The sequence below is a fragment of the Gymnogyps californianus genome, chromosome Z (genome assembly GCF_018139145.2).
Source record: "Gymnogyps californianus isolate 813 chromosome Z, ASM1813914v2, whole genome shotgun sequence".
In the NCBI taxonomy this organism is placed as follows: Eukaryota; Metazoa; Chordata; class Aves; order Accipitriformes; family Cathartidae; genus Gymnogyps; species Gymnogyps californianus.
The window spans coordinates 10,544,169-10,688,347 of record NC_059500.1 but is presented as its reverse complement, the minus strand read 5'-3'; the positions used below and the strand labels follow the sequence as shown (position 1 = coordinate 10,688,347).

The 144,179-nt window shown below is 39.5% G+C and overlaps 2 protein-coding genes across 8 annotated transcripts; both read right to left on the bottom strand.

Moving 5' to 3' along the window:
• Positions 1–7,200: 7,200 nt before the first annotated feature.
• SUSD1 (sushi domain containing 1) lies at positions 7,201–59,263 on the bottom strand. 5 transcript variants are annotated; one of them, XR_007767791.1, is made up of 18 exons: positions 58,993–59,263; positions 56,966–57,097; positions 55,580–55,735; positions 54,775–54,927; positions 53,285–53,461; positions 50,616–50,795; positions 48,479–48,658; positions 38,394–38,488; positions 36,604–36,793; positions 35,503–35,597; positions 34,191–34,377; positions 20,149–20,242; positions 18,797–19,052; positions 14,162–14,201; positions 11,174–11,267; positions 9,572–9,658; positions 8,120–8,323; positions 7,201–8,019 (listed from the first exon to the last, which is right to left on the bottom strand). XR_007767791.1 is itself a non-coding variant. In XM_050912666.1 (17 exons), the coding sequence occupies exons 1-17, from the start codon at positions 59,075–59,077 to the stop codon at positions 8,185–8,187; spliced, it is 2,340 nt and encodes a 779-aa protein (XP_050768623.1). In that variant the 5' UTR covers positions 59,078–59,263; the 3' UTR covers positions 7,201–8,184. The 5 variants fall into 5 exon arrangements, 3 of the variants coding, with proteins under 3 accessions (XP_050768623.1, XP_050768624.1, XP_050768625.1); XM_050912666.1 differs by having other exon boundaries at positions 7,201–8,323; XM_050912667.1 differs by lacking the exon at positions 9,572–9,658 and having other exon boundaries at positions 7,201–8,323; positions 58,993–59,261.
• A 23,732-nt stretch (positions 59,264–82,995) lies between these two features.
• Positions 82,996–136,677, bottom strand: PTBP3 (polypyrimidine tract binding protein 3). 3 transcript variants are annotated; one of them, XM_050912670.1, is made up of 16 exons: positions 135,846–136,462; positions 133,119–133,183; positions 111,568–111,752; positions 110,041–110,116; positions 105,874–106,043; positions 104,830–104,976; positions 99,964–100,116; positions 97,013–97,123; positions 93,784–93,958; positions 90,507–90,584; positions 89,713–89,852; positions 87,018–87,051; positions 86,290–86,382; positions 85,505–85,721; positions 84,369–84,446; positions 82,996–83,668 (listed from the first exon to the last, which is right to left on the bottom strand). In XM_050912670.1, the coding sequence occupies exons 3-16, from the start codon at positions 111,628–111,630 to the stop codon at positions 83,536–83,538; spliced, it is 1,668 nt and encodes a 555-aa protein (XP_050768627.1). In that variant the 5' UTR covers positions 111,631–111,752; positions 133,119–133,183; positions 135,846–136,462; the 3' UTR covers positions 82,996–83,535. The 3 variants fall into 3 exon arrangements, with proteins under 3 accessions (XP_050768627.1, XP_050768628.1, XP_050768629.1); XM_050912671.1 differs by lacking the exon at positions 111,568–111,752; XM_050912672.1 differs by lacking the exons at positions 111,568–111,752; positions 133,119–133,183; positions 135,846–136,462 and adding an exon at positions 136,644–136,677.
• Positions 136,678–144,179: the final 7,502 nt, after the last annotated feature.

Genomic DNA, 144,179 nt, shown 5'->3' with positions numbered 1-144,179 from the left:
GTAAGAACATGAATGTGGCGTGAAGAGAATGGTTTTAGAGGCCACCTTTAAAAGCCCACGGTAAAAGTCTGAGACTCAAAGGCTTTTGTTAACTGAATGAATCTAAGCATTATCTTGCTTCACATTTAAAATCTTCTACACTGCTCAGTTCATTACAGCATACCTCCATAAACATATCTGCTTCCTCTATTCATGTGAACACCAAGATTTGGCTTGTAAACCTTCTTTTATGCACTGCATCTTCCCTGGATATTGTCTGTGCTGCGTCCATCTTTCCCAGAACACCAGAGCACTGGGAAAACATGTTCCTTGAGGAAGCCTGAGTCTGCCTGTAATCTTCTTCTGCTTACATGTCATCATTCTGGACCAGCAGCTATCAGGTAAGACTTACTTAAGGAAAGCTTGCACTTGCGTTGATTTTTTTTCTCGTCAGTTCAGAGAGATGAGTTCAGAGAACTGCTCTTTTCTAGTGAAAAACACTTCTGTGATTCTCTATGACAGCTGCCTTCAGCTCCACTGATTTTCCGATGCTCATAACAGGTTTTAAGAATTAACAGACTGCAAATGAGTATTGAAAAAAAACATTGCTCTATAATTGTTTAAATCTGTCTGCAGAGAACAGCCTGCAGGCATGCTGAAAGAATTTAGATAACAAGCAGATCTGTGAACACTGGGCTCAACCAAGCCTGGTTTTCCCTGGATTTGTATCCTGTGATTGACCTGAATTTCTAACAGAACTTGAGCATTGCTGTTAAATGAGCTCATCTTTTAGCAGGCACAGGAGACTAATCACATACTAAGCAGTAGAAGATTTTCATTGCTGTTTGCATGCAAGAGACAGAGAGAACTGACTGCCCAATGGATTCTTCTGTATTGCATGTTTCCTAAAGCATGGACAGAGCATTTGTAACATCTTTTACTTGTGCAGTGGATTCTCTGGTGTCTCACAAGAATAGAGGCTGGATTCCAGTCCTTCTCAACTGCCTGCTTTCACCAAACTCACGACATGATGACTTCGTGATTCCTGTTGCTCTTGAATGTGCCTGCAGGCAAAGACATTATTATGGGGAAATGGAGACATTATTACGGAGAAATGGAGAGAGTTTGTAACAGGCTCGTTCAGTAAAACTGTGGAACAGTTACTTAGAGTAAATAATGCAGAAGGAACATTCAACAAACACAAATGAACTTGGACAAAGTGATCCCAAGCATACAAATGAGGGCAGTGGGGGGCAGCGGAGGGGGAGATGCTGATCTCCTCTCTCTGGTGACCAGCAAAAGGACATGAGGAAATGGAATGAAGCTGTGTCAGGGGAAGTTCAGATTGAACATTAGGAAAAGGTTCTTCACTGAGAGGGTTGTCAGTCACTGGAACAGGGTCCCCAGGGACCTTGGTCACAGCACCAAGCCTGTCAGAGTTCAAGGAGCGTCTGGACAACGCTCTTAGTCATATGGTTTAGTTTTAGGTAGTCCTACGAGGAGCAGGGAGTTGGACTCGATGATCCTTATGGGTCCCTTCCAACTTGAGATATTCTATGATTCTATGATTCTAAATCTTGACTTACATGCCACTCACAGTAAAGCATACCTTAACAATGGAAAGGGATATAGAAGTGAAGTTCAGAGTAAGTGCTCCAGGTTCTTAGAGACTGCAGAGCTAAGATTTTCAAAAGGGACTGGAAATCTTAAAAAAAAAGAAGGAAAAAAAAAAGCACCTGATATCCAGAGAGCAGAGGACCAGTGTTGTGAAATAATGTCTCTTTTAGGTATTGCACTTTCTACACACTGTACCAAAGCACTTCAAACAATTTTCACCAGGCCATTTTTCCTATGGACAAGTGTATCCTGACTGCAGAGACTCTACCCATACAGAAAGAGCATTTTAGGATATGACTAAACACAGGAAGCAATTACTCAATATCCAAGGCAGACTTAAGAGGAAAATATCTGGGAAGGGAAATTCCAGGTACCAGATAAAACGCCTGGAAGAAAAACTATTTCCCCATCATACTGATTTACTACATCTGCTGGGACATGTTTATGGGTAAATGAAAAAACAGAGCGACATCTAAATGGGATTAAATTGGATCACTTCTCATATTAAGGTAGTATTCTTGCTTGTTGATACTCTACGAAGTATTCTGGGTTCATCACTCCTGTGATTACAAAATCACTGTCATTTAAGCCTTACTTTGTCGTTCTAAATGCAATCCCATTTCAATGCATGAACTCTGCCTTTTGTTTTGAGGAGTGAACCTGGGCAAAGCCAGAACTGGCGGTTGCATTAAGTCATATTATTGGATAAGAAATACTCATTATACCTTGTCAAAGACTGCATGGCTTTTCATTGCAAAATGCCCAAAGCCCATACATGAAAATGTGTTCAAACAGTCTGGTCTGTTTGAAAAATATGAATCAGTCCTGCTGTGGTAATCATCAGGATGTGGGATGAAAACAACAAACTCCCAGGAGACCCAGCAGAAAGCAGAACAGATCAACAGGATCCTAAAGTAAATCAAACAATCCTATTTAATCTCAAATGCTGTTGGACTGACCAACAGAAAAATGTTTTAAGAACGAAAAAAAAAAAGATGAAATTGCATCTTCGAACAAGAAAGGGAATCATCACAAAGGCAATGCGCAGCTGGAAATTCCCGTCTACCTTGCTTCACACTGACCTCCTGTACAGACAAACAGTGGATAAATAATAGTACTGCTGAAGAGTCTTTGGATACTGCTGCGGCCATACTAGGAAACATTCTTACAGCTACTGCTTTCAATCTCCTTGCGAAAATGCACAATGTATTCGTCTCTCTGGTCTCCTCTTTCTGTCTTGAGTTAAAACATAAGAGCAGATTCTAAACTGATGTAAATATATATCATTGTACTGAATTTAGAAAGAACAATGTTAAGTGGCACGAGGTGAGAACCTGAATAATTCCATAATTTCAAGAGAATTTCATGAAAATCTGGGGCAGAAACTTGAATTCCTCAGAATATCGGGATGTATGCCGAATTTTGAGCCTGTTTTATTGTAATAAAAATGAACATTTGGCAGATTAAAGCCATGAAGAATAAAGAGAGTAAGGTAGTATTTAACAGAACTGGAAGGAGCCAGATTTCATTTAGCCACAAAACACTCAAATCACCATTCTGAAACATGCATGCATAATCACATAATAATCATTTTATTCATTTGCCAGTAAGAGACTGGTATACTGCAAAAATGCAGAACTGCTGTTGAAGCACTATTTCCCTGCCTCTCAGCAGATATTTACAATTGCTACTCATTTGGCATTCCACATTCACCTGGCTGTTTTTGTGTGCATGAATGAATATTCCAGGTTATAGAAAAGGACTGGCCAATTGTACACATGGAAATAAAATACCTAGAATGGGTCAGAATTCACAGGAATGCAAAACAAAATGGAACTCCCTAACATTTCATTAGCCAAGAGCCAAACCCAGTAGGTCATTTTCCACAGCTAAAAGGGAAAGCTGAGAACTGGCTTATACCACCCCTACATTCTTGTTATGTTAGGCTTTATCCAATGTATTGCCACAGCTGATTTGTGCCCATTAGCCTGAAACATCTTCACCAGACTACTCCAATCTATTTTGCTCTCTTGTCACTTCTCCCAGGATGGCTGCAGGAGTGTTTTTATGAACTGTCATCAAAGTCAAGCTAAAACATTCTGGGCTAAAAAGTGCTCAGGAAAATCTGGGCCTTTAGAAATTACCTTCTATTAAGAACTGACTTTATTTCTATAATCCTTTCTCTGTTGCTCCCCAGTCTATGAATATTTTTTATACTCCTGGGGGCAGAAACTGAACTTCCCCACTCCTGCTGTGAAATTCTGACTATAGCTTCAGTTACTTCTTAAGTGAAATGGAAGAAACAGAACAAACTACATATATATACACACATACATATTATACATATATAATGTATACAGTTTTTCACAACATGGTGATCCAATGAGGACACCAGGGAACATAAAACATGAACTGCAACTGAAATACATCAATTGTGGTGCCTCAAGGTGGGAAAACACCAATAAAAGGTCACTCTTCCTTATTCAGCTGTAAGACTGCAGGAACAAAAGCAGTATTTCTGGAAAAAATACACACAAACATTTGGGGAAAGGGAGGAGGAGGAAAAATAGAACTTCAGAGCAAGTCCCCCTTTTTTTGTGACCATAAAGGTGCCATTTTTGTTAGCCTCAAAATGGAAATAGCTCCATAATAGCCATACCACAAGTACTGTCATTGCCCTCTGCCTCCTCAGACCTCACCTCTGTCAGAGCCAAAAGGAACAAGTGTCTGTGCTGTTCACAGTCATTTCTCCTGCTGCCAGGAACTGCAGTTGTGGAGGTGCTTTTGCAACGCTGTCACTTGTTCCTTCCACTAGAGCTCAGCACTGAGATCACCTACTAATTTCACAGAGTCTCCTCAGAATGTCATCCGAAGGCACCAGCTCTGTCCTTGAAAGCAATGCAACAGTTAGATTTTTCAGAAACGTTCATGACTTCCTAGCAATGCTGTCACTAGGAACAGAAATACTTCCATCATCTCAGCTAGAGATCATGGATCTGCCAGCTTACGCTGGACTCTGGCTGAATTCTGCTGAATATGAAATGACCCTGCAAAATAGTGCAAGACCCATGAAACAGGAATGGTGACTAAGAACAGTTAAATCTGAGATGACACGTAGAAACAAGGAGCATACTGGCCCACATATCTGGCCCTGTACGTACAATTGATTGAGACTATGAATACTGAAACAAACAAACAAGCCTGGATGCCTTCTGGCTGTCTCTGTCATGCCCAGAACAAAGAAGTCTCACCAAAAGATTTAAAGGACCCATCAATGACATGTAGTAAAAAGTGTATTTTACAATAAAAGCTTTTTCACTTGACACACCATCACAATTACATGCATAAATGCTGGATTTTTACAGTAATCTGTATGTTATCTCACTACAGAATAAAAGATAAAAAATAGTTTAACTTAAGCTTATCCAGAATTATTTATCCAGGGCTAACAATTTCCTGTTTCCTCTACAGATGAAAACACTTCAGAGATAATGCAGACATTGGCATGTATCTAAACCAAACAATTTCGCGATATAGCACACCTCAATATAGCACCATGAATGGGTACAGATCAGCAGTAAAAGCAGAGCAGCTTCAGTTGGCTTTACCTTGCTTGGCCTGGGTGTGGAACACATATCCGAGGAAGCAGAGCAAAAAAACATTGGAAGAAAAAGCAGCAGTTCAGTGTCAATTGAAACAGCAGTGAAGGACCATTAGAAATGTCTCTAGAATCTCTCAAACCATGACCACGTGATTATGTCAATGTTGCAATTAGTTCAGCAGGATGCTACGTATAAAATTCAGAGCCGCTAGATCATTCCATAAACTTGAGTATAAGGATTATAAATCTGAGTAACAAAAGTACCCCTACAGACACACACTTCTAACTCCAAAGCCCCATTCAAAGTGGCACCCGCTAGGACTATCTTCTGCTAAGAAGTATTTTTGTAAATCAGCTATCTGATCAGAAGTCTAAAAGTTCGTATTTGCAGTGAAACCCTTTCTAGCATGATGGCACATTTCCTTCTAATGAAATGTCAGAGAACTGGCCTTCATTAGCAGTACTCTTAAACTAGATTAATTTCACTGTACAAGCTTGTTTCTCTAACAGACAAAAGTACAGCCACTATAATTTCATGTTGTTCTTTTTGTCCAGTCCTGTAAGTGTTGTTCTGAGTAGAACTTTTAAGAACCTTCTTCTATTCTAGCTACTTCTTAATTTCCTACTGTTTAAACCTTTTTTACTTTCCCTAAAAAATAACTTTAAAAATATAATTGGAAAGCTTGGGAGCAAGACAGCAGTGTTTCTGAAAGAGAGAGGCTCTGACAAACAAACTGTTAACATCTGCACAATTATCTGAGGAGGATAAGGCTAAATTATTTCTCTGTGCTTCCCACATTAAACTGAAACAGATGTAGATGGAAGAAAGATAAGTACAAGACAGATGAAGACAGGCTCACAGCCAGAGGTAGGTCTGCCAAGAGTGACAAAGGAGGCAGAGGGAAAGAGGGAAACTTGCAGGACTGTAGCTGTTTTGGGGAACTTCAGATGGCAGGGAGTCCTGCCTCATCGCTTCTCCCTTATCGGTCCATTCCTGGATATGAATATGCTGCACCACTCTGCTGTGCAGAGATGTCCAAATGACTCGTTAAATACATTATGTAAGTGCCAGCAGAAGTGTGGATGTTGGTAAGAAGAAGCCTTGCTCTGCAAATTTTAAATTATGAAAAGACAAGCTAGGTAAAAAAGAGGCACACAGAAAAGAAATTACTTGTTGAAGGTTACATGAAGATCTCAAATTTTCCAACTATACCCACTAACAAGATGGACTTTATGTTCCTGGTCCTGCATAACCTACTGGAACACTGCTGGTCTTAGTAAAAGGTGAAAGAAGTCTTCTTTCACAGAGGATGGCATGTCTGTCTCTTTAAATCATTTCCTGCCCCTCCAGCTCTCCCTTATTCAGGAACAGCTGCTCATGAACTCTCTCACAGGACCAGAGCAGCAGGAGAATGAACCAGAATGAAGTGGAGCAGTTTGTACAGCTATGCCAAACCTTGGCAACCATTTCCATTGAGAAAGGGAATTACAAGCAGAATGTGCGAGAAGGAATTCCGCAGGAGAAACTGAGAAATTAAGTAACAGTAGTCCAGCATGAACAGTTAAGTTGCTCTTTCTCAATCAGCGAAGGAAAACGTTACCAACTCTTAATCACTAATGTAGGCAAAAGTGTTCTTACTCAGCTACTAACTCCTGAAAACTTACTAACTTGAAGGGCAGATTTAGTAAGCAGTGGAAATGCTGGATAACAGGAATGATATCTGCCTAGATCTGAAAAAAGCACCCCCAGTTAGATGCAGCAGTTAAAAGCTCTCTCATGTAACTTTGTAATTCCTCTCTGCTACCAATTATGAAGTCTGCTGTTACACTTTAAAATACCCTTTTTAAACACCAAAAAAGGAATTACACAAGCTAGAGAGACAGAACATCTAAAATTATGAAGTCAGCAGGAATCGGAAACATTTAGAATTCCAAAAACGGGTATCATATATTCAAACTGGTAAAACACAAAACATAACTTGGAAAAAAATGACAAAACTGAGTAAAAACCGAAACTCTTGCTTCTTTATTTCACTAGTTAACAGAATGATTTTGCTAATATATCTCAAAGCAACTTCTGAACAGGAGTGGAAGTAATCAAAGGCACTTGATTATTTCTTACAGAAGGAAAAAATATTAACTGGGAGTATGCCATAGGAAATTGGTAAATTGTACTTTATTAAGTGACTCTAACCAGATGTTACACACCAGCTCATTAATCAGACAATGACTTAATGGCTTTACTCAGCTGTAATTATAGAACAGAGATTAACAAAACTGCACTTAACACAGGTAGCTCCTTATTTAAATTAGTTTCACATGTCATTAAAGCTACTCAGCTTTTTGGCAAACTACAGTTTTATAGATTGCTATATTATTTGCAATTATTGCTAATTGCTCTGAGCAATGATTGCAATATCTCTGGAACACATCTGTTGCTGACACTATTTAAATGTGACAATTTCATGGCTAACAACTCTGTACCTGTTATTGAAGTACCATTACCCCTAAGTGACTGATGAAAGTCTTCTACTTTTATACTTGGAAATACAATAGGCACTTTATCTGATATAGGGGGTTGATCTGTATTTCTCTCATAATGGGCCAGTTTGTGAGTCCTAAGGTATCTAAAGTAGCAGTTGATCCTCAGTCTCAACTGGATCAGGGGATTATTCATGTAATAAAGTACAATACAGACACTCATTATCAGGCATTCATGTGGCTGGAATAGCTGAAAGCCTGTGGCCAACACATGGGACGCATGCTAATGTCTCTGACAAACCTGTTTGTGACGGAAGCTTCTCCTTTACATACCACACCATCTGGAAACAAGGGGAGACAATAAACATCGCACTTCCAGTAACAAACACATTTCAAGTGCCCATGCTATAGTACATATATGCCATGCAGATACATCCATACCCGACAGATGCTGGCTTTGGTAAGAAGAGTGCATTTTGTCTATGGTGACTTCAGGGGATAACACATCAGAGAAGAGAGACATTTTCAGTCTCTAGGAATGATGATGTAATCCCTGTTTGTGCCCTGTCCATTGTAGCAGATAAATGTACAGCCTCGCAGGCTAAAGCAGCAGGCGGGGAGTGCACTGTGCTGTGGAGATAAGAGCTGGAGAAAGAGAAAAAATTCCAGTTAAAAAAAAATACTTAAAAACCATTCAAGACTCAAGCATGGACCTAACAGAGAACTTGCATCACTCATATTGATGGGATATATGACAGAGTTTCTAAAGTTTTTTGAAGACCTAAGGTGCTGGTATAAATTCTGAACATTACAGCCAGCAAGAGACAGGTAGGAAGCATTCCCATAGGGTCTGATGACTACCTGACCTATGTTAACCTTGGCATCGACAACACTGATGCCCAATGCATACCTTCAGAAAGCTGAAGTTTTGGCATTGTCCTTACGCATGTGAATGGGCATCACATACAAAAGGAAGCAAAGGATTAGAAGGAATGAAGCAAGGTGAATGTGTGACAAGGCACCTTAATAATAACAACTATGAGCTAATGCATTTTTTAAATGAAAAAAATTAATAATATCTAAGTCAGGCTGTGCACTTTTTGAATCCAGTGTCAGATTTTTACTCACTGAGGAACAGTTAAAACTGCTGTCAGCAACCATGCTAGTGGGAATTCACAATCTGTCCCACTGCGGTAATGTAATCCCTGATGCAGGAGACATGTGGCAAGCTGGTGAGCACTTGAATACAGTGGTTCTTTGTGACAGAAGCTGCAGAACAGGAAACCTTACAGGGACCCCAAGAAATAATCCAAGACCATTCACCTGACACCATGGCAAGATCAGCTGTAGCTGTGTCATTCCTGACAAATGTTTGTTTAACCTGCTCTTGCAGACCACCCAGAAGCCATGGTTTCACAGCACTCGCAGCAATCTGTTCCCATGCCTCCCTCTCCTATTGCTCAGAAGCACACGGGCATACTGCCCATGGATGGTACATGTAGCATGGGCACTATGGACAGGAGGAAGTTGGTCTTTCTATACTGGCTTTTTGTATATTTGTACATCATGCTTCTTGGCAGTCTATTCTCTGCCAGGCTAAGCAACCTACTAGTAGATTAGCCTACTCGCAGTTGGATCAGATAGATCTCATGTCTCTCTTGTCAAGTTCGTCTGTCTCTTTCTCCTGATGGGCCACATCTTTCCTGGAGTACAGTGCCTAAAACAGGACCATGGCTTTACAACTACACAGGGAAGAAGGCTGACTTCACATGGTTTCTCAAATTACATTCTTACTCCGAAATGCATTAAACTGATGCTTATTTAAAACTAAAAGAGTATTTGTTATGTATGAAAATTAGAGCTACTTCTTGTGAGCACTGTGAAGGGTCTTACCACAACTGACATCTGGGTTTTCCCTTCTCTGCCTTCCACTGGGATGGGGCAGCTTTAATTTCTGCCAAGAATTCTGTCTGATGTTCTCTAAAACAGGAGAATAGATTCAAGAATTTCTCTGTACATGGGATCAGGGGCCTAAAAGACACCTGTTGAATTACCAAGTCCTGGCCCCCAACATTACACCACATTACAGCATGATCCCTGTCAAATGTACTCAATGTACTCAGCTCCCTAAGGATGTCACCTGGGTTTTTTTTGCTCTTGCTCCTTTTAGAAGAAGACTGAAATGGAAGTTCAGAACGTAATCTTCTCTACACTCATTCACAACTGGTTCATACTCATACATGATTCTTCCAGTACTATTTTCTTAAATAGCTCTCCTATCACTGTGATGCTAATTGATTTGACGTAGTTTTAAAAAGTATTTATACCCCTCTGTCACATTTTTGTCAGAGAAACTGAAATAACTGAGGAACCTTTCACACCATGACAGCCCAGGGATGCCCTTCCTCCTGCAACAAGCCCTCCGCCAGGAGTGCTAGTTTAGACACTAAGACAGTTATAGCCTCTTCTGCCTCAAATGTCAAAGCTGACTCTGTTTTTCAAAAAAACAAAAACAATCAAGAGTGCAAGCTCAAGTTTACCACTGCATCCTCTTGCCAAGGGAAACCTGAGATCCCTTTCTTTAATTACTTAAAGAAAAGAAAGACACTGTGGAACCTTTATTTTGGAATTTAGATGGTAAGAACTGATTTGAAATTATAGACACCTATAAATAATCCAATTAATCCTACTTTCTCCAGCCTATATAAAACTAGTTCCTTCTACTTCTGAATGCCAAATAAGCAGCTTAACCAATCAATGCTTTATACTTCACAGCCCCCAAGGTGGAGGCTCCTGACCTTTCAAGGGATGTAAGTCAGAAGACTATTCTTAGAGACAGACATATTAAAACAACAACAAAGACGTATTTTTTAGCCAAGAGATTTTACACATACATAGGCATTCACAATTACTTAAAGGCACATACTTGTTTTGCCTTTGAAAGGAAGACAGTTATAAAGTTACTGCCCCTGCATGAAGGATCATGAAACAGAATCAATTTCTTCAAAATTTCTAACATGTTTTTATTGTGGTCTTTAGCTAAAGATCAACCACTACTGAAAAACAATCCTTTTAGGCCTTTTGAATAAAGCTGGGAAGACTACAAATTGGCTTCTTACATAAGAGAAGTACATCAACATTTCTGTCAGTATGACTTCACTTTTAGAGTAGCATAGCATATAAACTTCATTTATTTAGTTACCATTAAATCAAAACACCTCTGAACTAAATTCCTGGTGCTACTCACTGCCTGAATCCTTCCTTTATTAAGACAAGCCCCATACTTTTCAGATGTTTCGCCAGTGATTGCAAAGATACAGAGGACGTCAGTTCTCTCAATGAACAGCGTTAGTGGCCACTGAAGTAACTCTTGATAATAGTTTCTAACCATCAAGAGGCCTAAACCAAGCAGGTTGGCAAGAAAAACTGTGAAAAGAAAAACACGTAAGCCTTCTGCAGGAGGACTACAAAACTGGAGTTAATAACAATACATACCGTGCCGCTGAGAACGACAGGAACAGTATAAGGCAGACAGCAGCAACTGACCCTAATCCAACAGCAGTTACGTATTGCAGAGTGGGTGATAAATCTGAAAGAAAATATCAAACAATTCAAACAAACAAATACCAAGTAGTGTAGCTTCAGTCTCGTGACTGCCCAACTGAGTCTGTTCAAAGCTAAAGTACTGTAATAAAACTCAGATGCTGGACTTACGGCTCAGTCAAGCAATAATGGAGCTGACTAGTAGTTACCATCCAGTTAAGGAAGATTAAATGGTGTATTTCTCAAAAGTGATTATACTTCTCCATCCCTCAGTTTCCTGCCTTTTTCTTTCTTTTTTTTGTTTAATTCAGATACTCAATGTCAACATTTTCCCCTCTCATCACTGGCAATTTCAGTCTAAATCATATGCCAAGGTGGTCTCTGGTGCCAGAAAATCCTAGTGCTTTATTAAATGGCTCAATGCATCTCCTTCAAAATTTTTACGATCTGGGCATGATTTCTCTTCCCCATTCTTTTTTTGTTTTTTTCCCCCAGCTGACAGAATAGAAATAAACTTGGCAATGACAGCCTTACCCAAGCCCACAATACCAGAAGCCACCCAGGCACAGAACAGAAGGCTTACAGTAATTTGCTGTCAAAACCAGAATTACTAAGAACTACTGGTGAAGGTAACGTGAGAAAATAGAAACTCAATCCCTTCCAGCCACCTGTATCCCATTTTTAGCATTAGTCAAACGTTACCTATTTCTTACTAGATTTCCCACAGACATCTAGGATGCTGGATCTTATTCCTGCAAGATTCCACAACTCTACTTGCTGTTAAATCTTGCAAGCATGAGTATTTAATGTTTTACCAAAAATTTAAATTCTTGCAAAAATGGCACTTATTCAGTGAAATTACTGTATATGTCCACAATAAGAATCCAAGTGCCTGAACATCAGAAAAGCAACTTCTGCTACTTAGATTGAAATCTTTTTTGGCTCATCTGAATGTACAGGCACAAAACTGGCTGGGCGTTCACCTAAAACGCACTCTGAAGCATTAAAATTATATAGAGCCATAAGGAGAACCTGAACAGTTTACCATCTTTGCCTAACACTGTTCAGTGAAGCAAGGCTTGTATCTGTGCAGCACCTCTCACCTGTAAACTTACTGTGAAGCTGGCAAAATAAAGAATTGCAGTCAGGGACCCTACAAGGAAAATCTGTTCAACCTACAAGCATGTTCAGTTTTGCTAAAAGTCATACCTGTCCCTATATCACTGTAACGCCAGTTTCCATAAGCAAGTTATGCATCTCTAGAGCAGATGTCAGCCCTCCATAAAAATGACAGAACTGTCTTCCCTACACATTGTAGAGTATATTTGGTGAAAAACCCTCAAAATTCATTTTACTTATTTGTGACAGAAGGAAGTGTGCTTTTAACAGCTTTCTGCCACTTTTTATGACAATGATTTATCATACAATGTGTAGCTTTGTCTAGACGGCATCTGAAACAGGCCCATTTGGTTTAGATTTAATGTACAGATTTTCCTTCCACATAAGCTGAATTAAGAAATACTCCTCAAAGGATTCAGTGAGCCAAAAATACTCTCAGCCTCTCCAGCTGCAGAAGTACCTTAGGCCAAGGACACCGTCTGGCTAGAAGTCCATTCAATATAAAGGCAAATGGATTTACAACAGAAAGCCAAAGGCCTGACCTGTCCTACTCCCATCTTCCAATGCCCATTCTTTCCACCCCAAAACCAAAATCCACCTATACATAGGACAGCCTCTGACGATGCTCTATAAGCTGATAAACGACAAATTCAGAAGAGGATAGTTTTTTGTCTTTCCAGAGTTATTTTACAGCTCTTGCCTATACACCTCTAGCAATAGAGCCCTCAAACCTAGGGAATTCTTGATGTTAGCCGAGTCTCCACAACCACAAACTGCCTAAATTATATTCTAAGTGTGGTGGTAAATGAACTAGGTCACCAGAGTAAACAACAAAAGACAACCTAGAAATAAACACACAGTTGTCACCAGAAGATCAGTAATAGCAATAGTCAGACGTAAGTTTTGTGAACAGTGGAGGAGATGCACCTCAAGCACTCCATGCACCACACGATTTATTATCATTCCAAAGTACCGTCTCACCCTCCAGTGTCACTGCATTTCCTAACTCCAATTCATGAGTCTTTCAACTCAAAGGCAGAATTTAGAGTTTGTAGGGGACTCCAGTGGTGCCACTTTCTTTGTCAGGAGAGGCGAATGTTTGCTTTTTGCTGAAACATGATGAAATGGGTGAAGAGAGTACTTTCTACCATGGCAGAAAGGAGGGAAACTTAATCTCTAGTAGATTCCAAACTCCTCTGAAGTAAACTCATTCACTGGAAACATTTTGTAGTCAAAAAGTAAAACAAAGATAAAACCACACTGAGAAATTCACTGGCTTTTAAAGTTATGCCATTATATTTTTAAGAAACTGTACTTACAAGTACAAAAATTAGCCATATATTTCATTTTTGCATCATGTCTTTTATTTTCCTAAGTTCATAAAATGACTCAGTTCTCCAAGGACCACCTGAACATACCAAAATAAATAATGTGGCTTCTAAAAGCTAGAATTTTTTTTTTTTTTTAGATCTTTAAGCTAATATAGAACTATCTTAAAACAGGTTTCTAATATTTCACATCTTCTGTGCTTCAAATCCTTTGTGCACAAAAATTGCTGTAAAGATTTGGATGTGATGGATAGAAAGAGTAATATTGAAAACCAGCGATAAACCAGAGAATCCATTTTAGAATGGATTACTGAATCCATTAGAATGGAATACCGAAGTGCAAGGCAAATTTTCTGCCTCTAACCCTTCCAATCCTCAAAGTGAACTGACCATTAATGGGAAATGAAGAAACAGCCACAGCAATTATTAGTTTATCCTGCCAAGCAAAGCCATGACAACTTCTGTTTTCTCATTGAAGGGAAAATTGACTTACTTTTAATTTGTGCCCAAACAGCACAGGACTGTGTTCTCACCTGAAAATGAAAACATAAAAATCACTGTTTCTCATGAGAGAAATTTATTGTCACTAACACCCTCTGCAAGAACAGCCACCCACAACATACTGTATTTTATTACTATTGGGAATGGAATTTGTTACTCCCCTGGTAGCAGCCTCTAGATTGTCTGAAAAGATTATAAACTATAAAGATAAGATTAGAGATAGAGCTTTGATGAAAGGCTGGCTCTAGTCTTTTAGATCATCACTCACTCTTTCTACAACCTAGGCATGTAAGTAACATGGAAGGATCTTTGAAGCCGCCTGGATAAGTATTCAGAATTTATTAAAAGCTAAGATAAGGCTGAATATGCTGTATTAACCCTATCCCCATGTAGAATATATATGTTAAAACATGGTACTTAATGGCATATTTTTCAAATACTATATGTAGGGGCTTTTTCAGTTATGACAACTTGCTTGGTAATTTTTAACAATTTTTATAGAATACTTATAGTAGTTAATATTCACAGTAGTTGAATAAATGTTTATCAGGGGTCTGCTTTTGCAGACTTGTTTAACAAGTTTGGGTTTTTTACAGTAAGCTTTGGTCCCTATAGAGCTTTTTTCCCCCAGCACTTCGCACTCATACATACACAAGAAGTTCTATTCTACGTTCTATTTTCTATTGTATAATTACTGTAAAGCCTGTTTTTGTAGTGCTTCTATATGTACTTTCCTGCTAAATGACTTTCATAGACTTTCGCAGAATACATACACATATATTTTTCATGTTTTGGCAAAATGTGTACTATGTTGCTCTGGATAACAGTATGTTTGTATGAAATTGAAGGCTATATTTTAAAGCATTTGCACAAAAGGACAAAGGCACATTTGTATGGTTAATCTTACTTTTGTGTGCCTGCATGCTGAATTGTGGAATCTCAGTGTTTCTTAAACTCATTTTTTATAAGGAATTTTCTGGTTATTTAAAAAGACAAAACACCGACAAAGAAAATCCTCTTAGGAGAGGGAGAATAAAGAACAAGGGGTGGATTTAAAAACTCAACCAAATGCCAGATTCTGGAGGCACTGGTGTGAGTGCCATCATCCTGAAATAGCTACCTCTGTGACATACTCTAGTTTGCAGCAAACCAGTCATCTCCTGCCTCTCAGAGAAGTTACAGAGCTCCCAGGAATCTCAGCAGCAAAGTTCACTGATCTGCACTTTACACTAAACCACATCATAAATCCCTTCCTCTGATGAATTAGCACCTTTCCAGAAAGTTATCAGTGAAACTACTCCTCCAAATACTTCAGTGTCCATGGATCTCACAGTCCATATTTCAATCTGGATATTCACAGGTAGCTAAACTGGAGATAGAAACCCCTTCCACCGCTGCACACTTAAGAGTTCTGGAGAAAAAAGAAAACATTTTGCCATGCATATACACTGTTCTCAGATGATTTTTTTATTAGGCTAATTTTAACAGACTTTTTCTCACAGTAGGGGTCATTTTGATTCCAATTTTCCAAAAAGCTCATAGCTTTTTTCCTGAAAAGACTGTGTGTCATCTTTACGTTTCACAGGTAAGTCCTGCTCTTACTTCTGTTACATGCACAAACTGTTTGATCCAAAAAAGCTGATGCTGACACTGAACAAAAGCTATGCTAAAGAAATTAATCTCAAATAAGTTTAAACTCCAAACACCTTTTTTAGTTCTTGCCCTTCACTATGAGCCTTGGCTCTCCGCACAGCATGGAATCCATAAAGTAATCACTGGAGATTAAAATAGGTACCAGATGGGTTTGAGTTATTTAATTAAGCAGTATCCCTCACAGAGAAGGACACTTCCAAGGGTGGACAATTTGTTCCCGTTAAGTATGGTTTTCATGATAATGGCAGTAAATTCTCGTTTGTTCCCAAATCCTCCCTTGGTCTCCATCATCCCTATATTTCAACTGCCAAATCCATCACTATGAAAAATGGTAATTTCCATTATCTCTGACTTCCTAACTGCTTTTCTTGTACATCCCCAACTATCTCCTCAAATCATCTGACCAGCCTTTTAACACATCTGAATGTCCTGCACAAATGAAATATGTGTTTTCATTCCTCCACCTTGAAAAATAAACAGAAAGTAAAAACTGCACAGCAGACATCTTTCTCAGGACCTCCAAATCTGAGCAAGGGATAAATGAACGTGGACTCAATAAAACAGAACAGCTTACTTGTCTTAACTGTGTCCACACAATTTTATCTGAACTGATTTTCCCACGCTTACCACAAAGAAAATATGACAGGTATATTGAGGAACAATGGCAATAAAAAGTCACAACCAAGCCATGATTTTGCAGCATGTATGACACAAATTGTACCCTTCTCAGCATGAAGGGTTCTGGAGCCAGAAAGGACTCTGGAGGATGCCAGAACATATAAGTACAATAATGAGAACATTAGTTAGGAGTCTATGACATATATTTCTAATGTGTCTGTATTCAAATGGAAATGTGTTCACAAGTAAAATACACTACAGAAATGCTGATTTCACATGTATTAATAATGGAGGGCCAATTAAAGAACAGATTTTTTAAAAAGCAGACTTTTAAATATTAACTCTTGAATCCAATAAGTAATCAGATTTTCAGAAATTCTCAAAACCCAACAACCCTCAATTTATAATTCTGAATTTCTTTAACTTCTTAATACCAACAATTGCACAAAATACAAGGGCATGAGAATTGAAGATAAACCAGTACTTTTGAGCCACAGATTTAAGTTCCATTTCAAAGAAGCAGAGCTGGGAATCAAAGCTGTTTGGTATTTGGAATCCTAATAATGATTTATAAATGTTGTCTGTAACTTTGTGTACTTCATCAAGTAACAAAAGCCATACAGGAAAGTGTATATTAAGGAGCTGATGCATTCTAAATGGAAGGAAGCGAAGAGTGACTTCTACAAATAGCAATAATAATACCATTAAATCAGTGGCCTAGAAAAGACAGCTGGCCATGCTAGAGATGAAACATCAGGAAATAATCTATATGAAAGAGAAAGAATAATGTAACTTAGAAGCAGTTTAACAAACAGCTGGCAGAGATGATAAGCAATCTGCACTGTTCTGTGCAAGAAAAGCCTCAACACAAGTAACAATAGGAAATGTTCCCCAGTATCAGAAAATATTGAAGGGAAAGAGCTAGGGAAACCAATGCATAAAACCCAAGGATACATAAACTGAGCTCAAGGAGGTATTTAGGAGTGCTTAAAGAGGCTAAACTTGTATACATTTGACTCATTAACAATCCTGCTACACAGAGCAAATTTTTCAAAAAAATACAGTTCGCTGTCCAAATTCCACAATATTTAGGGCTAATTTAGCATTATTTATGAACTGAATGCCTTCACATGTCATTTCCCTACTTATTCCCTCATACAATTAATTTAAAATTTATGGCAAACAACAGACTTGTATCAGGATCAGAAACCACTTTATCTGTGCTATAAAAACTTCTTAAGACTACTGTTAAAGTAGATGCCACACAAAACTTACGCTGCACAGATTAGTAGATACCAGTAACAGCAACAGCTATTACATGTACTTGTTTTATTTCATTCGCTTTGGACTGAGGCAGAGTTATATTTCTTAATCGAAGCTGTTGTAACTTACTGAGCTTTGGATGTAGGCTTCCAAAATTGTAGAGAATTATTTACAAGTGACTCACAGATCAGTTTTTGCATGTCTCCTTGCTTTGTGCTATATATACGAAGGCCTAAAACTCTATTTTAATTTTTTTGGGTGGCAGGGTGAGGCACTGTTTAAGTGTTTTTTTCTTTAGTAGGAGTTGCTTTGTTGTTTTCACATTTGACATTCAGGAACTGTATGCACATGAAAAGTCTATCACCTGGCCCATATGAGAAAAACCTCCTACTGCTGAGACTTACATTATGAAAAAATTACAAGCTGTTGACCCCCAAGATAGGTAACGACTGGAAAACTAATGGCATAATGACATCACGGGAGGCAAGACACTAAAGCATGAAACAGCTGAGATGTGTATTTTAGAAACTTTCTGTTTCTAATTAAAATACATATTTACTTTAAAATGACAAAAAATTAATGCTAGCAATATACTTTTTTCCACAAGGCTTTCCCAAGGGAGCTGGAGTTGACATTCATTGCTACATGGAAGGTAACACACATGATAAAATATATTTTTCCTTGTCATTTGGAGAACTGGAATATTTTGCTACAAAACATTCAATTAAAAATTAAAATGGGTGAATTTGTCATTGCTAAGAAGTAATTTTCAGATTCTCATACTAAACTCTTTCACTAAATTCTGGCCCAATAAAGACACCCTCAATTACTGAGGGCAGCGATGGCCCTTCATTTTTAGTTTTTTCCATTGTTTGCCTTTTGGCATCCAGAGTTGCTCCAACATTACAATGACATAAATATCTGAAAGGAATTACAAGAGTTATTTAAAGAGCTTCAGATTTAATCTAATTCTGTCAACTAACAGACCCTTGCAACATCATAAAAACCTTAACATAAAGCTCACATTTTCCTCTTTTTCCCAGCAACATTTCATTCAAAAGGTGTAAAGAAAAGGTTTTAAAACATCCATTACCTTATTCCACTCACTTATTATTCTCAAAAAAACACAATACTCTTCTCCCAGCTTTAAAGGAGCATTATAAAACTTCCCGTAGTAATGTCTGTCTCCAAGAGCAATTGACATGTTATCAGCAACATCCTTCGCCTGAAATTCAGCTGCCACATATCCTTTAACGTCAGTGGTGTTACTAAAGAAAGTTGCAGCAGCAAAGGAGTCACAAATAAAAGTGCTTTGCAAACCCAGAGGAAGCACAATCACTTGATAAAGACTAGAGTGAAACAAAAAAAGTAAACATTAGCCCTCACTTCAATGTACTAAGCATCAGACATTCATTAATTCACATTGTCTTTTCTATTTGTAGCCTCTTCACTGCTTTTTATTATCAATGTCCAATACGAATGCTTCTTATACTGAAATATTTCTCTATTTGTGTGTTCCATTGTGTTTTGAACCAGAAGTACTGCATGCACAGCTTAGAGCTGGTTCTGCTCATCACATGCACATTAACTTTACATGTTTATTCATGTTCAGAAGAGCATCAAACTGAGTTATTGTAGGCTCTCTCTTGCTCCTCTCATCTAACACATAAGTTCACCTATGAAACAATATGTCATTGGCCTCTAAAAATAATTCATAATTTCTGAGAAACAAGACTTTTTCTGTTTAAAGAAGGAGAGGACAGATACCATTTGTAAAAAATTAAACAAATCTGTTTTCAGACCTCTCAAAACAAAGTTTAGTCTATGACAGCCAACCATAGGAAGACTAATTATTAGGGCTGTTACACTAGTCATTTCCTGAAATGTTACTAGCTGTCAAATATTTTCTGCTTTAGTGTAATGTTGAGTTACAATTACCTTTTCCTTCTATCACAAACAGCACTTAGTAAGGTGTAAATCCTTTTTCTCTAGAAACGTATTTTGGTAGTAATACACTAATATGAAAACACTACTTCAGAATATGCATAAATACAGACATTGTTCACCATTTCCTCTGGCTCCTAGAAAAAAAAATGTACTGGCTGCAGGAGTTTGCTGGAAAAGATAAATCACACGGGTAGAGCTGTGGTTGGGTCCATCAATAAAAATCTACTGTGACTTCACTGTGGATAAAGGGAAAAAAAAAAAACCAAAACCAACAGTGAAAACTCAGAACTATCAAAAACAGAATTTTGTTCCAGAAAGCAGGGAATAGTCTGAAGCCAAATATTACTCTGCTGAGGGAGGAGAAACTGGGAGTTACAGCTTAAAGTTTTCTCCCATCACTAACAAAAATAATCTAACCCCCACAAGAAGTTCCAACATGTAAGTAACATAAATCTGCAGAATGTTTTCTGAAAGGGTGAAGAGTGCACAGAGTCAAACCTGATCGGTCCATTTCGATCTTCTGCTTTCCGGAGTCTGAGCAAGGGCGCAGAACCTTTTACTGCAACAAATTCTACATCTGGGAAAGGGGGATCTAAAAAGTAAACAAATACCAGTGCTTCAGAGAGGTTTTACAAATATTTCAGGCATGAGGGTTCCTAGCTATTTTTTCCCCCAAAACTTCCTCTGTTAACTGAGCCTCAAAACCCCTGATGGCTAAAGTCTGCAGGCAACATAAATAGTATAGTCAAGAAAAACACAGAGCAAATACGAACATGATGGCGTGGCAGCCCCAACTCAAACCCCTGTATTGAATTATATCTGCTAGCTGGGAAAAACAGAGATGCCCAAAAATGGTGGTAGACTACAAAGAAATGAGACAGGAAAGATTTACTGGAAGAAGCAGTATTATTTATTAGACTAACTGAAATGGTCAAGGAGAAGAGAAAGATGAAACTCCGGGCACACAGCCCACTACAAGAAATAAAATGGTATGAATAAAGGAGAATCTATTAGTGCCAAAGGCATTTTCAAGAAGGCAACTTCCTTAGTTACTGCTCACAGTGAGCTAGCAATATCCAGCCCCTTAAATTGGATTTCAATATGGGTACAGAGCTCTAATTTGTTTTAGTGGGAATTTGCATCAAGGCCAAAACTGAAGAAACACTTCTGCCTCTAATTTCAATGGCAGTGATGACAGCTGCACACTGACAGAGACTGGTGCTATGATAATGGAAATTACCACTATGAGCCTGGAAGCAAAAATGAAAAGAGCTTCAGTGTGCACTACCAAGGGGGCAGAGTGTGAACCATGGATACTATCTACCCCAGAAGTGTGAAAGAACTAGCACAGATATTTTCAAACAGCCTAGCCATACCTGTAAACTGGTCTATCAAGCTGCTGATTGGTATCTTACTGAAGAGTAACAAATGCAGTGCTGACATACAGAAAACCAAGGCTTTAGAGCACTGTTAGAAAGAATAATCAATGTCATGGAGACAAACAAAAGAAAACCAATGCAGATTTGCCGAAGTTAAGTCACATCAGGCAAAATCTTGCTGAGATGCATGGATTTTTCAAACAGGAATACGGATAGTACATCTATGTAAAAACACAGAAAATCATTAGTTCAGCAGGAGAAAATGAGGCTTGGTAGAACAACTGTAAAGTGTGTGAATAACTGGTAAATAGGGAGCTAGCAAAATACAGCACGTTGGAAGCAGAAGTACTGGGGTGCAGGAAGGTTGTTAGAGGAGTTCCTCCAAAACTAAACAAAGTAAGTACTAAGTCTGGCATTTTGTTAACAATCATGGTGCAAAACAGATGAATTTTGCTGCTCAGTGTAAAACAAAAGCAGTATGGAGACATTATGCAAGAAGAACTGAATCACCTTTACAGTTGTTGTTTTGCAGAAATGGGATGAAATTCACCAGTATAAAGTACAAGGTGATACATTTGGGGCTACTAACAAGAATCTTTTCTAAGTTCCTTTGAGTAGTAGGAAGAGCATATTAGTACATCTCAGAATGAGTGTTAGTCACCAAAATGATAACAGAGAAAAAAAAAAGGAAAAGGCTGCTCTAAAAAGCGTAAGAAACATATTTCTGTAACACTAGAATAGTGCCACCAGAGGTACAGAAGGCCCAGGTGTGATCATTTCACAGTGTCTGAAGTTCCAATCATCAGTCCAACAGAGCTAAGTGAAACCAGTGCAGAGGATGACTACGAGAAAGATCCAGATAAAGGAGAAATTGTCTTACATGAGGGAACCAAAAACTTGTCTTTGTAGCGTATGAAAAAGAAATTTGAAAGCCTACATGATCTCTGCTTTAAACAGATGAAACATGGGGAAGGAACAACTTAAGCACAGTACACCCAAAATAAAGACAACAGGCCATACAAGCATCCCTAGCAAGAAAAACCCTACCTTGCCCTTGGCAAAAATCATCCTCAAGAGAACCTCCTGAAAGCTTACCTAGTCAAATTAACTGCTCTGGTAGTTCCCTTTACCAGGTCCTCTTCAAAACCAGGCTCTGGGTCAAGTACCAGAGAAGAAACCAGCTACGAATGTTTAGGATTGAAATGAGAATAAGATTTGTATCTAGCAAAGCCTTAATGTTCCACAGTGGCTTCTCTCTAGCAGAGACAGGGCAGAAACCCCTTTCAGTTTTCTGAGTTAATGAAGTGTATTGCATGGCTGCTTGCAAGAACAGGAAATAGTCTTTACTTCAGAGGGTCTTTTCAATACTTCTGCAACTGCAGATATTGTAAAATGTACAGACAGTATTTCTACCCAAACAAAATAAATGAACAAATAATATTTGACAGCCAACCTTTATGTCCTTTGCACCTTGCAAACCTAAGCAAACAGAACTTAAGAACTGTAAACCCTCCCTTAACTTCAACGGTTCCTCAGCGCAGACATTGCCAGTGGACAGAGTGACAGGAAAATATATCTGTCAGGGTAGATTATTTCTCCTATCTTCCTTTCCTTTGGCATCCAATACCACCAGGAGACACTATTATTAATTTCTCTTGAGAATTTTCCAATGTCCAAGAAAAACTTGGGAATTTCTTCTTTAATGCTAGCCAGAATGTGCATCGCATATTTTGCATCTTTTTTCCAGAGAAGCAGTGCAAGGGGGAACAGGGGACAAAAAGACTGCTAAGTTCATAACAATTACATTTTTTTATTTTCTGTAATTTGACAGGAAAAATGCAAAACATGAAAATAAATAGCCATCCAGCACTGACAGCCCTAGTAAGTGGGCAAAAACATCAAAATCTGAAAAATCATACAGTGCTTTTAAAGCTTGCCATTTTTAGTTGCTAGTAAGAAATACTAATTACCACAAACATCAAGCACACCGAAGACAATCTGCCTGTTTTAATAAGAAAAGTGAACAACTTGCAACAATGCAAAGTAATAATAATAATAATAATATTAAAATTAAAGAAATGGATTTCATTTTTGCTTCAGTAACCAGAAAGGAAATTCTGAAGGAGTTATTCCATATGCAGTATTTGGCCACTATGAACTTTTAATAAAAGAAGCACCTTTCCAGAAACGTAACATTTAAAAAAAAAGTCTGATGTGAGGTCACCATAATTTCTAGATTTAAAAATCCACATGGAAAAAATATTGACTTAACACCATCTAGAACAGGTGGAGGTAAAGGGGGAATCCTATGGAGAGATGAGGACTTGCACTAGGTGGGCTGTGAGAAGAAAGCAAGATCCTCCAGTCTGTTCAGGTGCTGTTAACACCTTGCCTTTGTTAAAGGTTTTTGTTTTTTTTTAACTCTTCACCAGAAGAACAGACTAACATATCTGTAGCAGCACCATGAAAACGCAGAAGAACATAGCAAGAAATGCAAGTATATCCAGAGACAGTCGCATTCCAAGCACTTCCTTGTCATAGTGCTATGTTACTAACATTTGGACATCTCACATACAGGCTCATTTTCTACTATAAGAATCCATCCGCTGAGTCTCCCTCTGAACATGAAGGCAGGCTACAGGAAAGAAGCGCATGCCAGAAGTGCCTACCATTGCAACAGCGCAGGCAAACAGTACACGCCTCAATGCTGGAGCAAAAGCCTGCTTGGTGTTATACTGTAATCATGCTCTTCAGAAAAAGCTAGCATGTTGGAAGCAGTTCACTACTAGTTATCATGAAAGCATTTCACAATGAAACAGCTACATTTCTTTCTTTAATCCTGGAAATGAACTGTTTACTTCTTGTTTTAAAGCCCCAGTTTTTGCCAATACTGTTTACTGCTGCAGTCCAAGGACTTCACAGGCAAACTGCTGTAGTACAAGGAACATGGGCACTTTTATGACATTCTCCAGTAGTGATAACAGAAATATTTAATGCCTTTCCTGTCCTCTGACCTTTTGTACAGCTCTGAAGCTGTAACCCTGGGACAACACCGTGCTACTTACCTGTGGATACATAATGCAGGCAAGAAAGGTTGTAGGTTTCCCATACACAGACATGTCAAAAATGAATGAACAAATCAATTCCTATCCCACCCTACATATAGATATGCACAAAAGCTGTTAAGCTGAATGATTTGTACCTCATTAAAAACCCTTTGCTTGGTGCCAGCATAGCCCTCTTTACAGCTTCCCTTCATCGTTTTGTGCTAATGATAAAGCTGTAAAAATAGTAATGGAATTGAACCACAAAGTCCAAAAACAGATAGAAACTCTTCCCAAGTTCAGGGAAGTCAAATCAAAGATTCCTCTTAAGGCCAAGTTCTAACTTCAACAACCCTTTGCTGAAATAACACCATTTGTGTGATCTTCATTTCCTGCTAACAAGGGATTTTTTTTAATGGTTATTTGAGAGCTTTATGTCCAAAACGTTTTTTACTACATTTTAAAACAAGGAAGTCAAAAACACTGCTGTAAAATTTATTAAAAAAGGTAGAGATATTGATACAATAGAAAAGGTTTTTTGCCATTTGTGTTACTGTCTGAAGAGTAATTAAGTTTAATGTACATATTATGGTATAATTCCTTTAACAAAGAGAAGAGATTTTTAACTTGAAGAAAGACATTACCTAAAGAAGGGAGGGAAGGAAGGAGGTCGAATAAATCAACACCACATCTACAGAAAAAGACCACTTAAATCTTCTTTAAAGACTAGTCATCTCTGGAAATCCCACTCATGTGATTCCCTCTGCTGACTTCGGCCTTTGTTCTCTTGATCTGTGGCTGAACGTCACACCATCCCGTTCATCACAGGAAAGGTATGAAGTGAATGAGGCAGACAGTGAAAATGCCAAGGGAACTAGTGCCCGGTGCTGTGCCACCAGCCAGGCACAGCTCTGCTTGCAGTGGTGTGCTTTGCCTCCTGCGGGTTTGGCTCCTGCGCTGTGTGAGACTGAACTCTGCTCTACAAAAAGTCCTTTCTCTTAGGGAAAATACTCCCTGGGCCAGGATGTCTTTGAAGTAAAATGGTCCTAGGGAAGGAAGGAAAGATAAAAGCAGGGAGACGTGGTTTAGGGGATCTTGACTGGGACCCCTCAGTCTTTAACAGACCGTCAAGCGACCTGCCACCACGCCCACAAGTCCGTGTAAATCACAGCCACGCAACAGACGCGAAGCCAGCTTGCACACCATCACGTCTTCTGTGTCAGAGCAAGGGTCTGAAACGGTATTGCTTCAAGCTGCAGACCACATCTGGGCATCACGGAGAAACAGGAAAGGATGCTGGCCAGGGAAGAGCTCTGACAACAGCTTTGTGGGCTCCTTCCTCTGCAAAGCCCCAGGGGCTGCAGTGAGGCTGACGAGGGGTGGACATTCCTGTCTAACGCCACGGGTAAGAAAGACAAACAGGAGGTTCTGTGTCTGAGCAAGGGCTGCAGTGTCTCCCTTGCTCAGCCTGTGAGGACTGAGAAACCTTCTGAAGCAGAAAAACAAGCCACAGCAAAGGCATCCTGCAGGCGCCTCAGTTTCACGCAGCTGCTTTCCATCTGAGCCAGCCTTCAGCAACTCCGTTGTCACTCTCTGCCCTCTGGCAACACGAACCAGCTCTGCGAGGACTTTCCTTGGAAATCCTGCCACAGTACTACTGCGCGCGGTATTTGCCAAAGGTGCCGTTCTCCTGAGCTGTGCAAAGACAAACTTTCCACGCATGGCTCTCGTAAGGCGCAGCAGAACGGAGCCTCTTTGGGTCCACGGGTAGAAGTACACTCTGTGTCCCGGGGAAATCCCGGAGCAGCGTCCGTGCCCTGTCAGTCGTGTTCTTCTTCTGCCCACTTTAACTCCCAGGTCACCGGACCGAATTAATGGGAGCTCCTGCAGGCAGCGATGCAACTGAAAAGAGCATGTATTTAACCATCCAAGGGAAAAACAGTCTACATCACGGTAAGAGCAGCTACACCTGGTCCCGTTTCCAAGTCAAGGCTAACCCCTGTGCCTGTGACACAAGGACTTTTGATTTCCCTCTGCAAAGCGGAGCTGGGCCCACAGCTTCACGTGGACGTTCATGCGTCCAGGACACCGAAATACCTGCTGTCCACCTGAGGTCAGGGTTTGCCACGGGCAGGCAGAGCCAGGCGAGCGTTACAGCCTGGCAGCGGAGCGACCAGGGGAGCATCAGCCGTAGCCACCTTCTTGGGCTGGCTTGTTTCAGGGAAAGGGATTGCACAGGGCACGTGGTGCTTTGCACACAGAAGGTGACCCTGCCTGCCTTGGTGTATATGGGTTGGTGTGTACCATTTGGGGCTCATTAACACAGAAGGTCATGGGCTAATGGACGTGGTGTCCCAGGAGGTTAGGAATAGCCTAAAATTGCTATTGCTATCCCAGTCAGCACCTCTCAGGAGCAAGGCTTTCAACATGTATTTTCTGGGAGCTTTCTAAAACCCAAATGTCGGTGTGCTTAGCGACATGCTTGGTGTCCGCTAGCAGGCAGCAAGCTAATGAGTTTTCCTGCGAGAGGAAGAGTTGACAGTATTGAACAGGGAGAACATATGAGCTTATGAGAAAAAACTAGAAGAAAGAGAAGATAAACGAACGGCTGAATTGTTCACGTCACAATAATTACATAAATCTGAACTTCCTTAGGAGTTTCTCTAAAAATGGTGTGACTTGCTGAGCCCTCCCAGGCTTTCCCCAGGGGAGCTGACACCACGCAGGCACTGCTGGGCTTTGCAGAGGCAAGGTCCCGGACCGCAGCCAGTCCCGGGGAGGTCACTCGGGAGCGCCGAAGAGGGAAACTGAAAACAAGAGCCTCCCTCGAGGCGAAGGGCCCCCCTGGCCACACATGCATTTTCTTCCAGCAACTCTCTGACGAGGGAGCTGCAGGACAGTTTCAAAGGGGGGGCACGTTTAGGGGGCAGCTAGGCGGGATGTGGGGTCGGGGACGGGATCGCAGCTGAGCACGTGGGTGCCTCATCTCACCCAAGTCCCGCACCGAGGCTGAGGGCCTGTCTTGCAGCAAGCCTTGAAGCTTGTGCCGAGCGCGTGAAGGAAGATGAGTCAGAGAGCGTTTAGCTGCCACAGTACCACCGCTGACATGTCACGAATTTAAACAGCTCGCTCTGGAGCCTGCTGGCATTGCTTAGGCTGCCAGGGACTCCTCCCTTAAAAGTAAATCCGCCCACATCTTGCTGTTTCTTGTACGGGCCGTTTCTAGACTGCATTATGGTCGCGTGTTGCCCCTGAGGCAGAGGAGCAGGCAGAGCGATGCTCTGAGGTTTCCAAGGGCAGAGCCCACGGGCTGACCCAGGCAGGAGGGAGCTTGCAGCAAGCCCAGGAAAAGCAGGCCAAGATCAGAACCAGGCTGCACCGGCCCCCGACTGCCCCGAGACGATAAGAAACACCAACAGGTGGCCAGGCAGGCATAAGTCTTGCTCATGTTTTTAACAGTCAGCTGCAAAACAGGAAAAAAAGGAAAATGCAGAGTGCTCTGCCCAGCAAGCGGAAACCCCAGGTCCGCGGCAGAGAGGCACGGGGCAGAGCAGCCCCAGGACAGGACCGGAAAGCAGGCACATGGCTAGTTTGTCATCCCATTTCTGCTCACTCTACCCCTGATTTTTCATCTAATTTTGCTGCCATGTGTTTATGTGAGCCAGTTTGGTCCGTATCTCCTGGCCCATCTCTACCTGAACATTTCTATGGCTTGCCATCTGCCGTCACCTCCTCTGGTTCTTCCTGGGGCACCTTTCCCTTGCGATCTCTAGGAACAAAAGCCTAACACATAAAATACAACCTGCGAAACACTTGAGTTTTCATTCCTGCTGTTCTGCAGACCCAGCGAGAGCTGCTCAGGGTCCGCCAGCAGAATGGGAGCTGGGTGCTCTCTGCTCAGGGTGTTTGGGTTAGGGGCATGCTTGGTGTTTCCACTAGCGTGGACCTGGTGTGGCAGCATCCTAACCTCCGCTAAAGAGGTCTGTGCTGGGATCCTGCAAACAGCCACCACTGCTCCCGCCCCACTTCCTAAGCCCGTGTCAGGACCTCGCCTGGGTAGGCAGAGGCGTGCAGCGCTGTGCTGGACTTGCAGGGTGAGCACCCAGCCTTGCAGCGGCAGCCGCTTCCTACGTCCCCTGCCTGTGCTCACCGCTCTGCAGCGCTGCCTTCCACCCTGACCTCGGCAGAGCGCAGGCACCCTTTGCACGACTTGGAGCGGGCTGGACGGGACGTGTGGCACAGGGGACTAGCAGCTGTTCATATGCACCAAGATGAAGGCACTGACACAGTACCTGGCCATGGGAGAGGAGGAAAAGTTGGTCAGGGAAAAGTCAGCAAGGTGCTTTTTCAACTAAGAGGCATGAGGAAATAACACCACTTTTTTTCCTTTTTCTCTTCTGTGAAACATCTGCCCAAAGTAAACCATACAGAAATCAGTTTAAGTCCTTGTAGTGGCAGGCTGTGGAAGAGTTTGCTTGATGACACCAAGCTGAGTGGTGCGGCTGACACACCTGAGGGACAGGATGCCATCCAGAGGGACCTGGACAAGCTCGAGAAGTGAGCCCACGCGAACCTCATGAGGTTCAACAAGGCCAAGTGCAAGGTCCTGCACCTGGGTCAGGGCAACCCCCAGTATCAATACAGGCTGGGGGATGAAGGGATTGAAAGCAGCCCTGAGGAGAAGGACTTGGGGGTGCTGGTGGATGAAAAGCCGGACATGAGCCGGCAATGTGCGCTTGCAGCCCAGAAGGCCAACCATATCCTGGGCTGCATCAAAAGAAGTGTGGCCAGCAGGGCGAGGGAGGTGATTCTGCCCCTCTACTCCGCTCTGCTCAGACCCCACCTGGAGTACTGTGTCCAGCTCTGGAGTCCTCAGCACAGGAAAGACATGGACCTGTTGGAGCGGGTCCAGAGAAGGGCCACAAAAACGATCAGAGGGATGCAACACCTCTCCTATGCAGAAAGGCTGAGAGAGAGAGTTGGGGTTGTTCACCCTGGAGAAGGCAAGGCTCCGGGGAGACCTGATTGTGGCCTTTCAATACTTAAAAGGGGGCTTCTAAGAAAGATGGGGACAGAGTTTTTAGCAGGGCCTGTTGCGATAGGACAAGCGGTAACAGTTTTAAACTAAAAGAAGGTAGATTCAGACTAGATATAAGGAAGAAATTTTTTATGATGAGGGTGGTGAAACACTGGCACAGGTTGCCCAGAGAGGTGGTAGATGCCCCATCCCTGGAAACATTCAAGGTCAGGCTGGACGAGGCTCTGAGCAACCTGATCTAGTTGAAGATGTCCCCGCTTATTGCAGGGGCATTGGACTAGATGACCTTTAAAGGTGCTTTCCAACCCAAACTATTCTATGATTCTACGATCGTATCTTAAAAATGGAAATACTAGCAGGGTGTGTGTGTGACCTTTTCATGTAAAAATTCATAGCTGAAAAGAGCTTACAATCTATCTTCCTCCCAACTGTAGTCGATTCTTGTACTGTTTTTTTTTATATTTTGCATTTCATTCATGTCACTTAATGCTAATGACACTAACTAGTTGAGGACAACATAAAGGCTGATGCAGATACATCACTATAAATTTGTAAAGGACTACCTGAAGCAATACTAAAGAACCCCCAGTTCACAGAGATGGAAAAGACTAAAAAAAGCAAAGAATTTTGTTCAGCATGTAAAGCACTGGCTATAAAGCACAGACTGTGCCACCTATATCAAGAGCTTTGTAAACAGAATGATAGAGGTGATCAGAACAATCATGACTTCACAAATTTTTATGACATAATTCTTGATATGAAGGAGGTCAGAAAAATAACGGGCAAGTAGAGTTCATATGAACTTAAATATCACACATTCGAATAGTCTCTGCATAAAAATACAAAGTGCATGCATGAACATACGTATGAAAGTGTTTGCAGGATTGGCAGCTAATTTCCTCTCTACATTAAAAAAACAAAAACTCATACTCAGGTTTTAATCACTCCCCTTTCCCCATTACATAAATCAGAAACTCCCTTCTTTGCAATATTTGTGCTCTGAAGCTGCACACTGTAACGGACTGTCTCTCTGGAGGTACATGATGTGCTCTCAAAGTAAGAGCTGTCAGATCACCACATCTCCAACAGTCTTTCACTTCCTCACTGGAAAGTAGCTTTGGTTTTTCCCTCCTTTTCCAGACCTTAAGGAAGTCCCTTTATGAAAGGATGAGTGTAAATCTTTTCCATCATACAACGGAGCAGAACAATAATGTATCTTTTATGTGTGTGTGTACATCCATGGGCAGGCAAACGATTAGACATCACAACCTGATCTGTAATGTAGTACGTTTTTCACATACTGAGATGAAAGTGCAGAGCTTTAGAAGATTATACTTAGCATGTGACAGAATTCATTCTTCTAATTCAAGTCACTTTCTAGATTCCTTGCTTGTGAGTCTACTTTCTGACTTACGTGTTCATACGAAGAGAGGGAGGATACACACACAAGAGTATGTGGCCTGCAGGTATATCCTGGACTAAAACAGAAAGAATAGCAGCTGAGAAGCATAGGAACTACTACAACTGTCTGAGGTACACAGGCTCGAGGTCAAACCTACCCAAACACACTGGAAAGTGCACGCATAAATATGTAAGAAATGGCAGCGTGTGTGAACAGTAAGCACAGAACAAACTCAAAATACACCTTGATTCTAAGCAAAAAATTGAGAGGAGGAAGAGGAATGAGAAATTATCATTGAATCTAATATGAATTATTTTACAAGAAGGAAACATAATCCAGTGATTCAGGCACAAAAGATCTATTTCCAGAGTCCAGAAAATTTTCTAAGTATAATGTCCTAGCTCACAGTGGTCTGCTCTAAGCTACAAAAAGCTAGCCAGACACAGTAAATAAGTAGGCATTCATGAATTTCCCAAAGACCACCATTTTGTCACATCCATCATAAACAATCTATCCGAAAGCAGAGCTTGCAAACAGATTCAAATATCAATAGTATTTTAACGTGCCTCAACAGAAGAACTTACTCTTATTTAGGGTATTAAAAGTGACAGCAAAAGCACTAGTTCTTTCTCTATTATTCTGTTTTTCAAACACTTGAAAGTGGTGACAGAATTCAACTTTCTTAAATTCATATGTGAAAACAGATAATGAAATTAAGAACAATGCCTTGTCTGAGCATGCCTTAATAAATGATCTTCAAAAAGGAAAAGGAACAGAGCCACATGTAACTAGCATAATCCCAACACAAATAATGAATGAGAACGTACACCCACAAGACACTCCTTTCCTTCCCTGGAAACAGACACGAACTCCCTTCTTGCTTAGAAGACAATCTTGTTACCATCTTTTTACAACTACAATATAATCACTGCCTAATCATTTTTCATAATTGACTCAATTTCCTATCTCAAGTAGACAGGTGCTGAGAGCTTGTCTAAAATAAGCTAAGATGACATAAAAGACTGTGCAAGATGCCGGTTACTGGAAGTATGAAAGGAGCAGAATTTCAACGATCCATGAAGCATTTGCTGGACTATATTTACCATCCACAAGATGATGGGCAAAACCAACTTTGTGCTCAGCACAGAACTATTTTTAAAGGATACTACTTGCCAGGGAGAAAAACAGGCTTTTAAGTCCCAAATTCTTGCTTTTTTTCTTTAGAAATACTACGGATATAATATATTCTCATTCGGGAGATATATAGATATGAATGCAGATATAGATATTCAGGATATAGAAGTAGCTTTCTCAACATGCATTTACAAATCTTCCTTTTTGAAAAAAGACACAAACTTATTGCTAGCATCTACATGCTTCGTGTATTCTGTGACAGTCTTTAAGAATTTACACAGATGACTATCCCTGTCAAGAAATTAAGTCTGTTAGGCAGCGTTCATCCAATCATCTGGGACATGTCTCTTCAGACTAGCTGAAACTCCACAGTTAAGATTTCCTGAACTCTCAAAATGCGGGAGGTGTGTGGAAGTCAAGGAGATACAACATCTGGATTTGCCCCCAGCTGGGGAAACAGATCAACTGATTGTGCATTTGTTAAAGGATGCCATATGAAAGCTTAGACAACAAATGAGGCCACCTCCAGTAAATTAACAGCAAAACACTTTTGCAAGTCTCAGCTTCCTTAGAGCCTCTATGCTTAAGGCATGTCTTCCATTTATACAGTACCATTTAGCCAGAAAACCACCAGAGCCAAAAAACACTTTTCAGATTTAAGCTGGCAGATAAATTGAGATCATTCCATCCACAATGGAAACACAACCGTCTGGTGTAACAACATACAGGATTACAAAATAACTGGACAAATGAAGAAGCAAATTATATACCTACTTTAAAATTACAAGTAGTTTTAATATAAATTAAGTTGCTTGTACAGATAATGCAATTCCCGAAACATAAGGCACAGAAGTCAAAGGGACGCTGACAGAATCATTACTTTAACTGTACCCTTTTCATCCTAGATAAGCTGAAATAGCAACTATTTTAACATCTTATTTAAATCTCATTATTTGGTGAGCTTTGCAGCATGATCGCTGTTGGCTTTTTAATTTTCACTCAATTTCAACGGCAAAAAGACCTATTTTTATTTTTTGGCTTCCATTAAAAAAACCACTATATGGAGTGTTTGCATGGCAAGTTTTGGATGAAGATTCCTAATGACAGAGCAACACCTACCTTTTATTGCTCATTGAAAAAAGTAACCACCAGATATAAAATGGCTCGTATAGCAGGATCTTCTTCCAAAATGGAAATGACCTAACTTTTACGCAAAGACGTTTTCTGGGACTATGTGTGTGCATTTGTTAAGCACTAACTCAGCGGAGAGGAAAACATGCCAGCTGCCAAGGCACAAATACCACTTCACACAGCACCTGCTGCAAAGTGTTCTCTAGAGCTCTGCTGAGTAAGTGACCTGATGCAATCCTGCAGAGTTTAGGAAATATCACAGTATGATGGAGTAAAGAGCTACGCCTCGACTCTGAGTATGTATTCAAAGATTACTCCAGTCAACCAAATTCTGAGAGAACTTATTTGTTTTTACAAAGCTACATGTACTCATGAACGCTACTTTTGAGTGACAGTTGGGAAGCCTCTGAAAATGAATTATCAAATCATTACTGTAATTTTATTTAAAAAAAAATACAGGTCATTGTATATGCTAGACAGTAGCTTTAGGAAACAAGACATGTTTTGCCTTTCATGAAGCTTAAAAACATTAGATTTACTATTAAAAATATTGTAATACTATCAATTTCAAAACCACCACAAATCCCCAGTTCTTCATAAGCAGTCAGAAGAGAACTGGTTCCATCTAGTGGCTCAACAGAGTTACAGACACTCAGCGAGCTTTCATGTTTCTTACCTATTCCAATTTGAGGCCCTAACGGGAAGAATGACACCAGCACCAAACACTGCACTTCACAGTGTAACAGTAATAACCTAATACAGAAAGTCTGACAGTATAGGGATGGTGCAAAACTGTTCTAAAGAAAAAAATGAGCTAAATAATGTCAGATGTTTTTTATCACAGCATTTTAGTGCCATGCAAATAAACAGCAAAGCCAGGACTCTCCCTGTAGAACCTTATTTGCTCAAATGCCTTTTATGTTTTGTACTCTACTAATTAGAGATTAAGGTACCTGTCTGAGGTACTTGCAGGACTCTGTACTTCAGATCGTTGCAGACTTTAGTGATATCTGTTGTCACAAATACCCATACAAAGTGTAGTTGTGCTATTATCTCCACTTCACAGTGGAGAGAACTAGTACTGAAAAAGTGACTTAGCCTCTAATAGGGCAGGGAATTTAACCCAGCTCCCCTAGATACCAATCTTGTGTCTAACACACCAAACTATCTTTTCCCTGCTGTGCCAAAATGACACTTCAAAACACAGGACCCCCATTTCTCTCCCCCTTATGCTGCTGGACTGCCAACCCTATGAAATCTGTGAAAACAAGCAACAATGAACAATTTTGAGCATGGAAAGAGCACTCTGACAACCCACCATACAACACCGAGATCAACAATCCTGTTTCACTTGAGCCTTTTGCACCCAACAGGTGCTTTTGTAAATACATAAAATAAATGGCAGGACCTACCTGTGATTCGTGTCGTCATGGAAACAAGCAGTGAAAAATTCAAAGCTACCATGGAAATATTGACAGAGTAATTGGTGCCTGGCTGCAAATCAAGACAAACTTCTGGAGCCTGCTTGTGTGTGGTAAGGTTGAAGGTCATTTCATGAAAGAACTCCTTCTGATACCAACGCTGGCCTTGCACATGAAACTGTAACCAAAGAATCACGGCATGGAAATTGCAGTGTTTTAATAGATCACTTGCATTCAGTCATGTCATGCTCTAAATTACAAGAAACAGCAGAAAAACACACCACTGCATAGAGTGCCAAAAATGTTGGCATTGACAAGTTATTCAAATTCAAATGCTTCCAAAATTTGACAGGAATTGCAGTCCCTCTTGATCAGCTCTGACATTGTCCTATTTCTTTCACTTCTCCTCCTCCTAGTCTACCCTTTTTTATTAGTACTGTAATTTCCCCCAAGTCTTGATTTCCTGCTAACATATAGGCTTCCAATAATACTGCACTTTCATTGCAGTATACCCTCATCATGCAGAGTGATGAGTTATAAAAGTAAGCTCACATGAACACCCCTCTGGTTTGACCCTGCGGATCAAGTCAAAATCAAGTCATTTTGACCTATGTCAAAATGCCAAGTACCCTCCAGGATCTGCCTACAGACAGCTATGTTTCCAGGCAAATTTACAGACCCGTAGGGTTTTTCTGTTTCAGTTGGATTTTGTGTGTGTTTGTTTTGTTGTTGATGTTCCAAATGATCATGAAGTTAATAAGGCCTCTCCTTATCATTCCTCTGTTAATGAAAACTAAAATGCTTGCTGCATTTTAATCATGTGCTGATTTTCCTTTAAATAGATGCTATGCCTTTAGATAATCTCCAAGCACCTCTTAGCACACGGAGATTTGAGACAACAGCAGGTGGTCAAGAGTCCTGGCAGAGACAGTTCATGTAGAAATGCCCTGCTGGGACAAGGGAAGATTGAAGGCATATCACAAGGCAGAGTTGGCTGACTCTGTGGAATTGGAACAGAGTTGTCCAAGGCCGGAACATGACAAAGTTGAAAGTACAGATAGGGAAGCCAAAACAGAGTAGAACAGGGGAAAAAATGAGCAAGAAACAGGAGACTACAAAAGAGCATGGTGGTTTCTTTCTTTTTTGAAGGTTGTTATGCAAGCTTACTCCCTGGGTTTTTATGAGAGACATTATTAGAATGAGGAACACTGCTAGCAGTAAGTGTTTGAAAAATTACAGGTTTTTTCACATAGGTGATTGACATGAATTGTTTTCTAGATTCAAAATACAGATTGTCACTTACTGTGTATTTGTCTTCCACATCAGTTCCCCTGACATTTCTCCGCCATTTCAAGCAGGTATCATTAAAAATTAATATATTATTGAAAGCTTCCTTTACTGTAGAGACAAGAAAAAAGGGAACAACTTATTACAAAAACTTCACCTTCTTCAACTTAATTGAATATGAGTAGCTGAAAATTAAAAAAAAGGTTTTTATTTTAATTCTTTTCTGAAAAGGAGGCAGAATCTCGTTTCTTTTTGAATGAACAAACACAGTAAATAAAGCATGAACATTTTCCAGAGAAAATGGCTTTCGGAAAAATCCAAGCATGCTATTCAGGAAATCACAATAGGATTTATTTGTCCAGACCTAGGGAGGTTATAATGACAGAAAGATCCAGGGGTTCAGACCTTCCGATGGAAATAAAGTTATGATAAAACAATTTGTCACAGTTTATGACCTTTAGGAAAAAGTACGTGATGAAAAGCATTTTTGTGGATTCAAAGGCAATTATTTCTCAAGGTCTGTCTCATCAGAATTAGTATGTCAGAAGGCAAGCTTAAAGTTTCCATGACCAAAATACTACAGAAACCTGCTGTTAGAACATGCCTTCTCTGCAATTACTGAAAAACTGCCAGAACACTGCTCATCACTGCTAAACATAGGAACATTATCTATAATGCTCACATCACTTAGATTAGTATCACACAGCTCAGCAACAGGGAATTCTCCCACAGGCAGAGAATCAGTTTTCAAGGCAAGGAATGGAAACCAGTAAGGACTGTACCATGCACTGAAATTCCAGCATGTAGCCAGGAACGCCACTGTACCAATCCTGCCTCAGCCAGAAGACAAATCCTGAAGAAGCAAGTTTGCCAAATCCTTCTGAAGGGCACTTACTGCCACTGCTGTTTGCTCATAGATAGAATGGCCACAGTGAGCAGAAAGAAAAATGTCCTGCAGAAAAAGAGGATGCTGATGGTGCCTACATGTGTGCAGTCAGCATAAAGAATGACACAGTCTAGGAGACAGCCTGTTACCCTGTCTGCTAGACTCAAAACTGTGAACTCTGCAGCACAGTAAGTTCTTCTATAAGCACAGAGAATACAAAACACTACCTACCCTCTGTTTGAACTGCTACGGTAACTGAGACAGTGATGTTTGTGGAAGAGATGGTACTAATATTCACCACGTAGTTACTGCCAGAGTTGAGATGTAAACACACCTTTGGATTATCTTCACTTGTAGTGATGTTAAATATCGCATCTTCTGAGAACGTCTTCTCATCCCATCTTTGGCCCAGTATGTGAAACTATTGAAGGATTAACAAAAACGATGGTGCAATTGGTTGTGGCTCTCCAAAATTCCGAATATTAGTTCAATTAAGCCTTGAGAACCTAGGATTACATCTGTTTTAGAATATCAGCTCAATCAAAAAATAGGCTTGTGACTAACTGTTTTGGTGCAACAAGATGGCTTAATAATTTAGATCTTTAATTTCTTAATTTCTTCTGGCTGTTAAAATTATGAATATTTATTCATATATTTCTATAACAAATAGAAGGAATCTATAATGTGGACCCTACAAACACCTCCAACACAAATAGTAAGGTGTGAGTAAATATTCTTTCTTGTTTACAGCACACAGATGGAAACTACATCTGCTTGCTACTTTCTTTTCTTTTTTCTAGTTTTTCCCCCTTGCCCTACAGAAGCAGTAGTAAGACCGAATGCCAAACAAGAGTAAACAACAAGCTTCCCTAACATCATCCCAGTGCAGTGAAAAAAGAAACCTGTTGTTTGTAGGAGATGAAAGGACAAACAAAACTTATCTAGTAGAGCTCAAGGCAGTCCAGACTGTGTTCTGAACTTTACCGCATGCACCCTATGCCTACATCATCCTCAGTTTTGACTATTCTGAAGTGTCTTGCAGATAGCTGAAATCAGGCAAAAGCACATGCACAGAGCACATTACACCAGAGATCCACAGCTTGCCAGTTAGAACTGGGTACATGAAAAGCACTAGTTTTGAACTGTTAGGGTAATTGGGAACTTGTTTTTTCCATCTCAGCAGTGCTCAATAAAAGCACTCAAACTAAAAATATATTGGTTTATATGACAGGAGGAGAAAGACAGGTTGTTTTCCAAAATTATCGCTCAACCTTGAAACGTATTTTCCACATTAACCTACCCACCCTGGAGATCCTAAATAATCACACACACACCCTTTTTTCCCCCCCTATTTGTACATGCTCTTGGGATGGTGTCATTCTCAAAACACGGGAATTCTTATCATGTTGTTGTGGCTTTCAGTAACACTGACTGAACTATTTGTTTCTGAGAATTTATATCTTAACTTTTATTCTTATGATTACAGATGGGAAAAAAAAGTAGTTACCAAGGTTGCTTTCAATTTCCATGAAAAACAGTTCTAAAATGTTCAAATATAAGATGGTTGAATGTCTTGAGCAAGGCACAGTATTTCAATACACCTTGCATTTCTAAAACAAGTTACATCCAGTATCTGCAACTGATACACTGTTTACTTGAAATGTTTGCATCACAGTTTTGCCCAAGTTTTGCAATGTTTTCTATGTCAATATGACCTTGAGCTCGACAATGGAATTTCACTAAAACATAAACTTGTGCTGAAACATTTCTTATAGTTTCAAGCAGATGTTTAGGTGATTTACTGGAATGGGACCCCAACAGCTTTTGAGTTTTTCATCTAACTTTAGGACAGGGATTTGTTTCTTTTCTAACCCAGCCACCTTTAGGTTTCTAGGCAGTTCACTGGGAAGAGTGAGACAAACTATGATACAAACAAAACCCACAAAACAGATCTCCACTGCTGACTCACCAGAATTAACTAGGACAAAGCTACTCCTAATCTCAAATACTGCCCCACTTACTGTGTACGTTTCCTGCACTCCCAGCCTTCCAGTCTTCCTTTGCCACTTCATACATGTTTCATTGAATATGGACAAATTACTGAATAATTCCTCCTCTGTGAGCAAAAACATGAACACAGAATGAAAAGAGTTACTATTTCTCATGCAAATCTTAATAAGTTTGGAGCAATAGCTTATTGCTTTCTTTGTCTTTTTTTTCAAACAGGAAAAATAAAACAAGGTAGGCAGAAGTTAGGTAGTAAGTTTTCCCTTAACTGTGTTGGCTCCTAAAATTAAAATACAAGGCTAACTGAAGAAGCACGTTCTGAGCTAATGACTGTGAAGTCCGTAAACACACGGCCAGCATTACGTGAACTACCATGACTAATGAAAACAAAATACTTTGCTAGGCTTGCATTTTAATGTAGAACAATTTTAATTCTAATGACTTTACCAATCTTGAAGAGGATATTAAAACTACATTACAGTTTCCTGACAGCAAAGGAACAAGCTCATTAACTCCATCAGACTGCTGAAATGTTCCTATATATAAAAGCACACATATACTACAGCATTGTTTCTTACACAAGGATCTTCAGTATATACTGTACTGAGGACTAGAATCTTTCATACCGGGTGACCAATCCAGGCAAAAGAGCTAATGAGAAAAGACATTTTGCTGTGCTTCGGATGTTCCTCCTAGTCATAATACAATAAACTTGCACCATGTATAGGTATTCCTGTATTCCCAGTCAAAGTCTTTCATTAAAGTGTGTTTATGACAGTATTACACCACCAAAAAATGAAGAGCAATAAACAATGTCCCAATTTCACTACTTCTGCCACCCGTTCTATATTATCCTTGAACTTGGGTGCCAGCATCTGAACCTCATGACATGCAATGGTCTGTCTTCTAAAGAATGAGCCACTCACAAATCAACTTGAAGACTTTGTAGACCATTGGATCTCATAGATTAGAAGTCTCATTAAACTGCAAATAAAAAAAGTCAAGCAGATTCAAAAGAGCTGTCTGTAAGACAAAGAGGCTACCAATAAGCTAACAAACTTAGGGAAAAATGCTCTTCTGAATACAAACACCTGCATTAAAGCGTTTTAAGAAAGCTTCTGTGTTAGATTGGAAAAGAGCTTTTTTGTAGCTGAACGAATGTTTTGGTTCATTATTTGTTTGGGTTGCTTTTTAAAAGGTGTTGACATTTTTCCTTGTTTATAATAAATAAAATTTAGTAACACAGCCACAGTAAAACACTTTTCAGAACAAACACTAGATTAAAAGAATGAAGCTCACAGAAGTAAGCATGTAGGGAGTACAGTTGTAGCAACCAGAGATACATCCCTCAACATACCTGTGTTAATTTACACACTTTTAAGAGTTGGCTTATGCCTCACAGAAAAAGCACAGCCAGGAAGATCAACTCATTCATTCTTTTTTTAGGCAGTTTTCTCACTGCTGTCATCAGACACAGAGCAGTTGCCTTCACATGACAAGATAATCAAGTATCCTCTGAGAGCTAAGAACAAAGCTCCTTCTGGTCACAACTCAGATTGACAGTGAATATATTTGCTCCTCTTCTTTCCTTCACCAGCCTTCAAATAGTCATTCCTTTGCCCTACTACTGTATTTTCTTATTACATTCACTACATGACCAAGGTCATACAAATCCAAGCTCATACAGATTCTAAGCTGAAAAGCCCTTACTAGCTGCTGAAAAAAAGAAGCGGATTTATAGGATAGTCTTGGTAGATACTTCAGAAATATTCACACAACAGTTAGTGTAATGCCCTGCTGTAAAAGCAAGCATAGCTCAGGGAGCCCTTCCTCTGTATGTAAACTTCATTACCATTTCACAGGGGCCCCCTTGTAGCACATGGACATGAAGCTGCCACTGAAATAAATGAATACACTAATAGTCTCTGAAATTCCTATATGTAGGCAGTTATTTAGAACTAAAGTTTATTGTTTATGTATTTTGCAGCACTTTATTTTCTTTTTCCTTTCCTTTGAATACTAAAATTGTCATAAAACTGTTTTCTAACGACATCTCCCTCTCCACATATTCAACAAATACATGCCTCACGCACTAGACCAGTTTATCTCCCAACTAATTTTAATTCTTCCATTCCAAACTGTTGTTAAATATGGAAATGCTGTTGAAAGCTTCCTCTTCTACAGAGCACAAGAAGAAAAAGCAATTAATCTGTGTGTCCTCTAAACCAAATTTCCTTACAAATGGCTGTGTGATTGTGTTTAAGTGCTGCTTATTATTATCTGTTTCACAATAATGTCTAGAAACTCCGCAGTATTAAGATTTCTGTACCACCACAGAGCAAAAGAGTATGTTCAGCTGTTGTATTCTTTAAAACAGATACATTTTTATTAAAAGACCGGATGGCAAAAATGACTCATTAGACCACAGCCAGAGGGTAAATGTTTGTATATCTATGAGATCAGGATTAAAATGCATAACAAGAAAGAAAAAAAAAAAGTTATCTCTGAGACTGCTCAGCAAGAAAATCAGGCACTTGATTCGTGAGTTTATAAAATACTTAGTAAAAAAATACAGCAAAATAAAGCGGCAAACAACAAAAAAGTGATTATGCCAGGTATTCAGGCAAGGAAAGAAATCTTATATAGTGGCCTCCTTGGAAAGAAAGAGGCAGAACTAGTAGCATTTTTTTCTGTAACTACATCAATTTTTCTGTCACGCTTTCTGAACTTTCAGAAGGACAAGGCCACCATGCAATTACCAGATATCCACAGAATAGGTGCCAGTCTTTTTTTCATAAGTTTCCACTCTAAATGGGTAGGAGAGAAAGAGTACGAAAAGCCGTAACATGCACAGAGCAAACACCACAACAAAGTCCTGGGCTTTCTGAGGAGACTGCTCTTCCTCCCTTACTCCTACTGATCACATGCTCTTTGCTTGGATAACCAAATGTACAGTAGGTGCTTGGTTTATCACTAATCCCAGTGTTAATCCCACTAAACACAGTATCCAATAATAGCACAAAGGTATCTCTGAAAAAAATATTCTTGCACCTAGAGGGAAACAGGTTCCCTGACAGATTAGTTCTCCTGTGAAATCTAATGGTGCCAGTGACTTCCAGAGCTTGGGAACTCCCAGTGTGAAATGCACTATACATGCCTGGCCTCAGTGTAACGTCTTAGCAGACAGTGGCATCCAAGTCTTCACATTACGTGATTTTGATCAACAGCTTTAACTCAGACTCACAAACGAGATGGGAGAAGTGAAGACCCTCAATTTCCCCACACTTCAATCACTAGAAATTTCAACTTGTGATTAACTGAGAAGGCCACTGGATGCCACTGCTGCTCCACTGACCTCCAGGTTACCCTCACACTCTCCTTCCCATCCCAAGGGAAAGGGTCCTAGAAACAACATGCAAATGCCTGGAGACCAGAGCAGAAGGGTGGAAAAAGACGCTGGAGGAGTCAAATACTGATAGGCAAATCTGGGAGAAGGTAGACAGATGCAAATAGCACCTGGCTGTTAGCAGCCAGGAAGACAGGTGCTGGTAAACGGAACACAAATGGGAGAACGCAAAAAGCGAGCAACAAACTGATTCAACAGTGCCAGTGAGCGTTGGAGGGGGAGAAATCACGTTAAGAAAGCCAAAGCAATTAATAAGGAAAACAAGGAGTGAAGGTCTCAGTCTTCTTTACTCCACTTTTAAAAGCTCTGCTAGGAAGGAGGGCCTCTCTCTGTGTTTGAGTGTGTGGGAAAATCTTCATAGTAATGACAGCCAGTGCATAAATGCCTGTACTGTTGTGGTCTTCTGCCTTAACCCTGTGCTGTGAGGACCAACCTTAATCCTTCACTTATTAGCCTCTGTGAGTTCAGGTCCCAGTACTCAGTGTTGTTATTTGCCGATTCAGAAAAGAAACTGTAACACACAGACAACCCTATGTCTAAACAGTCATTAAAACCACATGACATCTTCCACATATACAATCCACTAGTCCTCAGTTGAAAGAGCACTTGACTACCACCGACCTCACCTTGAGATACATCTTATCAGTGAAGTATTTTTGAACTTGCATGAAAAAACAATATTTACCAGAAAGCAGATCTGCAAGTAGCTAAAAGATCATCCACACGTGCAAATTCACTTACTGAGCTCTTCCCACCAATCTCCACACATAAATGCAATTTAGGGGAAAGAAAAAATCCAAATATTAACTTTTTTTGTATGTTTTGCCTGTTCAATTCTGTGAAAACTGTGACTGATGCTGCAAATGCCATCTGCTACTAACATGCACCACACATACGTTCAGACACAGAAATAAAATGAGAGCAAAAAACAGCAAGGCACCTGTTCCCTAGCACACAGGCAAACTCCTCTTGCACAGTAGCTTTCACAAGTATATACGGAATTTATTTTACAAAGACACATCTTCAGTATTTATACCTTTTAGGGCAGCATCATGAGTTTTTATGAGTTTTTCACATTTTGAGTAACACACTTGCTTCCAGTTTAACTAGGATTACAAAATTTCAGCAGGTTTTCACCTTCAGCCCCAACTTTACACAGAGGAATTCCACAAAGAAACAGCAAAGCTGTAGGCAGACACAGTCAAGCAGGGAGGAGCAGACAGATAGCTAATGATTTACTACTTCCTTTGGTCTAAAAATGTTACCAGGAGACAATCAGGAGCAGACTAATTCATGTATTGAACCAGACTGACAAAAATGTAAGAGATGCAATTGTGAGCATACTTACAAAGGAAAGAAGTATCAATCAAGGGTGTCAAACTAGATGGGATTAGATGGGCTGGGATTAGAAATGCAGATGATCTACTTCCCAGCTGAAAGAGGTTCCTGAAACTGGTATTTGCTATCACAAACGGGGTAATTCTTAATTCGGTTTCAAACAAACAAAGAAAGAAAAGCCTAAACAGCCCTGCAAAAAGCTACACTTTTTTTTGTTTAATTATCACTGGCTTGCATCACTTTGATCTAAGAAGCAGCACCTCCCATAACACAGACTCCACCTGTGTTTTTCCAGGCAATTAAAGAAATTACCAGATTACCAGATGTCTGGATTTAACATATCAAATTAGGCCTTTAGAAGAACTCAGGCCAACCAGATCCTTTTCATTGATGACTATAATTATCCTAATTGTTTGATGGGGTTCTTATTCCTACAGAACCATGGGTTTTGAATCAATGCCCACAGGTGTGAGTGACACCTTTTCTATTAAGCTCATAACTGTTGATATGAATTATTTACACATGGCTGGGAATACAAGTTAGGAGAGTGACAGTTAACCCATTCATTGTTGCGTGGAAATTACTGACGCTGCCATCACAGAAACATCCAGCTGCCTTTCTGTGTCATCTCTTATTGTAAAAGTGAGGTTGTAAAAACTGACATCCCAGAGTCTTCTAGCTAGAGCGGAAATCAGTCATTGCGAATACGGATAAAGCACAGGAGAAGAAGGGAAAGTGAAAGCAAAGGGAAAACAACTCTGGATTACAAACAGAGTAACTAGACCCTCTCAGCTGCATAGAAATTATCTTTGCTATAGGTCTACAGTTAAATGACACCTGAAGGATGATCCTGCTCTGTTTATTCCAGACTGGATTCAGATTTCGCTCGATTTTTTTCAGGGTTTTTTTTGCAATATGAAAGTATTCTTTTCTGCAATGTTTTAAAGTGCATAGTGTGGACAGTCTGCTATGCCTTCTCTGGACTGATTCATCAAACTGCTCTTCCTTCTAAACCTTCAAATCTCTGAAGCATGCATTTAGCAAGTATCCTCCATCCTCTTCAGCTGTTAGGATTTTCAGTGCTGGTATACAATGCCCATTTCCTGGGAAATGGCTCAAAACCTACTAACATCTTATTCTCTTGATGCTTTGAAGGTACTCCTCACTAACATAATACCCAAGTTCCACATGACTATCTCAACAAAACTCATGCAGCTAAACTCTATTTGTGGATGGGGAGTCACAACACCGAAAAATGAAGCGTTCTGAAACAGAAAATTAACCTCCCATGAAAGATGGACGGTTCATGTTGCATTTAGTAAGAGGTAATGTGAAAAAGAGCATGCACACAAAAGGTTATGACACAGAAGCTCCAAGCTCAGGATCAGATGGAATGTGCACTGGTGTGAAGAATGATTTTTTGCCTATTTGAGTTCCAGGTTCACAATACGTTGGGACTGGATCATCTTTTCCTCTATATACCATGCATGCGAAGCCTACAATCTGCTGACAGCACTTAATGCCTAACACTGCTTTGGAAGTCTCTCACAACTGACCAGTAAGGTTGCTGTGCTGTCAGACTCCGCATTAAAGGGACACAGAGGTCAATTTTCCCTTTTGACTACAACAGCTATTTCCCACGGCCTGAGTTTTGGAATGCTTCACCAATAATGCGCATTACCTTTGCACGCAGGTCAGATTCACTCCCTTCTCCAGCCTTTTTACATATCCATGGCCTTTTCCCACCCATGTGCAGCAGCTGCTTCTTTTGCAAGGACAGTATTTCACTTAATACATCAAAAAACACTTTAATAAATGCATTTCTAATAAGATAGTGAATAGTGCTACTGGAGACTTATTTAAATACTGAGAAGTTATTCTTTAATGCAGACTTGTATTTTCTTTTCCTTGGATAAAAATAAGGATATTGGACAAACTGTTTGTCTTTCTTAAGACACCATATTGTTGCTACCCACACGAACAGATGCTAAACACACTGAATACTAACAATCTCTGAAGAAAACAGACACAGACAAGGCATTTTCTCGAGGAGTCTTCTAGAATCAGAATAATGGGCAGCAGCAAACCCAGTCTATGTGCTTATAGCTGCGGCTAGAGCCAATTGTTACAGAATGGATAGATCAGATACTGTGAAAAAGCTCCATGACAAGGATATCTCTAGGACTTGCAACTGGGAAATCGGAAAAAGCTTGAATAGTAGAAGGGAGGACTCTGCAAACAGGATGAAGAGACCTGCAGTAGGTAAAGGGACTATTTTCCTCCAAAATATCCCTAACAATTGTCCAATTAACATAGAAAACTACATCAGATACTGCCCCTTTTGTGCATGAACTGACCCCTTCATAACTGTGAAGAAGACTGGAAAAAGTACCAAGAAAAGTTTTAGAGCTGCACATGGTATTAAGAGCAAGGCAACCTCATAAGCACCCTGTTCACCATAATTCATCTTAACTTTCCCTGGATGCCCAAGAAATAAGTTCTCAAAAATTAAGCTCTCTGTGTGTGTGTACATGCATGCACATACACTGTCTACACATATTACAAGGGGAAGAGATTTTACTTCAGCATCTATGTTAGCCCTTCCTGACCTTTTACTATCAAACATTTGTATCCAAGCTCAGTGAAAGACAAAACCAACTCATTTACGCATTTTCATTTCAGACACCTCTCCCTGCCCTTCTCAAAATGATACTCTTCATGGAGTTAGTAATGGCTTACAATACACATTGCACTGTGCCATTTGCAAGTGCAGATTTAGGAACAAGCATCTCAGATAGACAGCCAAGGCACAAATCACCTTTTTTCTGGCCTTCTTACAGCCATGATAAATTAAAAAAACCCCTTATCTGTGAAATCCACTCAAAAAGAAAAACATGAGTGGGAAGGCTTCATTTTGTACTTTTCACTTTAATAAAAAATGCAACTGTAAGTCTTGTGTTACCTTATGTCCCATTTTGAGCCCACACCCAGAACAACTTCTCTCAGTAAGATAAATATTACTACCAAAAAAGATCAGGTTGACAATTTCTCCTCTGAAACTCACAAAGCGAAAACCAAGCTTCTTGTTTCAGACCATCTTGTATTCCACCACTGCATGCTATAGTGCTTTATAGCCAAAGCCCCTCCCTGAAACAAACTGAAACATTATTCCCACAAGGGGATCTTGCTTTCACTCTGAAAACAACTTCCCAGATTTACCATGAAATCTCACCAGAGCTCAACACAATGTGTGCCTGGAATAACAGCACACCATTTCTGCAATGAAAAGAAATGAAACCACGCTTTCCTACTCCGCAGGGCAAAAAGAAGTTCTTCCAGGACAAGCTGTACAGGATGTCCAGACTCACATATTGAGCATACTGGACAGCAGGTATTTAATTGCTGGTATGTTCTCTGCACTTTAGTCCCTTGAGTTTAGGTATACATATTAAGGGGTGGGAAAGGAAGACTGTAACCCAGCTGACTATTGCCAGACTTCACTGCTGATGGCTTAATCCAACCAGCATCTCTCAGTAAAATTAATTTTGTTAAGCAATTTTTTAATATTTAAACCAGCTACTATTAAATGCACTTTTATATATACACACACATTCACTATATACCCCAACAGACAATGCAACAGAAAATGCAAACAAAGGGCATTTCATAGCAATCACTGCCTAAGAAATGAAGAAGTCATTATTTGCCAAAGGGAACATGCTCAGGGGAAATTCTTAACTTCCTTACTTCTAATGAAGTTTTTCAGGCAGTCGGAAAAGACAAATGGTTTTCCAACTTCTATCATAAGTTATTTTGGAATGGTACACGATTTTCTCTCATTTTAATGGGAATTACTGATTAATTACATGCACCCTTAAGATCATATACATCTAAAAGGCATAATTACTGAAACAGAAATTTAATTTCATTTGAAAGTCATTTGTTAGCTCTAATAAGTGTGAAAAATGTAGACATTAAGAAGCTGAAGACCTTTGTAGCAATTTCTTATTCTTTTTTTTTTTTTTTTCCAGATAAGCCTGGACTAGCTATTTTTTAGAAGTTTTTTTCCATTCCACATGACCCTAACTCTGACTTTTTTGGCCCTCTGATCCAACAGCTAGAGCTGGAGTTTACATTTTTGCCTCTGGCAAAGCTCTTGCTGAAATCCATGGTAATCCTGTGAGTGCAGTCTGCACTGTTCAGGCCCTTCAAAGCTTCAGGGTGCTCAAGACAGAACTCTGGGCGTTGCAAAAACTGACACACCTGACTAACTTAGCCACTCTACACAATGCTGGCTTCAAAACCAATTCAGAAAGTACAGCTATGCAAATTGCCTAAACGAAATACGAATTATGACTTCTAACAACAGCAGTTCCATTTTTATTAGGGCACTATAAAAAGTGAGAGAACTGCTTTTCTGCATGCTCGTTTTATTTAATGTCACATGTTTTATATTTGCAGTGAATGCTCAAGACATCAAGTGAGGCAAGAGAGGCATCAAGTGGCAACTCTTTGTGCAAAGGCTTGGTCTGTGAAGTGGCAGCAGCCAAAGACACACTTCAGGTCCTTTTTAAAAACATGCGGATGTTACAAAGCTACCGGAACATTACCATCTGCAAAAGACAGCACTGCTACTTAAGAACAAGAGATGGACAGTCGTAGAGCTTTCTTGTGACACCTCTTTCTAAGGACACAGAAGAACACTACAGAGCACAACAGCCATAGTCCAAAACATCTGCTATTTTTTTGCTATTATTAAAATGTCAGTATATCCAGTCTCCAAGCCCACAGTATGACAACACCTTTATTACAGATCTCCCTTCTCAGGACCCATTCTTTTGTAAGAAAATCCTTCTGGACTGAAATTCAGATGACTAGATCTAGGCTGGAAAGTCAACCATGAACAAATTTTACTTCGGGCATTATGAGAGAATAAAAAAAAGTGAAAGTAGTTTTGAATTCCATTGCCCCTACTTTCATTGCAGTGCACTTTACAGTATTAGGCCCACAACAAAATGTCGTTAAATGTCTTCTGCTCATCTGGTGACGATCCTGTGTCTTTTAAACCTGAAGGTTCTCAGTGCAGCAATGAAACTCCAGTTGCATTAGTCCCTTACTGTTTGAAATACAAAGCAAGACAGCTACAGAAAGATCCGTGGCATCCACTAGAAATTGTTGCATGGTTAATATTTCCACGTGTGACCTTTCCCTCCGAAAGTACCACCATGTTCCCTACATCGTAAATTAGAAAGGGATTTCTTGCCTTCATCGTTCCTCTTGTTCCTACCTTCAGAACAGGAATGAGGAACTACTTAAATAGCACATCCCACAGCAACTTCCTACAGTAATATTTACCTTTGCATATGTATGTAATATTCTCCCACGACTGATCTATTGTGCATTCTGAAAAATTCCTGTCTCCATTAAAATAATATCCTTCTTTACACTGATAGTACACTCTGCTCCATAGAGTGGTAGAGTTGTCCCAGATCATTTCTGTGTGTGGAATCAGCAAAGGTTTGCCACAGTCTATTTCTGGAACAGAAAAAACAGGGTAACAAAACCTGAAAATGAAAACAGGTAAGGCATATCAAAGTGTTTAAGGCAGAGAGATTAATTGTCCCAGCAAGTAACACTTCACTTTTTTTCCACTTCCTAGTGACTTCTAGATGTCAGGCCAGCCCTTTAGAACCCAGAATTTGTGACTGGAGATTTTCTACCAGGGTGAGGCATTTATCCTTCAAGATAAACCATAAAATAAAACAGTGTCCTATTTAGATATGGCGAACAAGGATCTCTACACAAATTTTTACAAATGGATCTGTCTTCCCACAACACTCTCTTATCCCCCACATGCTATTTATTCCTTTATTTTACCTATCATTAGTAACAATAGATCTGAAAAATAACACGTGGTCCAAGAAGTGACATGGAAGAACAGCATCAAGAAGGTTATGTCCTTTGCCAGTGGATTTAATTCAAAAAAATTTGATGCAATTATTCAGACCACTTTAGAGATAATTAGAAAGCTGGGGTAATGCACACATAAATTAATTCATTTGCTCAGTTGTTTTCAGGGGCTTCATAATAAAATTAGGGAACAAAAAAGAATGAAGATCATATCAATGGAAGAATATTATTTAGGGTTAAAATTCCCTTTCAAATCCACAATGAACGTTACACCCCAATAACAGATTCTGCATCACTTCACTTACAAGAAGTAAACAATTAAGAAATAAAATCTTACCTTCACTAAAGCTTATATGCAGAAAACAAGTGCTTTTAAAACTGTTTAATAAATAATCTTAAGTGATTCTGAAACTCTACTCAAAAAAAGGAAAACGAAGTAAAAACCAAAGTTTGTAGAATCATGATCTGTACAACCTTTAAAGGAAAAGTTAAACGTATGTATTGCAATGGGCAGCCACCATCATGACTACCTTCCTTTTCACATCCCAATGTGTATGAATGTATGTATCTATTATAAATCATCAGAACAAGCTTCAGAATAACTAATGCACATGCAAAGAATATGCTCAACTTACAGAAGGATAGTATGTGATGAGATACAAAAATTACTGCTGCTTAACTCCAGCTATTTGTCCACAGCCATGCTGTAATCAGATTGAAAAGCAGAAATGCAGAAGTACGTTGCTGTGTAACATAGCGAAGCTTCTATTTAGACCAGTGACACAGAATAAGAATATTAAAGAAGATTCTAAAAGTAGAGAGTGGTTGTAACATACACATTGCACATTCCAAAAAATTAGTACGTTTGATTGCAATGAACAGAAGACTCAACCCTGCTGGATCAAGCTGAAAAGATATTAATCATCCAGTGAATGGAAAAGTGAAGTTGTGCCAACATAAAAACTGACTAAAGAATCTAATTATCCTGAGGTCACATTAATTAATAATATGAGCTCAGAGTAAAAATACATTAGAAGTTTTGATGGGCAAAATACTTTTTTTTAAATGTACCTTTGTGTTTCTTCTTATCAAGGAACTTGTTAGGCTACATTCTTCCAAATCATAATAACATAAGGGATTTATGACTCATGTCAAATAACAATAGCATGCTCGAGCAATCATAGTTCGCAACTGGAAACTGTCTGAATATGGGAATTTTAAGGGGATGCTAATTGCTAACAGTGGTTCAATTTCTGAGTAATGGCTTCAACCACAGAGTAGATATCGAACTAGAAAAATGGCAGCAATTTAGGCTGAATTTTCATCTCATGGTAATACCAATGCCTGACACGCATTGGGATTTTGTCCTTCGAACGTTAACTTTTAACAAGTTATTGCAAATTCATTAGACTAAAAAACCGCTGTTTAATACATGGCTTTTGTTTTGTGACTGAACTTCATATGCCAGAAGACTATATAAACTGAATGCCCAAAGAGGATGTCTCTAACTGATGACTGCTATTTATTATGGTGGCTGAAACAGCATCTATGCTAAATAAATCTGAAGGCAGATTTGATTTACCTTTGCACACCAAATCAGTACCATCCCACTGTCCTTTGGCATTGCAGACTGCAGTCTGATTGCCGCTTGCAATAAAGTAACCATGAACACAATTGTAAGTAACTTCACTTCCATACGTGGTCCCACTTACAGATGCTGGATGTGCATTTAGAACAGAAGGTGGAACCCCACAGTCTACACCTAGGGAGAGGAAGAAAGAGGAAGATAAACTTGTTAGTCAAGCAGCAGAAGTAATGACGGCTGCAATCCCATGAGTATTTCTTTCATCGTTATCAACTAACCCTCTTCTCCTGTGGTAATCCAACACTCCCTCGTGTCCTCTGTGACATCCCCACCATGACTGAGAGTGCCGTAGCTACTCCAGAGCTGCTTCCAAATAAAATTACTTCTCTCTGCCTTTCAGAATGGTATGCTAAATCTGTGACTCCTTCCTCAGCCTAGCTGCTAGTACACAGAAAACATCCTGTTTTTTTTAATCTTGAAGATTCTCCTGCTTTTACGAATCTGATTACAGGTGGCAAGCTGGTTCTATACCATTTGCAGTGAGCAACAGTCAGAGGGAGGCAGACAAGCAGCAACTGCCTTTAGGAAGTGAAATTTTAAAAAGTGCATAAGCACCAGAGAAATGCAAAACCATAGAAAAGGTTACAACATACAATACAAAAGCTTCCTGTTAAAGCAGAAGTGTTCAAAATGCATTGTAACAGTTGCTCTATTCACAGACATGCCAAGCTGTCATTTACAAATGCATAAAACAAAGAAGTAGCACAAAAAAGCAATTTGTTTGGTATGATGTCCATTTTCTAAGGTAAGCAACCACCTAAAAGGCTTTCATGTTAGCATGACACAACACTCACATTCAACAATTTAACTACACCTCTCCATGTACATCACATCTTCCCATCAAACTATCTGACTTTTCATCTCAAGACAATTCTTTTATTAATATTCAAGGGAACTTATACTCTTCAAAGACACATTACATCCATATACTTTAAATCAATTTAAATAAAAAAAAGGGGATCTGCACCACTTACAGTACCCTGATGTTAGGTCACACATCTTACCAAGTCTGACCTACCTTCGATGGCCAGTTTCATCATGAGTATATAAAATAAACTCCTAAATTACCACATGAAGGAAGACAAAAGACAAACTTACTGATTTTCCTGAAAAAGAAGACATTACACCTGGCCAGGAGAAATTCTTAAATTAGCGATAAAGACTTATCAGGGAAACTCTCAGAGTTTAAAGTATTATTTAAAGGTGCCTTTACTAATATTAAAAAAAAAAAAAAAAATCACACTTGCTGGTTTTACAAAAAGAGAAGTCCTCACTGAAATCCAGGAAAAGAGCTTGCGATACAAAGGGGAAATAAGTTTGTCATTTCAGACTCATTGGCTGTTTCTTGGTGTTTGATGTATTTTATTTCAATTAACCATGAGAGATGTGTCCAGAAACTCTGACCTGACCTACTGGTTGATTGTAGAAATTAAAAAGTCAAACGAAAAAGCAATCACTGAAAAATACTAATAACAAACAAATGTACCAACAATTGACAAGGACTGCATTCCACAAGCTTTCTTTAGGAACTTCTTGAGACTTTGGGCACTTCCTTTTTGTTTTCAAATTCATTGTCCTTTATTTACTTTTTTGGAAAAACATTATTTCAGTTGTTTTATTTTTGATGCCAGTAATTTAGTATTAAATTGTTTTATCTTTTCTTTCGTATGAATTTTCTAGTGATGTTTAATATTTCACTTTTCCCAGCCACACTTATTTAGCATTCTTATTCTAATTTATTCACTTCCCATAGACACACATACAAACATTACATTTCTATCCACTCTCGGGGGGGGGGGGGGGGGACGGGGGGGGACGGGGACGGGGGACGGACAGGAAAGAGTTGGAAACCAAGAAGGCTTTTGTATTTTGAGAGAAGGAACTCTCCTCACTAAGTGATAATTTTCAGGATGACAATTCTCCCCTGTAGAATTGTTATACATAGTGTAGCTTCTGTTAGCTAACACTTCAAGTGTCATTTAACTAATATACAGACTTCCTAACTATTCACAGGAACACAAAATCCTGCACTTGTAAGCAGTAATATTTCAACAGAATGGGCAACTATAACACCAAAGCAAGTGGAAATTTTAAAGATGCTCATGGGAAACTTAACACTTCAGAGATGTGAAAGCATTTGCTCATGCACAAATGCTCTTAAAATCATGAAGGCTATCCAGAGATGAGGGGTGGTATGATGCCTCTCTTTTGCATCTACAGTCAACCTTTGGAAAAAACTTCAGAAACTGGCAAAAAAATCGCTCTTTTCATGAAAGGTCACTTATGCCTTCCGACTCAGTGGCCTTTCCCATGAAATGCTACAGAAATCTAGTTGTTTTCTAGGCCTTGGTTCACAGGCAGGAGGACATATCACAGTATCTGTAAAAATGCAAGGACCAGCATCAAAATGATCACTACACTAACAAGAAGAGGTGGTACAATTTTATAACCTGTCCTTTTCTTTTCTTCTTTTTTTTGCAAACAGCCAGATCTTGAAGAATTGTCCTTCGGATTGAGGAAACAGTCTACTGTCTTTCACAAACACATTTCCCCATCATAAACACCCTTAATGAAGAATCTAAGAAAGATTTTAAGACTCTTTTCACCTTTACAGCTTAAAGTGGCAGGTTCCCAAGTTTCATGTGCAGTGCAATATGAGGACTTTCCCTCGTTGCTGTAAAACCCTTCTTTACATTCATAATGAACCGCACTTCCTGGTAGCAAACTGTAGTTCCCCACAATGTAGCCATGCTTCATTTCAGGAGGGGAACCACATCCAATTTCTGCAAAGAAAAACATCCCACAGTACAAAAATCACAACACACAACCACTTGAAAATGAGCTGAACTGGATGGTCACATCACAAAATACACCCAATCTGATGAATGTGAGGGGTCACCAAAGGGATAGAAGATTAGAGTTGAAGAGTTGTACTGGCCACAGCTGGAGGAACACAGTGATCCAGGTACTGAGCTACATCTTTACTCACATACAGCTGGAGCCATTCACAACACCAAAGAGGAGACACAGCAATGTGATGGTGCTGTGTGTGTGCCAGTCTCGTTACAGCAATGGCTGACTGATCCTTCAAGACCAGAGGAAAATTTCAGGCCCCAATCCACAGCTTTATATCCCTGTGCATGGGAAAGGTGAAGCACTGCAGATAGGCTGAAATGAAATGGTCAATTTCTCCATCTCACTGAATCAGCCTGCATACAAATGCTACATTCCTTCAGCACAGCTGCTTGACAGGGCTCCCCTGTGCGACTCTGCAAGCGACACAGTCAGTACAGACACGCTACTTTACCACAGTGTGTGGACAGGGAAGTCGGTAAGATAAGCAGGGTTATCAGCAATTCTAGCAAAACGAAGCGGAGCACTCCAGTTGGAAAAACTGGACAAACTACAGGCAGTGAGCCTTACTGATGGTTCTTGCAGCAATTCAGAAATGAGAGCTGGATATAATCGAGGCAGTTCCTTCCACCTGGGACACCTGGGTTCATTACATACTCTGACAGCTACAGCTTACACTACTAGCACTTTGCATCTGTGAAAACCTACACTAGAGAGGAAAGGCGGAATTGTTTCAAATTGAAATTTGTTTTTTTGTTATGGCAAGATAAACAGAACAGTTTATTTATGCAGGTGGCACAGTATATAATAAATAGCTAAACTATTATTTTGTTATTCCTCTCCCCTAGTCTTGTTTCGTTCATCTGACCCCTCTTACCAGCTGTTTATCCTCTCTTCCCTTCCCCCTCATGCAGTGTGATTACATAAGCAAGTGGATTATACCACACTTCCTTCCTATTCAGAAACTAACTACATCACCTTTATGGCATTATTAAGCTTGTCTGACCCTGCACACCTGAACCACTGCTGAGAGCCTGTAGAAATCATATCTGGTGTTGACTCTACCATCCAGACATCACTGGAACAAACTGAACCGAAGAAGAAAAAAAATCATACAGCAGGCAAAGTCTACAGAGAGGCCTTCTGCCCTGCAGACTTAAAAGCACAGGTCAGAGCAGGTACTACTATATCATGTAAGATCTGATTTTATCTGCTAGCAAAAACAGCATCCAAAGACTCTCACCTTTGCATGAAACTATGTTCCCATCTGGATGAAAAGAACGCTCTCCATTTTCTAATTTATAACCATCATTGCAGTAACACTTGTAGCTTCCTTCAGTATTCACGCATCTTGCATTGCGACCACACAGCCCAGACTCCTCACATTCATCTATATCTAAAAATTCAGAGAAAAATATATGCACTTCGGAATAGGTTTTTTTAATTAATTAATGTAAGACCTAAGCTTAAAAAAAATACAGCATTCCTGAAGGGTTCTACGTAGCTTCTGATGGCTCTTCTGGGAGACAAAGGAGCTTACCATTGGCTGGTGTTCAAGCATCTGGAAGGAGGGGACCCTCAATTTTCTCTTTTAAATTGTTTCTGTTTTACCTGACAAATAGTTTCCAATGTTACTTCCTGCTACAACAATCCCAGAAAAATCCCGTATCTGCAAATATCTTAATCAGTTACAACAGTTCATTACTGTAACAGTTCATTACTGTAATTTGTGTTTACTAAACACAAATATGACATTCTGGGTGAAAGATAAGTATCATCTTATTTCCTTTAATCTAGCTTCTTCTTGTGGAAAGATTATTGCTTTAATGTGACTGTGAAGCAATGATTTGCAGCATAGCAAAGAATACAAAATGGAACTAATTCATAGCTGTTAGAACCTAGATTTCAAGTAAGTGTTTGCATCCGCAGCAGAAAGTGCTCTGATATAGTTATAGACAGTAAGCTCTAAAGTGACGGGAAAAAATGATTTTTGCCATAGAAAATTAAGTTCTGGATTCCTGGTGCTCAGGATTCTTTGTGATGTCTACCTGTACAGTTCGTGCCATCATTGGGAATAAATGTCTTGTTGTTGTTGGAGGCTCGGTATCCATCAAGGCAAACACAGTAAAAACTTCCGTGTGTATTATGACACCGTGTATGATTTCCACAGATCTTGCTGGCTCCAATCTGGCATTCATCTTTATCTGTCAGCACATTCAAAACACATCAGAGAGAGATTAAGAAAGTAGAGTATCCTCCTCTCCTCACTCATTCTTATGCAAGCAGACTTCCCCTTACTGTTTTTCTTTCTAAGTTATCTGGGATATAAACAGTGCTAGTAAGCTGGAGTATTTAGACCAACAGAGTTGTTGTCCCTGGACAAAACTGTGAATAAAGTTTCATGACATAGCTTGAGTTGATCTAAGAGCTGTTGAAACCAGAAGGCCCTGCTCTCTGCTTCTGCTCTTCTTTACAGCATGCACTGGCTGCAGCACTTCATGGAGCTTGTGCTGATCTTACCCAACTCACTCAACTGGCAGAGAATTAACATTGCAAAATATGCAGCTTGTCTTCTCCCACAATAATGAGATAACTGAACTCTGTGCAGGGCCCACCGGGTGCCAGTGCTCCTGAAGGAAGGGGAAGAGATGGAGCAGAAGAGATCAGAGGTGGAGGACCTTCCCCTTTAAGCAGTGGTAAGCTATTACGTACACTCAGACACAGTATTTGACATCATCCTTTGATTCACATACTGATTTGTCATGTATGAGATAGTATTAAAAGGACACTATCAGCTACAGTAATAAAACAATGCTGAACAACACTTTTCATGTAACAGATATTTGCACTTAAGAAATCTGTGTATATATGCACGCTGTTATGAAGAACAGACCTTCAACTTATTAAATTAATTTTTAGTTACCCAGTAATGTGAGATAACTGGAAAAATCAGCAAAAATGCGCTAATTTTAATTGTCAGTTTTATTGTCTAGTTTTCAGTTCAATGACACATAGGTTGAAAAGAACAATAAAGTGCAGCTCACCATATTTAGGGGTTTTTTTTGCTGAAGCTAGGATAAAAAATATTAAAGAAACCTTTCCAATACATTATATTTTAAAAGTAAATGTTTGATAAAACCCTACATTTTCTAAGACAAAATCGATTTATATCCTTCACTATATAAGCAGAAACTGAATAAAACAGTTAAACAACTAAGTACAAAATGATATTTACATCAAGTACAAGTAAAGTACAGCTCATGGCTAGCCGCTGGGAAAAAAAAAAGGGAAAAACAATCCACACATATTGTATGTTTTGGAAATTCTGCCAGGAAATGACAAAGCTTTTACCCTGTTTTAAAGAATTCAGCAATATTACTTGAGAAAGAACATTTTAGGAATGTTTCTTGCCATTTTACAAACAAGCAGCCTACCTTGACAATGGGTTCTTCCATTGCCTACGAATCCATAGTTACAGATGCAGACGCTTTTTCCTTCAATTTGATGACACGTAGCATGAATGTGGCAAGTTGCACAGACATCTGCAACTGATCTGTTCACAATTGCTTTAAGAACAAAAAGACACAATTATTTTTTTTTTTTTTTTTTTTTTTTTTTAAAGGGACCACAAAGGTGGTCTGGTACGGGTAACTGGTACAGAATTTAAAGTGGAGATAAGATCCAGATTAAAACACATAGAATAATATCTTATCTCCTCCCACCTCATTTTCAAACTTACAGGAAAACCACAGCCATAGTATTCAGAGACCAAAGACAAAAAAATAAACAGAAAGAATTAAGCAAAATAACTACACTGAACAGTTTTCTCCATCCATCTATTCTTTGACAACAAGTAAAACAGCTTTTCAGCAGTCAGTAAGGCTTACGAGACATACTAAATAGCTCTATCCAACATTATTAATCTTTTCTTCATATTAATTTTCTTTCCCTTTTGTCTTGATTTCTGTTTCCTCATTTATTCTATTATATACACATAGACATTTGGGCTATTTATCAATCTACTTGTATCTTGTATCATCAACATGTATATGGTATAAATGCTATTCATAACAACAACGTTGAGAATGCTGCCAGGAGGAAAATGACTTACAATAAAGTAATTTTAGAAATTAATTTATATTAGAAGTAGCTTAGCATCGTATGACACACAACCTAATTTACTGTAATTTGATAGAGGTATAAATATACATGAAACTAGAATAAAATATGAACTTATTCCCTTATTTGCAGTCATACTTTTAGTGCATTATGTGCATTTCACTCCATTTTTTGTAAATTCTCTTTGTTATCTTCACACATGCACTGGCTTTCCAAATGATAAAATGTCAGAATGGATGGCTTGAATGTAGACAAAGCATGTATATGCTTACACCCTTTTTACACTTTTAAAGAAATAACTAATACTGCACCAGTTGATGTTGCCTCATGATGCTGGACCCAGCAGTATGGAATGTTTTACTCTTCTAAGACAGCTAAGATCAATAAGGATGGTGTGGCTCTTACAGAATGCAAATCTTACCACGTGTATAGCAGCTCTGACAAAATTTTGCGTGCCTTTACATGGTGTCTAAATACATAACCGTAACTGGAAGGAGAGGGCAGCTAACACTCTAGCAAGCTTTTTTTACACACCAAATTCATCAGTGTGATAAAACTTCCATAGGCACAGTGTTTCCGTTTTACTCACAGTGCATTTCTGAGTGCCTTAAGACTCGTGGGAAGCATCACAGATTCCTACTCCTAATTCTCAATGCTTTTATATACTTTTGTGTGTGTGTTCCTAATAGGAGCAGAAGACAAAAACTGTCAGCGTGCAATGGTAGCCAACGTAGATCAGAAAATTAAGTTTAAAAACAGCCACCGTAAGAACTTTCTCATGATACCTCAATCTTCTGGTAAGACATGGGAGCGTCCGCCTCAGATTGCTGCACCAGGAGATAAAAACGGTGTCCGTCTCCCCCCCCCCCCCCCCCCCCCCCCCCCCCTTACTATTACAGACGAAACCTTACGACTTAGTTCTCCTTAGCAACATACCATTTTTCACTCCAGCACTAAAGGCACCTCACGCTTTCTTTCAGTCCCACCCAGGCGCTCCCTCAGGCGCGGCTCCCGCCCAGGCCAGGCCCTCTCGCCCGGCAAGGCGCACGAGGCCGCTGCCGCCACAGCCCTCACCGGGCGGCCAGGAGACGCACCAGCCGGCGCGAAACACGGCGCCCCGCGGGCTGCCGCCACCCCGCGCCCACCCAGGCCTGCCTCCGCCACCACCGCCGGGCCCTCCACGTCCCGCTGGGGCCGGCGCCCACCGCCAGGCCACAGCCCTCCTCCCACGGCCTTCCGTCTCCTTCGCGCCTTCCCCGCCTCGGCCGAGGGGCGCCGCCCTCGCGGCCCGAGGCCCCGCCGCGGCCCAGAGCGTGCGGAGCGGGGCCGGGCCCGCACTTACCCCGCCGCCGCCGCCCCGCGCACTGCAGCAGCACCAGCAGCAGCAGCAGGAGCGGCCCCAGGGCCCGGCCGCCCCCCGGGCTCATGTCCTCGCCGCCGCCGCCGCCTCCGCGTCCCTGGGTGCTGCGGGGCCCCGGTGCCTCCGCATCCTCCCCGCGGGGTGGAGGGTGGGAGGGGAGCCCGAGGGGAGGGCGAAAGGCCGCGGCCCCCGGGCCCAGGGCGTCGCGCTGCCCTTAGCGCCTGCCTCCCGGCGGGGCGGGGGCACCCGCGGGCGGCCCTTATCGCCGCCGCCGCGCCCTCGGGGCCCCCCAGCTTTCCCCTCAGCGAGGCCCCTTTCCTCCCTCGGCCGAAGAGCCCTTGCCCGCAAAACCCTCTCTGTTCTTCCTTTTTTTATTCCCCCCCCCTTCCCTGGCACAACCCCTTTCCTTCCCCAGGACGCCGCCTCTGCCCCGGCCAGGCGAGTGGCAGAGCTGATAAGGGCTGTTGCTGCCTGTAGCGGCCGGCCCTCACCCCGGGGCGGGGAGAGAAGTTGGAGGGAAGAGTTATTTATGATCCCTGGGGCAGGGGGAAAGGCGACTGGAAAATTACACCTATTTGTCCGTGGCAGCTGTGCTGCTCCCTGCCTGCCCGCGGTGGGGTCCTCCTGCCCCGGCAGCAAAGGGGACAGACCGGCACCCCCTGGTTGATGTTGAGGAAAGGTGGCCGCCGGCGGGACCTCGGGCCGGCTGGGGCGATGCTGCAGCCCCGTGTCTGGAAGGGGCCGGTGTCCCCCTGCACTCAAGAGGGAGCTGCTCGACGGCTCGGACCCATCCGCAAGCTTGCCTGAAGTTGGCACATCAGTTCTACAAGTGTGTGAACATTGTGTAACTGTACGCCACCAGCCCTTGGTACCTGAAATTAAGTAATGCTTTCTCATGGTAGGCCTTCGCTGCAGTACAGGTGAATCCCAAAACTTTGGTTTTAATCACTACCAGCAGCGCTACCTCAAGAGTTTTCTGCTGTAGAAGAATGGTAATCCTCCTAAAGCTCATGGTCCTCATTCAGGTCTGCGAGCCTGAATTTTAGAAAGCTGCATAAACCTGTATTTATCTACAAATGCAGTTGCCCAGTTAGCACAAATACAATAGAGGAGTGCCAAGGAGATGAATGGGGGAAGCCTAATACTAAGGTAGATTTAGGCGTCTTTGGTGTGCTCTAATGAGCTTCCTGAAGAAGTTTTGCTCATGTGCTATGTTGGCTTTACATTAATGCCCTTTAATGCTAACACATTCAAGTCCTCCATCACGGCTGCATTTAAGTGACATAACCTGATCTTTTACTGCTGTGTCTGCTGTGTTATAATGACAAAGACCAAACAAGCTGTGTCTGATTTCAATGGAAACAAAACCCAGTTTCATAAAACTATCAGCTTTATTGATTTACTTTTATTTATGTAAGTCGGTCTGTTCCAGTGTTTTTTAATTACTGTTCTGCCTACTTAAGCACGTATACATTTTTAACCAGCTTCCGCTACCCTTACTCATCTTGACCAGGACACAAAGTGACCTGATACTTCAGCAGTGGCCAGTTACATCACAAGCGACCCTACTTTTGCAATAACACACTACAGATGTGAGTACTGCGTATTTCTATCTTAAATTACTAAAATTGGAGACATGCATTCTCAATGGTCATAAGTAGTTTATCACTATAAGGAATGATTCAGAGAGGAATTGTTCTGCACAACATATTAAAAATTATTTGGAAATTATGTTTTTTCTCTCCCTTAGTAGACCACCAAACTGCAGACTCACTAATCACTGCAGCTTCTACTGTTCCTTTCATAAAAAATAGTGGGAGCAACTGTTTATAAACACCTCACACGGCAAACAGAAAATATTTTTGGCAGCAAGCTTGAAGAAATATATCATTACAGTTATAAAGAGAACAAGTTAAAAAATGTAATATGAACATTCTTTAAAGAGAGTAACAAGGAAGTGTATCAGTTGAAGAAAATACAGGACCTAGACTGGAACAAACCTCCTTGTTTTATTCCAGTCTAGTATGTCTTAAACAGCCGATTAGTTGCTGTTTAAGACATACTTCAGTACTGAATAATTAAGCTACACACAAAGGCTACTTTAAATTACATATATGTTGTTTGCATATCTAAATTCAAAGCGCAGTCATATGAAGTATCAAAAGGATGTTGAGAGGTCACCTATTCTGTTTTTCTGCTCTACGACAAGATCAACTATATAAATGATTCCTGACATACTTACCTAATCTGCTCTTTATAGTGACAGTGATGTAGAATTCACAGCATTCCCAAGCAATCTGTTCCAGTGCTTTGCTCTCTTTGTAATCTGAAAATGGTAATCTAAGGTTCAACTTAACTTTTAGTTAAATTGTTGAGTCTTTGTTCAGTTCACAACAGACTCCCAACAGCCTTCATGATCTGGACCCAGGTTTGAATCAGCCACTGAAATGAGTCACAGATCACTTCTGCTCTGAGGTCACCTGCCCAAGTCCTGAGCTAATTTATTTAGAAAGACAATTAAAGATTCAGGAGGGTAAGACAGATCAGTGTCCCAACATGCTGATCCTTACAGCTTAGGCAAATTTAGCTTATTTCATACAAAAATCTGTCTAATTAAAATACAGGATAATAACCACATAGATTTTTCTGTTCTGGATAGGATAAGGTTTTTAATCTTTTCACTGTCAAATTTAAAGTACCTAGTTTGTAATTACAATGTTTCTTTTGCCCCTAATAGCATTAAATCTCACTGCCCAGAAGGCATCTGTACCACTGTTTGCTTCCATTTCTCTTCTTTGTAATAAGAAAAAAGTTGTGATGGTCAAAGTAATTGAATACATCCAGAGACACTTGGAAGTTTCCTGTGCAGTTTTTCCTTCCAGCTGCCTAAATGGAGATAACTAAAAATCAGAAAGGCAAGCAGGATTAAACATCTCCTCAGCCGTCTGTACTGGTTCTGTCTCCTTTGCAGGCAGTGAATGTCACTATGTCATCTAAATCACATTCTTTTTGTAAGGATGTTTGGCATAGATTACACTACTTATTCTGACATATAAAGACAAAATATTTGATACTAATGGCTCTTTCAGCAAACAGATTTTTAAAAACACAGCAAACATCTTCAGCCAGACTAAGTAAATGTAATTCATCCTTGTTAACAGATCACTCGGCTATTCATAATGCAGTTGCATTCTCGAACAGCTTGCTATCAAGCACTTCTTTCCAGCTGGCAATGAAAAGAGTAACTGTAACTTGATAGAAGGTTCCTTCCATCTGAATTCTGCCTCTCTTGCCTATTTGAAATGAATCAGACTAATAACTGTTTTCCGGTTATCCACTTAATTTCCAGAATAAGCAACAGCAATTGTTGAAGTAGAAATAACTGAAAAATTGGCTGACCCTCTTCAGCTTCTAATGAAAATGCTTCGGTAAATATTGCGCAGAAGAAAAGCATTCTCTTGTAATGCATTTTCCTACAAAGGAAATATTACCACTCAAGTTGTTTGCAGGATTTCTTTCTGTACCCTCAGGTGCCCCTATGCCACTGTCTCAACTCCTGACAAATGAAGTCAAGATGAAAAAAAGAACTGATTTTCTGCAAAAGAATTAGAGTGAGAGGTACCTGAATTTGAACCTTAAATATTGAATGCTTTTATACAATTTCCCTGGAGGACAGGCCTTGGATGAAACAGACATCAGAGCATGCCAGAGCACGGTAGGTGATAAAGCCTGCTGACAGTTGCTGCTAATCAGAAAAGCAGTTCTACAGAGCAGAAGGGCTGCTATCTGTGGGTTTTAGCATAGGAGTAGGAGCGCAAACTGAGCTTTGCCACAAACTCACTGTGACCTTTGATAAGATAACCCCTTTCTGCCTCTCTTCGCTTCTCCCTCCCACTTAGTTGTGAAACTGGGATAATGTTCCTACATAGGTGTGTTGAGGCTTAAGACCATAAAAGCGGGTCTGAGATGATGCAATGTAAACTTCTTTGATAGAAGCTTTGATGTTGCTGCAATCTGCCCCAGTTTTTAAACCACAGGGACTTAGTATCAATCAGTTTATGGAGCAGTGTCTTAATGTTGCTGGATCCTGGAATATCATGCAAGAAGACTGCTGACTAGTCATTGCTTCTGATTGTTCCATGCTGTTATACACAAGCTGTGTCATTATTTTGAGGGCTATGCTGACTGAAGGCAATAGTTAAGAAGAGAGAGGCAGAGAATCACTAAAGAAAAGTAAAGAAAAAAAAGAACAATGGCACCCCCTTCATACATTTAAAAAAAAAAAAAAAAAATAGTGTTGTGATTTTCTTAAGTCCAGATAGATGAACAGACATCTTTTCCTTTCTGATCCTAGGATATCTGTTAAAATCAGAAGAGCAGGAACTGTGCAATGAGCCTAATGCTTCCTTCTCTGCCAGGCTCCCTGAGCTCATCCACAGGGATGCTGGCCTTACTATCGCAGCTGCACAAAACTTATAGCTAAGGCAACAATTAATGATAATTTCTGTGATAGGTACAGGAAGAAAACCAAATCCCACTGACTGTATTATCCTTCTCTCACCATTAGCTTTGCTATATTTTGGGGCAAGATCAGTCTAGAAGTGCTATAATCATTAGATGGGAAATATGGCAACTTGTCAAACTATATTATTTACGAAAATAGAAAATTCCGTACACACGTCTTATGAGAAGGGAAAACCAAATATTGACTAGAGACTATAAACCAAACAGTTCTCCTCAAGCTGTTCAGGCAGCTGGGGATTCTTTTCCCACAGACCAACTGTATTTTGTCACCCAGCAATCTCATATTTGCATCAACACTTTGTAGCGGGAAAGAAGAGGGGAAGAATCTAATAACCAAACCTTTCATAGTAAATACCTTGACCTTCACTCCCTGATTTCTTTTGTAAGCAATTCAGCTTTCACATGCTGTTTATCCAGTTTAAAGAAACTGTTGTTATCTCAATTAGAAAGCACCTCGAGTTACTGTATTTTTAGACTCTGGGAACACAAAGCCAGAAGGATGAGTTGGATTTCAGATTCATAACATTATGCATTCATTTTTGGCATACAAAGAGAGAGTGCTTTTGTTTGGCTACAAAAACAGCACGAGCGCTGATCTTTAGTCTTCCAAATTCAATTAGGTATAACTCTATTATTTCTACATTTACTCACAATCAGAAGAGAAAGAGACCCTGGGTGATGACATTCGTATGTTGTCATAAATTGTAGTAAAGACATAAGATTGACGTTTCTAGGGAAATAAAAGGTCACCTAGTCTTTTTTTTTTACGTTAATTGCAAAGCTGAGCGCCCTGTTTATCTTCAAATAGTTTACAATATTTCCACAAGGCTCTTCAAGACTATCAGTAATGCCTCTATCCAGAAATTGATTGGCAGTAAGAGACCACTTGCCACAGTAATTAAAGGTTGAATTCTGTCTAGTACTGAACATTTGTTATTGCACCACAAAAATACAGTAGCTAAATGACAAAATCATTGACCTTTACTGGGATTTTGTCTGCTACCTGCTTCTTCCCACCAGGAACAGAGTATGTGTTAGTCAATAGGACCTAAATAAAAATTAGAGATCAGAGATATGCTTAAAGATGATGGAAACTTCTCTATAAAAGCAAAAGAAAGTATTTGGGAGATACGTGTTCACATTTTAAAGGGTCCTAAAAATTTGGAGGAAAAGACTCACACAAGTAGACTAGTCAATTGTTCCATTTTATATAGACCCAAAATTAGGGAGATTACTGTGTATCTCTGATAAAGGGTCTGTGCGTGAAAATGCAGTTTTGTATGTACTGGCTTTGGGACACTGCTTGTCAAACCATAAAAACACAAATATTTGATACAAATATTTGTTGGCTTCTGGAGAGATTTTTTTAAAGCACTGTCTAGGATTAAAATATTTCCAAATATTAAAAAATTTCCAAATTATTTCCAAAATGAAACTGTTCTTTAAATTTAATCATCCCTGCTTTAATCTGAAAATTTAGGCAGAGAAGAGTCACTGTAGATGGCACGACAGCTAGGAAACAGGGAAAATGTATTTGAACCTAACCTATTGCTTAATTGTGCTCAGTGTTATGGTGAAATGTTTGAAAAAACTAAGCATGGCTGGCAGAAAAACACTCAGAGATGTCTCTGTATTAGAAGCATAGAAACGTCTATAGGCATTATTAACTTATCTTGTGCCTAAGGAAAAATAGCTACATCTTGGAAATCGTGAAATTTAGAAATAACCTACTCTGCCTTTATAGTTCTTTTTTTTCCTCTTTGTATAGAAAAAACACCCCATAATGACAACCTGAGCGTTTCATTGTGGGTTATCATGAAATTAAAATATAGTGCATATTAACTGTGCTTTTCTAATGGTCTCTGAATGACAGAATTGTCCAGCACAGCCTTTCTTAAACAGCAACTTTTCCAAACCTTGGGAATCCAGATTTCTGAGCATATTTTTTACTCAAAACAACAACAAAATAATTTTTACTCGAAACAGTTCAACTTTCGCTTAGTGGTCCTTCTATGCTTATGATTCTAAAGACAATTATGCATAAAGTAAACACTTGGACATATACTAAATATTTAAGACCCAGAATAAAAATTTTGGGCATGTTTCAAACTTCTTGTAGCTTATCTTCCTGAAGAATGCATGGTCAACTTGCATTCCAGAATATTCCCCCACAATTAACTCGGACAAGGCAGTCAATAAGGATACAATGCATCCATAACTGCTTTTCCTAGACTACTTTTCTGACCTTGTAATTAAAATGTACTTTAGAGTTGCATAAGAAGCATTGCAATTGTTTTTGGTCATGTGCAATATTCCTCTCAAAAATGCTGTGATAGTATTACGAAGCGGGAAACTGAGACAAATGAAACTTGTCTAAATCCACAAAATACCCATAGATTAATCTGAGCAATAAATCAAAGTTTGTCTTAAAATGCACTGTCAGTTGTAACCTTTAAATCTCTAGGCAAAAAAAGTCCATATAAAAATATAATCTTTACCTAGACAAATGTATAGAAAACCAACAAACAGATAAAAACCCCCTCTCTCTCTCCCCACAACAAACCTTGATATGGGTAACATATGGCTACTATGCATCTCTAAGAACTAGTTAATGAGCTACTCCCACACTTAATCCCCTTTTTGCTTTCTTGGAGAACTTTCTATACACCGGAAGAACTTGAGATTCAAATAATGTAAGTCTGTGAGAACTAAATGATGACTGTCTATTTAGTCCTGCACTAAGCTGAATATTTTTTTCTTGCTATGTACTACAGCAACTCACTGTCTAATTACAATTACAGAATTTTTTATTTCATACCCATTTGAAGTACAACTATTTAATGTGACATTATCCAGCTACATAAATCAAAATCCCAATTTTTAACTGTCTTAATAATATAACACTGTGCATTAACATAGCCTTAAGATCCAGGTAAGTGATTTTACACTTCCTTCCAGTCTTTAAAACACCAGGGGTGGGTGTTATAAAGTTAGGCTGAAGGTACAGTCCCATCATTGGGAGAGTGAGAAGATACATATATTTAAGTTTAGCAGTGTAGTTGTTTAGATTGGATCCTAGCCTTTGAAAGGGAAAAAAACAAGATTACTCAGCAGGATTTCTCAACTTGCATTCAGCATCTTAATCAAGCCTATTGTTTCTATGCAATTGATCTGCAAAGCTATCAGCAATTTTCCTGTTAGGTTACATGAGACAGTAAGTGACGGAGATATCCCAGGCAAGACAGGATGTTGTTGCTAACATCTTATGGTTGTGTCAGACCCTTCAGAAGTAATTTCTTCCTTATCTATTTTCCTGCTGATGAGAGGCAATAATGACTGTGAAAATATTTTTCAAGGGCCTTGATTAAAATCTGATGTATCAAAATAAAAACTAAGTGAAAAGGGTAATCTTCCCATAATATAAAGTTGGGAGAATCTGTGCCCCAGAGAATAAACAGCTTGTATCACAGCTAAAGATAAAGATATACAGTAATTGAACACCTTCCTCAAAGAAAAACAATTTACACAAGCAGCAGTCATAGTTCTGCACTGGGTGCTGAATGAAGGGCTCCATAAAGAGTTCCAGGAAGTTCTTTGGGAATCTTACAAGCATATATAGCATGCCCTGAAGGTGAAATTAGCCCAGGCCATCTTGTGACAGGCAGGCTGTAACCAACAGTGCCAACCCAGAGCAGAAAGAGAGAAAAAAACATTTATGCCGTAACAAGTCTTAGCATCAAGAAGCACGGTGTTGTGTATCAACTTTTATATCCCTGTGGTTGAAGTAACATTGGAAGATCTTATTCTGGGAGATGCTTAAACTCAAGAACTCAAACAGCATAATGCATTGTTGTTTACTGTTGAAACGGAAGGCACTCAACAATTGGGATAGGTCTCCTATCAAAATCTTCAACCAGTTCAGTATCTGATATACCAACGAAGGCTGTGGGAAAGAGGGTAAGCTTGTTGAAACACATACTGGAACAGTGTGAACCCTCTATGCTTTTGACAAGATAATTAAAGCCTCAGCAAGAGAGAATTTGAGGCTATCCAGTCACACTGAGAACATACACACAAAAAGGAAAAGAGCATGTAACACAACCAAACTTCATATATGAAGGAAGGTGTAGAAACAACTTTCAGTTAATAGATGTGATAGAAGAGAGTGCTTAGGTAGCAAACCTTTTTCAGAAGCTTACTGTGCTCTTAAATAGAAAAACTACTTTCACAGCTTTGTAAAATGAGGAACCTTAGTTACACAATTCACAAAATATTTCCAAATCTGTTGAGCAGATGAGTCAAATTCTGCATATACAGGAATGACATTTTGCTGAACGCACTGTATTGCTGCTATTAAATCTCATACTGCTTTTGGGCAATTTGGCCATGGGAGAGAATTGGAAATAAGAGGGGAGGGAAGGAAAGAACAGGTTAGAAATGCTGAAAAATCATCCAGTGACATTGCCATGTTCTTTGGTAAGAACTAAACCTGACAATTTCAATTTTTTGTCAATTCTTAACTGAAAGTTTTTCATTAGAAAAGAACCCACAACCCTCCCTTCAAGCATCCACCCACATTGCAGTGACTATAATAGTTTATGGAGCTACAGTTGTTCCCAGATCATCAGCAGAATTCATAGTACTGAACAGAAGAGTTATCCTAATTTATTTAGCTTTTGAGATAGCCTTAAGTGTAATTTTTGGTGTTAAGATCATATTTTTTAAAAAGCTTCAATTTTATTTTTACGGGCAGTGATACTTACTCACTGAACAGTGTTTGCAAATACATTCTCTAGGTGTGTGCTAGGTACCACCATAACAGGGTAGAAATAGAAACTGTATCCAACCACAGAGCTGCCAGCCTGCAGCATTATGCAACATCCTTTAGTCAGTCCTCTTTTAAAAAGTTTCCAAGCACGGAATAATGTGGCTTTTCAGACCGAGATGGGCTCTGGAGGGGAAAAAAAAACCCAGAAGAAACGCTCAATAAAAACTATTATAGACCCTTCATCATACAAGTAATATACACACACAAGAGAACCAGTTAAGCCATAGCTGGAAAAACACTTTACAGAGTACATTTAACGCAGGTACTACAGAAGGTATGCCTTTGCTTTTCAACCAAATAATTTTTAATGCTTGCATTAAAAGCTAAGATTCTCTCAGATGGGCACTGACTAGCTGTACTTGAAGCAGACTGGAAATAAAAAACAGGACCTAAAAGCGTTACTCTGATAAACTGACTTAGACTAAGCAGCAAATATTAAGGAGTGGGAATGATCACTAACTTCAGACTAAAGTATTACTCTCCTTACAAGAGCTCTTTTGGAGTCAGGCAACTTATGTTGCTACCCTACACTACCCTAAAGAGGTTTGTCTCATTGTCAGTGGACAATTTCTCTCGATTTTTGCAGCATGTGAGCTGAGTTTATGGTCGACAGCAAAGGCATTGGTCTGGAAGTTGTCTCTGGGAGTATTCACTTCTCTGAGGTCTCTTCTCCCCTCTGCCTCTACCTCCCGTGCTTCCTCTGACCTACGTATTCTACCACATGACTTCCACTTTCATATCTTTTGTTTAGACACCCTTGTACTCACCTGCTACACTCTGAAGAACTCAAGGCCAAATATCCGAGCGCACTGAAGAAAATGCAAGAGGGGATTTTTATTTTATTTTTAAAACATACATTATCTTGTTTCCAGCTCTGTAAATGGGTGAGCCCTGGGGCTGTAGAGTAATCTTTTGGGACTGATTCAAACCGTATGAGATCTTATCTGTTGGCAAATTCACCAGTTACTGCCCTTTCTATTTCCGCTTGCAAGTAACAGAACAAATTCTGGTATCAAAAATTTTATATCCATGCTATTTAAAAGTGATTTTTCATTTTCCAGGATCGACACTTATATTAACTTCTTAGGGAAAAATAATTACTTGTGATTATATTACAGGGGTACAACAACAGCAGACAAGAATTTGAGATGGGATAGATTTTTTGATTAAGGAGGAAGGGGAGAAGACGACAGGTAGGAACGCCGCTCTCCTACCAGACTTCCTCAGGCAGATTTGGCCAAAAATGTGAAGCAGATTTTGGCCACCAAAAGCTAGCATTTTCTCCAGAATGCTCATCAAATATTTAAGTATCAAGGACAAAATCAAGAGTTACACTTGGGAACTACATATCTAGCCTTCAGAGAATAAGCATTTTGCTGAAAGCCGCAATCCAGTCTAAACTGAATTAGATTTTTCTCCCTACAAAAGCATCTACATTCAGAGATTGGTAATAGCATAGTTTACATTAGATTTGCTCAGTGCTCTAGTCCTAGCCTTGAGACACAGGCAGTCATTAAGTACATATATGAGACTTCAGATTCTTCAAGATCTGCTAAGCTTGGACTCAGTGGCAGACAATTAAATCCTTGCCAGATTGGCTGAGAATTTTAGCTCAGAAAGAGGCACTGCACTCCCCACATCACCCATATACTTGTATCTATCGCTTTAGACTACTGCCTGTTTACCATCAATCCTGAATTTTGGATGCAAGAATAAAAGGGTCTAAATTAGTGTTGTATAACACACAGAAGGACAAGCAGAAGAGTATGAAAGAAAAGCAATCAACAAGAAAGTTGAGAAACAGGAAGCTGAAAGCAGACCATCTTTTTCAGCAACTATTCACATGTTTTTAAACCTTTGTGCACATGATACGAACTTGAATCCTAAGGCTAGAAAAGAGTACAGCATGGTAAAACAGAAAACAAAAGAATTCTCACTGAGGCCCCAAGGCTTGAAGTCTCTCATCCCTGTCTCAAAGAATGAAGCAGTCTTAAACTGCTGTATTGGCTCAGGGTTGTAGAATAGATTTCCATCCTACTGAAAATGAGAATTTCTGCCCTGCTCAGGGGAAAGTTTAGGTGCTGCTGAACTTCAACTGTTGTTGAAGATGTGCATTAGTCCTCTTAAAATACTTTCGATACAAAAAGTTTTTGCTTAGATGGCCATGTATGCTAAAGAAAAAAACCAGAAAATAAGACATTATTAGTTGCACAATTATAAGACAAGAAAAAACCCAAAGCAATAGACAAGAACACAGGAAAATTTAAGAGAGTACAGCTGTAATGACATTTATTAAAAGGCATGCTACAACAACTAGAGTTAGGAAAAGAGTTAGGTATAGATACCAAGTAATCAGCAAATACACTAATGTAAAAGAAACAGAATATATTGCAGCATAAACAAAATCAAAATAACCATGCACTACACAGTCAGAAAATAGGTTTCTTTAATATTACATCTTCTTTTCAGTTTTAAGTCATCTCAATAGACATGGAATCCTTTTTCTGCAATGCCACAAGATGCTTTACAAATGAAAGCTGTTGCTTATTAAAATATACAAGACAATTGGGTTTTTATATAAAAACATTTTACACCTCCATTTGTTCCCCAAAATACCTTTGCCAGGTTTAAAAAAACAAACAAACATGATGTTACAAATATTTACAGCATTTTCATGTGTTAGATGAACATTTTTACAAACGGAAAGGGAACTTTTGTGAACAGATTGTGTAAAATGAGGGAATGCCAGCAATTCTTAGCCATGCTTTGTGTGTCTTGAATACAGTACTAAAAGTAGTCCATTAACCTTTTGCCTTATCTCACACCATTTGGTTCACATTACGATCTCATTTTCCACTGTGTTTCATCCAACAGTAGTAGTCTCAAGGCCACTTTGCATTGGGTCTTCCCATCAGAAAGGAGCGTGTGAGGAAAACACAGATTTTCCACAAAATGTCTCAGTAAAACCAGAACAGTCAGTCTTTGGTCAGAGAGTGAGGTGACCTTCTGATGCAAGAATCTGCTTGGTTAGCAACCTTCGTCTTGTGCTACTGCAGTTCTAGGGTGAACTTTTGCAGAAAGTGGATAACATGTTCAAAAAGAATTGGAAAGTGCTTAAAATGAACTACGTACATAGGTGGTAGCTTCCCACTCGTAAGTAATTCACAGTTTCCAAGAAGTGAAAAACTGCTTACAGTGAGGACATTAGTCTGCTAAGGTAAAAGCTTTCTTCATCTATCAAGGACCTTCAACTACGTCCACATTTCATTTCTTTGGGACTGCTTCAGGCACAAAATGCTATTACTATTCAAAGTTGGAAATATGTGGGTTATGCTTGGATTCCTGCATATTGCAGTACAAAAGAAAAAAAACTGCAATGGTAAAGGCAGAGAGATAATTAAATCTGTATTGAAACAGCTGTAATTCACTTCTTGGATAGTCAGTGGACAACATTCATTTTTAACAATATAAATATACAATTTCCAGGGGAAAAAAGTATTTATTATACTTAAGACAGCAACAGATATGATAAAACCCTACATGTAAAACTACTGAAGGCACATAAACTTTGGTCCAATTTTGTTCCCATCCCCCATCCCCCCACAATAAAACCCTGAATTAAATACCTCAGAAATTCTCCATTCTTTCTTGAAAAAATTCACAATTCCTAACTGTTAGGATTTGCTTTGAAAAGAGCAGGCAAACAGTCTTGTATATAGCAAACAAATCTTCAGAAGACAGTTAGAAAATGAAGTTAAAGAAAAAATTCTGTGCAATCTGACCGGTATCCTTTCAGCACAACGGTAACAACAACAAGTTTGGTAGTTCTGCTCTAGTTAACAACACACCAGGGCAAAAGGTAAAGGCAAAACAATGTTTTTTGTAAGCAGTTGACTTCTCATTTGAAAAACAGTAGTATGAGGTAACAGTATAAAATGACAAGTAGTGGGTCCGCATCCCTTATAAAAAAAGAACTCATCCCTTTTCTCCTGACATGAATCGGAGAAGGGCAAGATATTTGATCACACAAACCACACTGGCAGTATTATCAACAAAGGCAAATAGTTTTCTCAGCATACTGAGAAACACAGGTTTGCCGTCTGTAATCAGAAAATGTCATATATAGGCACATCTCCTCAGACATGTGGAATATCTTAGGCATAAAAAGGACCTCAATCTATCAGTGCACAAAAAAAGTGGAACTGACAGGACCAACAGACAAGGCAACCAAGTCAACGTATGAATCAAAGTTTCAGAAATTTGTTCTGATCTTCGAAGACATTTGAAGAAATTCAAAGAAGCAAAAGTTTTACCATTATGCAACAAATCACGGGTCATTTGAAAAGGCACTAAGCTATTCCTGGGTTGTTAAAAAGGCCTTAACTACACTTCGAACCAAGCATGCACCCAGCAAAAAAAATGGAGCTAAATGTAACCCACAGCTGATTTGTGGACTTGACATATACATAGGCAGAGAACTCTACCCTCAACCATTTCCAGTACCTGTAGTCAGGATATAACCACTAGAGTTTTAGAGTACAAGTTCTGGGTTACACAATGCACATTACCAGGTACTTCACAAATGATTTAAACAGAAATTAAGAACCTATATTAAAGAAATTATGAACATATCTTTAACAATTTAAGGCCACAGTATAGAGAAGACGGAGCCAGAATCTTCTTGGGAGTTGCACAGTTAACAGGACAAAAGGCAACAGACATAGGATGCAGTATGTTTAAAGCCTAATTATATATTAGGGAAAAAAATTCACAGTGAGGGCAGTCAAACCTCGGAACAGTGAGAAGAACAGAGAATTTGTGTAATCTCCATTCTTGGTGTCCTGGTTTCAGCTAGGACAGAGTTAATTTTCTTCCTAGTAGCTGGTATAGTGCAGTGGTTTGGATTTATTAGGAAAATAATGTTGATAACACACTGATGGTTTTAGTTGTTGCTAAGTAGTGTTTATACTAAGTCAAGGAGTTCTCAGCTTCTCATGCCCAGCCAGCAGGAAGGCTGGAGGGGCACAAGAAGCTGGGAGGGGACACAGCCAGGACAGCTCACCCAAACTGGCCAAAGGCATATTCCATACCATATGACGTCATGTCCAGTATATAAACTGGGGAGGGTTGGCTGGGAGGGGCAGATCGCTGCTCAGGAACTAACTGGGCATCGGTCGGCGAGTGGTGAGCAATTGCATTGTGCATCACTTGTTTTGTATAGTCTAATTCTTTTAGTATTATTACTGTCATATTATTATTATTATCATTATAATTATTTTTCCTTCCTTTCTGTCCTATTAAACTGTCTTCATCTCAACCCACAAGGGTTTTTTTTTGATTCTCTCCCCCATCCCACTGGGTGGGGGAGTGAGCGAGCAGCTGCATGGTGCTTAGTTGCCAGCTGGGGTTAAATCATGACAGTCCTTTTTGGTGCCCAACGTGGGGCCCGACGGGTTAAGATAACAACAAATCTGACTGGAATGCACTAGAACAAATTTGTTATAAACATTCATTATATTAGTTCAATAATTGATAGTCACAATGTTGATGTATTCACTCTCAAAGTTGGTGCACTTGTTCTTAAAGGTGCGTTATGTAATACCTATATGCTCCCTGTTGTGCTGTTTATCACCTGTGGGAATGGGGCCAGAGTTATCATGCTGTTGTACTTTGTAACACTGGCTTATGATACGATAGAATTGCTGGTCGTGAAACTAATCTGTTTTTTGTGCTCAGCATTGCCATCATCTCTGTACTTTGGGAGCCATCTATCAGAAACTATTAATCATTACACCTTTTACCTTTTCTCATTGGAGAGCCAATCCACAGGGGAGACACATTTCTTCACCTTCCCCTTCTCCTCCAGGCAAATTACAATAGGTCTTGAGAATTTTTAATATCCTTGGGATGTCCAAACCAGCATGTTCCTATTGCTATGTCTCCTGAATGTGTTCCAGGCCTTGTTTAAGGTTAACCAACTATTTAAGAATACCACTCAGAGATCTGCCCCGAGGCTGAAAAGTCATGGCTGGCATGGCATGTGGGAGAATATGGGCAGGTATCTAGAGAACTTCTCACCTCCAATGGTTTGGAACTTCACTCCTGAACAACTACAGGACCCTGATAAAGTGATAGAATATTTGAAAGGAAATTGCTGTACCTATTCCAAAGAGGCACAACTTACTGCACTGTGCTGGGCCCTGGCCAGTATCTACCAAACACTGCTCTATATTATGCAGCACCCTCAGGGGGAAGGGAGGGAAAACAGACCGACGGATACTGCGGCTACTCCAACCCCCAACCCCCGCGACAGGCACTGCAGCTGAACCAGAGAACCAACCTGTGCCGGTATCAGTCGCCCCTATACAGAAGAAGAAATACACAAAAAAATCAGTTTGCTTAGCAAAGGCTGAAGATGAACCAGGGTCATCATGAGAACAGGAGGAAGAGACAGAACCAGAAGTAATCACCCGATCTCTATCCTTGAGAGAGCTGCGGGGTATGCAAAAAGATTTCAGCTGTCATCCAGGTGAGCACATTATCACCTGGCTGCTCCGATGCTGGGACAATGGGGCTGGTAGCCTGGAATTAGAGGGTAGGGAAGCCAAGCAGCTGGGATCACTTGCTAGGGAAGGTGGCATTGACAATGTGATTGGAAAAGGGACACAAGCCCTCAGCCTCTGGAGTTGACTCCTGTCAAGTGTGAAGGAAAGGTATCCCTTCAAGGAAGATGTTATATGTCAACCAGGCAAGTGGACCACCATGGAAAGAGGTATCCAGTACCTGAGGGAATTAGCCGTGCTAGAGACGATTTATTATGACGGGGACAATGCACAATTACCCAGAGATCCAGACGAAGTCCAATGCACAAGACCCATGTGGCGGAATTTTGTACGGAGCGCACCATCATCGTATGCCAACCCATTAGCAATACTAACCTGGAAAGACGAAGAGGCACCGACAGTGGATGAAATGGCTCACCAACTGCAGCAATACGAAGAAAATCTCTCTTCCTCCCTATAAGCCTGCATCTCGGCTGTGGAAAAACTTTCCAAAAAGTCCAAAGAACTGATTGAACTGATTGAAAAGTCCTGCTCCCCACCTGTACAGACCAGTATCTCAGCTATTAGGAGCGTACGTTCCTCTGCTCAAGAGAGAGAATATAGAAGGTACACACCACGGAGTACCCTGTGGTTTTACCTGCGTGACCATGGAGAGGACATGAGAAAGTGGGATGGAAAACCTACCTCAACCCTAGATGCACGGGTACGTGAATTGAAAGGAAAAACAACCACAAAAGGGGATTCTTCCAGGAAAGATGCCGCTCCAGTTTCCAGCAAGCAATTCCCCAGACAGAGTAGAAGGCTTCTGACCCTCTTGAAGGGACCTCTAAGCCATTTTTACAAGAAGTGAGTAACGAATACTCTGACCAGGATTAGAGGGGCCCTGCCTCCAGCCAGGTGGAGGAAAGGGACAACTGGGTTTATTGGACTGTGTGGATTTGATGGCCTGGCACATCAGACCCAGAGGAGTATAAGGCTCTAGTGGACACTGGTGCACAGTGTACTCTAATGCCATCAAGCTATAAAGGGACAGAACCCATCTGTATTTCTGGTGTGACAGGAGGATCCCAACAGCTAACTGTATTGGAGGCTGAAGTGAGCCTAACTGGGAATGAGTGGCAGAAAAAAACCATTGTTACTGGTCCCATGCATCCTTGGCATAGACTGTCTCAGGTGAGGGTATTTCCAGGACCCAAAGGGGTACCGGTGGGCCTTTGGTATAGCTGCCTTGGAGACAGAGGGAATTGAACAGTTGTCCACCTTGCCCGGTCTCTCTGAGAACCCTTCGGTTGTGGGGTTGCTGAGGGTTGAAGAACAACAGGTGCCGATTGCTACCACAACGGTGCACCAGCGGCAATATTGCACCAACCGAGACTCCCTGATTCCCATCCATACACTGATTCATCGACTGGAGAGCCAAGGAGTGATCAGCAGGACTCGCTCACCCTTTAACAGCCCCATTTGGCCAGTGCTAAAGTTTAATGGAGTGGAGACTAACAGTAGACTATCGTAGCCTGAATGAAGTCACGCGGCCGCTGAGTGCTGCCGTGCCAGACATGCTAGAACTTCAGTATGAACTGGCATCAAAGGCAGCCAAGCGGTACGCCACAATTGATATCGCTAATGCATTTTTCTCAATCCCTTTGGCAGCACAGAGCCGGCCACAGTTTGCTTTCACTTGGAGGGGCGTCCAGTACACCTGGAATCGACTGCCCCAGGGGTGGAAACACAGCCCCACCATTTGCCATGGACTAATCCAGAATGCACTGGAAAAGGGTGAAGCTCCAGAACACCTGCAGTACATTGATGACGTCATTGTATGGGGCAACACAGCAGAAGAAGTTTTTGAGAAAGGGAAGAAAATAATCCAAATCCTTCTGAAGGCCAGCTTTGCCATAGAACAAAATAAGGTGAAGGGACCTGCACAGGAGATTCAGTTTTTAGGAATAAAATGGCAAGATGGACATCATCATATCCCAATGGATGTGATCAACAAAATAGCAGCTGTGTCTCCACTGACTAATAAAAAGGAAACGCAAGCTTTCTTAGGTGTTGTGGGTTTTTGGAGAATGCACATTCCAAATTACAGTCTGATTGTAAGCCCTCTTGGAAGAAGAACAATTTTAAATGGGGCCCTGAACAACAACAAGCCTTTGAACAGATTAAATGGGAGATAGTTCATGCAGTAGCCCTTGGGGCAGTCTGGGCATGACCACATGTTAAAAATGTGCTCTACACTGTAGCCAGGGACAATGGTCCCACCTGGAGTCTCCAGCAGAAAGCACCAGGGGACACCCGGGGTCGACCCCTAGGGTTTTGGAGTTGGGGATACAGAGGATCTGAGGCCCGCTATACTCCAACTGAAAAGGAGGTATTGGCAGCATATGAAGGAGTTTGAGGTGCCTCAGAAGTGGTTGGTACCAAAACACAGCTCCTGTTAGCACCCCGACTGCTGGTGCTGGGCTGGATGTTCAAAGGAAAGGTTCCTTCTACACATCATACAACCGATGCTACATGGAGTAAGTGGGTTGCACTGATCACACAATGAACTTGAATAGGAAACTGCAGTCACCCAGGAATTCTAGAAGTGATCACAGACTGGCCAGAAGGCAAAGATTTTGGAAAGTCGCCAGAGGAGGAGGTGACGCGTGCTAAAGAGGGCCCACTATATAATAAACTGCCAGAAAATGAGAGGCAATATGCCCTCTTTACTGATGGGTCCTGTCGCATTGTAGGAAAGCATCAAAGGTGGAAGGCGGCTGTATGGAGTCCTATATGACAAGTTGCAGAAACTGCAGAAGGAGGAGGTGAATCAAGTCAGTTTGCAGAGGTGAAAGCCATCCAGCTGGCTTTAGACATTGCTGAACAAGAAAAATGGCCAGTGCTCTATCTCTACACTGACTCATGGATGGTGGTAAATGCCCTGTGGGGGTGGTTGCAGCAATGGAAGCAGAGTAACTGGCCACGCAGAGGTAAACCCATCTGGGCTGCCGCAGCGTGGCAAGATATTGCTGCCCAGCTAGAGAACCTGGTTGCAAAAGTACGTCACGTAGATGCCCATGTACCCAAGAGCTGCGCCACTGAAGAACATCAAAACAACTAACAGGTGGATTAGGCTGCTAAGACTGAAGTAGCTCAGGTGGATCTGGACTGGCAGCATGAGGGTGAATTATTTATAGCTTGGTGTGCCCATGACACCTCAGGTCATCAAGGAAGAGGTGCAACACAGATAGGCTCGTGATCGAGGGGTGGACCTGACCATGGACGCTATTGCACAGGTTATCCGTGAATGTGAAACGTGCTGCAAATAAGCAAGCCAAGCGGTTAAAGCCTCTTTGGTATGGGGGATGATGGCTGAAATATAAATATGGGGAGGCCTGGCGATTGACTATATCACAATCCCACAAACCCGCCAAGGCAAGCGCTACGTGCTTACAATGGTGGAAGCAACCACCGTCTGGCTGGAAACATATCCCGTGCCCCATGCCACTGCCCGGAACACTATCCTGGACCTTGAAAAACAAGTCTTATGGTGACACGGCACCCCAGAAAGAATTGAGTCAGACAACGGGACACATTTCCGAAATAATCTCATAGACACCTGGGCCAAAGAGCACGGCCTTGAGTGGGTATCTCACAGCCCCTATCATGCACCAGCCTCCAGAAAAATCGAGTGATACAATGGATTGTTAAAGACTACATTGAGAGCAATGGGTGGTGGGACCTTCAAACATTGGGATACACATTTAGCAAAGGCCACCTGGTTAGTCAACACTAGAGGATCTGCCAATTGGGCTGGCCCTGCCCAATCAGAACTTTTACGTACTGTAGAAGGGGATAAAGTTCATGTGGTGCACGTAAAAAATATGCTAGGGAAGACAGTCTGGGTTACTCCTGCCTCAGGCAAAGGCAAACCCATTCATGGGATTGCTTTTGCTCAAGGACATGGATGCACTTGGTGGGTGATGCGGAAGGACGGGGAAGTCCGATGTGTACCTCAAGGGGATTTGATTTTAGGTGAGAATAGCCAGTGAATTAAATTATATGATGTTATTGCTATATAACCCTGCCACTGTATGTCATCACTACTATAGTTGTTATATGCTGTATCAACGGTATTACAGTAAGAATTACTTAGATTAATGAAGAATGAACTTTGGTAAAACTGAGCGAAGTGCAGTAGTGATGGAACCAGGACTGACTGCAGCATGCAACAATCCAACACCACACACCATCCTCCTGCTGCGCCCAATGTCATCTGCCCGCTGCACTGCACCAAAGCCGGATCCTGCTCTGCCGACTGAGCGGACTTCGCACCATCCCTCCTGCCCAGACAGACTGTTATGACAGATGGAGCCCAAAGTCATGGACTGAATGAACTCCATGAACATTTTAAAGGGACATTTAAATGGACATCTTGAAGGCCTATAGATTAAGGGAATGATATCTCTGTGTATATGTATCAAAAGACAGGAAAAATGGTGGTGATTAATTGAAAATGCATTGGAAAGTGTGGGACCTGGACATAATGTGGATGGTATAGAATAAGGGGTGGATACTATCCTGGTTTTGGCTACGATAGAGTTAATTTTCTTCCTAGTAGCTGGTATAGTGCAGTGGTTTGGATTTATTAGGAAAATAATGTTGATAACACACTGATGGTTTTAGTTGTTGCTAAGTAGTGTTTATACTAAGTCAAGGAGTTCTCAGCTTCTCATGCCCAGCCAGCAGGAAGGCTGGAGGGGCACAAGAAGCTGGGAGGGGACACCGCCAGGACAGCTCACCCAAACTGGCCAAAGGCATATTCCATACCATATGACATCATGCCCAGTATATAAACTGGGGAGGGTTGGCTGGGAGGGGCGGATCGCTGCTCAGGAACTAACTGGGCATCGGTCGGCGAGTGGTGAGCAATTGCATTGTGCATCACTTGTTTTGTATAGTCTAATTCTTTTAGTATTATTACTGTCATATTATTATTATATCATTATAATTATTTTTCCTTCCTTTCTGTCCTATTAAACTGTCTTCATCTCAACCCACGAGGTTTTTTTTTGATTCTCTCCCCCATCCCACTGGGTGGGGGGAGTGAGCGAGCAGCTGCATGGTGCTTAGTTGCCGGCTGGCGTTAAACCACGACACTTGGAAATACTGAAAACTTAAGTGGACAATTCTCTGAGCAACTGCTTGAAGTTGGCCCTAATCTGAGTGAGAGGTAGGATTAAGGCCTGCAGAGGTTCCTTTCCAACCTATATCATGGTAAGAATCTGTAGAATAATCCCATTCTTTCCCAAATCCTGCTCTTTTCACAGATATCAAGGGGTCTGCTCATATATGCTTTAAAGAATCAAGAACTGAGATGCAACTGTGCTTTTGCAGCCAGGCACTAATGAGTCAAGCACAAAGTATTAGAATTATTCCTTTTGCCCTGATCCTTCACTAACAATGCATTATGATAAACAAGGGGTTATGTTTTTGCTTTTAATTATTCAAGGCAGAATACTGAATGAGATAAACTAGCCTTAACTAGTGCTTTCATTCTGCTAAGCAAATATTAAGATGTACTGTTAGTTTTGAAGCTTGTCTGCACTTCTTGTAAAAGCAGATCTCCCTAAGAGGCAGCATCTTTAAGATACACACAAATCTAAAAGGAAGCTGACAAGAATAATTCACCTGCAGAAATGGAACAACGAAGGAGAATTAAAAAAAGATACATGACAAATGTATCACAAAACCAAAAAGCAAACATCATAAATATCCACTACCCAGATTTTTCTTAAATTAAAAAACTGTAAATCTCTGCTAACTTAAACTGTAGGCTTCTACATTTCAAGCTGCAAACAGTCCAGAGCTGACATGAGCTATACTCTAAGATTAAGTTAAAACTGAGAAATTATTCCTTTCTCTTTTTGAAAGAATGCCAGAGGCCCTCATCCCTTTATGTTTGATTAAGCTTTCCCATCTTCTGCTATCGGAGTCAATAAATTAAAATGCATGTGATTCACATGTTTGTATACACATATATTACACAGACAGTATACATATACTACTCCTTATATTATATGTGCCAATATTAGCTCTCAAATTTAAGGTTCCTTTTTTCCTGCTTTAGAGTTACATTTAGATCTAATATGATTCCTCTCCTCTGTAGCTGTCATTCTTAAGTGACAAAGCATATTTTATGGATAATGGCCTAATATTATCAAACCACTTTATGTGCAGTAAACAAGGAACATTCCCAGTCCAGTAAGATTCTCTTTAACTGATATCATTGTGACTGCTAACAAGGTAAAACATAGACATGAATTACAATTAAGTACCTTGGTGAAAAAGGGCCTATGCAAATGAAGAAGCCTGCTTACAACTGCACTTTGCTAAAAATCATAAGTGTGTAACTTTTTAAGACAGTGCTCTGGCACCACACAACAACTTATTTTCATGAATTAAAAAAAAAAAAATTGGTTTCAAACTTCACCAAACTAAATTAGCTATTTCAGAAAGAGGAAAATGGAAAGTCTATCGCAGATCCCAAAGATAACATTGTCTATTATTCCTAAGCCAATTTAACTTTCCAGTAAATAGTACATTCTGAATATTTATTTATTTGTGTTGTACAGCACTTATTATAGCTACATACGTATTTAGTCAGCATTTTATCTACTGTCAAATAGCACACTTCTGTTGCAGTATAGAGGTCTGGCACCATCTTTACTATGATTGGCTGCTGCACCTCTAATTAATTTACATACATTAAAAGAAGGCAAGCCAGTATCTGGCTCATTTTGCAGAAATAATTCAGAGAGAAAATTTGAAAAAGCTTATTCCAGAATACTCAGCTCATGGTAGAAACATGCCCCTTCTTCTACAAAAATAGAAAAAAGTCATACAATTCATACAAATTAATGAAAAAACAAAATGAATGAGTGGCAAAACATTACAGCAGAAACAAATTCTGCAGTAGTTAGAAGTAAATAAATGCTATGGTTGAGGGGGATACCGCTTTAAAAGGTGGTTAAGTAAATACTAGAAAGAAAAATCTCTTAAAATGAAATTTGACTTTTTAAATTACAATCAGAAGTCACTAAAATTCATATGTACTTTCAACACCAAAACTAACTGCATCTCCGCTTATTCTCCAAAGAGAAATGGACATTCAGTATCGAACATTTTTTCATACTTACAAAGGGAAGAATGATAGCTCTTTATTACTTGAAGTTTAATACTGAGATAAAAATGCAGGAACCCGAAAGAGAATATTCTGATACAGCCAATGTCTCTGAAAAAGTTAGATGAAGTCCAGAAACTGGAGTGAATTTGCTATTTTGTCTTTCTATACAGGTTTTTTTTAGTGCATTTTTCTGGGTGTGAAATTTTTTTCAGCCAAGTACTGGTATCAGACAACTGCAACCAGGTAAATTCAAAGAATCCCTACATGATTACACAATGAGTTAAACCTCATTCCCACTTCTATCCAATCTCTATACCAAAGCACAAGAGACTAGAATTCAGAGTTTTACTTAATGAAAAAAAATAATATTTTGAACTATTAAGGGAAACATTTCCAAAAAGACCAAGAAGAGAATTTTCACAAAGGCCACAATATATTTTTCAAGATACTTCAGATAAAACTCTAAGCTATTGTATCATAAGCATATAGTAAGGCACATAATAAGAAATTAAGTAAATGCACAGTAATTTAAGTATTAGACATTATAGTGGTACAAAAAATTCTTGAGGTTTAATTTTTCTGCCCCCAAAGATGACCTTAACAAAAATAACTTCTTAAAAACTTGTGAAACCATCATAGACCTGAATATTTTCCATAAGATTGTAAACATTTTATTCTTTAAAGAAATGTAAAAAATTCTTTGAAATCAGGACTATTTTCTTGTCTTTTTTTCTCCAAAATACTATTACACATCACTTCATAGTAAAAATAAGACATCAAACCTCCATTCCATGGTTAAGTAAAGCCAAGTCTCTGATACCACGTCTTGAAGAAACTTGTCAAATATCTTTTACTCCACATAGAGAAGGCACTGCCTTTTCTCTTATAATTTAACCCATAAGAACAGCACAGACTTTTTATTTTAAAAAAAAGTTATTTGTAAAGATTTGCCAAAGTACGAACACACACCCTGGTAACATAAATACTATTTAGAGGACACTCACAGTCAATGCTTGCTTTTCTTCAAGAAACCCAAGCACTATTTCACATTCAAATTAGTGTTTAATCTTTGTAGAGTAGATTTACCATTTTGTTAGAAATACTCTTTATTTGGTATATTGTAAAAGCACTTTAAAATGTTTTGTAAGGCTGATTTCAAACAAAAGCTAAAAGGATGTTCTAAAAGTATAATTTTAAGTAGGAAATTTGATGATAAATATTGTTGCGAAAGCAGTTTCACAGAAGAATCTTTGTATGGATGAATATTAAACTTTGATCACATACTGGCAGCTGAAATCAGAAAAGATCATAACTTAATTCTTTGTGTATGAACGAGCTTTTTCTTTTAAAAGACAGCTGGTCACAGCTGTTTCAGTCTCTATTTGAAGATTTAACTGAAATTTTAAGACTTTAAAATCTTAAAAGGAAAGTTCACAGAAAAGTCAGACTGTAGATTTTGAGAAGGAAACTCGGAGGTGATGGTTTTCTCCAAGGTCATGATTGTGAAGCTCAATGAGAGCGTGAACTGCTTCTTCCACAGAGGCCAGCTGGATAAGAGCCATTTTGCAATCTTTCCTGAAGTACAATAAAAATCATTATTAATCCTAACCAAATTTTCATTGCAGTAGCCAACACAGAAAAGTGATGCAAGTATTTTTTCAGCCAGATCACACACACTGAACACTTGTACAGCAAAAGAATCAGAACTAGTTATGCACCTGCTAAAATGAGGAGATAACAAAACTATACAAATTTTGCAGATCAATGGCCTACAGCCATGCCATTCTTCCGTTACACTGCCCTTCAAAAAACAGGGTCGAAATAAGACTTGAAGACCTCTAAGAAGCACTTGTATTGTCCATATATATGGGATTATTCTAGCAGGTATGATCATGCTAAAATAAAGCTGCCAAGCAACCTTAATGAATGTTACAGCAGATTCATTGTCATCTTTTACATGACATTTTACACATACACAGCTTGTATTTCTTTTTAAAGAAGCGAGTATTTACTTTCCTTAAAATTATCTTACTTTGAACACATGGAATTTGTCAAGAGGTTGAATATTTTTCATTTAATTATGCTAACATAGTATCCCATTTAAAATCTTAAGATTAGAATTATAATAAAAATTGCCATAGCTGTACAGCTTTTGCCTACAAATATACGCACATGGAACTTCGCCTGCAGTTATACACACATGGAACTTCCCAAAAAAGCAATTAGCCATCTTCCAGGATGAAAGCTTGCTCAGCATTATTACAAGAGAACTTACTGGAAGAATCTGAAGGCTTTCACAGTAGATCCCGTACTTGCAAAAAGGTTCTTCAGATCATCAACAGTAACGGAAGGCCTATTTAAAAAAAACAAACAACCAAAACCAAAACAAACCCCCCTCAACTTGTAAAAGAGCACAGAGTTCTGTAAAAGTAGCAAAATCTTAATTCTGGTTTCTAAATTAAATTTGAACAAGAAAAACTATTTGCACCAACTCAAGCCATGTCAACACTTTAGACCAAATATCTTGGCTTTGACACTAAGATTTAGCACCACAGTGTGCTACAAAAATATTTCAGATGATACACTCTACTGCTTTTCATCCTCCTCCATTCCTCCCTCAGTTAAATTCAGATTGCATAAAAATCACTTAAGATCTTAACCGGTACCTTCAGAAATACCTTTCATCTTGTAATTATTGCGAGTGTGCTTCACATATTATAAATTTTGAAAGTTTTCTATTTTACTCAAAAAGCCATTTTCTAAGTGTCTTATATTTTTTTTCTTATTTGGACAAAATTGCCTAGTTTTCCCTTTTCCCTCCTTGTACAGCTGCTGAACTAAAGAAGCCTGTAAAAATTAATGTTTGGCTGTCACTCCACACATTGTTGACAACATTCTAGATTGGAAAAAGGTCGTTTCAGTTTTAAAGAACACACTTCTTAATACATTTTTTTAAAACAACTTCCCCTCTATGTAAGAGGTCTGAATTCTGTAGAAACTATTCTTTAAAAAGTGTTAGAATGATTAAAAACTGTATCTACATTAAATAACAATGCCAATGATGAAATTGATGTAATGTAACTCAGTACATTATCTCAAAACCCATGTCTTTAACCTTTGCAAAAATTTATAACACAGGACTTAAAATGTGAAAAACAAAAGCATATTGTTAAGAAAATGTAAACTGTATTAAAACTCATAAAGAAGAGCATTCAATCAGTTATCCTCTTTGCTAACAATAAAGAAGTGACAGTTAAAAGATTCACTTATTGTTATTACACAGCAGAATGACCCAAATTCTCAGGAAACTGTAAAAGGCCACAGAAATTTAAAGCTTATGTCAGACTCTGTAACTTAAGAACATAACCTAAAAAACATCTTTCCAAGAAGATCACACATGTAGATACTCACGGGATGTTGGAGAGATGCAGAGTGGCAGATGGAGGAAAGATATTTTGGAAGTTCTTAGAGCCAGGCTTCTTAAAGCGATGTAAAGGGCTATTGCTATAGTCCTTCGTCAGACCTTGGTCCTCCTGTCCCTCACGAGGAAGTTGAACTGTCTGATATTTTGAAAGAGTAATACGGAGGACCCTTCCATAAAGCCTCTGCCCATTCAAGTAGCTGATAGCTAACCAGTGGAAATACAATTTGAATAGGAATAAAGGGAGAGGAAGAAAAAATGATTCTTTGAATACTAATATTGTCTAGTGTCAGATTTCACATTCTACATTTAAACTGCAACTTCCATGTCTACCAGGTGGGCTATGTCATAATATTATATTTAAAACAAGTATAAGGATATAATATAACCTCCAGTTTAAATGCAACAAAAATGCAAAACAGCATTTCAATAAAGAACAGTTGATTACTCTTAAATAGATATAGGATAAACTACAGGAAAATTGTATGATGTGTTATTAAGATGAACTACTGGAGAATTGTATGATGTTTTAATTCTAGCAGTTACTAGATTGAGATTCACAGGATTATTTTTTTTAAACCACTGTGGGAAAACAATTTGTTTACATGAAAGCAAACAGATCATTATCAACATATATAAGGAAAAGTTTGTATGCAGTAAAGCATCACAATGATGGATTTAATTTGTTTATTCTTGTCACTGACAGATGGCAAATTCCTCACCTATATCACACTCATGCTAGTTTGAAGCATAACTGTGCCTTAAAAATCAGTACCTAATTGAGCCTGGGTTGCGTCTGCCATCTGAACCAAAGCATTTTCTTTTTTCTTAAACATGATCTTCACACGATGCACATCACCATACACACCTGTGGAAATCCAGAAAGGAAATTTGTCCAGAGCATTACTACAAACAGCACAAGGGCAAGTCTGTTTCTTTTGACTAACATTAGTGTTACAAAGAATAATCGCCTCATTAAACAGGTTGGTTAGAATATTAGTATGAGGGAGAGCTTTAAAGTTTGTGTATTATTTTCTGAGGCTCAGAAATGGGGGAAAAAACCCAGGATCTTAGTCATAAAACTGCAGGTTTATGTTCAGCTTTTAAATAGTGCAACAGTGTTAAAGTCCTCTTAACAGAGGCATATTAAAATATTTCTATGCCAACAAACATTGTTCTCTGCAACTAACACACATGCCAATTCTGTACTCCATTTCCTCTGATGCATTCTTTGTTTTTTCATCCTACTTTGCTTTCCCATTCTTTGTAGTAAACAAATTGGACCACACACTGAAATTCTTCTGACATTGTAAGCATTTTGCCTTTTTGGTACCTGTGGCCTACAACTACTGACTCCATTTATTGCCATTTTAAAACCAGCACACTCTTGTGTGTTTTCTGGAAAAGGACAGAACAATGGAGCTTGCATTAACTAGCATGTGTCAGATAAATAAAAAGAATGCTAGCCCTGTAGTTTCTTAAGGTATATTTGACTTATCTTACCAAACAGGATGAAAAGTCCATGTGGTGTGATGGCCTGTTTAAATGATAAAATGAGTATATTATTTTTAAAGCCATGCAAATAAAGAAATCTATTCCATAAGTGCATGGTAATCAAAAAGAATGGAAGAGATACTGCACGCTAATACATAAACCTGCCTCTCCAAAAGCCATTCCCTGCAATAACTACAGTGTATAGCTTTCTTGTTAATATATATTTGCTATGCACATATAAAATATTTAAACAAGCTAACACTTCAGCTCATGCATTTTCATCACTCGAGATTCAGTCTGTCATGCCGAAGAAGTTATTAATATTTTAAGAAGCTTAATTATTTGAACTTATTCTTTCCAAGCTAGCAGTTCATTCCCTGAAAAATGAAAGACATTTGCTAAACTAGAAACAGAAAAGAGCATTCAAGAACTCCTTTGTATTTTCTAAACAGCAGACAACACCTACAAAACTGAAAACAGTTGCTTCAAAATGTGTTTGCTTTGTCTTCAGTTTTGTCCCCCTCTCTCTACATGACCATGACACGCTAAAATGATACACATATAATTTAACTGTTTATATATGAAGCATATAGGAAGTGGTATTTAAATTGTGTTCGATTAGAAGCTGTGAACAGAAAGCTAAATATTGAAAGAAATAATTTTTCTTCAGGGATTTTTACTTAAATCCTTGTGTACCAAGATCCCCAAGCACCAAAGAAGAAAATTTACACCCTAATGCAGCCAAATTTTATTCAACTGAGGCAAAGGTTTTGCCAGTAATGAGTACTAAAAATACCTGGGTATCAGAAGCACTACTCACACTCTCTAGCCCTATTCCCTCTCAACTCACAACATTTGAAATGTGTACCAAACATACATAAATCATTTAAAACCAGAAGATACTGCAGCCTAAGTGTAAGCCCATATCGTTTTATCATCAGCATTTAGTAATAAGGAAAAACTACTATCAATGTAAAATTTAAATGCTTCTACAGTTTATTCCTCTGGCCCAAATATTTTAATTCAGCACAGAGTTTATTTAAAGAAATTTCTTAACCAAATGAAACTGCAATATTTCTACTAAAAAATGTTTCTTGGAAGACAAAACCAGCTAATTTAAAAGTCTTGAGGGAATGTTCAAATGCACACTGAAACCCTGCAACAGGGGAGAAATATAAATTGAAATAAGATCAACCAGATTTTCTATACATAGAAAAAGAAGTGACAGGGCTCAGACAACCACTACTGAAGAACAAGTGTTACACAGTTGCCAAGAAATATATATACAACAATTTATATTTCCAATAATTAATGTTGTTGTACATTCTTATTTACCTTTTAAGGTAAGCATTATTTAAGTTGAGCATTATTTAATGCATTTACGTTGTATCATGCATTGCAGCACAAAGTTCCACATGACAACTTCTTAGATATGATCAGTATTAAGTAAAGAAGCAATGTCCTAAAAATAGCTGTGACCTATGCTTCACATGCTTATTCTTAAAAAACACACTCTTTTAAGACTCAGAGAATCATCTTGAATAATCAGCTGCAGAAAGCACATCCACGGGAATCATCAGAAATTAACTGATAAGATACATTGACAAATCAAAGAAAAATGAACTTGTCTTACAGTCCTAATCTGCAGCTGTTTCTTTTGACGCTTACTGTGGAATTCAGCTATTATTACAAAAATGGAAACACAGCAACTACTTAAAGATTAAAGGAACTGGTCAACAGATTTTTAAACCTCAGTACTATGAAGATAAAATTAAGAGTGGTTGGCAAAATGGAAGTTATCAGTTTTATGGTTAAGTGAATCTAATGAGTGTGTAAAACAAACAAGAATTTTACATTGCTGTAATAGTACTGCTTATAAACAGTCAAGTAGAATTGTGTTTTAAGTCATGGCCTTGGTAAAGCTTGATTTTTATTTTTTTAAGAGATGTACATTGCTTTTAATTAGGAACAGATCAATGTGTAATATTTGAGTAACAGGAGTAAGCTTATAGAACAGTCTACGTCATTTCCACTATAAAAATAACTATCCAAGTTGTCCTTGGCAATTTTACTGCCAGCATATGAAAAAAATCTGTGTGGTACTATGAAAAGTGAACGTGTATGTTTATTAACTTTTAAAAATGGATTTACAGTGATGTCAGTAGCAAAGTGCACCTGTGTTCTTCCTCTCCAACCTGGGAAAAGTTGCAAAACTAGAAAGATCCTATTAATGTTTTGAAAGGTACTTGATTTGGCACGCTTTTATCTCCTTTTCTCTTCCCTCTTGTTTCTCTAACTCCTCACGTTTTGTAACAAATGAAAAATTCTTTGGCTTCTCTAATGATAAAGTAGCACAGAGGAGTCATATTAACAGAGATACCAGTAAGCTTAGTCATAATATATGTTGTTGACCTCTTCAAACATTTCTCACGTCTGACCATAGACTTTTCTCTAATTACTAGCTACACTGCTAATATAGGTTTCCTGAAGTAAATTGTGTTAGGAAGCTTTTCGCTGCTGACTGGAATTTTTAAACCTCATCAATATTGAAAAGTATCTCAAACAAGAATAGAGCTGTCCTGTTTTTTATATTACCAGTGTAGAGATTTCCTCTCTTATTCCTTCAGCTAATGTCAATTTGTAAGAAGGATTCTGGCAGCTGGCACAAGTTAATACTTGCATCAGTTCCACCAATCAAACTTACTTCAGGGTTGAGGTTGCTGACTAGTAAAATAGAGTTTCCTGGAACACCAGTAACACCAGGAATAGTCATCTGTCCAGACGCTGCAGATGTGGTGACTGCGAGAGAACCAAGTGCTCCAGGAACAGCTGGAACTGAAACACCTGGAAGGGTATTACTAGCATCACTTGACATCCCAAAGTGGAAAAGACATTTTAGAAGACAAAAGCAGGTTATGTTTGGCAAAAACATCAATATTAAATTAAAAAATGCTTTTAAGGAATTTAGTTATTCCTAGTATCTGACCAATAAAGCAGGAAGCACCTCCCCTCCAGAGATGAAGAAATATTCAGCTACACCAACAGACCCAAACAAAAGGGACATAAATTGCAGCCCAAGAAAGAAGAAAAATAGTTTAGCACAAAAGTTTATCCTATGCTAGAAAGGAAAAGATCATTGAGTCTAGAAGATTATTTATTTCTCATTTTATAGCCAGAAAAGGGGAGACTTCCTGCTTTAGCTTTGAATGTCACTGAAGTGTTACGATTCTTAGAAAAACAGATGCTTAGTTTCTTCTCTTGCAGGTAATCTTTACCATGGCATTTAATTTCTTCACTTATTAAATGATAAACTACATCAGCATATTTTTTTAATTACAGAAAGTAATTTTACTGAATAATATGAGAATCAGAATGACTCATATCAGCATTGTGTTCTGACTGCTATATTTGAAAACAATTTGCTCTGAACACAGGTGTATTCATATAGACCACTAGCCCCAAATGCAAATACCACGTTTTTAGAAAATAGAAACTTACCAGCACCTTGAGCAAAGCCCATGGCTGGGGCAAACCCAATAGCCCCTCCATATGATGGGAAGATGATATTCTGGGTGCCTAGAGAGAGCAGACACACCTAATTAAAACAGATTTTAAAATCTTTAGAGAACAGAAGAGACTTCAGCAATGAGAATCAGCTTCCAGTGTTGTTATTCTGACTTCGGTGCGTGATTACATCTTTTATAAAATGCTTGAGTTAAAAACTCTCTTTGAAATCCAAGATTCTATGTTTTACAAAGACAATTTTCAGCCACTTGTGAAGGTAAATATTCCAATCAGCCTCAATGTCTCTCTCTAAAACAAAGTCAGGGAAAAATGTAACTTAGACAAGTTTGAATAGGAAGGCACAGCATACATTAGTATCCTTTAAAGCTAAGACATCTGTGGTGCAATGTTCAACAGGTTTTATTCACACAACAAAAATGCATTCTAGAAATTTTCTGGAAGTAAATACACTCAAAGACATTTTGCAATGATGAGATACAACTATTTCCTAGGTATTTCTAAAACCAGTATGGGCTAAATAATACAAACAACTACAATGAATCTGAGGTTCTGAATTTTACTAGCTATTGAGATGCATAAAGTATACATATTTTGCTTTTTAAGGAGTTGTACATTCCCAGCTTGTATTACTTCATAAATAACCAGTGTTTTTTATGGTTCTCCTGGCAATCACAAGCATTAAACAGATTTGGAATATCAACATATGGAGAGTCCCAGCCTCAAAGATAGCTCCGTGATTTTCACATTAGTATGTGGAGTTAAGTGCTACCAGGGGCAGGACACAAACTTGTGTTCTAAGAGGCAGTTAGATACAAGCTTGAGTTGTGGATTCTTTCATATGTTAGCACACTAGATTTTTTTAAACGGGGCATGTGTAATCAGCAAATACATCCTGCAAGCCTGGCAAAATGTCTGGTTTACTACTCAAACCTCCACCATTGACTAAAATAGCTACATTCACTAACAGATGGTTATTGACAGGGATGGTACAATACCATAAGAAGTATCCGTTATGAATTACAAAAACAACAAATGAAACAGACGCCACAGATCAAGTATTCATGAATACTGCATCACATTACACCTCCTCTTATCTGTAGCAACAAAGTGTCTTTCATGCAATCAACTGAATATATTTATCACACCAAAGCAAGTCATTATGTTCTTGAAATACATGGACTGGTGCATTACACCGACAAGTTCTGGCAATATAGGTATTAATCACTTATTCACAATCCAGGAATGGTAACAGAAACATTAATGAAGAAATAGATAAAGCGCTTTTATTCTGCCAAATAAGACCAGCATGTTGCTCACTGATACCAAAATCAGGCATGTAAAAATTGTCAAACAGAGCTAATGCAGAAAGATCTGGAATTCTTTGTTGCATTTTTTATGTGTAAAATAATTTGCTTCATGGCTAGCAGCTAGCTTTTAAAGCAAGCTAATTCATGTATCTCTGCTTATGCTCATTGGGTGAGGGAACTCTTTAAATGCAAAACATTCACAAAATCTGCTTGTTTATAGTGCAGTATATTTTCCACCAAAAACAAAACAAAAGAAAAAAAAAAGAGAAAAAAAACAAGTTTCAAGAGCAGTTTAGTTTTGCTATTAAGATAACTTCAAGTCTACAGAAAAAACAGATGTATTATTCTGACAGTTACCTGCTTTATCTTGTAATTCTCCATCAAAACTACATCCACTAGTAATAACATAGCAAGTATAAGTGCTGACATGACTCCCAACAACTTTTCCTTATGTTACACAACTGAGGACTATCAGAACATACCTATGGCAACACATGCATGTTGTTACCACTGACAGAAAGGCTAGAAGCATGCTTCTCCCAGTCTCCAGCTATTTTTTTAAAAGCAAAATATCTATATGCAGCTGCTTCACTGTGACTGCACTACAAACAAATTTTGATACAGACATCAGACTCTTCTTTACACCAGCACTTCTGCTGTTCTTACTATTGCAGTAAATGTTCAGACTGAAAATGAGATTGCTAGCAATGACAAGCTTGGAAGAGGGGGAAAGAAATGGAGAAACGTTCATGTGTTATCCTCCAAAAGCACGTGTACAATGTTATCTCTGGCCTACAAGCAAGTTTGTCCTTAATCTACTCTAATTATACTTTCCCCTTTCATTGACATTTCAAATTGTGTAAGTCTAATTAATCAGAACATATCAGATCTATAAAAGCATGTTTCCATGATGCTGCGTGGCAAATCCTCAAAAAAATTATAAAGATGGTTGTACATTACATAAAGATCCAAGGCCTACCTTTAAGGCAACCAGCAAAAACAATGAAGAAAATAGTGAGTGCATCTCACTTTCTTACTCTAATCTAAGCTACCAAAGCCAACTATCCAAAAAACCAAAACAAACCCAGTATCTGCCCTAGATATCACAGAAAACTAAAAGAAAAAAGGGAATTTTTCCCCAGTCTTTGCTACTGTTCTAACCAACTGGATGGCACTTAGATACCTATTCAACAGCTGAGACAGCTCTTAGCTGAGTATTATTGCTAATGGTTGTCATTAGAGAGAAAGAAAAATAGCTAAAATCACTCAAATTGCATTGTGAGCACTTCTGCCAGGTCATCAGATTAATCTGTTTGGTGATTTGCATTATTACCAAAGTTGATTAAATGAGCATGCCTGAGCTACTTACGCCAAAAAGGCTTCTCCAGTGTGGCTTCAAGGAGACACTGTCTCCTCTATGCCATGGAAGTGACTTCTAAATCTAAAATTTTATCTTTTAGAAGGTGACTACAAAACATATATAAATAAGCATCGCATTTCTAAGTTTCTTATGGTTTTGTTTGTTACAGCAGGCAGTTATCCTAAAATATCAACAAATAAGAGCTAACACCCTTAAAACACTTATTTTCAAGAAGCTTTAGGCAACCAGTGTCAATTTTGGATGACTGCCGTTGACCGTTCTGATATGCAACATTTATTATACTACCTGTACCAAGGATATCATTTCATAGCATTTTACAAATGTAGCTTTTTGACAACACTTTAAATTTGCCCAAGAGCATTTGTCATGTTATAGTTTCAGATATTCATTTATCTTGAGTAGGGCTTTCTGCTTTCCATACAAACTTTACTGGACCTAACAAACAGGAATGTACGCAAAATGTACCCTTCTATGAACCTGATATGAAGCCAGAGCATAAATGCCACATAAAAAGCATAATGATCTCATTGTGTATTTATCACTAAAAGTGAAGGTTTCTTACCAAATCCAGCAGCTATGGGTGGCTCCAGGGGTGGTTGGCCATCACCAGAAGGAAGGTCAAGGCGAGTGAAATCTCTACTTTTGTCATTGTTGTACTTTACCTTAAGGCTAGTTAACTTGGAGAAATCAATACGCAGAGTGCAGCATGCAGTGTAGATACTTTGGCCATCCAGAGCCTGAAGAAAAATAATTATGTTTTCAGAGACAAAAAACCACAGTGGCAGCCACCACTGTAAGTTTATTTTATTTTCACCCTGCAATTGTATCCAAACAGAAATTTGTCTTCTGTTTTTAAGGTGCTGCTTTTAAACATCAAGTAGACAATTATACTGCCACTATCCTTACCTAAACATCCTCTGTAGAGTACTAGTGTAGTCCACTAATTAATAAGTATTACGTCGCCTTGTGGCAATGGACAAAACATAGCTTTAAGCATGACTTGTCCTTCTAGCTGTGCTTCTAATCTTACTAGTCTCCCACTCAACACACAATATCAGATGCTAGTAGCGATACTAATTTGGAGATTTTTATTGTATGGAACTGTCCCTTACATAAGCTGGTGAAGGGTCTAGAGCACAAGTCCTGTGAGGAGCAGCTGAGGGAACTGGGGTTGTTTAGCCTGGAGAAAAGGAGGCTGAACGGAGACCTTATTGCTCTCTACAACTACCTGAAAGAAGGTTGTAGCGAGGTGGGGGTCACTCTCTTCTCCCAAGTAACAAGCGATAGGACAAGACGAAATGCCCTCAAGTTGCACCAGGGGAGGTTTAGATTGGGTGTTAGGAAAAATTTCTTGACCGAAAGCGTTATCAAGCATTGGAACAGGCTGCCCAGGGAAGTGGTTGAGTCACCATCCCTGGAGGTATTTAGAAGACGTAGATGTGGCACTTAGGGACATGGTTTAGTGGTGGTCTTGGCAGTGTTAGGTTTATAGTTGGACTCAATGATCTTAACAGTCTCTTCCAACCTAAATGATTCTATAAAATCCATCTTTTCAAGAGCAGGTATGCTCAGAAAGACCACTGAAGTAGTATTTTCTGCCTATACCAGTCATAAAAGAATCATGATGGATGAAGGGGGAAAAAAACACTCAAAAGATACTGGTTTGTTATAATTATTTAATGTAATCTAGACTGAAATTACAATTTCTGTGAAATCTTTAATAAGGTATAATTTATTATTAATACTGTTCCTTGAGAAAAGATGCTATTGCTAACAAACAGGCTATAATCCCAACTACCTTTACTAATTTCCAATATATACTTAATCTCTAAAACACATAGTGAATTTACTTACTGGACTAAAGTGCAAGTAGCAATAGATAAATATTCTGTGCCATTTATTTTGAAGCTGAGAATAAAGTCGACTTCAATAACAAAAGTAAGGTAAAAGTTCCATTCACTCTAGTCTTTTGGTAATTTTTAAAAAAAAAATGACTGCTAAATACCACTTAACACCTAGCAGAATCTATTCTTCTATATACCTTCTATGGGAACTTTCAAATTGATTTTATTTATTTACTAATATTGAGGTGACAACATAGGTTAAAGAGAAATACAAAGTGTCTCAGGCTTAGTTTCAAGTAAGTGAAGTATTTTATTTTCTGTCTTTTTTATTTTTACTTCACAGTTCAAGTATTACAACGTGATGATTTGTAACACTGCTGTCCCTTCTGTAAAAATCTTTGAGGTCTCAGCTCTCAATATTTAATTATCAAACTACTCCCCACGGAGGAAATAAACAATATTTTCTAGAAATTAAATTTTTTACCTATTATAAGGAAATTAATTCTAAAAGCTGTTTTAAAAAAAAAATGTATTGCGTTTACGTGGGAAGGTTTTGGTAGGGGGGGGCTGCTATCCCTCTGTGGGAAGGGACCAGGGGCTGCCCCATGCTGGACAGAGCGAGTTCCAGCTGGCTCCAAAACAGATCCACTGCTGCCCAAAGCGGAGCCAGTCAGAACACTGGTGGCGCCTCTGTGATAACATGTTTAAGAAAGGGTAAAAACCACTGTGCAACAGCTGGGAGAGAAAGGAGTGAGAAAAATGTGAGAGAAAAAACCCTGCAGACACCAAGGTCAGAGAAGGAGAGGGAGGAGGAGGTGGTCCAGGCACCGGAGCAGAGATTCCCCTGGAGAAGACCATGGTGATGCAAGTTGTCCCCCTGCAGCCCATGGAGGTCCACAGTGGAGCAGATATCCACACTGCAGTCCATGGGAAGGACCCACGTTGGAGTAGTTTGTGAAGGACTGTATCCCATGGGGAGTACCCATGCTGGAGCAGGGGAACAGTGTGAGGAGGAAGGAGTGGCAGAGACAAAGTGTTATAAAAAGACTTGCAACCCCCATTCCCTGTCCCCCTGTGCCGCTCAGGGGGAGGAGGTGGAAGGGTTGGGAGTGAAGTTGAGCCCAGGAAGAAGGAACAAGGGTGTGGGGAAGGTGTTTTTACTTTTGTTTTTGTTCCTTACTATCCTACTCTATTTTTAATTGGCAATAAATTAAATCAATCTTCCCTAAGTCGAGTCCGTTATGCCTGTGACAGTAATTGGTGAGCAATCTCCCTGTCCTTATCTCGACCCATGAGCTTGTTCATCTTATTTTCTCCCCCGTCCTGCTGAGGATGGGGAGTGAGAGCAGCTTGGTGGGTGTCTAGCAGCCAGCCAAGGTTAACCCACCACAGAAAATACACCTAAAGTGGGTGAGCTTTTCTTCATTTCTGAGAACGTTCATTTTAAAAATCAGGGTACAGGTCATTTGAAATTAAGAAGTTTAAGGTGAAAACATTCATTAAGGTAAATTTCTCACTGAAATTCAAACAAGTAAAACATGTAACATGCATTTAACCTCTGGGCATTTAACTACACTACTTGTACTATTGAACCTCACTGAAAATATTCCATTTAGTTTGAATGGCAAAAGACTTTTTGGTCAACTACAGTTACCATCACTCATCACTACTGACAGCTCTGATTTTTGTTTTGGTAGTCTCATTCAGGTCTTGGGGTGTGTGCTATAAATTTATGTTTGCAGTTGATGATAAAGTGCTATTCTTTTAACTAATGAGGGATGTCAAAGTTATTAATGTGCAACAAGAGTGTTAGAATGATGAGAAGTCATAAAGTTGATGATCAAGCTATCCCTAATGTTCCCCATTTACCTGGGGGGGGGGGGGGGGGGGGGGGGGGGGGGGGAACCACAACAACCAAAAAAATCAAGCTGAATACACTACACTTACCATTTTGGCATAATATGCATTCACTGGATCAGCATACTGGAGCAAAGCTTGGAATTGATTGTTCTTGGTGAAGGTGATAATCTTCAAGACAGATCCAAATTTAGAGAAAATCTGAGAAGGAAAAAACATGGACTTTCAGAAACAATGAATAATTCATGCACTTAATACTTCATATAAATTTCTGAAAATTATTTCTTTTGTGAGAGCTGAACAGAAATGGAGTGAACTCAGAATTTTGTTTCAGGTTAAAAAAAAAATTTGAAAAAGAAGCTACAAAAGATGGGGAAGAAGGAGAAAATTTCCATAAAGATTTAGCAATGACTGTTCAACTAAGAGCAGGGAAGGCCACCCCAAACAGGCATTTGTCCAATGTCTGCAGAGAAATTGTGGATAATCAAAGTTGAAGTTTGAGAAATGGACTTTCACAAGTCAGTTGAGATAGGAACTGCAAACTGCCTTTTAAGGTATCCACCTTTACATTCTGTACTTCAAACAAATTCTGCAAATTTGGTGACCAAAGGTACATCTTTAATTTGTAGGCACATCAACTATTTATTACACTGACCCACTACCCAAACTAGAAGACAAAGAAGGAAAGAAGCAAGACAAAGACCTAGTTTGGGACCTACCTCTCTAATGTACAATTGAATGGTATTTGATTTATTGCAAACGCAAGCATTGCAGAAAAATTTTAAAAGGCTGAAATTAAATATATATACATTCAAAATGAGAGTGTGTACTACATGAAGGTGTCTATAAAAAACCAAAGCCACAAAGAATGAGGACAAAAGTATAGTTAGGACATATTATGCAAGTGCAGAAAAACTACGTCCAAAATAACAGTGGAAGAGGAAAGGTGAGTTTGGGAAGTACTAACAGTTTTAGAACAGACTGTTAGAATCGATGCAAAGTCAGGAAAGCAGAACCCCCCAGACAAGTATTAAGCCTGGAATGGAAAGAAAGGCCAGAGTTAAGGACAAGCATCTCTTGCCAGCCTATTAGGCTTAGAATCATGGATGCAAGACATACCGTCCTAACCCCTTTGTGCCCAGTTTTTCAATCTCTCAGAAACAAGGTTTTTATGCTGCAGTCATCGTTTTGTGGTAGAAGACAGAACAGAAACCTTTTTCACAGCAATTTAAAATTAGCCATTGATTTGCTGTTCATAAAGCACTTCCCCTTAAGAAAGGTCTAAACACAGCTTCTGAACACATGCTTTTCCATGTTTATCCACAAGACTAAATAGACCTTTTTGAGATAGTGAAGTTCAATGTATTCCTGTTTGGTTTTAAACCTAAAACCCATGGTATATATCAATTTTGTTTCTGCAAAGATAACACTGAATATTCTGTTTCTTATAATAAATATTTTAAGGTGAATTGTGGTAAAAAAAGTGTTAGTTTCTTGACAAGCAGTTATAACTTAAAAAATACAATCGAAGTTCTGGATAACAGCTTGCCTACTAGTGTTCCATATGATGCTATACTTATCAGTGAAAATTTTCATTTCCATTAACCTTACCACACTTACAAAGTAATGTTACATTGTAGCTATCAGGCACAAAGTGCTGCTTTAATTAGAGGAGCTTGTCCCCTGTTAAGAACTCCAAATAACCTCCCTTTTCAAATATTCCTTGATTTTCTAGACCTACTGCAAAAGTAGTTGAGTTAGGGTCATTGGGCAATTCAAAGACTGAAAATATAGGTCTGCTGCACTGAAGTAAATATTAATCAAATTAAAGTAAATTAACATGAATCTCCTCTTCCACTGCCTGCTTAGTAAAAAACAAAAAACCAAATAAAAACCCACAGAAGATTAGATCCAGGAATTGCTGTTGCACTATTAAACTATTACAGCTCCCATAACCACAGAAGCTTGTTCTCAGGTTATTCTCAATGCACTAATAATCCTAAAGAGTTGACATAGAATTTGCATGAGCTAAATAATGGGTGAACAATACTCATGGATATAAACAAATGTTTAGATCAGGCAAACTGTTACATCAAAGTGACAACTAGTATACTAGTTAATCAGTATCATGGAGGGGAGATACAGGGAAAGAGGAAATATTAAGAGGTAAGAGGAAAAATATAGTGTTGGTAACAATCAACTGTTGTTTGAGATGCTAGTAGAGCAGCAACAATTTTCTTCCAGGACTACAGGTTCTTGTAAAAACATCCCAATTATTTTAAATTGCATTAATTGAAGAAATTCGTATTTGGGGCATGTTTTTTATTGCACAAATTTACTAGTAATTACAAAAGCTTCAAGTATGAAACCCTTTGCAATATCTGAAAAAAGTAGCGACAAATCCTTCAGCCACAAAGAAGTAATCTCATAACATTATTGTTTTTAAACTTACAATTCTCAACAGCATAGCACAACCCCTAGCAGGAGTTATGGTAATGTCTTTCATAGCTATAGCTCACCACTATTCCAGGCTTTCAGAGGTAAAGTAAATGGCATTCTAACAGTTAATGAACAATCAAAAATATTAGTCCAAGCAACTATACTTATATATTACATCACTTGCATCAAATTATAAAAGTGAATATAAAACCCTAAAATACAATCCAAACTACAAAAGTTACTCAGTACATAGAGTGCTAAAATGTTGGTCCACAAGTTCATAACAATCAGTATTTCACTAGCTCATCAGGTGGGTATAAATTAGAAATAACACCTGAATTTGTTGCTGCTTCCACAGAAATCAAGGAACTGAAAGAAATGAAAGATAACATGAAAAGCTGAGTACAGAAGCTCTGTTTACTTTGATTTTTTTGTGCAAAACTGATCCAAGCCTAGATCCCGAAATTGCAACAAATCATTTTAAAGTGACAGTCCTCATTCAAATGATTAAGGATCCACAGGTACTTAAAAAAAAAAGTTAATGGATTTACAATGGCAACACTGGAACAGATTTTAAAAATTTTTTTAGCAATCCTCATTACCTGATACAGCACTTCTAAAGTGACAGGGTAGAAAAGATTTTCAACAATGATTCGAAGAACAGAACCTTGACCTGGAAGGAGCCCACCTTCAGCAGCAATAGCCAGGCTTTCAGACTGCATAGTATTCACAGCTTGCAATGCAGCTTGGGCTCTCTGAAATCATGATACAGCAGAGACCACAATTAACTTACACACATACAAATTATTCATATCTAAACAAAGTTCTCTTACAAAGAAAAGCATGTAAAATGCATTTAAAATGCAACTTTTAAAAAATGTATTCCCTTTATCTGATTATTGATTCAAATCCCACGTTAATAGGTAAATCATACTGCTTCCTTCCCTTCCTCCTCCCCTAAGAGAAATCAGATCATACTTTCACAGAATTATGACTTCCTTTCTTAGTTAAACTGTTACTACTTTCTAATGCCATATAGAAACAATTTTGCTTTGATTCAGTAAGCTTTTGTCATTCTAGAAATTTTCCAGCAAATGAATATGATGACAATATCGTAACAGACTAACAACCCGTCAGTGTACCAAAAACTATTTGCTCCGGTTTATTAGGATTTCATTCTCTTCAGGAACTAAGTTTTGCTGGGGATAAGCTTAAAGGTGCCTACTCTGCTCTTTTTTCTGAGCCAAGCTATCAACCACAAAAACCACCTTTAAATCTCACTCCTCAAACTGCCTCACTGGGACTTTGGAATTCTCTATGCTTTTTTTTGATGGGCTTTCCTCAAAAAGTTCTCCAGACTACCTCTGAGAGCACTACGGAGAGATGTTCCTTTCCAAATGTAGTGTTGTGACTTGAAGTCATGTCTCAGTAACACTGTTTCCTTGGAAGATGGACGAAACATGGCACACGGTAAAGATGTTACCCAGTTTCAGAAACATGTAACCCTGCAAAATAATCTGTACTTCTGGCCTAAGCCTAGATGCTAAGTCAGTAGCCGAGTGTTCAGCCGCTCTGCTAGGGTCTCTAAAATTTAAATAAAACTCAAATGTAAGAGTCATAAGTGCCAAAAATTTTTTTTAAAGTAGACAATGTTGTTTTTATAGAAGGAGAAAGCAAGTGTCCTGCACTGAGTTGAAAATACTCTGAAAAATGGATACAAAGAGTCTTATTTGCAAATATGAGTATAGTTTTCCTGAGGCTGTTACATATACCACATCCTTAAAAAAAATCTTGTTATTTTGTTTATTTGTTTTTGCAGATGAAAACCAATCCAGCAATGTTGGATGAGGAAAGAGACAAATAACATTTATCAGATTGACAAGCTTGCAAGATTCCAGTGATTTTTGTGTCAGTACAAATTAAAAATGAGCACTGATTTTTGCCCCAATCACTACTTGCAATATTCTTACAGAAAACAAAATAGTGATACACACATCGTATTTTATAATCTATGTATCTAAATGGCAGGTCAATTGCAATTCATGCAGGAACCCAAAAATCCAAACAGATTTCAACTACAATGATAGTTCGTATACTTGATCTTGTTGTGCAAAGAGTATTTCCTTGTTTAGAGATAAGATTTAAATCAGTCATCTGCAATATTCAGTTCATATTCTTAAGAAATCAACTTTTAGTACTTCAAAAATACAAGCAGGAAATTAATTCTAGTGTTTGGCATGAAGTTACACATAAAACTGATGTTTTATCAGTGAAAATATCCATTTTATTGAATCTAGGGTTCTTCTTAGAATAAACAGTCAACATTAAAAAAGGTAACACTATTAAGAATAAACTTGAACAACTCAAAGATGATGATTTTCTATTCCTGAGTTTGGCAAGGCCTTGGAACAGTGCCAGCAACACAAATCTTACAAAAGTAGGTTACATGACCCCTAACAATAACGTCCATATCTGATAAAGTAAAAAGCTTCAAAAGAGCTGCTTTTCGGGCAGAAAAATTGTTCATCATGTATCAGCTGGGTTTGCTTTTCCATGTGTTCTTCAGATAGCATCTACAGACTCATGATTAGCAATTAACTTTAAGAAAGCACAAACACAGAAAATTGAAGTGGTATGTTTTTGTGGTATTCCTGCTACTATATTATGGACACAGTAACAGGGGAAAAAAAACCAGGACTAATTATTCAGTGAGAAGATTTACCAGAGCAGACATGATATTTACTTCATATTCTGAAGCTATTGAGAGCTGTTACCTAATGTTAAAACTTAGGAATGGCAAAAGTTCTTTCAAAAGATATTGTAAGCAAGTATTTCTAAGTAGCGTAGAATAAAACAGCAGGGTCACATACAGCAGGCTGCTTAGGACTGTTTCCAGTCAGGTTTTTAACGTATCTGAGGATGGGGACTCCACAACCTCTCAGAGCAACCCATTCCAATGTTTGACCACTCTCACAGTAAAAAAGTTCTTTCTTAGGTTTAAGTGGATTTTTCTGTATTTGAATTTATGCCTTGCCTCCTGTCCTGTCACTGGGCACCACTGAAAAGAGTCTGTCTCCACCTTCTTTACTTCCCGCTCAACACGTGTTTGCAGACATTGGTAAGATACCCCCAAGACTTCTCTTCTTCAGGCTGAACAGTCCCAGCTCTCTCTGGCTCTCCTTATATGACAGATGCTCCAGTCCCTTAACCATCTTCATGGCCTTTTGCTGGATTTCCTCCACTATGTCCATGTCTCTCCTGTCCTGAGGAGCCCAGGACTGGACGCAGCATTGCAGATGTGTCTCATCAGTGTTGAGTAGAGGGGAAGGTCACCAGCCTCAATCTGCCAGCAACACTGCCTTCTGCAGTCCAGAAGGCTGCTGGCCTTCTTTGCTGCAAGAGCATGTGTGTTGTCCACCAGGACCCCCAGGTCCTTCTCTGCCAAGCTGCTTTCTAGCTAGTTGGCCCCAGTGTACAATGGTACCTGGGGTTACTCCTCCTCAGGTGCAGGAGTTGGCATTTCCCTTTGTCGAATTTAATGAGGTTCCTCCTGTCAGTCCGTTTCTCCAGCTTTTCAAGGTCCCTCTGAATGGCAGCACAACCATCTGGGGTGTCAACTATTCCTCCCAGTTCTGTGTTGTCAGCAAACTTGCTGAGGATGTTCCCCATCCCATCATCCAGGACATTAATGAAAATGTTAAACAGTACTGGACACAGTATCAACCCCTAGGGTACTCCACTAGCGACTGGCCCCCAGCTGGACTTCATGCCACGGGTCACAACCATTTTAGCCTTTCAGATGACTTCACAGTCTACTTATCTAGACTGTATTTAATCAGTTTGTCTATTGGAATGTTATGGGAAACAGTGTTGAAAGTCTTACCAAAGTCAAGATAAACAACATCCACTGCTCTCGTCTCATCCACCAAACCAGTCATCTTACTGTAGGAGGCTATCACATTGGTCAGGCATTACTTCCTTTTCAAAACCCATGCTGACTTTTCCCAACCACCTTCTTGTCCTCAGATTGTTTGGAAATGGTTTCCAGGATTAGTTGCTCCATTACCTTCCCAGGGACCGAGGTAAGGCTGATCAGCCAGTTGTTCCCTGGATCCTCCTTCTTGTCCTTCTTTAAGATAGGAGAGAGATTTGCTTTCTTCTAGTCCTCAGGAACCTCCTCCAATTGCCATGACCTTTCCAAGATTGTAAGAGTGGCCTTGCAATGACATCAGCCAGCTCCCTCAGCACTCACAAGTGCATCTCATTAGGGCCACAGACTTTTGTTTATCCACTTTGTTTAAATGTTCCCTAATGAGATTCTTCTCTACCTCCTTCATCAAGACTTCCCCACTGTTCTCAGTTGATTGGTATTCCCAAAGGCAAATCTTAACCACTAAAGACTGAGGAGAAGGCATCCAGTACTTCAGCCTTTTCCACGTCCTTTGTCACCAGGGCCCCTGCCCCATTCAGCAGCAGGCCCACATACTCCCTAAACCTTCCTTCTGCTGCTGATATGCTTTGAGGAGCCATTCTTGTTGCTGTTCACATCCCTCACCAGAGCCAACTCCATGTGGTCTTTGGCTTTCCTAACATCGCTGCATGTTCAGATAATGCTTTATATTCCTCCTGGGTCACCTATCTGTAATTCTACCTTTTCTGTGCCTCTTTTTTTAAGTTTCAGTTCAGTCAGGAGCTCCTTGTTCATCCAAGCAGTCCTCCTGCCACCTTCACTGGATTTTCTGCTCATCAGGATGAACCATTCTTGAGCTTGAGCTCCTCCACAGTAATTTTACAGATATTGAGAAGTCCCTGTCTGAAAGAAGTTACTGCTTAGATAACAACAGACAGAAATAATACCTATCAGAATTTGACTATTGCTGTAGTGGAAAGTAGTCTGTTTATTTACCAATGTTGTGGTTTAACCCTGGTAGGCAGCTAAGTGCCACACAGCTGCTTGGTCACTTCCCCCCAGCAGGATGGGGGAGAGAATTGGAAGGGTAAAAGTGAGAAAACTCATGGGTTGAGATAGAGACAGTTCAATATGTAAGGCAAAAGCTGCATGTGCAAGCAAGGCAAAATAAGGAAATACTGTACTACTTCCCATTGGCAGGCAGGTGTTTGGCCATTTCCAGGAAAGCAGGGCTTCATCATGCTTAACAGTTACTTGGGAAGAAAAACGCCGTAACTCCAAACATCCCACCTTCCTCCTTCTTCCCCCAGCTTTCATTGCCGAGCACAATTTCATATGGTGTGGGATATCCCTTTGGTCAGTTGGGGTCACCTGTTCCAGCTGTGTCCCCTCCCAACTTCTTGTGCACTCACGCTGGCAGGGCAATGTGAGAAGCAGCAAAGGCCCTGATGCTATGTAAGCGTCACAAGCTACTATGAAGAAAATTAATTCTATCCTAGCCAAAACCAGTATGCAACTCGTGCAATTCTATCCTGTTAAATGGAAATATTATACTTACAGCCTGATTAGGTAGATTGTCAGTCTTAAGTTCTCTGTGATTGGAATACTGAATATAAACAGGCTGACTGCGGAGGTGAGGTGTAGCAGGAGTATAGTAGTTCACCATAGTAACAGCAGCTTCTTCAGAAGCCATTTCCAAAAATGCCTGCAACCAATACATAGCAGTTTTCAGTGTTGTTTTGTTTACAAGAGAGAGCAAAGCATCAAAGCACCATTTATTCCCAGTTCCACTCTCACTAGAAAAAGATCATGTGAAAGTACAGTGCTGATTTGCTCAGCATTAAAATGCATTTGTGTGTGCATGTTTATGGGGATATTTGATTTGATTTGTGGGTTTTCTTAAAAGGTTTTACATTGTAAGTACAATAAGTTATTAAAGAAGAGGTGGAATAAGTATGACATACGGGAAGCAATGCTGCTAAAAATACCACACTGCTAATGAATTTATTAGATTCCTGAATCCAAGGACTATTACTTAGGTAGCAGATACACATACTGATTGAAAAAGTCAGAATAGGACACTAAACATCTATCAGTTTGTGCATTATATTAACCTAGCTCAGTGCTCTAGACAATTTTTGAATGAATGCCTATTATTTGTAGGATTTCAGTGTTTATTCGTGATGTGAACTACCCCGTCACATCTAAAAGGATTAAAAAAAACCTAAGCAATTTATTTCACATTAAAAAATTAACATGCATGTTAATTATTTAATCAGGCAGGTTATTTCAAGACATATGTCGACATCAGTAGTGACAATGTAGTTCTTTATCATCTATATATTCTTACATAAGGTGAATATAATGTTTAGCAATATTATTAACAAGTTACTAGATCATTATTTAATCCAAAAGTATATTAAAAACTTAAAATAAATATCAAGACATCCTTTCATATTTGAAAATATGAAAATCTTGAGCTATCGATGAAATATTTAGACACTGTTGCAATCATTTCAGCCAAATGCAATACCAAGAGGGTCATAACATGAACCACATCTTCAGCCTTGCTCTTATAATTGAAACACTGAAAATTACATACCTGACTTTTTCCTTTTAGCATCAAGAGGTTGGTTACTTTCCCAAAAGGTAGGCCTAATGAAATGACTTCTGCTTCAGTAACATCACTTGGAATTCGACGGAGATGAAGGACACGTGAAGGGGAACATGGCGATCTGTCTCCTTTAAATTTCTTCTTGTCATTCCCATTATCTAAAATATTTTAGGGACAGGGATGGACAAGCAAACAAGACAAGCTTATTGCACAGTATAGATACCAAAACCTAAAAGAGATAAACTGCTGTCTCGGCACTGACATTGACTTTTCTATAGCTCTTTGAATCCTAAGAAAGGACAGTTCATATGTCACCAAAGGACAGTTTAAGACCCCTTCAGCTGTTCCAAATCTCCACTGCAAGGGGAGTGTGTGGTGTGTTTGTTTTGCTTTGATTTGGGTTTGTTTGTTTGTTTGTTTTCTCATGGTCTTTTTTTTTTTTTAAGTCTTACAGACAGAGGGGCCAATAACTTCTTCCCAAATGCCCATGTAACATATTTACAAAATGTTAATTACACAGAAGAGGGGCAAGTAGTAATTGGGAGGTAATAAATTCATTTTTTTTATTACTAACTTATCTTCCAGCATAGTACGTTTCTTAATTAGATTCAGTTGCTACCTCAAATAATTTTTTAAATTTTATTAAAGAAAGCCTGCTGTCCCATGTGATTGTAAGTTTTAAAAAGTCTCTGAAAAGGATAGACAGCAGTGAGGCATGAAATCCATACAGATTCTAAAGTCTTCCACTTTGGCAAACTGGCATTTTTTTCTAACATATGCCTATTTGGATCCTGTAACAGGTAAGTGACCAATGGTTACATTTCAAGGAGATGACTCCAAGTCCTTGAGAGCACTTTTAAGAAGAACACCACATCTGGAACAGGCACATTGTTTTAGAGGCTATCACTATGGAGTAATAACTTAAAGTAGTAAAAATGAAATTCATTAGCCAAACTACAGATCCCAGTAAGAGACTCTCCTAAAGCAAGCTACAGAGGCTTATGAGACTTAATGAAAAAAATATCCTAAACTGAGAGGACAGACAGCATATTTGATGGAAACTGTATTGAAGTCTAACTGCATACCACTTAAGTTAAAGGAAGAAACAGCTTTCTTTTTTCATATATGTGCCACAAACAGATTCACTCCAGCCTTAACAACTCATATGTTGCATTTAGCCTTCCAAGGAGAATCACAAAAGATTAGGAAAAAATATCTGTCTGAGCTTAGTAAGTAATTTCAGATTTTGTTGTAAGTTTTGAGTACAGTCTAAGGCTGAGAAGTGGTTCATATAAGTCATTCTGTATAAGGATCTTTACAGAGGGTTTTTTTACTAGTGGAAGTCTGTAAAACTCCAAGTTAGATGATCTAAGCCCCAACCATGGCACACTCATAAGCCAAGTTAACTAATTCCCCCACTTGCAAAACAGAAAAGTCTGTTATGCATTGATTTTTCCATCAAGAAATTTTAAAAGGCATCATGTGCTTTGCGTGCATTCTGAAAAAATTGAACATGTGGCACACTTGTTAGGGATGAGACTTTAAGACAAACAGAAACATATTAAACACATACCAGTACTGAGACACAACAGGATATATTACTATTAAAGCCTAACAACTCATCCTATTTTGTTAAATCTGCTTTTCAGGTTCAAAATGGACAAGATGTCCTTGACTTTACTAAGTCAAGGACTGCTTGACTAAAAAAAGCAGGAAATGAAACCTAACAGGAATTTTGCCTTTAGTTTAAGATGAGAAACTCTTGCAGAAGCAATACCTTCTGGGTTCTGACTCATTATCAGAGGTGATGAGATGGAGCTAAGTGGCAAGCACAGCATTTTCCCTCTACACCTTTACTGAGTGTTACAGGAGTTTTCAGGTCAGGCATTCAGCCAAAAAGGACAATACTTACCAGAACAGTTTCAGCCCATGGACATACAGTGTGCATCCTTTACTTCACTATCTACCCATCAGCAAGCATATGTTATCTCTAGTTGACCTGGCTTCTGAACAGTGACCACACCTAGCCTAAAAATGCTATTAAAGTGCTTCTTTTCTTGTTGTAATTATATTAAGTTTTGTGGAACTTTAGCTAAGTTGCTAAATCAGCAATAAAAGCTAGCACTCATTCCATCCCAAGTATAAAGATGTCAGCATTTTTTAAACCATGCTTCTTTCTCCAGCTATTGTTTGATACTAATTTTGATGCAAAGTGATAATCATGTGTTTTTTCTGGCATCTAAATTTCAAAATCGATTCAACAGTTCTTTAAAGCATGCCCAAGGCGATCACCTCTTCGGAATTTTACACTCAGTTGGGTTAAAGCAAAAAATGCTTTCAGGCAGACAAAGATAAGAGAAGCCTTATGAACAAAGTGAAATTTGAGGCCTGGTGCTACAAAGGGAAGTTCCTCACAATCATGATTCACGACTGGTACAAATATATTTCCCAAGTGAGTAGCCTCAGATCAAGAAACCCAAAACATATTTTAGATATGTGACTCACCAGACAAAAAAACCACTGTAGGTGCAGCAGTTGTATTAGGTAGAGAGATGCATCCCTACAGAGATTTTATAAACCCAAAATGAAGTATAGAGTTATAAATGAGAATTAGAGGGGTTTTGGATTTATTAGGAGACAAACAAATCTATCTTATTTTAAAGTTTAATGTCATTTAGACACCCTGGATGTCACTATGAAGGATCAATGTTGCACTGGTAATTAATAAAAGCCACTTGAACTCAATACAAATTTATATTCCTTGCCAGCTGGTTTCTTCTCACAAAAATACCATCTACACAGGCCTGAAATATATTTCAGCTATTAAATTACTCAGTTATAAGCTAATGCTATTTCAAGCCAATCAGAAGTCTCTGAATGTCACACTGAATTGATTAGCACAAGTATGAATCTGACATGTGCCAGTCAAAGAAATCAAAAAGAAAAATCTTCAGGTTTGCTCCTCAGACTCTTCCTTCCCCTTATTCCCTATCAGATATATAGCAAGTAAGTCTTAGATGCTTATCAAGAGGTCATCTGCTCTGTCCCTTGCCCCATTATAAAATCAACTATTTGGAAACCACTGCTGACAGGCAGTTGTCTATGTCATGAGTTAGTTAATTTACTTTACTTAAAGTTAACTTATGCAGCCATGGGCCATTAATACTTCAAGCCTACCTAAGCTGAAAGTACCTCCAAAGGAAGCAGTCCCAGCTTTCTCTCACTTTCAACTTTTTGTCTGATCTAAAACTACAGGTAGCCAAATACACTTACTGCATCTTTCTCAGCACATGGAGTGGGGCAGAGCATAAACTTCTTTGGATGGCAGTACTAGTTTAACATGTTTGAAGAAACATGTGGCTGTGGTTTCACACTGAGCCATCACATTGCTTAAATAGACCCAGTTTCCTTACCCTGCATCGGTCTATCCAATTCCCCACCGTCTCCCAAAAAATGCATTCTGCTGAAGAATAATATGTGCAGATATGTAGTGAACCAGATCAAGAAAACATCTGATCAAGAAAAAAAAAATAAATTTTTTTTCTACTGCTTCCCTTGCAAAAACACTACCATTTATCTCAACCCAGGGAGAGATTGTCTGGGGACAATAACTGGCAGGAAAACATCTGAAAACAAATCACAGGACTGTCTGTGCTGCTGCTGCTGCTCAAGAAGTTCTGGAAGTACGGTAGAAAGCAGGAACAAGAACACCCAAGGGAATCAGCTTAACTCTTTATCACGAATCCACATAATATGCCCTACATACCACCAAACTGAGACCAATACAGGATATTCATCTTCTGTCTCTGTTATCCTGACAGCCTTGAAATACTTCAAAAAAATTCCTTTCAAATGCACAACTACAGGAAAATTGAGTAGGCACTTGAGTATCTGTACAGAAGGCTACTTGCTTGATCATGATTATTGAAATAAGATTTTTTTTTGCCCATTTCAACTGATCAGTTTTGGAGCTCCTCAGTACTGTCATTGAATTGGACAGACTCCAGTGGCTCTACTGTTGGAGCCAGATTACCGTTCAGGCTTGGTGAGACTGCTCAAGGTGACAATAAAGAATAATAATAATAAAAAAAAAATTTACAGAGAAAACACACCCTGTTGAAGAAGAACTGTGATAAAAATTTTTTTTATGTATACCTGTAGCTTGAGTAGAATTGTTCATGGTAAAAGGCCTGTTACTGACACCAGAAGAAAGAAGCTCGTCAGGTCCACGCTAAAAAATAAAAGACAAGATTACTAGTAAAAGCTGTTACAGAGAAAGAGCTTGATATAAAAGCACAAAAACTCCTGTAATTTATTCTTCCCAAGAACACCCCCTTTCTATACACATTATCCACTATTGCTGTGAACTTATTTTTCAGGAAAAAAAATGCCAACCACACAACTTTTCCTTCTGTCTCAAGATATTAGCAAGTTCAGCTGTGTTACACTTCTTACTTAGCTTATTATTTATCCTACTACAGTTTACATTTTAAAAGATCAAGAATAACAAATGCTTATGAAAAGTAATGAGCTGGCTGCAGGCTCTGGGTCCGCAATACAGCATTGCTTCCAGATATGAGCAAACACACAGCCACACAGATAAGGTCAGCATTTGTGACTGGACACAGTGGACCTTGAGCAAAACTAATTCAAGACATATTTAAATATATCTACAGCACTTTTTTTTAAACCTAATCCTTGTCCTAAAAATTTGATGGTGGATCATATATATTTAGAAAAAATACTGAAAATCAAAGTGTATGCTTTAAGAGTACTGACAATTTGAGGCTCTAACTACTAAGAGACAAGTTTGAGCACTACAGGTTCTTCATTCAAAAATCAGCGCCTAGCTGCCAGTTAAGTCTGTTTACTCTTTAAGACTGCTCTAGTATGCCAGCCAAACATCAGTTTCAAAACGCCAACAAGAAACAAGGTACCACAACACCTCTGAAAGGCAGTTAAGGTTCCTGAAACTTTCACCACACTCTTTCATAAAAGCATTTTCATGAAAAAGTTGAGACTAAGGGAGTGGTTCTACAAGACGGAATAAGCTGATCCAAATAGCTCCTCACCACTTTGGTGGAAGGAGAGGTTCCCATTGCCCTTGCCCCACTATTCCCACCTGCTCATGGTCACAAGCTGTTTATCTTGCACCAGCTCTGGTGCCCAAGAGATTTTCCATGAGATGACTCAATCCTCCAACCTGCCAGCACTCTATGCTGAGTTAGGTTAGTTATCAGCTGAAAGAGGGGTTGAAAAGTGCCAGGATCCAGTGTGAAGAAAGGGGTAGGGATACTTGAAGAGGAGACGGGACTAAGAAAGCATCCTTTTGGCAGCAGCAAGCCATCATGCTGGCTTGTATTGGCTGTGGAAGGACCGCTCATAGAGGACTGGTTTATAAGCTGTCTGTGCTTAAAGGAGCAGTTTGGTTCTTTTCATCCTTGCAATTAACCATGTGTTCCTGCTGCTCTCCTAGTGTTGGGAAGGTCTTTCACAACAGAAGGCTGTGACCATGTTTTTTTCCCCTTGAGGTTTGGGGTTTTTTTTTTCTTTTCTTTTTTTTCCTTTTTTTGTTATATTCCATTACAATTATTATTATTATTACATTTCATTATTATTGTTGTTAGTACTGTATTTTACTTTAGTTATTAAACCATTCATATCTCAACCCACGAGTTTTACCTTTTTTCCCGATTGTCCTCCCCATCCCACTGGGAGCAGGGAGGAGTGAGGGAGCGGCTGCATGATGCTTAGTTGCTGGCTGGGGTTAAATCACGACACTGCTGTAACTCCAGTTGGGGGGGTTTCATCTTGTTTTTAACTTAGCACTTATTCAACAGAAGAAATCTCTGCATTTTTCAAGAAGGCTGTGAAAAAACTTGGTGTTTTAGCACATCCGACTCTGGCAGCAGGTGCCTTTTTTGAGCAACTTGATACATTTTGTGGTTTCATTATAAACCCTGGCCCCAAAACCATCTATTATTATTTTGACAGATAAGTTAATTTCAAGGACTTAACATGTATTCTTACAATTTCATATTTACTTTTATATGCACTGATATAAAAAAAACCACAACAGACTTTTTCAGACAAACAATAATTTTCCAACCTCTTCCATTTTTAGAAGTTGTCTTAGTTGATTCAACACAGGATTCAAATAAGCACCTTAGTGCAGAAACCAGAATCTACTATTTTGACAAGCTGTGTACTTACAGTTTTTGAAGAAGTTAGGAAAATGTGTAATGGCAAGATTTTTACAAATTAGTATAAGTTGTCTAAGTATTAGTCTACAAACAAGGAAAATCTGTAACTTATGAACTATTAGACATACATATTTCATGGAATTTATAATTTACAACAAAAAACATTTGTTTTCAACTTAAATTTTACTGCTTGCATCAATAACTTACAGCATTAGATACTTTGTAGGTCTGGCACATGAAAATGCAACTGATAAATTTGATACTGATTTCCAGGCAAAATTCTTAGAGGATACCACAGAAAATGTTAACTAACTGTGAGGGTTTACAACAGAACTCCTTGATGAGCAGATAGATCTTAAAAACAAATTGCAAACACCAGAACTTACTATCACAGATAATACAGAAAGTCTATAAATCAACCACAATCTGAAAGATAACTCAGCTTTCTCAGAACAAGTTCTAGTATATTCCAAAAGAAAATATATGTAAACTTCTCAAGAAGTATCCATCCTTTCTAGGCCACCCCATCACTACAGTTTCATCCAGTAATAATATTGCTTGTGGGACTGTGCTGTAAACCAGTGAAGCAATGCCAGGTTAAAAAGACACACACACAGAGAAACACAATTCGGATGGCTACAGTGATCTGTATTACAACTCTCTATAGAACTGCCCTGTATCCATACAACTGAAGTTGTAGCTTACTGCTTCAAAAACAGCACAAAATGAACTGCTCCAGAATGGGGGACTAAACCAGCTTCAACAGGGGAAAAATGATACCACAAAATTACAACCTTCCGTCATGACACGTGCCTGCACCTACACTGATATATCATTCAATCACCATCTCCTAAGACACCTCCCTAGATTTTACCTTTCCACTGACAACCATTAACCTGGTAATATAGCAGCCAAAACACAATGAAAGCCTTTTTAAACCCCAAGCTCATCATGTAGTCAACTGTTTTTCTTGGTCTAATAAAAGACTAGCAAGGCTTTGAGCCTCTTACAATACAAGGAACCATCATCATTACAAATGTATAACTGTCTTCATATCTTCAATTTGACGCAAGGAGGATTTTTAAATGAACGTACTTTTAACTGTGTTTATGTTAAAAAAAACCCAATAAAACATTAAATCAAGACATCATAAAATAATTGGCCTGCCACAGTCATGCTAAGTCTAGAGCCCTTATTACAAAACTTAGTTTCTTACAACCACAAGATTTTTATTATACTTTTTGTTATTATTTGAATGCTCCACTGAAACAGTATTCCAATTTATAACTTTTGATACCAATACTAGGTTACATACCTACTCATACAACTACAGCATATTTATTTATTGTAACATGCCTCCTGGAAGGATGTGGTATAAGAGAACTGCTAGGAACTCCACTGTTTTTGCAGGTGGATGACCAAGCTATTTCTGAAGTACAAGAACACTATAAAGATGCTTTTCAGCATCTCATCATTTATGCAGCAGTATAACTGATAAACCTTCTCAGTCATTGATTGAAAGCAAAAACAAACCCAATGCAAAAATGTTCTAGAAGAATGCAAAGATAAATTGACACCATGACAGTTCTCCTGCAAGTTGAATTACAATGTGCATTGTTGGGGATATTCTGGATTAGTAAAGGACATGACATTTACTTCATCAGTGTCTTCCCACCCCTATTCATACAGAATCCACAAAGAAATGTCAGAATTCAAGTTCGTGAAGCCCATTTGTTCAATCTCCTTCTTTCCCAGATAAAGCTGAAAGAGGTATTTTTGAAAAACTTTGTAACATGAAGCATTTAATGTGGTGACAAACATCTACTACACACTGCTCTGGTAAAAGGGTTGGCAAGGCCTCGAGTGCTGAAAAAGTCCATGCAACAAGTTAGTGTGGCCTAGGTAGTGTGTTACAAAATTCTTACTGAATCTTTCTACAGAGGCTAGAGAGCCCTAGCATGCCCCTAGTCTCTCTCTGTATACAAGCTTTCAGTTGGCTACTTCTTAGTTATTCACTGTTTAAGTCCAGCTCAGAAACAGTCAGAGCAGCCAAATCCTGCCTACAAAACTACCTTGACATCCTTCCTTGCCTGCAGTTTATAGACACTTGACATGCATTTCTGTCAGAAGGGATGTCAGCTTACACTGCCCTTATGCCACCACTACTGCTTCAGTTTTCACAGCACGACTGTCCGAGATGAGACAGTGTGGTGGGTTGAGCCTGGCTGGGTGCCAGGTGCCCACCAAAGCCGCTCTATCACTCCCCCTCCTCAACTGGACAGGGGAGAGAAAATACAATGAAAGGCTCATGGGTAAAGATAAGGACAGAGAGATCACGTCACGGGCAAAACAGACTCAACTTGGGGAAAAAAAATAATTTAATTTATCACTAGTCAAATCAGAGCAGGATAATGAGAAATAAAACCAAGTCTTAAAAACACCTTCCCCCCACCCCTCCCTTCTTCCCAGGCTTAACTTTACTCCTGGATTTTCTCTACCTCCTCCCCCCCTGAGCGGCACAGGGGGACAGGGAACAGGGGTTTGGGTCAGTTCATCACATGTCGTCTCTGCCACTCCTTCCTCCTCAGGGGGAAGGCTCCTCACACTCTTCCCCTGCTCCAGTGTGGGGTCCCTCGCACAGGAGACAGTCCTCCACGAACTTCTCCAACATGAGCCCTTCCCACGGGCTGCAGTTCATCATGAACTGCTCCAGCATGGGTCCCATCCACGGGGTGCAGTCCTTCAGGAACAGACTGCTCCAGCGTGGGTCCCCCGTGGGGTCACAAGTCCTGCCAGCAAACCTGCTCCAGCGTGGGCTCCTCTCTCCATGAGTCCACAGGTCCTGCCAGGAGCCTGCTCCAGCGTGGGCTTCCCACAGGGTCACAGCCTCCTTCGGGCATCTACCTGCTGCAGTGTGGGGTCCTCCACGGGTTGCAGGTGGATATCTGCTCCACTGTGGACCTCCATGGGTGCAGGGGGACAGCCTGCCTCACCATGGTCTTCCCCACAGGCTGCAGGGGAATCTCTGCTCCGGCGCCTGGAGCACCTCCTCCCCCTCCTTCTTCACTGACCTTGGTGTCTGCGGAGTTGTTCCTCTCACATATTCTCACTCCTGTCTCCGGCTGCAATTGCTACTGCCCCATAACTTCTTTTCCCCTTCTTAAATATGTTATCACAGAGGTGCTACCACCGTCGCTGATGGGCTCAGCCTTGGCCAGTGGCAGGTCCGACTTGGAGCTGGCTGGCATTGGCTCTGTTGGACATAGGGGAAGCTTCTAGCAGCTTCTCACAGAAGCAACCCCTGTAGCCCCCTCGCTACCAAAACCTTGCCCCTCAAACCCAATACAGACACTTAACCTAAGTGAGCTGCTTGTGCCAGTTCACTGCAAGGCCTCACAGGCAAAGGCAAACAGGCAGGCAGGACAAGTAAGCACAGCTGCCTAACCTTTCACTGATAAGCACTTCTTCCAGCACAAAGCTACACTCACAGAAAGCAGCACCATAGTTCTGTTTGAGTGTCAGAAGGACTGTACCAATTACATGGCGAATATACCTTCTTTCAGACGTGTGGGAAACGTAGGTAAGTGGAATTGTTCAACACAAGGACGGCTACCAGCCCAGGGCTGGAACACCCTCCTCTGTTTCCTTACTCATCCCATCATTCCAAACACATTAATGATCTCCTAACATGTTAAGACTGCTTTTTCTTAAACTGTAAGACTTTCCACCTCTCCTATTTCATGACAAAATTTTTGCATTTGTTTGGGATTATTAAGTGGTGATAGGTAAGGTAAGAGCAATAGCGCACCTTACAGCAAGTTCAAGTTTATTCTTTCCTTTAATTGTTGAGTAGGAATTAGAAACCAGTTGCTTGGAAAGCATAAATTGATTTTGGACATTTCTTTAAAAATAGCTAAAATTTATAGTGCTGAGTAACCAGTCCAGTAAGGGGCCTCTACAAAGTGTAGCACTCAATGATAGGTTAATGAAATGAATTATTCTTCTGTATCTACCATGGTCAATTTCTCTGACTAAATAAGGCATATTACACAACTTCAGACTACAGCAACAGATGCCTTTCCTGAAATTATTTAAGCTGTTCTATTATTTTTAAATTTCTGATAGTAATATATGTTAATGATTCTCCAGTTCAAGTATACAAAACGCTGCACTCATAGCAAAGAGGTGTAGCAAACATCTGAAAGTCAACAACTCTAGGTTTCTAAAGTCTTTGTGAGTCATATATAGTTGGAAACAGGAGAGTAAGTCAGTTACTCTAAAATACTTCTTTAGAACATGTCCATTTGTCAAAACTATGGCAGGTATCTATTCAGCATTACTTCTGGAATCAATGAATCCTATAAACAGCCTTTTAATTTTTAAAAAGGCTGTATGTAAACAAAATAATCTTTTTTTTCCCCAGCTTTCAACTGCAATATTTTCCTCCTCTCTTCCTTGCTAGTCACAAATTCTTCAGTACAGTTCAATTAATTACAAATGGGATAATCTCAGAGAAACTTATATTTCATCTGAAATATGTATTGTTTGTTTTCCTAGAATACAGCTAGTCACCTTTCTAGACTATTATTTCTAAGTCAACGACCAGGAAAAATATTATCATAGCTTTTTACTATGAGATAGCTAGAACAACAAAAAAGGGGGCCCAATTTTAAGGGAAAATAATTCCTTCAAAAAGCACCTTTGTCCCTGCATATAAGTTAAAGTTTTGTACATTTTTCTACAAGATTCTACATGGAAACAAACAAATTAGTATTCCAAAATGAGCACACTTTGAAACAGGACAATTTCAAGCTATACCAGTGAAAAATTGTTGTTAAATGTAAATGAACTGTTCTAATGCATACCTTACTAATTTTTATAGAATCCGATTGTGGGAACAAAGCTAAGGGACATGAGAAGAGAGGAAATTTCCATTATCTTCTACTTCTGCAGTAAGCTCTCTAAATACCTGTTACATTCCTTTATTCTTTCTTCCACAAACTATGTTTGCAATGAAGATGCAACTCCTACTTCAAAAATGAGGATTTAATGTGAAGTACAAGGCCATTGATGCCAAAATAAAAAGATTTCAAAGAAAGTGGAGGTAAACTAAGGGAAATTTCAAAGAAGTCATATATTTGTATTAAAAATAAACAAACTGACTTTACAAAGAAAAAGCTGCCATTTCAGTAAGCTGAAACAGAAGGAAATTACAGGCAATGATCACAAACAAGCAAGCCTCCTTTCCTCCACTGCAAAGACCTCTCCGAAACACATTGGCTCAACAGCCTGATTGTCAGTCATCCTAGAAGCACATTGCTTTAGCACAGATCGCTGCTCTTCTGCAAGCTTGAACGCTTAGTGGCTCTTTTAGCAATACAGCCTGCTCTACTGCCTCTGTTATCAATTACCAAAGTTCCCTGCTACACTGGCAACAAGATACTGTACATTTTCAAACAGTCACGCAACCGTAATTAAAAAGTGAAAAGGAAAAGAATGAATCAAGTTTTAGGCTTGTTGATTCGATTAATGAAAAGATATAGGGTTCTTTTTAGAACAACAAATAATTAGTAAAGCTGTGGCAGTACATACTGTTACACAAACTAAATCATCTTTCCTAATCGTGATAGAACAATTTCTTAAATATGAAGTTTCTATAACACAAAAATAACTTGAATAAACAGTTCCTAATGGCAGATGCCATACTGAAGCTGGAAATACAATACAGACTCCAAAATAGCCCAAAATATCCTACATGAAGTATTTAGCAAGGATTTCAAACCCAGCAGTTTCAAGAACTGCATACAAAATAGTTTTAGAAACTGTCTAGTCATCCCATCTTAACTTTTGCAATGTAGATAATGAATAGGTACATTTAAGTAGTACCTATAGGAGTAGTACTATAGTACCTATAGGAATAGTAGAATCATGGAATCATTTCACCATTTTTCTATAAAACAGCTGGAAAAAAATGGTTAATAAAACTGACTACACACACATTTGTCCTGTTGTCTTCTTTTAAACAGCTATTTCTCTTTTTACCACTATAGACTGTTTTTTAAGATTGATGCAGCAGTTTAAAATGAAGAAATCCAAATTTTAAAAATGTAATTTTTAAACCCATGTAAATGCTAACTGCATTGGTTCAAATCACATCCAGGAGCTATGTGGATTGCAAAGAGTTTATCTCTAGTTTATACATGGCTGTTTTTCAGGTCAGGAGCAGGAATATGGAAAAGGAGATAAGCTTTACCAAGCTATGGCATTCATCCTCCACTGGGGAGACGGCAGAGGACAGAGGGGAAGGATGCATTGAAAAGCTCATGAGACCAGAGTTGAGCAGTGCCTTTCCCCCTGCTTCTCACGATACCAACTAGCACAGACACATAATATGCTTACTGCATGGTATATGCCTAGACCACCTTACCTTCAAGAGTTGTCTGCTTTTACTGTTATCTAGGTGTTATCTAACTCTTGTTGGAAAAGAATTTTAAATGAATCATCCAATTCTACTGCATGTCCAAGGTCACATCTTATTAATACAAGAATCACAAATTGTATCTCATGTGCTTTAATCAACACTCCCATCCATTCACAAAGTCAGAGAAACCACAAGCTGTAGTGACAAACTAACTTAAAATCATTTGAAACTAAGGAGACATCTTAAAAGTGCAAGGAGGCAAAGAAGAATCCAACTGTTCTTACACATTTTCAGGTCATCCATAACGGCAAGCATCCACAACAGCAACTTTTGCATCCATAGATACCTGGCAAAGCAGGTCACGATCTCCCCATTTTAAATATTTGCCTTGCCACAGTTTAACAGATCCTCTAAAAATACAAAGTACACCCACTATATAAAAGTTCTGAAGTACAATTCTAGTGCAAAACCAACTCCCTGTCTTTGGGATGAAACACACGAGGCATAAAAATTCATCAGATTTTGACTAAAAATCAATTAACAAGCATCAAACTCAAACAACAAGTAATCTAATTTTATACATAGGGAGTGGGGAAAAAAATGTAGCTCTGACAGTTAAAGCCCTGAAGTCATATTTTAAGCACTTTCAACATTTTGCATGTAGTCAGTCTCATTATCGCCACTTAATACTCATGTTTACCCCTCACTATAGTAGCAGAAACCAGAAACCCAGGTACTTGTTATTTAAAGAATTCAGGTTATATTTAACTGAACATTTTTTCTACTATTAATGGTACTCACCAACTACAATAACAGAAAAAGTGAAAATGTAAATTCTGAAGGGATCTCAGCCCCATGCCCTAAATACGACCTGAGTATTCCTTCTCCACTTTCCACACATTCTAAGAATTTTATTCTTCCCCTCTCCCTAAAATAAAAAGATAACTAAATACACGCCAGGTATAAATACCATGAGTTTTTACTAAGCAACAAGGTCAGGAAAAATGCAAGAGTTGTTTTGTCTGCTTGACTCACCACAAGCCTTTGTCTAGGAATATGCAAGGGCCCAGTAATGAAAAGCACTTCTTAAATTGAGAGCTACTCAGTCATTATTTGGATTAAGTAGGAATTTTTTTTTATATAACATAACTATAATACTGTGGTTTTTCTCTGTTCTAGAGACAGTTTGAGTATGTCCTCACCAATATTAAGGCATACAATTTGGCTACTTGTTAAAATATTTTCCTAAGAAGGTGAATTGCTGCTTTCAGTTTTTAGGATGGAGAGTGGGAGAAGGCATACTAGTAGTTTGACTCATTTAATTGCAGAATCTAGACTTTAAAAGATGTTGTAAATACTACTTAAATGTACCAAGAAAATCTATATCTAACAATGTTACTACTCCATATACATAAGACTCATAAAACATCTGATCTGATGGATGTAACAGAGACAGATAATTGAACAGAAACCTAACAACTAATTCAGACTGTAATTCAGAAATAACATAAGTTTATTCATACTAACACTGGAGCTGAATTTTCTGATGCAAAATCTTCAACAGAAATGCCATCTTAGGCTTTTCTTCCCACATACTTCATCCTACTTGCCCACTGTGAACCAAATGGACAAACTAATTTGATGAAAAAATAATCCATGATCTTGTCTGCAGCAGAATCACAGAGCTGTGTCTGCATACCTGATGGCATGGTTTCACAGTACATCCCAGCTGAATTAATGGTTTATTGCCATAAAGGTGAATAAGTGGCTCACTGCATCATTTCCTATCCCTCTGTTCCACTCCATCTTGCTAAAAGGGAAGCAAATCTAATTTGCCACCTGAAGACAAACTCCCCTCCAAAAAACACTTTTCTTTTTTTTTTTTTCTTTTTTTTTTTTTTTTTTTTTTTTTAAGAAACAGCCTAGTCTCCTCAGATGAGCTTGATCTGGAGGTCAGAGTAACAGAGAAGAGACTCAAACAAGACCTCAGTTTTTCAGCATCATTAAAAGTGTTAAATGTCCTTCATGAAAACATATCCTCATTAGTGACACGGTGTGAAGGCCAGAGCAAGCAGCAATGCAAAGGGGAGGAAGTTTTGTCTATCTTGCTTAGATTTAATAATAAAGAGGTCACAATATACATAATACATTCCATAGTGGAGACAGCAAGTAGAGTTATTTGTTAAAAATTAGTTACTAATGTCTATTCTTGTCCGAGCAAGAGATATTTACAGTCAATCTGTAATTGATTTCTTCCAAAAAGAGCCTTCTTCCAAAGAGTTTAACTGTAATACTTGCATCAATTGCTTGCCTACTTCTAACCATTCTTTAAAGAGACAGACTCTGCATTTTTATTCACAGGAAAACTAGCACCATCCAACTATAAAATTTAGGTGGAGACAAGACATTGTAGTTTTATGGGGAAGTTCATACCAGGCTTCAGCCTCTCATAGTCTGCCTTCTCTCAATAGCATAAAAACTTCTGTCTTTTTTCTACTATGACGTTTACAGGAGGACAATCAGAGGAAAATACTGTCACAGCAACAAACTTTGTAGTGAGCATTGTGAATACCAGGTCATGTTTGGGAGATTTTAATAACTCACACACAAAACCTAATTACTATAACTTTACTTTCATATCAAGCCTGTCTCTTGAACCAGCATATCTACACTGCATTCTGAATTCATAACTTTGCTTGCATACATGGGTTTACTTGCCAGCTCAGTCTTTCACATTAACACTCTCCAACATTTCCAGCTTTAGCATAACTTATTTGTGTCAGGCTCAACTTTGAACATGCCTATACTCTTTCCATGCTTCATCTGCTTTTACTCATTCGTATGTCACTTCAGGCAAAGCTAGTGAATAATCCTAGAACTGGACTGTCTCTATCAAAAGAAGCAACCAAACAAACAAGAACAAGTTGTTGTTGAAAAAAGATCTCCTAATGCTAACTCAGTTTGGTTCATGTATATTCAATAGATTTGAAAGCTGCTGTTTAACTAAGAACTACTTAAAAATTAAAGTATTTGGTCATTTTATTAGCATTCCAGTTCCTCTGTAAACTGAAAATATGAGAATGTACATATTAGGTCAGTTCAAAAAAATCTAACACTTCTAAAAGGTGATGCTCAGGAAAGACTTTAAGAAGAAAACAAGCATACTAGAATATTTCCTCAAAATATTCTCCCAGGACCACGCAAACATACGTGTACACAAACACAAGTTAACTGGAGTAGAAAAAGCCACGATACATGTCCAAAAGCAAGAAAAAACATGAGATATGAACATGTTAAACCCTTAAGTAAATATGTTACTATAGTGTATCCTTCACAGCAATGACTTATACCACACAATGAAAATCAACATCTAAGTAAAAGAAGTGGTGTGTTTAAAACAATTCATCTGTGGACAGGAAAAAATAATTTTAATCATGATTTAAGCTAGACGTTTTAAAATAACCCATTCTGAATGTCAATCAAACTTCCCTTTAGGGGGAGACTAATACCAATAATCAAATAACATATGCCTACAGCGAAATTCACTGCAGAATTCACTGACTTCTAGAATGCCTTCCCAAATCTTACGGCAGTTAGTCTGTAGAATAAGGTTATATTAATGTACAAACCAAGCTCCCAGTAACAAACCTTTATATTTCTGGGACACACATTCCTTAGGCATTCCTTATTGGTTTTGACCTTGTGAAACAGATTGCAGGACTAGAGGATACAGGGATACACACAAGGTCAGAAAATGTTTACAGACAAGATTTTGTGTACCTACACAATACACGCATATTTATCTCATTATTTTCATAAAATGCAATTTCAAGCATTTTAATGAACGCTATGTTGTTTTTCACAGTATGATATGTGGGAAATCCACACTTCTCCCCTTCCCAGAGTACTAACACAATCTTCAAAATATTTACGAAGAACGAAACCTTAAAAAGGCAGAGGGTATCACATGGGCTCAGAGCAAACTGGTAACAGTTTCAGCTTCATAAAACACAGATTTCAAAGTTCAATGGTGTCATGGTTTAGGTCAGGACAGATTAAATGCATTAATTAGCATGCAATAACTGTTTTTTTATTCCCTCTGTGAAAGAGTGATTATTAATGCAAAGAACACTACAAAGTGTGGTGTTCTACAGAACACTACAGAAAAGTGCTTTTCTCTACTTCCCCCTTCCTTGCTGGAAGGAGCAGCGTGTACCGGAAGGTCAGACTTATGAGCCTGCAACATCACCCTAATTACTTGGGTGATGTCAGCTCAGTAGGCCAAGGCACATTCCACCACTGCTCCACACCTCAGTAGCACCCATTCGTCTGACGGTAAATAGTAGGAAGTTACTTGCATCTTAAATTTACATCTTCTGCAACAGTTTCCAGATCTTTGTATACAAGACTGTTACAGCCATGGCTAAGATTACAAGTGCTCCCAACACTATGACAATGGGGAGAGCAAGGAGGTAGAACAAAGCATTAGCATTTGGACTCCAACCAGAGAATATATCTTAACCATGTGCTTCAGCTGCAGTGGCTACGCTGAGAGCAGTCTCAAGTATATTCCCATGCCAATGCAGCACTTCGATTTCTACCTCCTGGTGAATGTCTAGGTGCCCTAATGGCTTTATGATTTGTGTCTTTAATCCCACTTAGTTTTGGAGGATGCTATTCTGTGAGCCCTTCAAGATACAAGTAGTTCCCATTTATACTCCCAGCCCAGGTCTGTGTTGATTGTGGTGACCTGTGCTGCCTGGTCCTCTTGATGGTTGTCAATTTGTTTTCCAGTGGGCCCTTCCCTTTGAAATACAGGCATTGTCATGCTACACCTGCACACTGAGTTTTTCCAAATCCCATGTGCTTTTTCTGCACAAGTTAGTCATTCACATTAGCTTTCCTCATCTCTTCCAATTCTTGCTTCCAGTGTGTGAGCCAGACCCAAAGGGTAATGGCAACCATGCAAGCATCAGTATAGAGGCATAACCTGGGCCACACACTACATCAGTGGCCAGTCCTGTGGCTTGGACTTCCAAGAATTGATTGATTGTCCTTCACCTTCATGCATTTCTACCACTTGCTGAATGGGACTCCAAAGAGCACCTTTCCATCTTCTCTAACTGTCAATAACATGACAAGAACCATCCGTACAGAGGGCATATAGCTTGTCATATTCCAGAGCATGGAGTAATACCTTGGATTAGGCCCCAAAATCATGATTTTTGGGCCATTTTATCAGCTTTTCTACGAGGCCTGGATGTCCCTATTTCCCCATCTGATCCCACTGAGTAACCAGTGCTGTCCATCAGGGCAGGTAGAACTTGCCACATGATGAGTTGAGGGCATTTCTCCTTTCAGCATCCAGTACCAGAAGCCAAGGGGCCAGCAGCAGTTGTGACTCCATCCTCCATCACTGCAGATGCTGCCCAGATTCCCTCACAGATGACTCATGTTTCTTTTTCTGTCAGGATATAGTCTTCTCAGGTTGACAGCAGCCTTGGCTCCAGAATCCAAGGAATATTCCTGTCTCTCTGTGTGCTTTCTGCCATAAACTCCACTGGTTTGACTGGTCCCCTACTGGTTGTGTACAGTACATTTCAGACATTTGGACCCATTCTGACAGGGCTCAGCACAACGGCATGTGCAATTTATTGCTTTATCTGGTCAAAGGCCTGTTGTTGCTCGGGCCCCACTCAAGTGTGGGTTTTTTCCTGGCAACTTGGAACAGTGGGTTCATGAGCTGACTTTATCTGCGTATGTATATTCACCAAAACCCTACCGTTCCAAATAAAATTTGTCTCCTTTTATGTTCGTGGTGGAACCATTGCCACAATCTTACTAATCATGTCAGTATGAAGACAGTGTTGCTATTTGACACACAGAAACTGTATTTCTAGTCCTGCAAGTCCCTTCACCTTATTCCTCTTTGACTGCAAGTTTTACATCCAGTTCAATTTTAACTAACCTTTATCCACCCCTTGGGCACTGTTTCCCTATACTATGATGCCATCAGCATACTGTGAGGGATCTGTCTTCCTCCAAACCATTTGCATAAGTCTGTGACAGATTCTGGAACTATGCTTCCATCCCCATGGCAAGTGGTTCCAGGTGTATTGTGCTCCCCTCCAGGAAAGGCAAACTGCAGTTTACACTCAGGGGCCACAGGAATTGATAAAAATGCATTAGCTACGTCAACAGTTGCATACCAGGCAGCATTTTTTTTTTTTTTTTTGCTTTGAGTTCATAGTGTAGTTCTAGCATACTGTTATAGCAGCACTCAAGGGTGCTGCTACCTTGTTCAGACCTCTGTAGTCCATGGTTAATCTCCCATCCTTGTTGGTTTTTGCACTGGCCAGATAAGGCTGCTAAGGGCAAACAGATTCAAGTAACTATTCCTTGATATTCTGCTTCCACAGTAAGATAATTTATGGGACAGGCTGAGTATCTTAAGCAACAGACCAATATACCTGTTAGTCTGATATTCTTGTCAGTGCACTGCATTGCAGCTGGCACTGATGAAGGTGACATCTGTAGCAGTCCTACTACTGACTCTACTCCTGCAATGACAGGCAGTCGAGACAGCAAAGTGGTGTTCTCACTCATATCCACAGCAGCTATGCCAAATGCCTATGATGTCCTTATGGGTCCTTAGCATGTCCATTCCTTAAAACGGCAATGCCCAAGAGGCAAGGGGCACCAGATGCCATCCCCACTTTGTGGTGCTTCCAGTTTCTTTCAGTAAGACTGAGTTTGGCTTCTACCACACAGAGCTTCCACCAGCCTCTAGTGACTCCTTTGATGATGACTTGCACCTTTCCACTCTGTGTAAAATGGAACAGGGTGCATTAAACCCCTGTGTCTACCAAGGCTTGATGTTTTCTGGGTGAATGTGCACCAGGCCACCAGACTCACAGTCCAGTAAATTCCATTATCCCCTGTAACATCATCATCCCCAGCTGGCTAGTGGCAGAACCTCCCCTACTGAATGGTTATCAAAGCCAGTTCTTCTTGAAGAGAGGTGTAGGAGAAATCTTTTGATGGTAGGGCTGATGGTGTAAGGCCTTCCTCAGTCTGCTGTGGCTTAGCAGCTGTCCAACAAGTCCATAGTGGCAAGGCAAGTCCACAGTCAAGCTGGAAAGTCAAGTCAAGATCAGGTCCAGTGAGCATACTCAGTACCAGATACAGTCCAGTGATTGCTGTGCAAGTCCACAGCAACAAGGCATGACCCAGGTCAAGCTGCAAGCCAGTCTGTGGGTCAGGGTGCGGATCAACAAGGTTCTCAGCCAGCCACAAGCATGGCTGTGATGGAGCTGCAGACAGGCAGGCATAGGACATAGTCTGGGCAGTGTCTGAAGGCCTGGGCTGAAATAGAGCCCATGGGCAGAGGATGTGGCTGGAAGCCCCAGGTGAGGCTCATCAAGGTCATTAAGACCTTTTAGTGCACTCAGGGGCCTGACAATGTCTGTCTTGCTGCTTGGATTCACATTCCCAGGTGGCCAACTCCTTGGTCATCCACGACTGCCATTGGACATAGACCCCAGCCACTAAAGCCTCCCAGTTATACAGCTCTAAGCTACTGGCACACACATTCCAGCATTGTAATTGTCAAGTTAGTTGGTTTTCCTCTACTCCTCATTTATAATCAGTCTTTAGATCACTATTTAAGGGTCATGTGGTTTCAGTTCCTTACATCCTTAGGTTTTTTTGTGACTTTTCAACCCTTCTCCCAGTCTAGCAGAATCTGCAGTGAGAAACAACCTCTTCACATGGATGCCAGGAGAGAAAAAGTTAAGATACGCTGCTCAGAGTGCAGCCACACAGCCTTGACTCCTATTTCTTCAAACTGCTCCTTAAGGAACACACACTGCTCCTCCCCTCATCACCCCAGGAAGCACAGTCTTATACCACAGATGCCCCAGCATAAGGAGGATTTTCTATACCCACTATATACTGGGAGTTGCTGAATGATGACAGAAAACAGGGAAGGGAAAAACTTGAACTCCACCTGTTACTGTTTTACATGTTTCAAGATGTTAGTGCTATCTTATATACACTATTAAAACACTGTATCAAGTAGGAGTTAGTGTTATCCTACGTTCAATACTGCCACATCACACTGAATAGCAGCTAGTGTTATCATACATATGAGTTAGCATCCACTATATACACTATTAGCACACCTCACATGTAAGTACTAAGTACACTTCGCGCCATAGCCCTGGCTCCTCTCCTCCCAGAGGACTAACCCAGTGGCTGTAAGTGGTCTCAGCATCATGGACGTTCAGACAGCACTACTGCTGTACAACCCTCTTTTCACAATCCAAAACCTCCTTCAGATCCTGTATCTGACACCAGCTTTTTATTAATGGCATGGTTTAGGTCAGGACAGACTAAACACTGGCATTAATTAACATGGAGTAACTGGATTCATGTGAAGGAATGTGGCTTTTTTTTGCCTCTGCGAAAGTGATTATTAATGCAAGTAACACTACAATGTTACAGAAAAGTGGTTCTGCCTACTTCCCCCTTCCTTGCTGAAAGGAGCAGCAGGCATCAGAAGGATTAAGGTGCTGAGTGTGTCAGTTCCAGCCATACAAGCTTGATCCCAGATGTCCCTGGAGGTCCTCCACGGTCAGGCCTCCCTCAAGACAGAGAACAGTACCTTGCCTGTTCAGGATGAGATGGATGACATTTACGAAGGGAGAGCATCTTCCAGATTGTTTGATATTTGCTGGTCGGTGGACCTCTTTGAAGTATTACTTGTGGACTGGTGTAGTGAGTCACTGGGCAAATATTCCTATGTAAGTTCAGTTTGGCCTGAATTAACCTTCTTTTTTCCTACCACCTGCCTGATTGTGCTTAGTCCTGTCCTTAACAACTATGTAGCAACATAGGGGAGGTCAAACTGTGGGCATCCAACATCACCCTAATTACTCAAGTGATGTCAGCTCAGCAGGCCAAGACATATGGTAACTGTGGCTTATGAACAGGCAATCAAGAGAAAGTAACTACGTCATGAGTTAACAGAGGGTTTTTGTTTCAAGAGAAAGTCACTTCAGTATATTCCTTTCAAATATATTCCTTTTGCAAACAATCAACAGGACACTCAACACAATCCTTACTGAAAATCTTCATACTAAATCTTAATAAGCAATTGAATGTGTGAGCATGTCTGTAAATACACACTACACAGAATGAAGTCCTGTACAGTGAGAAGATACTTTGCCTTAAACTTAAGTTTTTTTGCTTGAAGTCACAAATGTATCTGTACGATGTCATATTGTGTATAGTTTTGCACCATTTTATACTTTACTATGCACAAGTCAGGAGATGTTTACATGCTGTAAACATCCAGTAACCTAAATAAACCACCAGTAAGCTGTCTCTTTTGAATTTGGTCAGAAGAAAATTTACATAGCCTTCTAAAGTACAAAAGTACCATAACTGGATAATCTGGTTTATAACTTGTTATTATTAAAGGTTAAAATTGAGAAAGAAATACAGCTAAGAGAAACAGAAAAAAACATGAGGCTTATGACTATCAATATGGTATCAGCAAAACCCAGGAAGGGCTATAATAAAAGAAGTAACAAGTGTATGTGAAAGGCTATAAAGAGACTCCTACCTTTAAACCAACCACTAAGAGATCTGTAACAACACTGTATGAAAAAATGAAGAGAGAAAACGGAAGATGTCAGCAAATTATTGCAAAGGTAATGGTAAATAGGTTAAAGGAAGAAAGAAAAACATTGTTATAAAAGTAAAAGTGTGATGAGCCGTGGATTTTTTTTCTCTTGCAAAGGAAATAGTTTAACAATGCACAGCATGGAGAAAAAAGAAAACAACTGGCAGGATCACAGTAGCAATCAACAAAATTTCTGCAAAATTTCTATATGAAACACATCCTTTTTACTGTTCATTTTTAACCCTAGTTCCTTCTGAAAACAGAAAGATGCGTGAACAGAATTCCAAGGACTCTACCTTGTAGCATGAAAGACATCTACTTTTGTTACTTTGATTTGTATTGTTCTGCAGAACTAAATATACATAACTTAGTTTAAGAAAATAATATTTTGGGAAAAAAAAAATCTTGCTTCCCATGCATCCAAAAATCACCATAGATTCATAGGTCGCTACCAAAAAGATTTGTCTCTCAACTGATCAATCATTCAATTTAAAAGCATGAAATTACTTTTTCTAACTTACAAATTTTCGGAGCCTTCCAAGTTGTCTAAAAAAAAAAATTTCCTGTTCTCAACTTAACCATGACACTCCAAAGACATGTTTTGGATTGTTTGCCTTTTGAGTATTTAATTTTCAGCTTCACATTTAAAGCTTTTCTCCACAACAACGAAAGCCAGAAATTTTTAATTTTTTAAAAGGAAGATTCATGTTCTCAAACAATCACATAACTCTATGAGTAAAAGCTCTAAGAATTTCACACTTGAAGTCAAGTGGTTGGAAAGTGATAAAAGTCTGCAAGATGAGCATCACATAAATTATTACTTGAATAAGCTCTTGTCCTAATAGATGAAAGATTTGCATCAAGATCAACAATAGAGTATAATACTTCTATTCACAAGCTGAATTTTCAATTACTACTCAATATTTTCTAGGACAGTAGAGTTGTATGCAGGAAAAACATGGTCACAGCTATGATACCTACAGGTCTTGTCCTTTTTGTCTCATCTGTGTTCTGTTTCCTCCCCACTTCCTTAGTAATGTTTCTTACCAGTTTCGCACTGCATGACACTCTCTCATGCAATGGTCTCTGTTCCTCAGCCCAACTCTGCTTCATCTGTTGGAACAATCAGTAACAAACTAGCCACTGTAAAAATCATCCTTTAGATTAAAGCTTCAGTTTTAATACACTAATTATATAAATGAGGGCAAAGTCATAATCTCAGATTGTCTGGAGACTCAGGAGACAGCACAGCATTATTTTTTGTTTACATTCTCCCCTGTATCCAGAATCTTTTGTTTAAATGAATGCTCCATCTTTTCAGTATATATGAACAAGCTCTTCTCCTCTCTTATTCCCTCTCCCAAATATCACCAGTCACACAAAATGAACTTTTTCCTTCAGTTTTATTTCACAGTAATACATCCTCTAACAGTCTTAATTTCTTCCAACTCTGAATAGAACACACAAGTTAGTTGGTGAAATACTCATTTTCCCTGATCAAAGTATACTGTGACATGATTTAACATTAACACTAAAATCATGTTACTGTTAAGCATGACTTCTTTAGTTTTAACCCCACCCTTTTGCTCACAAACATACAACCAACTATGGGAGAAACATGATTCTGAGAAGAAAACCTATGAAGCAAATACAACTCTTGAATTTTATTAATATTTAAATCCATGCATCCTGTTAATATTCTCTGTGTTTTATAAAATACTGGCAACTAAATGAGGTACCACCTTTGGGCGGTCTACAGTTTTAAATTAGATTGCTTCGGTTAAACATCAAGTTAACACTCAGTAGTCTAGAACACAGTTTTAATCTAGTCTTTGGATTGCATGTTTTGAGAACTCTGGATCCTGCTGAGATCTGGGTTTTTTCTTGTCATGTGTTATAAATCCCTCTCCCTATCTTTTAAGATACACACTGAAACAGCAACTAGTACCATGATAAAGAGCTCCTCCAAGAGAACATTGTTGACAACATGCTAGGCTTGTCACAAGGGTGCACTAAAGATGTCTATTTTGTACACAAAACAGATTAATCCTACGGCTCCAAAATAAAGTTCACAAAAATAAAAAATTCCTAATGAATCACAATCTTGTTCCTTGATGATTCTACATCAAGGACAGTATTTATGTTATTACTGTCCAGTCCTCAGCCCTACAGAGAGCAACTGTTACACAGCAAAAACAAGCAACATAGAGCAGAGGCAACAGGGGAACACAGCATAGACTGAATGATCTTTGCGTTTATGTAGAAGTCCCATTAGTGTATATACAGATAAATATACACACATATACTTGAGACTTATTTCACATGATGGTAACACAAAAATTGCCATTAGCAGTGCCATTAGCAAACCAATTTCCCTACAGAAAGTACGTTATGGGATCCTGCAGATAAGACTTAGCAATGAAGAGTTATTTTCAAGTTACTTTTACATTTTTAAAGCACTTAATTTTATTTCCATACATTTGTTTTCTATTTTAGAAAACAAAGCCATTGTACATACACAAGCTTTCAATAAATTGAAAGGCATGTATTAGTGGATAAAGCAGGGTTGTACAGAATAAAAGGAAATTATATATAAACACAGTCTTCTTCAGTGACAGACTTACGTAACACTTCCAAACTAATGACAATTAAGATAACTCAGTTTCTGAAGCAACAGATAGCTGCTTTTAATATGGGGGGGGGAGGGAGAATCGAGAACTGCAATGAATTATAGACACTAATTTATTTTGTTTATCAGGAAGTGATGCCTATACTCATTGTCCTTTCCTTTAAACACTACTTTAGCTCATGCATTACGTTGACCTGTAAGACTGGACAATATAAGTAGTTTTGCCACCCATACCTTCACTCACACTTTGGTACCCTATCTCTATAAATACTTGGTTGTCTGGAGAAGAAAGACCAAAGGCGAAAAAAAAAAAGTTATAAATTAAAAAACTCAAACAGCTCAAGAGACTGTGGCTGCCTGGAGTTTGTGCTAATCTTCTGAAACTGACCAGTTTTATAAGGAGAGCAAGCTTTTCTATACCTCTACCAAGTTTTATTACAAAGAAACAAGTTTGCTAGCACTGACAGAAACCAAATGAAAAACTAACAGATCACCTGCTTTTGAGTTCAAGAAATTTCCTCCACAGAAACTAAGTTTTGCACTACAGCTTCCACCACATCCAAGGTCTTATATTGTGCACTGAATAACTTTACAAAAAATCATTACAGATTTCAAACTGACTGTGTTTTGGGAAAGGACAGGTAACCGAAACAAGGGGGAAGGAATAGATGTGAAGCTAGAGTAATTTTTCTGGTAACCCAACGTCAGAACAAATAGCTTGTCTGCATACATGGAGCAAGAAAGAGAAGTTAGAGACTAGAAAATAGAAACAGGTGAACTGACAAATCAAAAAAGAGTAAGAAAATGAATGCACTATAGTGGGTAGTAAAATGAGAAAATGAACAACCAAAAAACCCACAGAAATGGAACCATAAAGAAAATACTAATCAAGCCAAGCAAAGCTAGGTAGGAAAAGAAGGCCTAACAAAACCAAGAGGGATTACGTGTAATTTACAAATTAAACTAAGTCACCTGGCAATGTTATAAGTCAGTAAAATACTCAGATGCTATATTCGTTTAATTTGCAGTGGTCTTTGGGGTCACTGTGGCAACATGCATTTCATGCTGACTGCCAAACAGTATAGTAAGTGTTTCTAGCCTAGAAAATGTTATGGTTAAAAGGCCAAAGGCATATAGAATCAGAGTCATTTAGGTTGGAAAAGACCTTTAAGATATGGGAGTCTGTATCTCATAAAGGGTTGAAGCATAGTTTACACACTCAAATGCAGCGAAAGTATGCTGTCACTCTAGACAAGTGCAAAAATGTGCTTTGAATCCTCCCTTTAAAATGTCTATGGCCTTTTCCAAAGTATTGCAGTCTAGGAATTACCTAGTAAGCAAGAACCAAAAGTTGGAGTGATACTCTTAACCAAATCACTGCAAGGTGCAGTAGAACAGGTCTGCAGTGGCTTGCTCTTCATTACACATGGAAGTTACTTCACATCCTCACGTGCCACTGCACGTGGAGCTACCATGCCACCTAAAGACAAGAAAAGAGTTACCAGTCCCCGATTTCTCCACATGGTCTGATCCCAAACCAGAAGACATGGTAAGATTTGATTTCTGCCTATACTTGAACTGGTTTTGGATCATCCTTATTGCCATGATTAATGCAACCCATCCCCTAAGAGATAGTAATGTTTTGTTTAAATGGTAAGATCCTAATAGGGAGTACTGACCCCACCATACACATGTGCACTTGTGTGACGTATGCACACTTGCACAGAGTGTAAATACGCAAATATTATTTTGATTCCTCTGCTTCTGGTATTCACTATTGAGAAAGAATGATCTGTCTTCTCCTTGACTTTAAATGCCACTATAATACCCCATGTCTTTCAATGAATAAGAATGGCAGCAAGTTAAATTATTTGTAGTACAGTGTGATTAAGAAAGTTAATCACAAAGATAATGGTTAGATTATTGAATCATATGAGCATTCATTCCATTGGCTTTCACAGGAAATTTAGGGTGTGGTTTCCTGGTCAGTTTAAGCTGATCTAAGGCTGCAGTGAGCAGAGGCAGTCATGTCATTCCCCACCCTTGTGTTTTCACAGCTCCCCCTGAAGTGACTAACAATTGCAAGGCAGCATGGTACCAGAGTAATCTACTATGCAGTTCACACACGACAACTGCTACGCCAGGAGGAAGGTGCAGAAACGTTCTGCCAAGGATGGTGCTGCACTTTTGGCAACAGTCCTGAGTGACAACTTTAGCTAACAGGGAAACAGCAAGAGCAGGGAAGAGTGGTACCAACAGGAACAGTCAAAATACTTTTTCCTTTTCACCTACCTACTCTGCAACACAGTGTCAAAAATGCTGCCTCTTATTCCAGTGTGAAAGTCACATCCACAGACCTGAAAAGATAGGCTCTATTTTCACATGCTGAAATGAGAAAAAAAGTCTCTCAAAGGTAGTCTTCCATAAAGATTACGCAGCACAAAATGAAATTAAAAGTACAAATTATACACAATGGTCAAAAGCAGAAAAACCAAAAGCAAGAGTGCAATTCTGTGCAACAGTTAATGAGTGCAAAAGAAAAGAATTAAGAACTGCACCTTGAAATGGCAGCTGTAGGCATACTTTTATTACATAACTAACTCTCATCCTCACATTTTGACACAATGTTATGTTTAATCAGGATATCCTTTAAAAGAAAGTCAACCTAAACACACTTGTGCTTATCACTTAATACCTCCAGAGGTGCTTCAGCTAGCACAGGATTAGTTCAGCAGAAAGTGTGATAAATACTCCCTGGTAGGGCCCAGCATACTTAACTGCTTATCTGCCCCTACAGGGTGCCTAAGCAGATTAATTTTCTTGACTGTAGACCAAATCAAATACATAGTAATTTGACAACTGGTAAGGAAACTGAGATTGATTTGTATTTTGCTTTTTTCATATTTCTGATTGTGACAGATGATTCCCATTTCTGATTATATCAGATATTAACAGTAAACAAGTTTGTTCAGCGAACAGCACGCTCATAAGGAGGGATAACTTCATTCATACTAGGCCTACATTAGATATTTTTCACAAGCACATAACTCAAAGTGGCTGAGAAACAGGTATTGATGAAGGAACTACAGGAACAAGTAAGCTATGTAATTCTACTTTATGTACAATATAAATCTGGAAGACGCTTGTGAGCCAGAAACCTAAGGATAATAATGTGCAATTTTTACAGCTTTCTAGGTAATCTTCCTGATCCAAATAAAAATGGTTTCTCTATGTTTACCTTTACGTATTCTTACCCTCACTAAATATAAGTTTTAGATCTAAATTAGCCTCAGTATCCCATAGAAATAAATTAATCCCTGTATTTAATTTCTGTATTAGTGCCAATGAAGTGTAATTTTACTTCTTTTACTCTTCCTATTTTGAAGAGCTTTTAACAAAAAAAAAAGTCACAAGCTGGTTTATGAAAAGTTTTAACTTGTTTTACTTTAAATTCTTAATGCTAGGCCAGTTTTAACCAATCACGATCTTAAAAGCTTGCATTTTCAGCTAACAGTTTGGAAGTCCTCCAATTAAGTCCAATTCTCAGAAAGTACTTAGCATCTTCTAACAAAAAAAAAGAACACCCTCAAACCACCCTCAAAAAACAGGCCTTCCTGAAGTGTCACAGGCAGCATCTAACAACTCAGAGCATACTCAAACTTGCTGTTATCATCAACCACGTGTATCATTACTGAAACACCTAAAAGGCTCTACTTCAGAAACTTTCTTAAAAAACACCTAATTGATTCAACTTTAATGTGCCCTTAGTCTTTGCCTTACTCTCTGACAAGCAAGTTTATTAGGCAGGTTCTACTTTGTGATGTTAGATTTGTACAGTTTAAGAACTACATACATTTTGCTTATACTATTTCTACTCAGAACAGAATGAATGTCAACCTTAAGTTATCTTTGATATTAGTATTTCAGGGCAGTACACCAACTGAAGCACCCCCCTTTTCACCTCCTCTCTCAACCGAAATAACAAAACCTTTGTGAAAACTAAAAAACAGTTTGCAAGAGAAATTCATCATACTAGTGGAGAACAGGGAGACCATAGGAACCATACAGTCAGCTTAGATAGCAATTCCACAACCTAAGAGAAAAAAAAAATTGTATTCTCAAATGGATTAAAAGAAAAATAAAATTATATCTTCCTCATGAGCACATTCGACAGGTTGAAAAGAGGAGATTCTCACTCCAGTAAGAACTTTCTTAATTTTCTTTTGAAATTTTCCAAAAAGTAGTTTCAAAGCAAATGTGAAAAGATGCTGACCATAGCAAAATTACTCACTACATTTTTTAATTAAGTTCTCCCAAAAGCTACTTCCTAACACTGTTTGCTTTTCGATTAATCAGCATTTATACAAGAGTGTTCTCGTCAACCTGCCTTCCTATCAAGGCTTCCACTGCAACAGTGCTAAAAGATGTCGGAAATTTTTGGGCTGTACTGCTTTGAGTCATCAGAAAGAAAAAAAATATAAGTCTTTCTAACTGCTGTCTCAGAATTCCCAGATTTCAAGAACAGCTAAGATTTTACAGGTCACTGAGGTACAGGGTGCACTTTAAGTTAATAACATCTATGTCTTTGTCTGAAGTTAGAAGCACTTTCTTTAGTGATCATTTCCATTTTCATGTATGCGTACTGTTATGATGAAAAAAATAAAAGAAACAGTAAAGTACTTTACCGACATTAGACATAGTTAGTTTCCTGGGACAGTTGAATTTCCCATCATGGTCAAACTTCCCAGGCTTTGGATTTTGAAATACCAATAGGCAAAGGAAAAAATACCAGCAATCATATTTGCGCTTAAAAAGTAGTGAGGGAAGCTGGCAGTACACATAATGAACTTGGTTTTATTACTTCGTTTCAAGTTAAGAAACTTTATCAAGACATATGACAGAAGCCAGTGTACATCACGCTACCCCAGCAATGGGAGCACAATACTTCAAACTTGCTAGAAATAATTTTATCATCTGAGGACCACATACTCTATAAACTTTACCACTGTAACAACTTACCATGTGCTTAAGGCCTTCAGTGCGGTCTATAAAAAAGCATTTAGGACTACATGAATAATCATTCTGATTATTGATTAACGTTGCAGAGTAGATGTCAATCAGTTCACCTCCACATGTGCACTTCTATCAGGCACCAGCGGCACAGCAGACAGCAGCACCCCCCACGTTTTTTCTGCTACAGACAGCCACCCGCCAGACGCGAGGTACAGAACTTAAGTTACCACATGAAACTGCCATCTCCAAAAACTCGTCACGACCCTCACTCACCGTTAAGAAAGCAGCGCGCCAAAGGGCTTTTTAACACGTTAAAACGGGTAACTCTATCATGAGATTAAAAACCCGCCAACAAGCGGCATCCGAGAGGCGAATGCCACCTCCACCCCGGAGCACCGGGGCGTTAAGGGAGAGCAGCCCGAGCCCCGCGGACCAGCGCCCGGCACATCCCGATCCGGAGCCGGCACCCGCGCTCCGCTTCCACCTCAGCGCTGAGCGACTGCCCTCGCTGCCGGAGAGGAGCCAGCCGCGAGCATCGGCGCGGAAAAAAACGCGCCCTCAACCCCGCTGGGAAAGAAAGAAAGAAAGAAAAAAGAAGAAAAAAAGAAAAAGAAAGCAAAAAGAAGAGAAACCCGCACACCCCGGATACCACAAAGTTTCCCGCGAAAGCGCCCGGTCCCTCAGCTCCAGGCCGGCGACGACGGCTGGCTTCCTCCTCTCAGGAGCACCTGGTGGAGCAGCCCGCGGCAATATCCCCAGCCCGAGCCCGGCCCCTCCGAAACCCGGCCCCTCCGCGACACCCACCTTTCCCCTCGCTCCGATCCCTCCGCCGGGGGCGGGGGGTACCTCCCTCGGCCCCCCCTCTCCCCAAACCCGGCGCGGCAGCCCGCTGCTCCGAGGAGGAGGAAGAAGCCGGGCCGGGCCGGGCCGGCCCCCGCCCCCGGAGGCCGCGCCCCGCCCCGCCCCAGGCGGCGCCAGGTGAAGCCCCCCGGGGACCGCCGGCCCCCGCCGCCAACGGCGGCCGCCCGCTCCTCAGTGCGGCCCCGGCCCCGGGGGCAGGGCAGCGGCGGCAGGTACTAACCCATCCATGGCCCAGCCAGGGGGAGCGGCGGGCGGGCCGGCCGGGGCCGGGGGCGGGAGCGGGGAGGCCGGCGCGGAGCGCGGATGACAGGGAGCGGCCGCGGGCGGGGCCGCCGCCCCCGCCCACCTCCGCCCCCCGCCCCACCCCTCCGCGAGCAGTGGCGCAGGCGCACTGAAGGGTGGCGCCCGGCGGACGGAGCCGGCGAGCGCGCCTGCGCGGCGGCGGGCACGCGGGCGGCCCGGCTTTCCCCGTCCCCCTGCTGGGGTGGCGCGCGCTCGCGCCCGGCCGCTCGTGTCCCCTCGCCTCGTCTCACCCCCGCGGCGCATGCGCGGTGCGGAGGCCGGCGCGGCTGTGGGGCGCGGTGACCCCGTCCGCCGGCGTCGTCCGCCTGCCCCGGCGGGGCGGCGGCTCCGAGGAGCCTCGGCAGCTGCTGTCCCTCAGGTGCCCCGGTGCCCTCTTGCCCTGTGGGTCCTGGCCCCGCAGGGGGTCTGGGGGAGCTCGGGGAGAGGGGGAGAGCAGGCCGTTCGCTGGAGGCCGCCAGAGGCCGCTGGCGGGGAAGCGGGATTTCGGGTGGGCCGGCTCCGAGCTGGGTGCTGGCAGCTCGTGCCGTGTCGTGTGGCACGCGTTCTCCAGCTTCAGAGCTGGCGGTCAGCTCTCGGTCATGTTAGAGCTGGTTAAGTGGCTTGTAAATTCACTGGGCCACAGGTGGGACAGTGGACAGAGGCCTAGAAAAGTGTGTGTGAGGCCTGGGGAGCAGGGTGGGAAACTGTTGAGTAACACACAGCCCTGTCTGGTAACTTAGATAGATACGAGGTGGCTGCGTGCAGGGCCAAATGAGTTGCTTCTGCATCCTGTTTCCTAGAGGTAGGAGCCCAAAGGGTGGGAGGTACTGTGGAGACACCAGGCAGCAGCTAGATGAGGCATCTGCATGTCATGAGACTGGAAGGAAATCTGTCCCTCTAGTTTGTGTCCCGTGTAGTGTGGACTTTAAGGACTTCCATGAACTAAATCCTTTTCTGGGCTATGGCGTTGAAGAAAAGTGTAGCCTCAATCAAATGGATGAGAGTCGCAAGGCAATTCTTGGCATTATCTAAATCAGTGGAAAATAGAGACCTGCCACCGTATTTGGGATAAAGCTCTTTTTGTATTGTGTCTCTGTAGAAATATAAGGTACGGAGGTTTCTCATATCACTCTTGACACGAGCCATCTAAGAACATGGGAGAAGATGCAGCTTCAGTGCAAATAAATTGAAAATTATGTGTGAGATGTCAGTGCTTCACATGATGTGGAAGTTACAAGTGTGATAATTTGATGGGAAGCGTGTATGTGTGAGGGTTAGAGGGGGACAGTGGGTAGAGAGAGGCCCCATTGGTCTCACCACTAAACCCCTGCTGGAACAGGAAAGATTAATGTGTACAAGAGGTGTCTTCATTTTAAGCATGGCAGATTGTGACAGTTGCTTATTTGACTGATGCACAAAATCATCTGAAAGTAAAAGCTAAAAGGTAGTGGAGACTAGATAATATTAGAAGAAGGGCAGATCCATCTGCTTTCAGAAGCCATTTGCAGGTTGGTGCCCTTACAATGTGAATCCTTTGACACAAAGTGGGAAAAGGCTTGCATTTGTATTTGTTCAGTGCATAACAATCACAGTACATGACAGCATCCTTTCCAGAAAACAATGGGATTTGTTATATATTTGCATCTCCTGGATTCACTCAGTGCAAGACCTGCAAGACCTAGCGTGGCACACAGGCTTTTGATGATTACAATTCCCAATCCTCTCTCCCTTCAGGTAATGAGAATATGTTTGGCGAGTGAACTGCAAGCACTTCCTGACAGATGATACCTATCATCTGTGTCTTACCACCTGCCAGAGGGTATTTGCATTGAATGTGACAGGACATCTTTTGAGTCCTGCTGTAGGTAGAGCAAGTGGAATGACTGGAGAAGATGGTAGGTAGCAAGTTCACCAAGTACTTGGCCCAATCCCTGCCTGCATCAAGGAACAGTTAGGAAAATGAGTGCTTTGGAGTTCATGGAACATACACACCAAAATGGGGGACTGGGTTTGATCAAAGGCTGTAGGTTGAGAGTCCTGTTATCTAAAAATTGAATGAAACTTTTTCAGCTGAAGGTTATGAAGTCTATAGCGGCAAGACACTGCTGTCTCTTGTCCTTTTTCTCCTTTTTTCCCCCCAAACATGGTAGCGTACTGGTCCATCTTTCCTATCACAGCTGCCAGTGCAGCCAGCCCATGCCCTGTATTGGGGAATTAACCTGACCTTAAAAAAATACTTTTTTTTGAACTATGTAATTCGTCAACCAGGTTGGTCCCCTAATCCAAGTCAAAAAGTGTGTCTGTATGCTGTGTTTCTAGTTTGGGACTGTTAGGGCAGGAGGCAAGAAAAGCATCTTGTACAGAGAGGGAAATTGCATTTACCCTGTGTACTTCCAAGTTTTTGTGGTTTGATAGCACAACCTCGTATGTCCTTCAAACTCAGCCTGTATTCGCTAATCTGGGAAAAGTTGCAGTCTCAAGTGGAAATTGTGAGAAAGTTGTGGTTTCATATGGTTTCCACTTTAGACCAGGTTTTGGTTTAAAGGTTATCATCACTTGTCAAAGAAATGAGGTTGAGTGTGTTGTTTGATTTAATTGGTCGATTTCCAAGAGTAAGTTCTTGAAAACAGTAGATTTTGTTAAGAATATAGGAGTGTTTAAAAGTTTGCTTTTCTGTTCCCCCATGAAATACAGGAGCAAGACAAATAACCATGATCAAAAAACCCCACCCAGCATATTGAGAGCTGAGGTAAGATTAGAAGTATTTTGGTGAGTATTCATTTGAAAAAATGAATTTTAGTCATAACACCAGACTCAAAATCAATGATATTTGAATCAGTTATGATGAGAAAAGGAGGCAAGAATATATATATGAACATACATTATATATATTCTAATATATAGGTTAATACATATATTCTAATATTAGAATATACATACACACATATGAGAATATACTAATATACTCAATACTTTCAATATATTAGAATATATATTATATATGTTAGTAATTATATATTTTTTAATATAAAGAATTTTTTAATTCTTTGAAAGATCTTTTCCTTAGAGGTCAGATTGTGAAAAATGCCTTACAATTTCATCCCTTGGCACACATGTTTCTTGTTACAAGTTAAATATATAATGTAATTTAAAAATACTATGAGGGTTCTCCTGTAATTGGTCTATATACTATAAAAATAGAAATAAGTGTGTTTCTCCAATAATCTAGGCCGTGCTGCCATTGAAGAATGCTTTTAAATTCATTTCCAGCTGCAATTCACAAAGCCAATAGAAATTTTGATAGATTGTTATGATACAAAAAGAAAATAAATTGTTTGTGATAGATCCTGCGAGCTGGTTGTTAACACAAGCAAGGAACAACAGAAAGGAAGAAAAATGTAAACATTCCCTTCCTGGGAGGGAAGGAATGAAGAGGAGAGAGAGAGATAAAGATAATGTGAGAGAAAACACTTCTAGGAAGCAAACTTGGGCTTTGGGAGTTATATTCCTACTTTCCCTGTGACGGTTTTAGTGTTTTTTTTTTTTAATTGGTCCACTTATTTTACTCATTCTTTTCTTTTCTGCTTGCTTCCCTGGTTGGTTGTGTCTGTTCCTTTTTCTCCTTTTCCAGTTTCTTTAAATTGCATTCTTCCTGATCCATGTCAAATTCATGTTTCTTGCAACTTTAGGGAAGTTGGTGGAGTTGTGCTGTCTATAAACTAGGTGTGAGTGATTGTGTTGAATGGATGTGTTGTGTTTCAGCTGCCTCTTTTATAAGGACATATAACCTGAACGATGGTCTTGTTTACTTTAAAGAGGTATACGGTGTAATTTAATTAAATAGAACTCCAAGCAAGAACAGAGGTCTGTATGCACAGATCCAATTATAGCATCAGGGTCTGGGTGCACAATAATTAGCCTACTCAGCATACAAATATGATTAGACAGACACAATCAGTCAACATGATCTATTCTAAACAAACTATGTTTATCTGTTTTCAGCAGCACAGTGTTTTATTGAAAATGATTTGTCTTTGAGGTTATTCATATCAGGTTTAAAGAAACTAACACCTACCATATTTTTCTCATTCATATCTTATTGATATTCCTATTGTCCATATTACTAATACTTTCTTACACTATGAAAAAAAAAAAAAGGCCTGTTTCTCTGTTTTGTAATTTTGTTCTGTCAAACTTACTGCACAAATCAATTTTGGAATTTAGCCCATCTGTTTATCACAGCAGAAAACTTTATAATTCTTAGCACTGAAAACACTTTCTTTTTTCTGATTCAGTCAGTTTTTAATGCTTGGCACAAAATCCATATGTCATCTTCAAGTCATATTGTTCCCATGTGCTGCAACCAGGGATGCAACATTCTGTGTATGCTGATTCAGTACTGAAAGGAGATGTAGAACCCTCGGTTCCAGACCTCTACATTTCTTCACTGGGTCTGATCTGGCATAACTACCTACCATTCTGTGTTTTAGTTTACACATCCATAAGACAGAAATTGTCCTTATTATGAACTCAGGGAAATGAATTTGTCTGAGAAAGAATATGCTCAATCTTTTCAGTGAGCAATTTAGCACCACCTTTGCTCTTTTCTTGCCAGGTTAACAAGCAAAAAAATACGACTTTCCATCTTTTTCCCAACATCTACTGTTAAGTCATTTTAAACAATATACATAATTACTGCAAGTTGTCAGCTTTCATGATTATCTTCCAAATTGTACAGTCATCATAGTAAATCAATAGCTTAGACATCGTTGTTACATTTGCTTCTTATTTTTGCCATCCAGATAATTGCTGTATGAGTGCTAACTCATTGGAACAAACTCATTACCATATGGTTTTAAGATTTTTTTTTTTTACATTAATTAGTAGTTGGCAGCTAAAAGGTCTTGTAAACTGCTTTTTATTTAATGGGGAAATATCCTGTTCTCCATTTTATTTAGCTCCTATTTACTCAGAATGATTTGATACATTGTTATCTTTCGTGTAATTCTCCTGTTAAAACTTCTCAGTTCTTTGTAAAATGTTATGTGTATATAGTCAGATGTGCTATGTTTCTGGGAATACAATACAATACAACTTCTAGTAGGAACTTCTTTGTTTAGTTTCCTGGAAAAAAACCAAGAGATTTCTTACCAGGGTAGTTGTTGACTAGGACATTCAGCTTTGCTCCTACTTGACAACACAAGGCCTTCACTAGCAAGTGTAGCGCAAGAAATAACAGTCCTAATTAAACCTGACAATTCACTGCAACTTGCCAGCTCCTCAGCTGTTCTGACCTGACTACTTGTAACCTCATTCCACAACCTGGATTAAAAAAGTAAACTCTTCCTCCACCTTTTTGTTGGGGTCAGTCCAGTTGGCCAAAGTGGGGATAGCAATTTCCAGTAGTGGGGCAGAGCAGATGTCTGGAGAGAGCAGCCATGGACTTCCATGGGCCAACTCTTATCTGACCTGCCATGCACTGTTACGGCTGGCAGCTCCTGGTAGGGTATGGCGTCTCCACTAGACTGCCCACTGCACCGTGGCTCAGCAATACAAGTTGCACCTTTGACTCTACTGGTCGCTTCTGGAGAGAAACTGGACAAGCTGCTTCCTCTGAGCAAACCAACTCCTTTGAGTGAACCACTCAAAGTGGCAATTAGATATTGTGATTTACCATTCCGTGTCTTTCACAAAGGGGCCTGATGCATTGCAGAAACTGGGTGCAGAATCTTAACAGAATTTTACTGGCAGCGAAGCAAAGGGAGAAATTGTTTTGCTAGGCTGCTAAAAGCTGTGTTTACCAAAATGCTAAGTTTAATTCAGACTGAAATCACTGTATGGCCACAGTTCAAGACCAGCTATTTTTTTTTTTTTCCTGAGAGAGAAACTTGACAAATTTCAGTTCAGCTGGTAAGTGTGAGAATGTGTTAAAATATATGTACTATTGCAGTAGTCATACATTAGGTTACTACTGAGGAATTTAGTTCTAGCTGCTTCACTATAAAGTCTGAAATAGCCTCACATGGGGAAAATGTTCTTGTAGTTAGGACTCGGCTACCATTCAAGATTATCATCTCCCGATTTCAATGCAGAATCATTCTAAGACCACAGTAAACCTAAACAGCATTTGTTGACAAATGGCTACAAATTGATATTTGTCTGTTTCATGGAATTGCTGAGAGAATGAACTAACTAAATCGTCAGTGATGGAAACAACGTAGCTAACCTGTTAACTATAGCCCTGAGTGGAGTGCTTTGCACTAATTTAGTCTAAGGCTGCCAAGACTTATGGATACTTTGCAGAGATCCAAGTCACAGAAGGTGGCAAAAGATCAGGTAAGGACAGTAAAAGGCTTTGGCAGAGTTTGAATGTAAAGTGTGTTAGGGAATGGTGTGTGATATTTAGGAATGGCAGAAATTGAAAGATATTATTTTATTTGTGCCTGTTGATACCAAAGTTTAATTTGTTAGCAGAACTTAAAGTAAACTTTGAAGCAAGATCTAGCAAACTTGGTATGTAAAATTATGCTCCAAAATCAGTATTTGTGCATGTAAATAGAACTGCCAGAATGTGCAAAATTGTGAACATACCACCCCCCAGTGAGGTAAATAAATTCTGTTTTTAAAGTAAATATTGGGCATTGGACAGTTAGAGGAAACTCAGAATGTCACCCCAAATCCAGGTTTAAGCTCAGAGGTAGCCATTTGAATCACAGAGCAGAGGGTCAGGAGACAAAAGACAGGCACAGAGTAAGAGCAGAACTTGCTGTTTCACCTCCCTAGATAACCATTTTTCATTGCTGGTAAGACAGTACCAAACATGTCCAGTTGCGTCTGACTGTTCTGAGACATTCTTTGTCCTGTGAGAAAAAAAATAAAATTGACTAGGATCCATCCAGTGAGTATGACAGCAAAGATCTAATTCTTAGTCCTTTTCATTGCCTTTCTCCCAGGATCCAATTGGTATGAATCTCAGGTGTGTATGTAATAGACCACTAATCTGGTGGCTGTTTTGAGGGTGCATGTAAAATTGTGGCATGTTCTCAGTCTAATTCATAATACATGCCTGGAAATGGTCAGTGAATATTAACCATTGTTTCTCATTGCATTTTTATTATGCTGAAGTGAGTTACTCACTGCCACCACTTACAAACCCATTTAAAGTTACTGGATGTGGCAGAGGGGAGAAGCATTCAA

What these genes read in the sequence shown, in the direction of transcription:
- SUSD1 (XM_050912666.1), bottom strand. Translation starts at nt 59,077, where the DNA reads ATGAGCCCGGGGGGCGGCCGGGCCCTGGGGCCGCTCCTGCTGCTGCTG. An exon ending in CGTAGCAGTTCAAACAGAGG is followed by an intron (nt 35,598 to 36,603) that starts GTAGGTAGTGTT and finishes TTGTCTCTACAG; the next exon opens with TAAAGGAAGCTTTCAATAAT. An exon ending in TAATAAGTGAGTGGAATAAG is followed by an intron (nt 14,202 to 18,796) that starts GTAATGGATGTT and finishes TTTCATTTTCAG; the next exon opens with GTGAGAACACAGTCCTGTGC.
- PTBP3 (XM_050912670.1), bottom strand. Translation starts at nt 111,630, where the DNA reads ATGCAGCCGCTCCCTCACTCCTCCCTGCTCCCAGTGGGATGGGGAGGA. An exon ending in TGCTAAAAGGAAAAAGTCAG is followed by an intron (nt 104,977 to 105,873) that starts GTATGTAATTTT and finishes TATTGGTTGCAG; the next exon opens with GCATTTTTGGAAATGGCTTC. An exon ending in ACAATCTACCTAATCAGGCT is followed by an intron (nt 100,117 to 104,829) that starts GTAAGTATAATA and finishes TCATGATTTCAG; the next exon opens with AGAGCCCAAGCTGCATTGCA.